At 34.1% G+C, this 144,179-nt stretch overlaps 6 protein-coding genes, 1 long non-coding RNA gene and 1 other non-coding gene across 10 annotated transcripts; 5 read left to right on the top strand and 3 right to left on the bottom strand.

The window, feature by feature from the left end:
• Positions 1 to 17,074: 17,074 nt before the first annotated feature.
• Positions 17,075 to 22,519, top strand: LOC145954209 (uncharacterized). Its single transcript, XR_014431376.1, has 2 exons — positions 17,075 to 19,009; positions 20,218 to 22,519. It is a non-coding gene; the product is annotated as an uncharacterized LOC145954209 (long non-coding RNA).
• Positions 22,520 to 36,456: 13,937 nt separating this feature from the next.
• LOC109793331 (Ribosomal protein L2 family) lies at positions 36,457 to 39,979 on the bottom strand. Of its 3 annotated transcripts, none has more exons than XM_020352798.3 (4): positions 39,820 to 39,979; positions 38,696 to 38,759; positions 38,022 to 38,140; positions 36,457 to 37,171 (listed from the first exon to the last, which is right to left on the bottom strand). In XM_020352798.3, the coding sequence occupies exons 3-4, from the start codon at positions 38,101 to 38,103 to the stop codon at positions 36,654 to 36,656; spliced, it is 600 nt and encodes a 199-aa protein (XP_020208387.1). In that variant the 5' UTR covers positions 38,104 to 38,140; positions 38,696 to 38,759; positions 39,820 to 39,979; the 3' UTR covers positions 36,457 to 36,653. The 3 variants fall into 3 exon arrangements, with proteins under 3 accessions (XP_020208387.1, XP_020208389.1, XP_020208388.1); XM_020352800.3 differs by having other exon boundaries at positions 38,022 to 38,133; XM_020352799.3 differs by having other exon boundaries at positions 38,022 to 38,110.
• A 19,686-nt stretch (positions 39,980 to 59,665) lies between these two features.
• LOC145954851 (uncharacterized) lies at positions 59,666 to 60,750 on the top strand. Its single transcript, XM_083069535.1, has 2 exons — positions 59,666 to 60,198; positions 60,264 to 60,750. The coding sequence occupies exons 1-2, from the start codon at positions 59,666 to 59,668 to the stop codon at positions 60,748 to 60,750; spliced, it is 1,020 nt and encodes a 339-aa protein (XP_082925661.1).
• A 7,369-nt stretch (positions 60,751 to 68,119) lies between these two features.
• LOC145954850 (uncharacterized) lies at positions 68,120 to 69,845 on the top strand. Its single transcript, XM_083069534.1, has 2 exons — positions 68,120 to 69,359; positions 69,772 to 69,845. The coding sequence occupies exons 1-2, from the start codon at positions 68,120 to 68,122 to the stop codon at positions 69,843 to 69,845; spliced, it is 1,314 nt and encodes a 437-aa protein (XP_082925660.1).
• A 1,197-nt stretch (positions 69,846 to 71,042) lies between these two features.
• On the bottom strand, positions 71,043 to 77,529 carry LOC109793323 (cellulose synthase A catalytic subunit 7 [UDP-forming]). Its single transcript, XM_020352790.3, has 13 exons — positions 77,205 to 77,529; positions 76,914 to 77,109; positions 76,134 to 76,336; positions 75,719 to 75,818; positions 75,474 to 75,588; positions 75,060 to 75,326; positions 74,366 to 74,711; positions 73,906 to 74,169; positions 73,591 to 73,803; positions 73,292 to 73,499; positions 72,698 to 72,894; positions 72,236 to 72,589; positions 71,043 to 71,871 (listed from the first exon to the last, which is right to left on the bottom strand). Exons 1-13 carry the CDS (start codon positions 77,277 to 77,279, stop codon positions 71,290 to 71,292), a joined length of 3,120 nt encoding a protein of 1,039 aa, XP_020208379.1. The 5' UTR covers positions 77,280 to 77,529; the 3' UTR covers positions 71,043 to 71,289.
• Positions 77,530 to 82,851: 5,322 nt separating this feature from the next.
• On the bottom strand, positions 82,852 to 89,580 carry LOC109793324 (translation initiation factor IF3-4, chloroplastic). Its single transcript, XM_020352791.3, has 9 exons — positions 89,305 to 89,580; positions 89,187 to 89,226; positions 89,049 to 89,108; positions 88,157 to 88,209; positions 87,315 to 87,370; positions 87,175 to 87,208; positions 84,086 to 84,158; positions 83,892 to 83,984; positions 82,852 to 83,233 (listed from the first exon to the last, which is right to left on the bottom strand). Exons 1-9 carry the CDS (start codon positions 89,433 to 89,435, stop codon positions 83,084 to 83,086), a joined length of 690 nt encoding a protein of 229 aa, XP_020208380.2. The 5' UTR covers positions 89,436 to 89,580; the 3' UTR covers positions 82,852 to 83,083.
• A 9,386-nt stretch (positions 89,581 to 98,966) lies between these two features.
• LOC109793590 (eukaryotic translation initiation factor) lies at positions 98,967 to 106,675 on the top strand. Its single transcript, XM_020353062.3, has 9 exons — positions 98,967 to 99,264; positions 100,639 to 100,710; positions 101,258 to 101,353; positions 101,650 to 101,838; positions 103,563 to 103,660; positions 104,311 to 104,398; positions 104,484 to 104,834; positions 104,926 to 105,171; positions 105,264 to 106,675. The coding sequence occupies exons 1-9, from the start codon at positions 99,130 to 99,132 to the stop codon at positions 106,293 to 106,295; spliced, it is 2,307 nt and encodes a 768-aa protein (XP_020208651.1). The 5' UTR covers positions 98,967 to 99,129; the 3' UTR covers positions 106,296 to 106,675.
• LOC114915534 (small nucleolar RNA snoR103) lies at positions 99,418 to 99,521 on the top strand. The gene has a single exon (XR_003803602.1). It is a non-coding gene; the product is annotated as a small nucleolar RNA snoR103 (small nucleolar RNA).
• Positions 106,676 to 144,179: the final 37,504 nt, after the last annotated feature.

Here is a 144,179-nt window from a genome sequence, read left to right as displayed (position 1 = left end):
CCGGCCTTGATGCTTGTGAACCGGCCTTCCTAAAGATCTGGCTTAAAGAACGTCGAGAAGGATCTTGGTTCCTCTTCGTCCTTTGATCTTTATTAGGGTTGTATCCTAACCCTTGTTTCCCCGGATTATCCTTAATAATGGGTAGCTCCAGAATTCCTTGGGAATCCTTGCCAAGTCCTTGTCCAGGCAAGTATCCGTTCTTGGTGAGCATGTAGGCTACCTTCTTCATTTCTTGGGGAAACGTTTCGACATTGGCGATTTCCAATGCTTGGAAGGCGGTCTCTAGAGTTTCCTCTGCTGCATCCACGTAAGGTATGGCAGATGGCTTGCTGATGAGTATGTCATCTTCAGCTTGTACGGTCACCAGCTTGTCACCCACTATGAATTTGACTTTCTGGTGGAGCGTAGAGGGAACAGCTTTCGCATCATGGTGGGTCCAATTTGGATTGGAAGATTGATTTCTCCCACCACTTCTCTTTTAGAACCGTCGAAAGCTTGGACGATCATGTTGCTCGGGCGCATTTGGATTCCCTTGATTGCCACTTGATCAAACGTTCTTTTTGGCATCACATTCAAGGAAGATCCATTATCCACCAAGACTTTAGCGATGTGATATTCCTTGCACTTTACAGAGATGTGCAAGGGCTTGTTGTGGTTCGGTCCCGCAGCGGGGATTTCTTCATCGGTGAAAGTGAGGTGATCATTAGCCGTGATGTGACTAACAATCCCCTCAAACTTGTCTTGGGAGATAGTGTGCGACACGTATGCCTCGCTCAAGACTTTCAACAGAGCTTGCCGATGCGGTTCGGAGCTTAGGATCAACGACAACAGAGTAATCTTTGCTGGCGTCCTATGAAGTTGATCCACGATGGAGTACTCGCTCTGTCGGATATATTTTAACAGCTCATCAGTCTCCTCCTCGGATTCCTTATTTTCCTCGGTTTTCTCTTTTTCTTTTTCTTTTCCTTTATTCTTGGGAGCTTTATCATGAAGATCTTCGGGAGTGTAGATCCTGCCACTCCTAGTCATGCCCCTAAGTCCAGCGATGTTAGAGATATCGCTGTCGGCAGAAGAATGGATGTCGTATATCCATGGCACAGCCTTATTCGATTCGTAGGGAAAAGGTCTTGGAGCAGTGATCCTTAACGGTGTCGGACCTTCCCCTTTATTCGTCTTGATTACCAACAACGGAGTTGATGTGCGTTCGCTTGGCGCGGTTGTTGGCTTACACTTAATAACAAACGGCGTGCGATCCATTCTAAACATACGCATCGATTAATCCTTTCTTTTTATTAATGTTTATTAATGAATTACTAGGAGGGATGTATGAAATGCAAACCTAGATCCCTCCATGATCTTTGATAAGAATGCATGATATGAGATGATGGCGTTGAATATGCATGCATTGTGTTTATTCAACTAAGCATTATCATGTTTTCGGGATGTTCCTAAGATGATGCACGATATTGCTTGGTTTGGATAAATAACCCCTTTTTTATTTTTTGGGTATTTTTTTTGTATTTATTATTATTATTTTTTTGGGTGAAAAGGGAAACTACCTATATGAATGTGATGAAGGTAGATGTTAACACCATGTAATGGAAGATTCTTATTCCTATTTATTCTTATTTTAAAAGGGGAATGTTGTATGTTTAAAGAATGCAATGTATGCTCAAACAATGTCACATAAACAATGCACAAACAATTCACTCATCCACGAACAGTCACGAGCGAATCACGAGGTAGGGGTATCCTGCAGAAAAGTGCATATTCAAGGAGGTTCTAACTGTTCTCACCGGTCTGAGGCCCCCAAGGTGCCCCCATTATAGGGACCCAATCCCTCTCGTCGTAAGTCGATGGAAAGCTCCAACGCACTGTCGGACTTGAGTTCATGGTTTTCACCTTGAGTGATGTTTTCCGACAACGGTCTACGGGCACCTATTGACCCATTCGACAACCGGCCGTACTAACATCCACTCCCTATGGCTTTCCACTCATGCCCCCGGGTATAGAGGGAACTGTTGTGTGCAAAGGTTTGTGTGCAGTTTATATTTCAAACAAGTGCGAAATTTAAACATACAACAGTTATTAAAAGCCACATAGATAAAACATATTATCATACAAGCGAGGGGTAATGAAGTAATTTTAAACTATTATTTTAGAAATAATCCATCACTAAATGGGACTGACTCTCGAGGCTTCCCCAGTGGAGTCGCCATCTGTCGCCACCCCGCCGAAACGGACATTGGCATTCGCGACGATGGTTGGACTCTTTTTAAGTTTTGAAAAGATGGATTGTTAGAACGACTTATTCTCAAACTGAGACCTCATCGAACTAACAATTTTATTAAATGAATCACCAATCCATGTTAATCTCAAGCGAGACCCTCCATGGATTAGTGGTTTTCGCAAAAGTAGGGTTCTTGGAGTCGCCACCAATGTTTTACTCAAAACATTGGAAAAAGATATAAGGCAATTGATTTCATAAATCAACTTTGGCCATTACAACCAGAGTCGGGTAAGGGAGTCGGTTACGTGCGAGGAAGGTGTTAGCACCCCACAACGCCCCTTTCGGGTTCCCTATGACGGATTATTTTATAAATAACAGTGTAAAATTACTAAATTACCCCTATTTATTAGAAACGACTATAAACGAGATATCTACATGATGAAAAATGCAATGCAACAATCAAAAAGCAATAAAAGGAAGGATTTGAAAAAGAAACCTTTGAAGCGTGCTTTTATATATTCAAACAGACGTTAGGAGGCTTTTTGGCGCTCCTTCCCACTACACGCTTGCTCGCTCCTTCCCTAAAGATTAATTTTTACTATGGAAATCAAAAAGATTTCCCTTCGACTAGTTCGAATCCTCAAGCTAAATGCTCAGAACTCAAGAACTTTGACGGATCGGCTCTTGGAGAGACTTCTAGGGCAGAACACTGCTCAAAAACCCCAGAATACTCAGCAAGAGGGTCCAAAAGTATGGAAAAAGTGTGGGAGGACGTGCAAATGACGTCCTATTTATAGGATTGGGGCGCAATACGGCCTGGGAGGTCAATACGGCCCGTACTGGGTTTTTGAACTACAGTACGGCCGTATTGAATTTGGTACGGCCGTACTGAAGTTCAAAAACTTCAGTACGGCCGTATTGAGTTCACTACGGCCGTATTGCAGTTCAAATGGCTCAGTACGGCCGTACTGAACCTCTGGGAGGGTGTATTGAGCTCCAATCCTCGCACACCCTTATTCTAAGCTACTCTAAGACTTCTAGACCTACAAAGAATCATCCTAGGGTCTTACAGGAGTCCTTCCGGCTGACTTTCCTTCGGTCTTTGAGAGTCTTTGAGCTTTATTTCCGACCCGGACAATTTTAGGGGTCTACATGGCTTACTCCCCGGACAATTGGGTCAACTCCTTTACTTGTCAACCGGTACACCAAAAAGTCGTTCGACTAAGTAAAGGGGGGGCAGCTGTATTGCGCCTCAATCCTATAAATAGAACGTCATTGGCACGTCCTCCCACACTTTTTCGAGACGTTTGGACCCTCTTGCTGAGGATTCTTGGGTTTTTGAGCTATTCTCTGCCCTAGGAACCTCTCTGAGAGCCAACCCGACTAAGTTATTGAGTCATGAGCCTTGAAGCTTGAGACTCGAACAAGTCGAAGGGAAATCTCTTTCATTTCCATAGTTAATATTTGTTCTAGGGAAAGGAGCGAGCGAGCGTGTAGTGGGAAGGAGCGCCAAAAAGCCTCCTAACTCTTTTTGAATATATAAAAGCACGCTTCAAAGGTTTCTTTCCAAGTCCTTTCTTTTATCGCTTTCATTTATCGCTTTTTGATTGTTGCATTGCACGCTTTCAACATGTAGATAGTTTACTTATAATCGTTCTAATAAATAGGGGTAGTTTAGTAATTTTACGCTATTATTCATGAAATAATCCGTCATAGGGAACCCGAAAGGGGCGTTGTGGGGTGCTAACACCTTCCCCACACGTAATTGACTCCCTTACCCAACTCTGGTTGTAATGGCCTAAGTTGATTTGCGAAAATCAATTGCCTTATTTCTTTTTCCAATGTTTTGAGTAAAACATTGGTGGCGACTCCAAGAACCCCCTTTTGCGAAAACCACTAATCCATGGAGGGTCCCGCTTGGGATTAACATGGGATGGTGAGAATCATTTAATAAAATTGTTAGTTCGATGAGGTCTCAGTTTGAGAATAAGTCGTCCTAACAATCCATCATCTTTCAAAACTTAAAAAGAGTCCGACCATCGTCGCGAATGCCAAGGTCCGTTTCGGCGGGTGGCGACAGATCTTAAGGGAAATTCAAACTTCTTTGAACTTAACTTGACTACTTCCCTTCAAGACCAAATTAGATTCTATGACTTCTCTAAACTCTTTACACCCTCTTCCATGATGTATCTAACATATAATATGATCAAGGGTTGTCTAGGTAGTTTCCTTATTATGTTCACTTTGTTTTATTGTAGAAGCCTAGGTTACTACATAGGGTACTTTAGGCAAGATACCTTAGTATATAGGAGTACTTCACTAGTTTCTTATAGTTTTAGTACTTTAACATTTTTAGGATTTAGTTTTACACTTAGACTACACTATAGTGAGGATCCTATTCTTATGGTTAGAGAACCCATCCTTCCTAGTCTAAGAACCCTTGTTAGGACTATAGAAGGGATTCCTCATAGGGTGCACTTTCCACATGTATTATATGCATATATCATTACTAATGCTTTGTTTCTTATTTTTGTAGGTGATGTTATCCTTGTGGAAGGACCACGGGATTTGAGGACAAATCCTTTCGAAGGGGGAGGGTATGATGGAAATCTAATCCCCAAGGATCCCTTTGGAAGAGGTAAGACCAAGAAGGGTGAAGGTTGATCTAAGGAGGCTCACACTTGAAGACCATTGGGCCTTTAACTAGGTCCATGGTTAGGAGGCTAGAGGAGGCTTCTAGAGAGGAGGTGCTTCTTAGATCTATGCTCAATATGAGTATTGAGTATGATTCCTCTTTTTAGTCTCGTAGTCTTTATTATACACACATGGTATAGTTTGATTTTTTCTACCTTGTATATAGTAGATACTTGTATAGGTGTATTTTTGCCTTTGTATTTGTGAGGCACTTTATTTCCTTTTATTAGCTATTGTATATTGTTTCTAGGGTAGGTTACTTGGACACTTTGGCTCCATTTAACCTAATCTAGAAATACACTCTTTTCTTAGTTTTCTAGTAGTAGGATTGGGAGTGGCATTAGCAAGCTAGAGAGTGTTACTAGCAATTGGACCTAGAGATGGGTCTAGGCAAAATTTTACATATTAGACTCATTTTACTCCTAATTTTTCATAAATTTGATTTAGCTAGGTTTCATTCACATTGGATGAACCTAACTAAACCAAATCAACATTTTTTTCAAAACCGGTTGGAGTAAAATAAAGTCCATGAGCCGCCCACCTTGATTTATGTTCACATTGCTTGTTCACACTCAAGCTTAGAAGCTTGAAGCACAAGCTTCTCCTTAGCTTGCTTACCAAGCAAGCTAAGTGAGTAGCTTGCTCTCCAAGCCTCTAGACCATGGATGGTTAGCTAGACCTTACCATGGTTCTTAGTGAACCATGGTTAACGCTAGCTTGCTCTCCAAGCTTCCTACTCCTATATTTTCGTTTTTCCTTCATTGTAAAACACTTTTGGATGTATTGAGATTTATTTTCTGAAGATTGTTCAGATTTCTCTCTTCTAAAAGTCCCTAAACCTATATTCATCCAATTCTCTTATCCCTTCACTAGAAGAGTGTGGTGAGAATTGAAGAGACTTATCTCTTCATCAAGGAGTGGCGTCTCTTGGAAGAGTTCTCCACCAAACCGTGGTGGTTCTAAGGTCTCCTCCTCCATTGGAGACCATAGCAAAGCTTAGGAAGAATCAAGGAGCCGAAGATCTAGGGAGGAACTTGAAGAGGATTCACATCAATCCGGATTCTCCTAAAAGTTTTCCATCAGATCAAAAAGAGATACAAAATATGTTCTTGATGTTCATAATATATTTTTTCAGCACTCAGGAGCAAAACAAAAATGGCACACAAGAACCTAAAACTCAAGAAAAACCCTAAAACACAAAAGGAGGCTCGTGAACAAGTAATGAACCATGGAGCAACATAAGAAGACATTTTTATTAAGGTTTTCATGGATGAAAATGAGACTCAAAAAAGATAAAGACTCAAAGAAATGAATAGGAGGCTAGTTACCTTTAAAGATAACCAAAGCTCATGATACCAAATGATGGACTCCTTCCACCAAGGGATGACCAAGACGTTCAATGGTGAAGAGGAGCTCCTTGCAAAGGCCAAGATGATGACCTTATAGGATGGATGTTCCTTCAAGGGTGAGGAAAAGTGAAGGTGGGCGTGAAAGATGGGAACTTAGGCGAATAGGAGAAAATGGAAGGGAAAGTGTCTTGGGTGGTTCTAGGTTGGCTCACTTCACTATGTGGGGGTGAAGGCCACTCAAGGAACCCTAAACTCACTCAAGGGAGGAGATAGGAGAGGTAGGTTGTGTTGACCTAGTGATTATGGAAAGGATTTGAGGCAAAAATGCTCTCTCAAATTCATATAATCCAAAATATTTACAAGGTGCGTGGTTTAGGGTATTTATAGGGGAGGGAGCATTTAGGGTTGCATTTGGGAGTGTATGGCCGAAATTTTCATGCCAAAAACACTTCAAATGAAACCCAAATTAACCCTAAATGCTACTTGGTTGCCAAGGATGGAATCTTTGGGTTTGGCTAAGCTACAACTAGGTGCGTGATAAGACCATGCAACCTAGGTGCTCTCCACTTGGGCCTAAGCCTTTCCAAGTCCAAAAATAGATCAATGTTCACCAAAAAATATGTCTAGGCCTATTTCTCACCCTAATAGAATACCCTAGTCCAAAAATAAAATCCCATAATCTAAGGCACCCCATAATATAAGGGTAAAATAGGAAATACAAGTGAAAATAAATCCTATGACTAAAATACCCCAAAATATAAGGTTAAAGTGGGAAATACAAGTAAAATAAATCCTATGTCTAAGATACCCAAAATACAAGGGTAAAAATGGGAAAAATAAAGACAAGAGCAAAATAGGCATAAAAGATAAATTCTATGCTAACAAGGCTTAGGAGATTGATCAATATCCTTTAACCACAAGAAGCATGTCTATAGGTTGTTAGCTCTCATATCCTCTTCCAATCTCCTAGCCATGGACCTATTGATGGGTCCCACATGAAGCTCCAAGGATGGTCCTCCATCACCTTCACGCACAACTTAGAAGACAAACAAGAAGACTCAAATTAGACATGACCGAATTTAAAGAGACAAAGATGTTACCCTTGAAGAACCAAGGCTCTAATACCACATGATGGCATCTTTGCTTGCATTGATGTGAGATGATGATCAAGGAAGGATACCTTTACTCCTTGGACCAAGTTCTTCAAAAGTGACGCATGATTTTAGGGAGGATGATGATGGAATGGACGAATTGGAGGTTGGGTAGAAGGTGTTTGATGAAAGGCTTGAGGAGGGTACTCTAAGATTAGCTCACTTCATGTGATGAAGGCCACTTCTAGGGTTGTTTCTCTCAAGGTGGAGATGTTAGGGTGGTGGCCGAAAATAGCTAAGGGGACTAAGGATGATATAAAGGCTTAAGGCTCTCTCTATGTTCAATATCCAAAGTATTTACAAGGTGTCATGCATAGGGTATTTATAAGTGTGGGGTGACATCACAAAACCCTAGGGAGGGTGGTGGCTAAGTCATCATTGGATGATCATTCCTTCCCTAAATGGGAAGGAAATGCATGCCAAATGACATCCAAATAAACCCTAAAAGTGTCGCCCACCTTACCCTAAAAATGGTACCTTTTTGGGTTAAGTTAGGCTACACCTAGGTGCATAATAGGAGAATGCAACATAGGTGCCCTTCCACTTGGGCCAATGCTTCTCCTTAGCCCAAAAGGTCCATTTTTGTCACGCCCAAACACGTACATCACCTAGGAAATAAAGCCCTAAATTCTAAGTGCCCCAAAATACAAGGGCAAAATAGAAAATACAAAGAAAATAATTTTTAAGTCCTAAACACCTCAAAATACCAGGGCAAAATTGGAAAATAAAATAAACCCTATGCTAATTAGACTTAGGAAAGTATTTAGTACTCTATGAACATGTGGAAGGTGTCCCTCGGTGTGTGAGCTCCATCCTCCTCTTCCATTCTCCTAGCCATGGACCTAGTAATGGACCCACATGAAGCTCCAAGGATGGTCTTCCATCATCTGTCCATTTTTAAATCTTTGTCTCTTGGACCTCTACAACCTACGTGTGTGGTCATTCAGTTGGCCAATAGGAGTGTTGCCCACCCCAAAGGTTTTGTAGAGGATGTCTTGGTTCAGGTTGGTGAACTTATTTTTCCCGTTAACTTTTATGTTCTTGACATGGAGGAGGGTTTCTCCCATGGTTTTGTCCCAATCATTCTAGGTAAACCATTTTTGAAAACGGCCCAGACCAAGATTGATGTTTATGTTGGCACTTTGTCTATGGAATTTGGTGATGTTGTTGTTAGTTTTAATATTCTGGATGCCATGAAATTTCCTTCTGAAGATCATTCTATTTTTCGTGTTGAACTGATTGATGATATAGTTGATGAGCACATTCCTGATTTTGATTTTTTTCAAGTTAATACATATTCATTTTTATCTAATTTGTATAATTGTCTTTCATGCACTGAGTTTGAATCTGAATCTGAGTTTGGAAGTGAATTTGATTGTGATGATGCATCTGAATTTGATACTTTGGGTGTTGTACCTCCCGGTCTTGATTTTATAGAGTCAGAATGCACTAACCATGTTGTAAGAAGTACAAAATAATCTGACTTGCAGGTTGAGGTACAGGCTGCGGAACCGCTTCTCCATACTCTGGTTCCTTCTGATGTTTAGCCAGTACCCACAGTAGAGTTGAATCCTCTTCTAGAGAACCTCAAGTATGCTTACTTGGAGGATGATGAGAGATTTCCTGTGATCATTTCCACCTCCCTGGGTGTTGATCAAGAGGAGAGGTTGTTGCATGTGCTCAGGAAGTACAAGAAGGAGATTGGTTGGACCCTAGCAAACATTCTTGGTATTAGCCCATCCACGTGCATGCACAGGATACTATTGGAGGATGGAGCTAAACCAGTGAGACAAATACAGAGGAGACTTAACCCAGTGATTTTGTACGTTGTAAAGAAAGAGGTGACCAAGCTTCTACAGGCTAGGATTATCTATCCTATTTCAGACAGTTAGTGGGTGAGTCCAGTCTGGTTGGTCCCCAAGAGAACAGGCCTCACTGTTGTTAAGAATTGAGAGGGATGACCTCATACCCACCAGAGTGTAAAATAGTTGGAGACTTTGTATTGACTACCGGAGGCTCAACCAAGCAACAAGAAAGGATCATTTTCCTCTGCTATATGAGTTTTGCCCACGCACACTTGAATGATCACTCATCTTTGTTGAGAAAGGTTTTCAAAAAGAGTTTCAAAAGATTTTCACAAAGATTGAGTGATGAAAAGATTTTCACAAAATGTTTTTAAGGGTGCAAGATTGGTATAAAAAGGCCTAAGTGTACAAATTGAACTATCAAGGGAGGTGGACTACTAAGAACCACTTAAAAACCAAGCCTTTTCAAGTAAAAATCACTAAGTCTTTTTACACTTTCTTACAAAAACAATTTTTGCACAAAGTTTGAGTGTGTGTGTGCACGGACCCTTAGTAGGAAAAAAGAGGCCTTCTAGACAAAAATAGCAAGGTAAAAGAAACCTAGAAAATTATACTACCAAAGCAATAAACATGCAAGGAAAGCAACTAAAACATGTGCTAGTCGGATTTCCTAGGGTGGGAGCTTGAAGTGACCTTAGTGGTATTCAAGCCACTCCAACAAGCACTACTTGAATTACCCTAAAAAATAATAGGTTTAAAGAGGCCAATTACAAACCAAAAATCAAAGAAACAAAGGCCAAGAACACAAGTGGCCTAAAAGAATTGGTGCAAAAGATAAAACAATTCAAGAAATTGAGTCTTCAAGTCTCCAACTTGTCACCCCTTCACAAGGAACACCCAAAAGTTATGCTTTCAATGTGTATGCACTCTTTTTTATGGTAGAACTCATTCCAAAGGTCTTGGAATCAAATTGGACAGCTCCTCCAATTAATTCACCGAAAGTGTATGTGATGAGTTTTAGGAGTTTTCCACACCTGGATCAAGAAGAAACCACCCAAGAGTACAAGAGTCCAAAGAAATAAAACTAAAAAATCACAATTAAAAAGGCTAAACTCAAGTGGAGCTAGATGTGACAAAACTTAAGAGTAGAAAGAAGACACAAAAACTAAAATTAAGGCACATTAAGAAAAGGCAAGCACTCAAAAGAATAGTTCTTAGAATGGCACTAGAATTCAGTAGCAAGTGTTTGATAAAATGTTGCACTTAACACATTAAATTTTAAAGTCTCATTCAGCCACTAAAACATAGTCCAAAGGTCCAAAGAATAACTCCAATTGCTAAGGTAGGAAAAATTGTCCAAAAGTCCACAAGTCTTGCAAAGGACCCCTTTTGTTTGCATTTTTGTTTTACTTGTTTTGGCACGGTTTTTTTTTTAATGATAATGTCCAGCCACTTTCTTTTTTTTTTAATATTAATATTCCTCCTTTGCTTGGGTTTTACACTCGTATTTGTTGATTTTGATTAGCAAAAATTTGGAGTATCCTTTTAGCAATTAGTGATGGCTTAATGAGTCAATAATTTGAGTTTCTTTAAGTTTTATGTGCAATAAAGTCCAACAGTAAATTAAGAAAATTTAATCACTTTCCAACCTCAAATTATCAAGAAAAACATGTTCATATTAAGTTCAAATAGAAAAGGAAAGCAAGATGGCCAAATTTAGCAATATGTGCAAAGATACAAATCACACATGAATGTTTAAATATCAACGAACATGCTAGGACTAATTAGCATGCATGATTGACTCTCTAAAGCACTCTAAGTCCCACGGCCATTTCAACAAACATATAGCATGCATATCATATTTTGATCATTAAAGTGTCTAGGCATGTGTATTTGGAATTTTCTTTCAAGAAGAGTTAGGGAGAATCATACTCTTATGACAAAACTTAATAGATTATAAAATAAAAACACATGATCATCATTTTTCTTATCATGCACAAAATTTTTCATCCACCCAAACTTAAACAAAAATGGATGGATCCTACAAAGAAACCTAGGCACCAAGATGATTCACAACAAAAAATTATGGCATGAATCAATGAACAAAACAAGACACATAGACCATGAGAATATAGCATGAATATGATCTATTTAGCACAACTTTAGTGACAAGCAAAAAGACTCATGACATGACCGAATTTTTTTTGTATTTTTAAGAAACCAAACTAGACTAGAAATTACCCTTGAAGAACCATTGGCTCTAGATACCACATGATGGAAGACCTCCTAGCATTGACGGAAGAAGGATGATCAATGAGAGGACTCCTAGACTCCATGGATCTTAGTTCTTCAAAGGCCTAGCCTTGGATGGTGGTGGTGACCAAAAATGGAGGAAGGATAGAAGGCCTAAATGACCAAGGGGACTAAGGAAAGAATATTAAGGCTCAAAGGCTCTTTTAATATCATAAATTCCAAAGTATTTACAAGGTTGCTAGCCTAGGGTATTTATAGAAGGGAGGATGCATTTAGGGTTACATTTGAGAGTGCTTGGCTGAAAAATGCAAGCCAAATGCACTTCAAATGAAACTTAAATTAACCCTAGATGCTACTTGGTGGCTAAGGATGGAATCTTTGGGTTTGGTTAAGCTACATCTAGGTGCATGATAAGACCATGCAACCTAGGTGCCCTCCACTTGGGCCTAAACCTTGCCAAGCCCAAAAATAAATCCAAGGCTACCAAAAAACACGTCTAGGCCTTATTTTCTCACCATAATAAAATACCCTAGCTATAAAATAAAATCCTATAATCTAAGGCACCCCATAATACAAGGGTAAAATTGAAAATACAAGTAAAAATAAATCTTATAACTAAGACACCCCAAAATACAAGGGTAAAATAGGAAATACAAGATAAATAAATCCTATGTCTAAGGTACCTAAAATACAAGGGTAAAATAGGAAATTAAAGACAAGGGTAAAATAGGAATAAATCCTATACTAATAAAAAATGTAGGAGCTAAGGCCCAAATGTAGGCTCACTCCTCTTATGGTTTTCAAAACTAACCCATTCCTCTTGCCTCCTTCAATATATCACCTCTTGGTCTTCTTGGCCTTAGTGTGATTCCATCAAGGTTTGAGAGGTTGATTTGAATGTGACAAATTTACCCTATGTGAGGTTTTGAGCCACTCTCTGTTCTTTCTTGTGTGTTTTGCCTCTTGATTGCTAGCACAATCTCCTTGGCTTGACTTTGTTTGATATTTCTTGGTTCACATGCATGTTTGGAAAGGATTAAAGCATTTTGATTCTGATAAGCCTCTAGCCAAATAAGCTTACCTGGAATTAACTCCTCTGATAACCCCTGCTGAGCCTGTTTCCCTTTCTTTGTTTGAAGCTCATTACAATCCTTAAGTGAAAAACCATGATTACCTTAACTTAGGGAGTTTTAGAGCTTTGGAATTTTTTTGAGAATAAGTTCTTGAATAAGTGTGGGGATGTGTGTATGTTTCATTAGATGATGTATATTGGCTAGTTGGTTCCTTATGCTGTACATTTTACTTCTCTGCATTTGTTATCTCAGTATCTTATCATATATTAGTTTTCGTGTTGTATTGTTCACACTATCTTTCCTTTCTAAAAAAATCAAAAAAAAATGAAAAAGAAGTTGTTTGAGGCAAGAGAAAGAGGATTAATTGTAGAGGTTATTAGAGGTATCTAGGTTTGCTTCTTATTCTTATTCTTGACTTATTCCCCATTGCTCCTCTAGTTCCTCTGGTTTGTAGTTACTTATCCCATATATTATCCTCTACCTTGTCTTTGGCCTCATTACAACCCTAAAAAGACCTTTTGATCCTTATGTGCTTGTGTATTGGGTGTTGATTTTAGAGCCTTGCCAAGTCTATCTGTTGCTTGTTTTTCATGAGTTCTTTGAGAGTATACAGCAGCCTAGACACTTGAGAGATACAGTGATACAGTGCATATCTTGTGAGGTTCTGTTGCTTTTGATTCACCTCTTAAACTGACTGATTTTCTTGCCATGTTTTGAAATACTTGAAGATAGACGTGAAACACATAGAAGGGGGTTGAATATGTGTGTGTTAGTACGAAGGAATTATATAATCATTTTCACAAGAGTAATGTTCTTCATCCAATACACTTTTAAATACCAGACTGTTATACAAATTTTGCTTAACACAAGGATACTGCATCTGAAAGATTTATCGTCCGTTTAGGAAAATGGTATAGATAACAATAATGATTGCATTTTCCTTTTCAAGATAGTTTCATATAGGGATGAGCAGTAGATAAGACTTTTCAGTGTAACATATTTGTTAAACAAACTTTGCGTCTTCGTCTGAAAATTGGTTTTAATAAAGAATAGACATTAGACGAAGCTTTCAACATGGTTTGTCGATTAAGAAGAGTTTGCATCTGAAATATAAATAAGACAGTGCAATCATTTTTATACTGGTTCTCTCAACTGAGCTACGTCCAGTCTCCTTCAACTGAAGGGTTCCACTAGATATCAGAATGAAGAGCATTTGAGTATTATCGTCCACTCCTAGACTTGAGTATTCTCGACCACTCCTGGACCGTCGACTTCACCCATCAACGCTAGTATTCTTAAACCACTTCTGGTTCCCCAAGTATTCTCGACCACTCCTGGCCCGTCGACTTCATTCATCAATGCTAGTATTCTTAAACCACTTCTGGTTCACCAAGTATTCTCGACCACTCCTGGCCCGCCAGCTTCACTCACCAATGCTAGTATATTCTTATCAGTCACTTTTGGCTAGCAGTGAGTATTCTTTAACAAGCCGCTCCAGGCTTTCCAAGTATTTTTTTCCTAGCCTCTTCAGGCTTTACATATGATAGAAGTACAGTCAGGTTTGAGTGTTTGGGTTACTCTCACAAAGAGGATACATATATGATCTACACTTTCTAAGGTTTCACTTCCTTAGTCCTAAAGAGATTCTAAGTGTGTGGGTTACTCTTTAAAAAGAGGATAAATAAGGTTACTACACTCACTAAGGTTTCCTTCCTAAAATACACTTGGGACACCTTAGACTACAGAGACAAATACAATGATACATTGTAGATTTAACTATGAAGAATCGATCTCTGATTTCTCTATTTTTCTTTTGGGCTTGATATTACTTTTGATACTTAATGTTGAGAGCTCAGGGCAATGCCTATGGTTATTCTTTCGTTGCTTCTTTACCTACGTCTTCTGGTTTGATGTTATTACATACTTATAGGCCTGTAAAATTTGCTTGTTGCATATGTCCGTTGAAGCTAATATAGTCGTTCATGACTAGTTTGATCCTTTCATTTAATGCATTTGGTCTTGTATTAAATATTGCTACCTATTTTTAGACATTGTGTGTATTCTTCTCTATCTTGTTGCCAGCAATGTTTGACTTTATCTGAGACCTAGGAATTATTTGTCTTTTTCTGGTCATGCAGCAATATAGCCATTGTCCTTTTTCTAAAAAAAGTAATGCATTTTTTCTAACACATGTATGCTCTGCTTTTGCGTGCTTCTCTTCTTCTTTATTCCTTTAGATCATGCGTTCTACGTTGAAAGCTTTTGTGTAGTCATAGATGATGTCTTGGCTTGTTTCTCGAGACATAATTCTTTAATTGCTTGCTTGGCAAACTCCATCTTCATCTGTTGGTTTTGTGCACTTCAATCTTGACTTTTGTCTCAGCGTCTGAGTTTAATGTTTTTGATTTTTCTTTGATCTGGTCAACAGTGTGAGAAGACAATAATTATTTCTGTCTAGAGTGTCTCTTAGTCTGTGTTGTCCTTTGTCTGATGCATGGTTGACTTTCTTCTTATCTTTGTCTCACGCTTGGTTCATTTCTTCACGTTGTTCTTGACATACATCCATCTTGCCTCTTCTGATGTTCGACATCGCTTTCCTTATTCCAGGTTTGATCTCGCTTTGGCTTTTCTTCTAATACTTCAATGCCTCTTTCTGGTAGTAGTCCTCATCTAATGTTTGTTGAGTGTTCTTCCATCCGTGAGCAGACCTCGTTTTGATGTTTTACTAACCATCATCTGATTCTCTTGTTTAGTTTGCACAGGCTTCATGGATTTTTACATTTAATACATCTGATCTTACATTAAATGTTTTCTTGCTGAATCTGCGTTTCACGAATTCTTTTTGTACTGTTTGTTTGCTTCTATATCTGGCATTAATCATGACCTAGATATCTCTGTACTTTCCTAGTATTGTAGCTACAGAGGCGTTGTCCTTTGCTAACTGGTAGGTGTACTTGCTCTGACACACGCAATTTTGATTTGTGGATAGGCATTCGTCCATTTTTCTTTTCTTCTCCTATTTTGATGTGTTCTTCTAAGAGTACGGATGCTAGGTAGTTTGTCTCGTTGTGTCTTCAGACGCAATCCAACCTTCTTGGTTTTCATCTGTGCATTTGAGTCTCTGTCTGGTCAGGTAGTCACCATCCATGATCTTGTATTATCTGAGGCTTCATTATTCTTGTGCTGGGCTTGATTTCGTTGGATCTCCTCATCTGACGTCTTGTTAGCTTTTGCCCTTCATCTTGGTTGTTTGTGTCCTGTTCTTTATTTCTTTTGTGGGTGTCTTTGTCTGATGTATTCCCTTCATTTAATCATCCTTTATCCATTGCTTAACTCATATCTCTTGGTTCTGGTGTAGACGGTAATACATGTATATTCTTTATTCTTCAGTTTGCCTGTAGTCATGTCTTTATCTGAAACACTAACACACTTGTTAGAAATAACAATACGCATTATATTTGTCTCAGTCAAAACCTTGCTAGGAATTGCTTTCGTCTTCGTCTAACTTAACAATACTTGGATGATGTCCATAGGTATTTGGTTTCTTTGACTCTTTGTGTGTTGGATGTTGCCTATTCCTTTCTTTTCCCAAGATTCATTGAGGAGTATGTAATTTTGTTTGTTTGTGTGTTGCTATCTTTGTTTCTATTTTTCTCCTTTGTGTCACTCTCTTTGTTGTCCTGGATTTGTTCATTGCTCTGCTTCATGATTTTGCCCAGGAGTGCAAAAAGCTAAGTATGGGGGAATTTGACGAGTCATTAGTTTCCCTTATTTATTTATCTTTTTGTACTTATTTTAATTGTTGATTTGAGTTTAATTTCTTATTGGTTGCACAGTTTTACTGTTTGGGCTTCATTGGGCCAGTAATTCAAAATTTAATTAATTCCAACTCACTTGGTCTAATTTTTGTCCATTAATTATTTTCAGGTTAATTGTGAAGCATTTTTGGGCTTGGATATTTTGGACTTCAAGAGACAAAGTGTCATGTGATGGAATAACACTAAGGCCAAGAAGTCCAAGAGGTGATGTATTGAAGGAAGCAAAAGGAATAGGATAGTGTTGAAAAATCATAGGAGGAGTGAGGCCACTTTTGGACCTTAGCTCCTAACTTTTTATTAGCATAGCATTTATTTTTATTCCTATTTTTCCCTTGTGTTTGATTTTCCATTTTTTACCTTGTACTTTGGGGTATTTTAGTCTTAGAATTTATTTTCCTTGTATTTTCAATTTTACCCTTGTATTTTGGGGTATCTTAGTCATAGGATTTATTTTCTTTTGTATTTCCCATTTTACCCTATTATGAGGTGCTTTAGATCATAGGATTTTATTTTTGGGATAAGGTATTTGATTAGGGTGGGAACAAAAACCTAGACATATTTTTGTGGCTATTGGACCTATTTTTGGTGTTAGAAAGGCTTAGACCCAAGTGGAGGGCAAAGGTTGCATGGTCTTATCATACACCTAGAAGTAGCCTAGCTAAATCCAAAGATTCCATCCTTGGCCACCAAGTTGCATCTAGGGTTAATTTGGATTTCATTTGGTGTGCATTTGGCTTGTGAATTTCGGCCATGCACTCTCCAAATGCAACCCTAGATGCCTCCCACTCCTATAAATACCCTAGGCTATGCATCATGTAAATACTTTGGAAATTGAATATAAAGATAGCATTTTTGCCTTTATATCATTGATGAGCCGTAATTTAGTGCTTCAATTCATATCATTATGGCATTGATTACTTCTCACATTTAGGGTTAATTTCGTGGTTTTATCATGTTTGCTAATTGTCATTTGAATTATGGGCTTAATTGCAAAACTAATCAAATTTCTGTTTCTGGACAGTTTGACCTTTGCTCGGTGTTTTGGCCATATCTGGAGCTACAGGACTCCGAATTGAGAAATCTTAGTGGAGTTGGAAAGATAAGAGAAAAATCTACAAATGTCTCACTAATGTGCATCTCCTAATTCGAAGCCTAAGATGGTCAAAATGGAGCCCGAAAATGACCCACGGAATCTGGAAACGTTTTGGGCCTTGTTTTGCAATGTTCAAATCAGTTTGGGCCCAATTTGACCCAAGCCTTCTAGAAGGGCAAAAGGGTAATTTAAGAAACCTTAAAAGAGAGCAGAAGACAGGGGCTAGAGGCACACTCACGGGACTTGCTCCCACTTCGACCTTCTCTTCCGTTTTTAGTTTTTCTTAGGTTTAGTTTAGGGTTTCTTCTTCTTGCTTGTTCTTCTTTCTTTTTCCTTCATTTTCTACACTTCTTGGGACTCCTATGATGCGAATTTCTCCATGGATTAGGAATGTAATCTTTAATTTCAGTTGTTATTCACTTTCCCCTCTTTTAATTTAGAATTTCAAGTTCAATTTGTCTTTAGTTTCATGCTTCTTGCTTTGGTTGAAATTTATTGCGATTCTAGCTTCTCATTCATGCCTTGTGGTTGTTGCTACTGTTATTTTGCTGCTGCACACGAATTTAATTTCAATTTTATGGCTTTAATGTTGATTAGCTTAGGGTTTAATTTACTAGCTAGTGCTATGAGTAGCTAAGTAGCTTTGGTTGGATTTCTTAATGTGGATAGCAACGTCTCTTTGAGGTTAATGGTATTGTAATATTGTTTTTTTGAATTATGTTCCATAATCTCTAATTAAGTTCTTAATGAATGGTTCTTATATTTTCGCTTAGTTAATTGACGAACCATTATTAATTTCACAAGTCATATAATTGGGTTTTCGCTTAGTTAACGAGATTATGTGAATTGTGATGAGATTTATAAATAGAGAATTGAAGTGGGTTGTGTAAGTGCTTAACTGCAACTTACTTTGTTTAATTCTTAATTAATCTTCGCTTAGTTGGTTAATTAGGAGCTCGAATGTGATTTAACTCAGTAACTTGCATGTTTAGATTAATTGAGGATAAGAGGTCAAGCTATCTAGTTAAGGAATCCAACTGTTTGGTTTATTGTTTGTTACCGTTTGGTTACCATTTATTTGTTTCTTTTTCAATCAAAATCCCCCCCTCTATTTTAATTTCTGTTGCTTGAATCCTATGGCTTAAATGCATTATTCCTTGAGAGAACGACCTAGGTTAACCCCTAGCTGCACTTAATTGTGTTTATTTTTGGTTGAGTTGCGACGGCTCATCAATCATCCTTAGTCACCCTTGGCTATATCCGGCCACCACCCATCCTATCTCCCCTTTGAGAGCAAAACCCTAGAAGTGGCCTTCATCCACCTTGAAGTGAGCCAAACCCTAGAGTGCCCTCTCAAACTTTTCATCAAACACTTCACCCACACTCTCCATTTTCGTCCATTCCACCTTATTCCTTCTCTAAATCACGCATCACCCTTGAAGGACTTGATCCTTGGAGTAGGTGTCCTCTCCCTTGCTCATCATCTCAAATTCATGCAAGCTAGGATGCCATCAAGTGGTATCAGAGCCTTGGTTCTTCAAGGGTAACAATCTCTTTATCTCAAAAAATATTCGGTCATGTCATGTCTTCCTTACATGTCTCCTAAGTGTGCCTAAATGAATCATCATCATTGCCATATTTTGATGATCCATAAATTTTTTCTCATGTGTTGATTCATACCATATGTTCTTTGTGAATCATCTTGGCATTTTAGGCTTTCTTATTTAGGTTCTTGCCTTTTTCTGTAAATTTTTTAGTTGCTGGAAATTTTGGGTTGCATGATATACCTTAATGTTTTTATTTTTTTTAATCCATCCGATTTTGTCATAAGCTTGTCTCTTTGAACTACCTTGAAGAAAAATTCCAAGTGTTTATGCTTAACCATTGAAATGAGAAAAATATGACATGCATGCCATATGTTTGATCGATTGGTCGTGACTTATATGTGCTTTAGAGAAGTCAACCATGCATGCTAATTAGTTCAAGCATGTTCGATGTTACTAAAATATAATGTGTGATTATGTCCCTTACACATTCTTGCTTTAAAATTTTCAGCCATTCTTGACTATTTTCTAGTGCACTTACATGCCTATATGTTGTTTGATGATTTGAGTGTGAACATATGACTTTGATGTGCCTAATTTTCTACTGTACTTTTGCACACTAAAACTTTAAGAAAACACTCAAATCTTGTCTCATTGAGCTATTGTAAGTTACTAAAAGAATACTCCAAAAGTTGCTAACAAAACCAACAAACACAAGTGTAAAACCCAAGCAAAAGAATAGTATAAAATTCAAAAAAAAAAAAAAAGTGGCTGGACTTGGGACATTAAAACTGAGACTTGGACAAGCCCAAAAAGGACAAAGAAGCAAAAACAAGAAGAAAAAAAAAAGGGACCCCTTTGCTAGACTTGTGGAGTTTTGGACCAATTTTCATACCTTGGAACTTGGAGTAAATTTTTGGACCATTGGACAATGCTTAATGGCCGAATGAGACAATAAATCAAACATGTTAAGTGCATCATTTTTCTTTTAAGCCTACTTGCTAAATTCTATTATAGTGCCAATCTAGGAATTATTCTCTTGTGTGCTTACCTTTCTTTAATGTGCCTTAATTTTAGTTTTAGAGTCTTTCTTCTATTCTTAAGTTTGTCTCATCAATCTCCACTTTAGTTTAGCCTTTTTAATTGTGCCTTTTTAGTTTTTATTCCTTGGCCTCTAGTACCCTTGGTTTGGTTATTCTTGGCTTAGGTGAGGAAAGCTTCTAAACACCACACACTCTCTTGGTGGATTGAGTGGAGGGGCTGTCCGAATTGGTGTCCAAGGTGCTTTGGAGGATCAAAAACCATTAAGAGAGCAAACACCAAGGAGAGGACTAACTTGGGTGTTCATTGTGAAGGGAAGCAAGTTGGAGACTTGAAGACTTGATTTTTTTTCTAATTGTTTTTCTCTTGTGCAATTTTGGCCCTTTGTATTTTTGGCCTTTGTTTTCATTGATTTTGGTTTGCAATTGGCCACTTTAAAGCAAGTAGTTTCTAGGGTAATTCGAGTAGTGTTTGTGGGAGTGGCTTGAATACCACCAAGGTCACTTCAAGCTCCCATCCATCCGACTAGCACATGCTTTAGTTGCTTTCTTTGCATGCTTTAGTGCTTTGGTAGTATAATTGTTTAGGTCTTTTACTTCAATTGTGTTCGTTTTAGAAGGCTTCAATTTGCCTACTAGGGGGTCGTGCACACAAACACCTAACTTTAGTACAAAAATTGTTTTGTAAGAAAAGTGTGAAAGGGCTTAGTGATTCCTACTTGATAAGGCTTGGTTTTTAAGCGATTCCTTGTAGTCCACCTCCCTTTGATAGTTCAATTTGTACACTTAGGCCTTTTTATACCAATCTTACACCTTTGAAAACCTTTTGTGAAAACCTTTTTATCACTCATTCTTTGTGAAAACCTTTTTTTTTCAACCTTTTGAAAACAACTTTGTAAAAACATTTTTGATCAAAGATGAGTGATCATTCTAGTGTACATGGTCATAACTCTTGTAGTACTAGGTCTAGTGTTAGAGATGAGATTAGAGAGTTAAAAGAGTACATAAGAAAAAAAGAAGAGGAACACATAAAAAGAGAGGAAGAAATTATAAAAAGGGAAAAATAAAATGCTAGGAATAAGGAGGAAATAAAACAATTACTTGCAAAATTAGTTGAGGGGAGAGAAACTAGTGGATCCAAACCTAGGATTGTTCCAACTAGATCACTTAGAAGAAAAGAAAAAGAAAAGAAAATATAAAAGAAAGAAAAAATAAAGAAAAGTATAGAAAAAGTTCAAGAGTGGTTAAAAAATGAAAAACAACAACCAACACTCTTAGAGAAGAGTAAGGAGGATAATGTTTCTTCCAAAGGGCTTATGCTTGAAGAGAGTCACTTTCCCATTGAAAATGATTTAAAAAAGACTCTTTTCATTCATCAAGACCTTAACACTTTCTCTCATGTTGCCACTAGTCATGAAGTGGAGATTCAAAAACAAATCCTTTTTAAAGAAAAAGAATCTCAACTTCAAGATTTAGTGAAGAAGAAGTGGACTTCACTTAGTCCGACTTCTTATGCTACTTCCTTGGTGGTGCCCAAGGAAGATAAGCCTTCTTTCTTTAAGACTCTTTCTACTTTAATTTTCCTCATAAAGCACCCAACTTTTGATTTGTATGATTTGTTGGATACATCTCATGGTGTCCTATTTTCTATTTTTGATCTTGAGGGAAGTTCAAACTTATTTGAACTTAACTTGGTTACTTCCCTACAAGACAAACTTAGATTATATGAGTTTTCTAGACTCCTCTTAACACCTTTTTCTCATATGTATCTAACAAATAATGCAATACAAATTTGTTTAGGTAATTGTCTAGTTAAGTTTTCTTTATTTTCTAGTACATACCTAGGTTACTACATTGGGTACCTCCAACAAGATATTTTAGTTTTTAGGACTAATGCACTAGTGTGCTATAGTTTTAGTCTTTTTACCTTTTTAGGTTTCGGTTATACATCTAGACTTCACCATGGGGAGGATCCTATCTTTCGCATTCGAGAGTCTAGTCCTTTTAATTTAGACAATATTTTTAGCATTTTTAGTAGAACTCCTCTTAGGATACACTTTCCATTTCTATCATATACTATTACCTCTAAGGCTTATTTTTTATGTTTTTGTTAGTCATGATGCCCACCATGAGGAACCTCTTGATTTGAGGTCAAATCCTTTTCAAGAGGGAGGGAATGATGGAATAACACTAAGGCCAAGAAGTCCAAGAGGTGATGTATTGAAGGAAGCAAAAGGAATGGGATAGTGTTGAAAAACCATAAGAGGAGTGAGGCCACTTTTGGACCTTAGCTCCTAATTTTTTAGTAGCATAGCATTTATTTTTATTCCTATTTTTCCCTTGTCTTTGATTTTCTATTTTTTACCTTGTACTTTGGGGTATTTTAGTCTTAGAATTTATTTTACTTGTATTTCCAATTTTACCCTTGTATTTTGGGTATCTTATTCATAGGATTTATTTTCTTTTTTATTTCCCATTTTACCCTTGTATTATGGGGTGCTTTAGATCATAGGATTTTATTTTTAGGCTAAGGTATTTGATTAGGGTGGGAACAAAAACCTAGACGTATTTTTGTGGCTATTGGACCTATTTTTGGTGTTAGAAAGGCTTAGGCCCAAGTGGAGAGCAAAGGTTGCATGGTCTTATCATGCACCTAGAAGTAGCCTAGCTAAACCCAAAGATTCCATCCTTGGCCACCAAGTTGCATCTAGGGTTAATTTGGATTTCATTTGGTGTGCATTTGGCTTGTGAATTTCGGCCATGCACTCTCCAAATGCAACCCTAGATGCCTCCCACTCCTATAAATACCCTAGGCTATGCATCATGTAAATACTTTGGAAATTGAATATAAAGAGAGCATTTTTACCTTTATATCATCCTTAGTCACCCTTGGCTAAATCCGGCCACCACCCATCATATCTCCACCTTGAGAGCAAAACCCTAGAAGTGGCCTTCATCCACCTTGAAGTGAGCTAAACCCTAGAGTTCCCTCTCAAACCTTTCATCAAACACTTCACCCACACTTTCCATTTTCGTCCATTCCACCTTTTTCATTCTCTAAATCACGCATCACCCTTGAAGGACTTGATCCTTGGAGTAGGCGTCCTCTCCCTTGCTCATCATCTCAAGTTCATGCAGGCTAGGATGTCACATCAGCACCACATCAGCACCCTTTTTTAGATACCTATTTTTGTATTATCTATTTTTGTAATTTCGAGCCAAACACATGGGATTGGGCCCATTTGTGTTTTTAGGTCTGAGATATCTAGGTTAGGACTGACCATGCAGCCACCAATCTGAATACCCTGATGTGACTACATTTGAGTGCTTCTTCTTCTTCTTCCTTTAGGTTTTCTCTGTTTTTGGCTTCTTCCTTTTCACATTTTTCTTCTTTGCTTGTATTTGAGATTGCATTTTACATTTGAATGAAGACAAACTCTTCATTTCCTTCTCTTTTACTTTGTTGTTTCTGCATTTCTGTTTTAATGGAAGGCTAAAACCCTTGGGGTTGGCTCCTTGAGCGGATTGAAATCTCTATTTAAGGTTTTATTCGTATACGCGTCTTTGTTCTGTTTTCTTCTTCTTCATTGGATTTCTATATTAATACGTTTTCAACATTTGTTCATGCTTAATGAATCTTGGTTGCTTGCATTTAATGCCACAGTTTGCTTAATCTTGTAGAGAAGTTTAATGTTGTATACGTTTGCTTAATTCGTGTAGGGAAATCTTGAGTTAATCTTCACTTAGTTGGTTAACTCGAATGGAACAAGGATTGAGTTGACAGAGAAATTTCTTGTGAACCAGGGATAAGAGAGTTACAATCTTAACAAGGAGTCAATCCTACTTTGCGTTTTAAAGTTTGATAAATCTAAATCAACCCCCCCCATTACGTGTTTGTGTTTGAACATTTGACATAAAAGATTGGTCCTTAGGAGACGACCTAGGAAAGCCTCCTAGCACTACATTTACTTGTTTTTATTTGACTGGGTATGGCCTCAATCAGTCGTCATCTTCCTCGTCCTCACCATCGGTGCCGTCTCCACTCCTCTCTACAACATCGCCATTGGCCTCCTCTTCAGCCTCCCCATGCTCGTCCAGCCCATGAAGTCCGTTGCCATCTCCGCCTCCCCGCCCCTCACCATCCCCCAAATCTCCACTGCAGGCCTCTTCATCACTGTCATCCTCCTCCTCCTCGACGCCATCAGCCTCACCGCTACCTCCCCCCTCCCCGTCGTTCACGGCGTTCAACTCTCCCAGGGCCTCTCCTTCGCCTTCTTCGCCGTCAACTACATCCGCTACAACCAAAACCTCACCACCTCCGAATTCGGCCCTCCCCGCCCCTGACTCGCCCTCAACGGCCTCGCTGTCGCACTCACCGCCGCCATCTTCCTCGTCCTCACCATTAGCGTCGGCAACCACCCCCCACCCTCACCACCACAAGAAAACTAAAATAGCAACCCCCTCTGAAATTCTATATTTTTACACAGGGACTAATCTATAAAATAAAAAAATAAATATTTCCAAGTTACCGGTTACAAATCTAAACCGTTGATTATTATAATATTAAATTTAATAATAAAAAATAATGATTTTTTGTTTTCAATTAATATACACATACATGACATATTAGTTTCATGGACATAGTTATTGGAAACGTGAGTTAATCTGTCTGTAACAAATTAACACATAATGTATCTTTATACCAATATATACTTCTATTCTGTACAACATAAGCACATGGAATTTATAATTAGTTATTGAAATATCATGTATTTCTAACTCAAATTTGTTGTATGACGATATGTTATTTGATCATACAACACTAAAATTATCTATAATTAGACATTGTTATAAATTGTATTAACGTAATATAAATTTTACTTTTCTTTTTAGCATTCAACAAGCGTGAAAACATTTTTTTATTGTTTTTATATCACTAAGATTTATGATAATAAAAAAAAAAATCCTTGCAACATTAGTATATTTTTCTTATTTTCTTTCTACTCACACTTTCAAAAAAAAAAGTGAGTTAAAAGTCTAATTCAACTTTACAAAATTAGTTTTTAAGATAAGGATTATTCCTCACTTATATATTATTTAATTCTAGTCGATATGTGACTATATATTTAATTATTTACAAAATTAGTTTTCACGTCCATACTATTAGGTTATTATTGAGTTTGATACATGAATAAATGAGAAGTAAACTTTTTTAATAATTTAAGATAGACAAAACTTAAAAAAAAAAAAATTATATTGCATCCCTTCATGCCCAACACTTATGGGTTTGATACACGTATAAATGATGGATGACCATTTTTGGAATGAAACTATATATAGCTTTGATACGATCTTAGAATGTATAACCATTTTTAAAATAAATCTAGATAATTTTAATACCATTTTATATTCTTAAATAAATTACAAATTTAGCTTTTAAACTCTATTTTATTTCGAGTTTAACTTAAAGACCTTAAATATTAAAAACTTAGTTCAATCTATTAAAAATGGACTTCATATGTTATACCCACAGTAAGACAGTAAACATAATTATATATAAAAAAGAAAAAAAATTTAAAAATCACTGCCAAAGTTTATTAAAGAAAAACTTAAAGAGAATCTTTTTAAAATAGACTAAATTACACTTTTGGTCTTTCTATTTTATTAATCTGTAATTTTTTATATTTTTATTTAAAAATAAAGACATTTAATTTTCCTATTTTTAAAAATATGAAATTTTAGTCTTGTTATAATTTGATATTCATTGATTATCAAATTTTAATATTGTTCAATCGCTTGATACGACTTAAATGAAATCATATTTAATAAGATGACATGTCAAAAATAAAACTAAAAAAATAACATATCAAAAAAAAAATCTTCATTTATGTATCTATTTTAATGAGTGATTAAAATTATATTTTATTAATAAATTTTATTTTGTATATTTTTTTATTTTCTTTATTTTTAAATGTCATGTTATTAAATATCACATCATTTAAATATGAGTAAACATTAAAACTTAATGATTAATATATTTCAATTTGACAAGAGAATTAAAATTCTGTAATTTTAAAATTATAGAGATTCAATATCTTTATTTTAAAATAGAGAAACTAAAATTGCTAATAAACAAAAATAGAAACCAAAAATATAATCTAACTTAAAAGAATAGTTTTTAAAACCAAATTCGAGTTTGAGAGTTTATCATGCATAAGTTAGGTTTTAGTATCTTACGACTTTTTTCTTGAAACAATTGCATCTTGCAAAATTAATATAGTTTAAAATTATCTATTTTATTGTGGATATGAATATTTTTATTTTATTTATTTATTTTGAAAAAGAAATTTTTGTTATTCAATCCAATTTATTTTTCTTTTGAAATGAACAAGAGTTGAACCCTTACTCATATCCGAGAGTGTAATAGAGAATCTGACTTATGTAATTCTTTGAACACATTTGTGTTAATTTGTTTTAATTTTGATTTTTTTAAATAAAAAATAAGGCACTAATTGTTATATTACATTTAGAATCATATAAATATACTATCGGTGAATAATAGGATTAATTATATTCATTCTATATTTATGTAATTAGTCAAAGATAAATTACTAAATATTATGTAATTATGTACTTTTTTGTTATAATTCAATAGTTTCACTATACTCTATATAAATAGAATTCATCTTATGTTCTCTTGTTCAAGAATTACATTTGCAGTTATATCCACATCTATAAAATTCTTTGATGTATAAATTTAAGGAGCAGAATAAGTCAGGCCTTAAACAAAGATTTATAACTTGGTCTCTTTAAAGTCTGGTTTGACCTTTAATAAAAATGATAAGTTTAGACTTTTAAAAAGTTTATTTATATAAAAAAAAATAGACTTAAACTTATAATTTATTAAATCTGATAGGTCAACCTATTTATTTATATAATATAATAAAATATATATATATATATATATATATACTATTTATATATATATATATAAATAGGATAATATTTATTAATATTCCGTTAATATCTATTACTATGCATCTGGTATACCTCGTTCATTTACATTTTTAATGATCGTTTTAGTTGTACAGTAAATTTTCTGGAAAACTATGAATCTATGCTTTAGGATTTCGAAACAAATGTAGCAGTAAGACCTGTGAGTGGCCGTAAGACTAATTTGACGATGTTGTCTTCAAGTTCTAAAGCTAGTTCATAACGATTCCTTTTTGTAATTAATTTATGAAAAAAAAAAGAGTTTTTTAAACCCAGATTCATTGGACAGGTATTAATTTAATATTAATTTATGGGATCTTATGGAACTAAATGAGGGTAATGATACTGATACTAGATACTAGTACACCATGAGTAGTTTCCTCCGCTCCCTTTCTTGTCGTCTTACTGTCAAGGCATCCTCTTCCTCCTCTTCTCCTTCAAAAAATCTGCTCACTGAGCAAAATCAAACCATGGAGGAAATCCCTCCTAAAAACAATATCTTCAAAGAAGAGGTCTGCTTTGAAGATATCAACCAAGCAATTGATAATTGGGAAATCCCCAAAATACCTCAGGATGAGTTATATATTCTTGATGAAAAACATGTGCGCAATTCTGATTACATTATCAAGACTGCTGAAAATAATATACCATTAGACCCCCAAGCTGGTAAGGAGTTCCATCTTCTTACCAAACAATCTATTACAGAACATTCTAGGAAGTACAAGTACCTCCATATAGGGTGTGTCCAAGTTTCTGTTAAGCCCCTAATCAAGGAAGGTCTTAATGCTTCAATTCTTATGTGTCTTAGAGATACAAGGCACAATGATTTCCATGACTCCCTTATAGGAACCGTCGAAACAAGTTTAGGACATGGTCCTGTTTATTTCAATTGTTTTTCAAATAAAATTGTGAGTCTTTTAGATAGAAATGTCTTAGACTCATTGTTTTTAAACATTAGACTGCATGGGTTAAACATGAAAGAAGGTTATATCCCTGCAGCCCTCCTTTATAGGATCCAATACAAAGTCATGAACACTTGTAATTCAAGGGTTCTTCTTAAAACAAACGATAGGGAAACCACCTTGTTTGTCACAGACATGACAAAAGCCAATGTTGTTGTTCCTAAACTCATAAAATGGGATGAAGTAGAACTTCCTACAGCTTGGCAACTTGAAAAAGCCACACCAACCCAAACAAGCCCCTGAATTCCAAGAAATTAGGCTGTCTGAGGCTGGCAAGGTAGAGATTATTTTTTATAGGAGAAATTCTTTCTCCTCAAGAACCGAAGCTACTAGATCAGAATACACTTCTGCTAGGAGATCCTTTTCGGTAGCATCACAATCTAGTACAAACACTATTCCTAGAATAATTATTCCTAATACAAATCTTAGAGGAATAGAGACAAATTCAACCATTCCAAGAGCTGTTTACCAAACCAATGAGGAGGATGACCAAAAGTCTATCCAGTCTCCAACCTACTCTTCCCTCAATGATCATTATGATACAATCTGAATTCCAAATTGATAAGGAGGCCCTCCGTAAAGATTTTGCCTCGGAGGAAAACCAACCCCAAAGATATTGGATTTTGAAAAATTACCAAGGTCCAAAAAGAATACAGATTCAGGAGATTTATTATAATTTCTTGAACCATGTCAAGCTTAATATACCATTTCTTGATTGGTTTCATGCTTATACCATTAAGAAAAATATAGATTATCCTTTTAGAGATGACCTTATAGGACAGTATTCCACAAATGTTGTTTGGCATCTCAAAGACGGAGAGAAGGTCCAATCTGAACTTCCTCCCAAAACCCAATATCAACTCCCTCAAATTAGGGATGACAAAAATAACCCTGTGCTGGCTGCACCCTTCAAAACCAAGGATGTGGATGAAAATTTGACTCCTAAAGACATTAAAAGTCTTATGGAACAAGTTAACTATACAAACAAGTATCTTCAGGTTTTAGGTGACAAATTAGCTACCCATAAATCTGAATCAAGCCAATCACTGGCTAACCAAGCCCCAAGTTCAAAACATTTAGAAAAACCCTTATTTCAGCCATTTAAGCTTAGTCAAAAGGCTAAACAAAATTTGCACAAAGCTAAGGCAAAAGCCAATATGGATTCTGATGCTAGTGAATTATTAAGTAAAATTAATAATTTACTTAAAGCAACTACCATTCCTGAGTCTCCCCAAGGTACTGAAGAAGCCTCTTCTAGACCTAAAATAAGGATTCCAACAAGAACTATAGGTGTTTTAAACCAAGGATCAGATCACGATTCTGATGCTAGTAACCCACAATCCATTCAGATTAATCCTATTATGACCACCTCCAGAAACCAATGGAAAGGTCTAACAAAACCTTATCCCTCCACAGCCTTAGATTTGGCCATAGAAGATAAGGACCTCAATAATAGTAGTTTTAATGCCAACAATGTTTATGAATGGAATATTGATGGTAAATCTGAATACAATATCATGCATATGTTACAACATATGACCATGGTTTGTACTGACTATCAAACAGCCCATGAAAGTTCTAAGGAAGCTATAGCAAACATTATAGTATCAAGATTTACAAGGCAACTTAAAGGTTGGTGAGATCATTATCTCACTGAAGCACAAAAATTAGGAATCTTTTCAGCTGTTAAAATTGATGACAATGGTGAACCAATCTTCAATAATGGTGAGACCATTCCAGATGCTGTCAATACCTTAATTTTTACCATAGCCCAACATTTTATAGGAGATCCATCTTTATGGAAAGATAGATCTGCTGAACTATTGTCCAATCTCAAGTGTAAAACCTTAGGATATTTCAAGTGGTATAAGGATACATTCCTCACTAGGGTTTTTACCAGAGAAGATAGTCAACAACCATTCTGGAAAGAGAAATTTTTAGCCGGTCTTCCAAGATCTTTAGGAGACAAGGTTAGGGATAAAATTAGGTCTTTAACACCTGATAATATTATTCCCTATGACCATCTGAGTTATGGCCAATTAATTTCTTTTGTACAAAAAACAGCCTTGGAAATTTGTCAAAATGATAAGCTTCAGAGGCAACTAGCAAAAGAAAAAACCCAAAATAGGAAAGAATTAGACACTTTTTGTGAACAGTTTGGTTTACCAAGGTGCTCTAAACAAAAAACAAAAAAAAAATTGTTAGGCATAACCAACCTACCCACTACAAACAACAACGACGGTTTAGGAATCCTAAAAGAAGAAATCAAGCATCCACTAGGGAACCTAAAACAGAATCAAAACCCCCACCAGGGAAGAAGAAATCCATAGTCTGTTACAATTGCAAAAAACCTGGTCATATCAATAAATACTGTAGACTCAAAAGGAGAATTAGCAATCTCAATTTAGAACCAGAATTAGAAGAACAAATTAGCAGTCTTCTAGTTGCAACTTCTGAAGAAGAGTCCACGGATGACTATTCTGATGAAGATATTCATAATATTCAGCAGAATGATGAAGTTTCATCATCTGATAGTAGTGATGCCCCAACCATAAATGTTTTACCAAAAGAACAAGATCTTTTTTTTGAAGCAATCAATTATATTCCTGACCCGGAAGAAAAAAGAAATTTTTTGAATAAACTCAAACAAACTTTAGAAAAGCAACCTAGGAATTCTGTTGTAACCAATAAGTACGACTTAAATCCTATCCTCAAGAAGTTAGAGAAAACTTATACCAAACCAGCTACTATCCAAGATCTCCAAGCTGAGATTAACAATCTAAAAAGGGAAATTAGAACCATTAAGGATCAACAAGTCCTTCATCAAAGTATTCTTTCCCAACTACAAGATGATTCTAACCAAGAAAAACCTTTTTCAGAACCAAATTTAGAACATAATGAAGTTGATTGGAGTGATTTCTTAGGTCTTATAAATCGATTAACCATTCAAAGTTTCTTCATCAATATCAAGATTATTGTTGAAGATTTTGTCGTAGAAACCATAGCACTTTTTGATACAAGAGCAGACTCCAATTGTATCTTAGAAGGGCTCATCCCAACCAAATATTTCGAAAAAACATCTGAAAAGCTTAGCACTGCTAATGGATCTAAACTACATATTAGATACAAGCTTTCAAAAGCCACCATAGAGAACCAAGGCCAACAAATTGAAACCTCCTTCTTACTGGTCAAAGACCTTAGAAATGAAGTTATTCTGGGAACTCCTTTCATTAGGGCTTTATTTCCCTTAGAAATTACTGATGAAGGAATAACTTCTCACAAAGGTGATAAATCTATTATCTTTAGATTTATTAAGAAACCCATTAGTAAAACTATCAACCTAATAGAACAAAAATCCAACCAGATCAATTATCTGAAGGAAGAAATTTCCTTTAAGACTATTGAGAAACAACTTGAGCAAAATCATATCCAAAACAAGATCAAAGATCTTTTGCTTATAATCCAAAACTCTGTTTGTTCTGACCTTCCTCATGCTTTTTGGGATAGAAAGCAACATGTTGTTAGTCTTCCTTATGAAAAAGATTTCAAAGAAAGTCAAATCCCAACCAAAGCCAGACCCATTCAAATGAATGAGCAATTACTCCAATATTGTCAACAGGAAATCAAGGATCTTTTAAACAAAAATCTCATCAGACCTAGTAAAAGCCCTTGGTCCTGTGCAGCTTTTTATGTCAATAAAAAAGTTGAACTTGAACGAGGAACCCCTAGACTAGTCATAAACTACAAGCCTCTCAACCAGGCACTTCAATGGATTAGGTATCCTATTCCAAACAAAAAAGATCTTCTCAATCGTCTTCATTCTACCAAAATCTTTTCAAAATTTGATATGAAATCAGGATATTGGCAGATTCAGATACAAGAAAAAGAAAGGTACAAGACCGCCTTCACAGTTCCCTTTGGACAGTATGAATGGAATGTTATGCCATTCGGATTAAAAAATGCTCCTTCAGAATTCCAAAAGATTATGAATGACATTTTTAATCCTTATACAAGTTTTGCCATCGTCTATATTGATGATGTCTTAATTTTTTCCCTATCTATTGATCAACATTTCAAACATGTAAACATCTTTGTCCGAACTATTAGGCAAAATGGCTTGGCAGTCTCAAGCTCAAAAATTAGCCTTTTCCAAACAAAGATCTGGTTTTTGGGTAACATTATCCATCAGGGGAAAATTACTCCTATTAGTAGATCCATAGAATTTGCTGATAAATTCCCTGACAAAATCACTGATAAAACTCAACTCCAAAGGTTCTTAGGATGTTTAAATTATGTGGGAGACTTCATTCCCAATTTAAACAATATTATCAAACCTCTGCATGATCGATTAAAGAAAAATCCTCCTTCTTGGAGTAAAGATCATACTACTTCAGTTAAACATGTCAAACAATTGGTTAAAAACCTTCCTTGTCTTTCCCTGCCTATTCCCCAAGCCTTCAAGATCGTAGAAACAGATGCTTCTGATCTTGGTTATGGAGGAATTCTTAAACAAAAACTAGTAGAAGTAGAACATATAGTTGCCTATACCTCCAAACATTGGAATCCTGCACAGCAGAATTATTCAACTGTTAAAAAAGAAGTTTTAGCAATTGTTTTGTGTGTTTCAAAATTTCAATCCGATCTTTTAAATCAAAAATTTTTAATTAGGGTTGATTGCAAATCAGCCAAAGAAATTTTGCAAAAGGATGACAAAAACCTTGCATCAAAGCAAATTTTTGCTAGATAGCAAGCAATTTTAAGTGTTTTTTATTTTGACATTGAATATCTCAAAGGCATTTCTAACTCTCTACCTGACTATTTAACTTGTGAATATTTACAAAATACAACAAATGCCTAAAAAGGCAATTTTGGCCTCGACTAGAGGTCGAGGTAGAGGAAAACAGTCGGTCTCTTCCAGGACAAAACAACCTATGGAACCATCCTCTCCGGTTCTCAAACTTTTAGAGTCACTGACTCAACCAAATCAAGTTGCAGAGTCATCTACTCAGCACACCAATCAACCCCAAAAACAAACAAAGCTAGATTATGCTATACCAATTTCAATCTCAACCCTCATGAATCTTCAAAACCAAAGTCTTACCTCAATTCCAAACAAGACTTGGGCTGACATCATGTTAGAAGAAGAAGATGAAAAAGAATCAAAGGCTTTGGATCTCCTTATGGAAAAATACCAGAAAAACAGATCCAATCCACCTCTCAAAATCAAATTACAACCCAATCCAGATCTCAAAAAACCTAATCACATTACATTCCCAAGAATAAATTTTGGGTGATTACTCAATAGAATATGAATTTTGGGATAAAAACCCAAATAAAATTCCACAAAAGATTTTTCCTGAGGGCTTTCATTTTAAACCTCTAGCCCTTAACAAAACACGAAAGTTTTATGAGTTTATCCTGGTTGATACAGATTCGGTAGCAATCAAGCATTATAAGGATCCCAAAGATCCTTCTAATGTAACTCATACAACCTTCCAAATTTTAAAGGTTTTAACCTCAAGCCAGTTTGGCCAAAACCCGAGTACTACTCGGAAATTTTCAATGCTTTTTGACCCTATTGGGTATAATTATTGGGATTATATTGATGCCTGGAATAAAACATTTTGGTATCAAAATAAGACCAACCGCCATTCGTGGCTGATATATTTCAAACGAAATGTCCAATATAAGTTCCCCAGTTGGTTTCTCCAATGGTGGGACTTCTTTGGTCTAATTGAAGAAATCCTTCCAACCCCAGCAGACGAAGGATTTAAGATCTTAAAATCCATGTATGACAATCAAAATACATGGATCCCAGCAGATCTTCAATTCTTTTCAAACTTCTCACTAACATGGATACATTCATGGCAGTACAAGTTTGGAAAAGCACAACATCCATTGCAGCCTCCTCCATTACAAAGAAACTCTTATGTCAAATGGTGGACTCAATTTGATGCAAGTAGGGCAAACCCACAAGAAGTAAAAAATTGGTTTGCTTCCAACACAAAGTTGCTAAAACCAGCTGACCCAGAAACATCATTGTTCCTCAATCAGAAAGCAAAAATTACAGCGTCACTGGTTGCTGCAAAAACAAAAGAAAGTTTTGCCAAAAACCTTGAAGAAATTTTAGCTCTACTCAAGAATGAAGGCGAAACTTCAAAATCCTCTTTACCCAGTTCATCAGAGTCTACAGCTTCTCTAGATGAATTCTATCAAAATGAAGATGACTGCTTTGGTATAAACCTAGCAGAAATCTGACAATCTTCAATTTGTTTAAAGTATTAATCATGATATATTTATTTAATGGTGGACATATTCACATTACATATTGTGAAAACCCTGCACCGCATATTATCGTGGCTATTTACCGATATCATTTCAACCCGGCATTGTATGTAGATATCTACCCGGTCTGAAGTGATCAACAGTTCCAGTCAAGATACCGGCACTGTAGCAAATCATGGTCTGAATGAACAGTTCCAGTCAAGATACCGGCACTGTAGTGAATAGTTCAAGTCAAGTAACTTGTACTGTTGAAACAGTAAATTTTTTGTCTTTAAAAGGAGGCCTCGTCCATGTTGTGAGGTACCCTTTCATTTTAGCACTTCTTAGAGAGAGTTCAAATAGAGAAGCTCTGAGATATTTCTTTGTAAGCTTTCCTGTTTATAAAATCTTTCTTTCTTCATTTGCTTTCTTTACTTTCTTGCATCATTTAAAGAGTTTGTGAAAACCTGGGATTTGTAAGCCTGATTCGCCAAGTGTGCCCTTGATACCTAGTATTGTGCGGATTACCGCCGTGTAAATCTGGTTCATTATTGCATATTTCCTTTTTCCCCTTTACCCTCCTAAATCCACTTCGGGACATCTAGTATCAGAGCCTTTTATATATATATATATATATATTATTAAAAATATTAATAAATAAATAAATTTATAAAATAAAAATAAATTATTAATATTTAAAATAATTTTTATATAATTATTTTTTTATTATAAATTTATAAATTTACGATTTGAGCATGATTGACATTAACATATTTTGACTACGTATGAATTGCCTTTCAGCTATTTATTATAACACTTATTATTTCTTTTACTTTTGCAGAAGGGAAGGCTTTATAGCCATTCTTACTTGGATCAAGTACCCAAGTCTAAGAGCTGCACAATAAACAAAAGTCCAAACCAAAAGGCAAAATAGAAATCAAATAACAAACCAATTGTATAAACCCTACAAAAATAAATCTATCAGAAAATCAAACACACGTCCCCTCTCATCTCTGCATACCTCTCTATTCAGGGACCAAACCAGAACTAAATTATAACATAAGTCAAATATAAGAAGAAATTATTTAATAAATATATAAATATTAAAATTTTATATAAAATATTTATAATTACTCATTTTTAAAAAGTTTCACAAATTTATTTAAAGAATATGTTTAATAATAAACAAATATTATTAATTTTGTTATAAGAATCTACTAAATCAAAATAAATTATTACTCCTCAAAAAAAAATTTGGCACACTAGTCATAATTATCAATAAAAATAAAAATTTCACCAAATTATTTATTAAGACAATAGTCAATAAGAATTGAAGATAATAAAATATTATGTTTAACCACAAAGAGATGAGAAAATATATATGTATAAGAAAAATTATCATAAAATATGAAAGAAATTTTATTGATGTTATTTACACTTCAATATGTCAATCTCTTATATAATGTACAAATGTGTTTTATCAATAAATATTAATAATATTTTTTAATTCTCAAATCAATTTATAATCAAATTCATTAAAAAAAAAAGATGAAAACATTCATTTTATTATAAATACCATTATTTACAACTTTTAAAATTTCTATAAAAATTATATAAAGAAAAGAAACAATTAAAAAAAATCATTTTATGTTGGTAAATAATTTGCTTAAAAAGAAAAGAAAAGAAATATCTCTGCAATGAAGATCATAAAATGAAAAACATAATATTTTTCTATAAAAATATTTACAATAAAAACTATAAAAAGATAATAAAATATTTTGTCAAATAAAAAATAAATAACAATATTACATTCCTAATAAAAATAATAATTTTAATATATATATATATATAAGAAAAATTAAATTTAAAAAATTCATGACCCCCTAGATGCATGAGTAGCTCCGTCACCCATCTTATTTGTTTATTATTTTTTATTTTGACAATAATTGAATCTACACGAATAATAATTCCTTGTATACCCACATAAGGATAAAATTGCTTCCTGATATTTTCGAACGAGGGAGTCAGCCCATTGTATGCAGGTTAGTGAATAAAGGGTCAAACAAAACATAAGGTTAAAAGAAACAAAAAATGTTCTGTCAACAAAATTTATCCAAAACGGATTCTTAAAAGCATCAGACAGTCTAGCAAACTTCATCTTGTGAACAATGGAGGTGTACAGTAAGCTGAATGCAAACATGTTAACAACATTTTACTTTCACAACAATAAAATTTGAACCCAGAATTTCCACAAATTGGCTGAACCTAATTAATTCCATGAATTCCCTAAAACAGGAATGACAGTTTCCACAATTATTGCAAGCATCTGATAAGGAAACATCAAAAACAGCTATAGTGAATGTTGTATCCTAATATTACTACTACTACCTTTTGCGCTTCAAGGGTCCAGTCTTGTAGCCACATTTAGTTGGCTTACCCCAAGGAGTGCGAGATCCTCGCCCCCATCGACCACTACTCTTGCTCTTACCCTCTCCTCCACCATGAGGATGATCTACGGGATTCATTGCCACTCCTCGAACAACCGGTCTTCGGCCAAGCCATCGGCTATGTCCGGCCTTCCTAAGCTTGCAATCCCCATGGCTTGGATTAGACACAACACCAACAGTGGCCCTGCATCGAGAATCAATAAACTTTTTAACACCCGAGGGCAGTTGGATTAAACAGTATGTCGAAGTGGGCTCTTTCAAGATCTTTGCACTAGTTCCAGCAGCTCGGACAAGCTTGCCACCTTGCCCTGGGTTCAACTCAATGTTGTGAATGATTGTTCCAATTCGCATTGCAGACAGTGGCATGCAACTCCCAATTTGTGAGTTTATGTCAGAATACATCATTTGACTCATCATACTCTCTCGTGTACTATAAGGACTGCTGTTTGTCACCTCTGTAAAAAGCCAGAACAAATAAATGTAACCCAAACACGATGAAGAAGCAACAAGAGCAGCACAAAAGCTATAATATGCACTTTAGATCTATCAGGCCTAAGATAGCACTTGGCCCATAGACAAAATAAAATATATCATTTACCCACCCCATGTTATGAATTGTTTTATTTTAGAACACAATCCATAAATATGTTGTCGCTACCTCTTCTAACATGTGTCCCTAATGATGCCACCTAAAGCAATATAATTTAGGATCATCCATGGAGCAGCAGAGCATGAACAAGGCTATAACTCAACTTGTGAGTATTTTTTATAAAATAAATGATTTTGTAAGCCACCATTAAACAGTATTAAAAAGAATATGGCTTCATTAGTGCAAAGCTAGGATGTAAATCAATCAAATCATCTGAGTAAAGCTGTCAAGTTAAACTGAAGACCTGTCGCTATTCACAACATGTAGGAACCCAAAAGAGAAAATAAAAGTTGGACCCATTTGGCCCAACTTTTCCGACCCTAATTTTTTTTCCTGCAACCCTTCTATTCGTGAGACTCAAGCCAGCCGTCACCGCCTGCCTTCCCTCTTAGAAGAAGACAGGTCTGCAGATGCTGGAGAAGACAGAGCCACCGTCGGAGAAGACAGATCGACGGATATCCGCCGGAGAAGACAGATCGGCAGAGATACACCAGATAAAGAAGAGAAAATCCGCAAACCTTTAAAGCCATTTCAAACCTCTATTGACTACTATGATTTCCAATATTTTTACTGACTTTCTCCGTCTGCTAGAAAAATACTATGAAACTTAATTTAAATGTTGTAATCATTGAGAACGAGAGGAGAAATGTATGTACCAGAAGAGGAACGACGAACAGCATTGGTGAACAAGTTCAGTGCTGATGATGCAGTGCGACTTCTCCACAGTGACAAAGCCATTTCAAACCTGCAATGCTTGCGATTCGGGGCCTATTTGCTTAAGTTTATAAAAAGTGATCATAAAATTAGGTAAAACAAAGCGATTCTTATGTAAAGCACAAGTTTGCATCTGGGTATAATTATTATAAACAATTTCAACTTGAGAAGTAATTTTAGGTTGTTTTGACGTAATAGCATAAAATGATATATATATATACATATATATATATATAAAGCTTTTTGGTGCAGATTATAAATTTAAATATATAATTCATAATTATTTATGGAAAATTCACACGAGTGCAATAAAAAAAAGTTTAATGAAAAATTAAAAGTAAAAGGAAAAGTAGCAAGACCAACTTGCAACAGATACTGCATGAAGATAAAATATCACAAGCACACATTACAATTGTAGAAAATATAAATTAAATATTGGAAAGAAAATCACCTCACAACCACAAAAAAGCAATTAGCCAATGTCAATTATAAATTTATAATAACAATCCATTTCATTTTGTAAAGAAAAACCATTATTCATGTAATACACAGGTGGGGGAATGAATAGAAAAAAGTCAACCATAAGATAATAGTTTTCAACAATTCAGAATCATACCTCTGTTTTCTAGCTTGTATCAGGTGGTGGAATTCTTAGTCCTGCTGCCTCCTAATCTTGTGAACTAACAAAGGAAAATAATTTAACTTATTGATTTGTTTGATGCTTTCACAAAGTGGACTTGTGCCCACAAAGCAGTTAACATTATATAAATAAGATATTGCGATGCTCGGTCATATTTGCAGAAGCCAGGAGAAATATACTTAACAAATTTTATAACCCAGTAATATACAAATTAGCAGAAATCCTAACATGATAGTTAAACAAGTGACCTTGTAAGAGAGCAAGTGCTTTCTGCGTACAAAAGCAAGAGTAGCAGGTGACACTGCAAATGAAGAATATGTGAGAGGAGAGAATGGCCTCTTAGAACTGTTACTGTTAGTGGAGGATGGAGGGTGCCGATGAGATGGTTATTAAGAAAGGGGAAAAGATACTCTCTAAGATATGTTATTACATACATGAACAAATATGATCATATCGTTGGATTACAGGGATTACTCCTAAAATCAATCAAAACGCAAAAACTCTATAAGCAGCAAGTATCTAACTTTAGGAAACTAATGATATTCAACAGTGACAATAAGTTGATATAATCTTAAAATATTATAAAATGATTTTATTTGAAGTAATTTCAGGATATCTAATGCATTTCATTCCAGCTGAATCATCCTTTGACCCTCAATCTAACCTTAGAATTCTGAAGGCTGAAAAAGGTTCGGTTCACATCTATTAACAGAAATACTTTCATCATGAGGAAGAGCAATTAAAGGGTACGCAAAATACTAAAGTATCCTTTTTACATGCTATTCATGGTTTTACATTGTGGTGGTTTCTCTGTGAATCTGATCAATGCTATTATTCTCAACCCAACACAAGCCAAAGCTAATGCGTCACTCTAAACATACAGAATGTAAATATTGCTTCACAATTGACATAGCAAATTGCAATAGAAGCCAATTAGGGATACAAAGACAAAACTGAAAATAATAATAATAAGTGAAGATTCATTTTCTATTGCTCCTATCCGAATTTACTTAAATCTGAGTTACGAAACTGAATCTGAAGCGATGATTGGATTGGGAGAATCAAAAGTTGAAGGATAAGAATAAGGAAGAAGGATTTACCGTTAGAATGTGCGAAAAGATTTGACATTGGATTTGGGGTTTCAAGTGCTACAAGAGAGCCATGATGTCCTTCGTTACGCTCATGAGCAGAGAAATAAGGTTTAGGGTTTCGTGTTAGTGAAAGAGATTTTCTTGTTTTTATTTTTAATACTAATGATATAATTTTCTTTAAAAAAAATATAAATCTAGATGGCAATTTAAACAAAGATCTGCACCAGGACAACATGACAATCGTGTTCACAATCTAGGTGGCAATAAGAATTAAGGATTTACAGTTAGAATGTGTATTTTTTCTTTTTTCTATCCTGACTCCTGAGTTTCACTGCATCACGACAACTAGGGGGTTTTAAGAGGTGTCACTGATTAAATAGAAATTTATGTTCTAATCTTTTTAATAAAAAATAAATTTAAAATTTAAAAAATATATTTATTTAAAAAAATTAAATTTAAATTTATAATAAAAAAATTGTTAAATTTGAGAAGTCAATATTTATCTATATAATATAATATAATAAAAATTAATATACATATATTATTAATAATATAAATAATTAATTAATTATATTAATATTAAATTAATTATATTAAATAATTATGTCATCTTTTTAAATTAATTAATTTTATTATAATTAAATTAATAATCTAAATGTGTATTATTATAATTATTTTAATTTTTTAAAATACGAGTTGGTTATTAAAAGAATGTCAAATGAAATAATTTTAATAATTAATTTTTTTAATAAATTTAACCTCTCTTGTCATAATCTTTATATGAGTGTATATAGATATACATGAGTTGTCTCTTTAAAAAAAAATAATGTTATCTATTTTCTCTTTGTGACATTATATATATACTCTGTACTCCTAATCATCTCGTGTATAATAAATATATTTTTAGTTTGTAAATTATTATCATAATTATTTTAGCTTGTTAAAATATGAGTCGATTATTTAGAATATACTAAATTAGATATAAGAAATATTTAAAATATTTTGTATATAATTATTTTTTTTATTATAGATTTATAAGCTGTGTGAGTGTACACCAACAAAAGTGACCACATCAATTGTCTTTCTAATAGAAAATGATTCATTTTTTCCTCTTTTTTGTGACATTGTATATATTTAAAAAATTTAAATTTTATTAAATTGAGTAAATTATATTTTATCATGTAAACTAAAAAATAACTCATAAGGACGTATTTAAAAATAAATTTTTTGGTTTTTAAAAATTAAACTTATTAATCTAATTAACATTATTAGTATAAAATAGGTTTTTAAATGGGTTAATAGATTAAGTCATGCTTTTAAATAGGCTAATAGGTCAAACCATACTTTAAAAATGTCAGATCAAACCTATAAAAAAAACTATGATAGATAATAGATTAAGTTTGATCTTTAATTTTGTAGAGCAGGTCTGACCTATATATTCAAAGTCTGGCCTAACATGTTTTATTCTCATCCCTAACGACAACTCGTTCATAATTTTATGTATCTTCTTCATTAGGGCATTCTACAATCCAAGGTGAACCATTTCATTCAAATAAATAATTGTTAAAGAAGGAAAATAGATAGATAGAAAGAGTAGAGAGCAAAATAGAGCAATACAATTTTGAAGTGGACATTCACTTATGCATTCATGTTTTTTTCATATTAGCTAGTTAAAATGACTTTTAAATTTGATATTTCAAGCTTACAATTCAAAAAAAAACGCATACATAGTTGACTTAGTTATACTATCCACTTTTACCTATTGCATATTTATTAAATGTTGGGATGCAAGCAAAGTCTCACATCATTCAAATAAGAGGATGGACATGGATATATATACACACAGTTGTCTCCATTGATAGAGAGGCCTTTTGGGTGGTATCTAAAAGCAAAAACCATGAGGGCTAGGCCCAAAGCGGACAATATCTTACCAATGTGGAGACATGTGTATGTGTGTGATAACCCCTAGTGCACAACAAGTGGTATCAGAGCCGATGGTCTGATCAGGTGACCAGCTCGATGAGTATGATAGCTGACAGGTGGATCCAAGTTTGGGATCCCTTATATACACACAGTGATAAACTATGGTCAAGGCCAAGGAATCCAAGAGGTGATACATTGAAGGAACCAAGAGGATGGGATGATGGACCATGGGCCAAGGGCCCAATCTCTAGAGCTATGGCGACCTTGAAGACCAGTGGGCTTTCCAAGCCCAAGGTACTCTTCAATTTGGACCACTCTATCATGAAGAAAAGGCATAGTTCTAGTTGTAAATATCTTGTACATAGTTCTCTTGTATAGGCCTATTTTTGCCTTTGTATTTGTGAGGCACTTTAGTTTCTTTTATTAGTCATTGTATATTGATTCTAGGGTGGGTTACTTGGAGAGTTTGACTCCATTTAACCTCCTTTGTCAATACACTCATTTTCTATTTTTTCAGTAGGAAAAGAGGGGTGGCATTTACCAATACTTGAGGGTGTGACTAGTAATTGGGCCAGAATTGGGCCTAGGCAAAATTTTACATATTGGACTCATTTTTCTCCTAATTTTTCATAGATTTGATTTAGCTAGGTTTCATCATCATTAGATGAACCTAACTAAATCAAATCAAACATTTTTTAAATTAATTCAAGGAGCCAAAAGAGACCAAATCCGCCCACTTTGCCTAGTCTCCTTTCTTTGACCGAATTGCTTCTCTAACCTTCAAGGAGATGAGAAGCTTGTGCTACAAGCTTCTCCTTAGCTTGCTTCATGGTTAAGGTTAGCTTGCTCCTTAAGCTACCTACCTCTATATATTTGTAATTTCTACTCTTGTAATCACTTTTGACAGTTATGAGACTTAGAATTCAGAAATTCTCTCTCATTTCAAGAGTCCAATTTCGTGGAGAATCTCCTTCTCCTAGAAGCTTCACAAAGGAACTTCTCATTTGTGCTTGGTTCCTCAAGTTTCTCTCCTTCAAGAGAAACCGAACCACCTTGGGAAGCATCTTCAAGCTTTTGAAGCTTGAACTCATCCAAATCTTCCATTGACGTGAAGAACCTCAAGAGAAGAAGGGACTTAGCATGGTTCTACTTGAAGAAACATCAACCATCTCCAAGTGTCGCCACCCGCCGAAACGGACCTTGGCATTCGCGACGATGGTCGGACTCTTTTTAATAGTTCGAAATGTGGTGGATTGTTAGAACGACTTATTCTCAAACTGAGACCTCATCGAACTAACAATTTTATTAAATGATTCACCAATCCATATTAATCCCAAGCGGGACCCTCCATGGATTAGTGGTTTTCACAAAAAGAAGGGTTCTTGGAGTCGCCACCAATGTTTTACTCAAAACATTGGAAAAAGGGATAAGGCAATTGATTTTCGCAAATCAACCTTGGCCATTACAACCAGAATTGGGTAAGGGAGTCGGTTACGTGCGGGGAAGGTGTTAGCACCCCACAACGCCCCTTTCGGGTTCCCTATGACGGATTATTTCATAAATAACAGTGTAAAATTACTAAATTACCCCTATTTATTATAAGCGATTATAAATTAAATATCTACATGATGACAATTTTAAATATGCAACAATCAGAAAGCAGTAAAAGAAGGGATTTTAAGAAAGAAACCTTTGAAGCGTGCTTTTATATATTTCAATGAAGTTTAGGAGGCTTTTTGGCGCTCCCTCCCTCTACAAGCTCGCTCACTCCTTCCTAAAAATTAATCTTTACTATGGAAATCAAAAAGATTTCCCTTCGACTAGTTCGAATTCTCAAGCTAAATGCTCAGAACTCAAGAACTTCGTCGGATCAGCTCTCGGAGAGAATTCTAGGGCAGAACACTGCTCAAAAACCCCAAAATACTCAAGAAGAGAGTCCAAGAAGTGTGGAAAAGTGTGTAATGACGTCCAAATGACGTCTTATTTATAGGGGTGAGGCGCAGTACGGCCTCTGACATCAATACGGCCCGTACTGAAGATTTGAACTACAGTACGGCCGTATTGAATTCAGTACGGCCGTACTGAAGTTTCAAAAACTTCAGTACGGCCGTATTGGTTTCAGTACGGCCACACTGAAGTTCAAAAACTTCAGTACGTCCGTATTGGTTTCAGTACGGCCGTATTGTAGTTCAAATTGTTCAGTACGGCCGTACTGAACTTCTAGGAGGCCGTATTGAGCTTCAATCCTCCCACATCCTTATTTTAAGCTACTCTAAGACCTCTAAACCTACAGATAATCATCCTAGGGTCTTCCAGGAGTCCTTCTGGCTGACTTTCCTTCGGTCTTTGAGAGTCTTCGAGTCTTATTTCCGACCCGGACAATTTTAGGGGTCTACAGCTGCCCCCCCTTTACTTAGTCAAACGGCTTTTTGGTATACCGGTTGACAAGTAAAGGAGTTGACCCAATTGTCCGGGGAATAAGCCATCCTTCCGACTTGTAGTGTCTTCCGGTGGAAAATTGTTGAGTAGCCTCTCCAGGTTGAGTATTAGTCGTCGCCTCTCCAGGCTCGTGCATACCTCGGTGCTTCTGACAACCTCGGTAGCGTGAGTCTTGCCCTCTCTAGGGTTGCGTACCTCTGTGCTTCTAGTCACTTTGGTAGCGTGAGTCTTGCCCTCTCCAGGGTGAGTATTAGTCGTCGCCTCTCCAGGCTAGCGTGAGTCTTGCCCTCTCCAGGGTTGCGTACCTCTGTGCTTCTAGTTACTTTGGTAGCATGAGTCTTGCCCTCTCCAGGGTGAGTATTAGTCGTCGCCTCTCCAGGCTAGCGTGAGTCTTGCCCTCTCCAGGGTTGCGTACCTCTGTGCTTCTAGTCACTTTGGTAGCGTGAGTCTTGCCCTCTCCAGGGTGAGTATTAGTCGTCGCCTCTCCAGGCTAGCGTGAGTCTTGCCCTCTCCAGGGTTGCGTACCTCTGTGCTTCTAGTCACTTTGGTAGCATGAGTCTTGCCCTCTCCAGGGTGAGTATTAGTCGTCGCCTCTCCAGGCTAGCGTGAGTCTTGCCCTCTCCAGGGTTGCGTACCTCTGTGCTTCTAGTCACTTTGGTAGCGTGAGTCTTGCCCTCTCCAGAGTGAGTATTAGTCGTCGCCTCTCCAGGCTAGCGTGAGTCTTGCCCTCTCCAGGGTTGCGTACCTCTGTGCTTCTAGTCACTTTGGTAGCGTGAGTCTTGCCCTCTCCAGGGTGAGTATTAGTCGTCGCCTCTCCAGGCTAGCGTGAGTCTTGCCCTCTCCAGGGTTGCGTACCTCTGTGCTTCTAGTCACTTTGGTAGCGTGAGTCTTGCCCTCTCCAGGGTGAGTATTAGTCGTCGCCTCTCCAGGCTAGCGTGAGTCTTGCCCTCTCCAGGGTTGCGTACCTCTGTGCTTCTAGTCACTTTGGTAGCGTGAGTCTTGCCCTCTCCAGGGTGAGTATTATTCGTCGCCTCTCCAGGCTAGCGTGAGTCTTGCCCTCTCCAGGGTTGCGTACCTCTGTGCTTCTAGTCACTTTGGTAGCATGAGTCTTGCCCTCTCCAGGGTGAGTATTAGTCGTCGCCTCTCCAGGCTAGCGTGAGTCTTGCCCTCTCCAGGGTTGCGTACCTCTGTGCTTCTAGTCACTTTGGTAGCGTGAGTCTTGCCCTCTCCAGGGTGAGTATTAGTCGTCGCCTCTCCAGGCTAGCGTGAGTCTTGCCCTCTCCCGGGTTGCGTACCTCTGTGCTTCTAGTCACTTTGGTAGCGTGAGTCTTGCCCTCTCCAGGGTTGGCGATGATTTTGTCTCCACAGTCCACGATGCTGCTTCGACGATTGTTTTTGATTTTTGTGCCACTGAGGGCTGGATAACGCAGGGATCCGTCTAGGGGATGTGCAGTTACTCATAGGTTCTTGTGTCCCAACTTTCCAATGCGTAGTTGGTACCCATTGAGGAATTTCTGTTTCCTTGGGGTGTAGACACGAAGATGCTCTTTCTGATGTGAGCGATGCCTTATGATTGGCTGACGTCCTTTCGACGATGGTGGAGTATCCCGGTTATCCTTATTCGGGTGACTCTTTTTTGGTTTTCTGATCTTGTTGCCTCTGTGTAGGCTATCATCCGCTGGGGATTTTTTCGTTTTGTTGTGATTATCCTCTTCTGTTAGGCAGATCATCTTGACGCTTGATGTTTGGCTGAGAGCCGGATTCCACTTGGGGAATGATTATTTGTCTTTTGTGATTTCTTGAAGGGGTGCCTCTGAGTAGGCGAGTGGGGATTTAAAGTTTATATATCCCAGAGTATTATTTAGAAAGCCTCTTCAGGCTTAGCTTCACTCATCGCTTGAGTTGGAAAGCTATCCTCCACTGAGGAGGTCATAGTCCTTTCGACTCGGATATTCTGTTTAGACGATCAAACCCTCCTTGGGGAATCTTGCTGATCTTGGTTTGATAGCTTTCACTGGGGAATTTGGCCCGTGAGTGGAAGCTGAGATATCTCTGGGGAGTATTATTTCGGCGAGCCTCTCCAGGCTCAATTATTCTGTACAATGCTGTATTTTTTGTTCAACCCAAGAGCGCAAGCTGAGATGTCCCTTGGGGAGTATTATTTCGGCAAGCCTCTCCAGGCTCAGTTATTTTGTATGAGTATTATTTCGGCAAGCCTCTCCAGGCTCAGTTATTTTGTATGAGTATTATTTCGGCAAGCCTCTCCAGGCTCAGTTATTCTGTACGAGTATTATTTCGGCAAGCCTCTCCAGGCTCAGTTATTCTGTATGAGTATTATTTCGGCAAGCCTCTCCAGGCTTAGTTATTCTGTACGAGTATTATTTCGGCAAGCCTCTCCAGGCTCAGTTATTCTGTATGATGCGGAATCTTTGCCTTTTTTGTCGAATTTTGACTTTTTCTGTATTTTTGCCTTTTTTGTCATTTTTTGGCTTTTTCTGTTGACTGCTGTCATACACAAGCAATTTTTCTATTTTTCTATTTTATGCGATTGCCTCATGATAAGGTCTTTGAATGTGCAACTAATGTGTGTGTGATGCATAAAATGCAAGTTTAATTATTTTGTTAATGTTTTTAGAAAAATGAATGGCTCTCCCTATCCTCCTTTTCTTGGAGGAAATTCTGTCGTCGACGTGAGGGAAGATTTTTGTGAGCCTTTTTCGCAGGAGATTACGGATTTTATAGGAACCCCTCCAATTTTCTTTATTGACCGATTATTAAAGGAATTTCATACAATTTTTAAGAAACACCAATTTAGAGGCATAATCACATGGTCAAGAGAGAAGAGAAATGAATAGATATTTTATTGATATTCACAAATGTTTTTACAGAAAGATATACAAAAGGAATTTCTGAAGAATGGCTGGCCAGGGTAGGCTATATACATCAGGCTTAACAATTATATCTGTAATTGTTGCTCTTACGTTCCCCTAATTGCTTCGGGTGAGATGCCTGAGCCAGGAGTGTAGACGCTTGCTTCTAGAAGATAATCACTTGAACCGCCTTTCGGTTTTCGGTTCAAGTGATCGATGCTTGCTTTGTTTTTGTGTCTTATTCTTTTGCCCCTAATTTTTGCCTAGGACGTATCCTAGCGGGGATAAATTCGCCTTTGTTTTGCCTAGCACCCTTGTACTGGCGGGCTTTTTATTTTGCCCTAACTTTTGCCTAGGACGCCCTTTTCGAGTTTTCATCCTAGCGGGCCTATGCAAGCAACGTCTTCAAGCGTAGCACTTCTTTACCATGTCAGCGTTGACTAGGTATCGAAGTTCTTCTCCATCCATGTCTGTGAGGATCAATGCTCCTCCTGAGAAGGCTCGCTTCACCACGTATGGTCCTTCGTAATTCGGGGCCCACTTTCCGATTTTGTCCTTTTGAACTGGTAGCAACTTCTTCATTACCAACTCTCCCTCATGGTAGACTCGAGGGTGGACTTTCTTGTCAAAAGCCTTTTTTTTGATCTTCCTCTGATAGGCTTGACCATGGCATATGGCGTTCAGCCGTTTCTCTTTGATAAGGTTCAACTGGTCGTATCGGCTTTGAACCCATTCTGCCTCGGAAAGTTTTGCTTCCATGATTACCCTTAGAGAAGGTATTTCGACCTCGACGGGTAGAACTGCGTACTGAAGTCCTATAACCATGAAGAGCGAAGGGTAACATCTCGTGCTAGTCTTTAAATGAAACAACCATCTTTTGCACTATTTTTTTGATGTTCTTATTGGTTGCCTCGACTGCCCCATTTATCTTCGGCCGATATGGGGAAGAGTTGTGGTGTTGGATCTTGAATTCTTGGCACAGTTCTTCCACCATTTTATTATTCGGATTAGATCCATTTTCAGTGATGATTTATTTCTCCATGCTTCCACTAGATTATTCTAAAATCATTTGGGACAAGAGAGAAAAGAAGGGAAAGATACTTTTATTCTGAAGTTTGTGTTTTAGAGGGGATTTATTTTTCAAAAATGGTTTTTGTAAGAATGGTTGGCCAAGGTAGGCTTATGTGTTTAGGCTTGTTTGATTAAACACTTATGAAGTTAAGAAAATCTTTGTTTATTGACGTTGTGATTTGACAACTTAGATAGCTTCCCTTGAACCTTTCTTGAATTCGGCTCGTGGTACCATCATGGATTTCTTTTGTTTTTTGATTGTCCTTATTTTTGCCTAAAACACCCTTTTGTGGCGTTTTAGCGGACTTTTGTTTTTATTCATTTTTGCAACCCTAACTTTTGCCTAGGTCACCCTTTTGTGGGATTCCTAGCGGGTCTTTTGCTCTTATTTTTGCGCAGCCCCCTTTTTGGGTTTCCTGCCAAGCTTCTTTTATTTTAAAAGATTTCTTTTTACCCATGATGGCACTTGTCGAGGCCAAGGGAAGGTGCTCCAGGTTGTCACACACACTTCCACATAAAAATGATGCGGGTTTATTATTATTAAGATGATTTTAACCTCATTCATGTTTATTCAAACAGGGTTAAAAATAATGTGGTTTAGAATTTTATTATAAGCAAGAAAAGAAGCAATGAGAAAGAATAAAGAATGATTTTATTATAATCATAGCGGAAACATGTGTCCTTATTTCATCACTGATATGGGTCCCAATGTTGACCTCTTTTATCTCTCGGCCCGGCCCCCAAATTCACAGTTTCCAATTTCTCTTGATATAGTTGGAGTAGACGAGCTTCTTGATCTAGCAGTCTTTGCAGATCCGGAGAGATGGTCTCCTCATCACTGTCCAACTCAACCCATTCATCTTCAACTTTCGGATCCCGGTCAGAGCGAACAATTACAGACATAATTATTTTATTGGTTCTGTTTAGGTTTAGAATTATTAATGTTAATGAGGAAAGAGAGAAAAGAACCAAAAGAGAGAGTGATGTGTGAAAAATGCCTCTTTATTGATATGTATTAAAATTTGTACAAAGACCCTTATTTACATGAAAAGGTTCTCATGATCTCGGGTACTGATCATGAGTCCCTAAAAGAAAAATATGAAGGGGCCCTATCGTGGCTTGTTCTTCTCTCTATTCCTGCTTTGGCCGAGGATTCTTGCTCACGTCGGGCGCTGTCGAATCAAAAGTGATCCACCCGGCATCGATAAGGTCTTGGACCTTATATTTGAGAGCTCTACAGTTCTCCGTTGAATGCCCCGGTACCCCCGAATGGTATAGACATTTGTCTTGCGGTTTGTACCAATCGGGATGAGGTGGATCGATCTTCTTTGGTGGAACGTAAGCTAGAAGACGTGCTTCCACTAGCTTCGGCAGGAGGTCGCTATATGTGGTCGGAAGTTTATCAAACTTCTTCACAGAGTTGTATTGCGACTTTCCTGACTTCGAAGTGGAGGAAGACAAGGAAATGGTTATGGCGCTGACTCCTCTCTCCTTCTTCTTCCCAAAGGTCTTCTTAGCTTTAAATGATTGGGAAGGTTTAGCTAGCTTCCCACTTTTCAGCTCTTGTTCCACTTTTCCTCCAACATGATGGGACTCATGGTCACTGTGCTCAGCCCCGTGTATGTTGTGGTGACGCATGAGTTCCATTATTTGCGCCATTTGCTCCTTGAGCTGTGAGAGCTCGGCTGTAAGCTTCTTATTTTGTTCCTCCAACGCGTCCATCTTCTTGATTTTCTGCGCGCGCGTGAGGACAGAGAGATGACCATCCACTTTCTAAAATGAATGCTTAATCTAATTTTATTTATGGAGTGAATACACACTTGACATGAGCTTGGTAACCCTCTATCTTTAAGGTTCTGCCTTTTTAAGACGAAGTTTTACCACCCTCCTTGACTTATGACCTCTCCCCAACGGAGAAACTCAATAGTCGTGGGTCTCTTTCACTCATGTCAAGGGGTATTGGTGAACCTAAAATGCATGGTTTATGAGGATGCATGATGTCTTATTGGTAATGATGCACATGCTCCTTACTTTTATTATATTTTCACACATTGTCTTTCCTCTCATGTCATGGTATTTTCATGCATGAGGATTATTCTTAGACCTTATCACGAGGTTTATTTTTAGTGCACAAACAATATCACATAAACCTATACACAAACAATTCACTCATCCACGAACAGTCACGAGCGAATCACGAGGTAGGGGTATCCTGCATAAAAGTGCATATTCAAGGTGGTTCTAACTGTTCTCACCGGTCTGAGGCCCCCAAGGTGCCCCCATTATAGGGACCCAATTCCTCTCGTCGTAAGTCGATGGAAAGTTCCAACGCACTGTCGGACTCGAGTTCATGGTTATCACCTTGAGTGATGTTTTCCGACAACGGTCTACGGGCACCTATAGACCCATTCGACAACCGGCCGTACTAACATCCACTCCCTATGGCTTTCCACTCATGCCCCCGGGTATAGAGGGAACTGTTGTGTGCAAAGGTTTGTGTGCAGTTTTTATTTCAAACAATTGCAAAAATTTTAAACATTCAACAGTTATTAAAAGCCACATAGATAAAACATATTATCATACAAGCAAGGGGTAATGAAGTAATTTTAAACTATTATTTTAAAAATAATCCATCACTAAATGGGACTGACTCTCGAGGCTTCCCCAGTGGAGTCGCCATCTGTCGCCACCCGCCGAAACGGACCTTGGCATTCGCGACGATGGTCGGACTCTTTTTAATAGTTCGAAATGTGGTGGATTGTTAGAACGACTTATTCTCAAACTGAGACCTCATCGAACTAACAATTTTATTAAATGATTCACCAATCCATATTAATCCCAAGCGGGACCCTCCATGGATTAGTGGTTTTCACAAAAAGAAGGGTTCTTGGAGTCGCCACCAATGTTTTACTCAAAACATTGGAAAAAGGGATAAGGCAATTGATTTTCGCAAATCAACCTTGGCCATTACAACCAGAGTTGGGTAAGGGAGTCGGTTACGTGCGGGGAAGGTGTTAGCACCCCACAACGCCCCTTTCGGGTTCCCTATGACGGATTATTTCATAAATAACAGTGTAAAATTACTAAATTACCCCTATTTATTATAAGCGATTATAAATTAAATATCTACATGATGACAATTTTAAATATGCAACAATCAGAAAGCAGTAAAAGAAGGGATTTTAAGAAAGAAACCTTTGAAGCGTGCTTTTATATATTTCAATGAAGTTTAGGAGGCTTTTTGGCGCTCCCTCCCTCTACAAGCTCGCTCACTCCTTCCTAAAAATTAATCTTTACTATGGAAATCAAAAAGATTTCCCTTCGACTAGTTCGAATTCTCAAGCTAAATGCTCAGAACTCAAGAACTTCGTCGGATCGGCTCTCGGAGAGAATTCTAGGGCAGAACACTGCTCAAAAACCCCAAAATACTCAAGAAGAGAGTCCAAGAAGTGTGGAAAAGTGTGTAATGACGTCCAAATGACGTCTTATTTATAGGGGTGAGGCGCAGTACGGCCTCTGACATCAATACGACCCGTACTGAAGATTTGAACTACAGTACGGCCGTATTGAATTCAGTACGGCCGTACTGAAGTTTCAAAAACTTCAGTACGGCCGTATTGGTTTCAGTACGGCCGCACTGAAGTTCAAAAACTTCAGTACGTCCGTATTGGTTTCAGTACGGCCGTATTGTAGTTCAAATTGTTCAGTACGGCCGTACTGAACTTCTAGGAGGCCGTATTGAGCTTCAATCCTCCCACATCCTTATTTTAAGCTACTCTAAGACCTCTAAACCTACAGATAATCATCCTAGGGTCTTCCAGGAGTCCTTCTGGCTGACTTTCCTTCGGTCTTTGAGAGTCTTCGAGTCTTATTTCCGACCCGGACAATTTTAGGGGTCTACACCAAGTAGTTCCATCACACAGTTGTCTCCATTGGTAGAGAGGCCTTTTGGGTGGTATCCAAAAGCAAAAACCGTGAGGGCTAGGCCCAAAGCGGATAACAATACAAGAAAATTATGTGAGAAGGAGTGGAGCAACCAAATTTTGAGAAGACGTGTTTGGTACCAATTTATGTATATTTTGGTTCTCTCTATTGTTTGGTTAGATACCTATTTGAGAATTTTCTTGCATTTTTATCCACCATATTGGTGAGGAGCTATTTCTAGTGATCCCTGGTGGTTCCAGGAGAACTTGTGGTGTACCATTGATTATTATTAGTGGAGCTTTTACTAGATAAGGTCTCATGAGTTTTTACCTCACATTGAGGGTTTTCCCACTTTAAAATTTGGTGCTTGTTGATTTCTATTTTTATGTTTCGTGCATCTGCTAAAATTATTTTGTTGCTTCCAGAGCCTATTATTATTTATACAGGGAAAAAGGAGATCCAGTTTTGCTTCCGCTTAATTGTTATTATTCTGGTTATCTTTCCTAACAACTGGTATTAGAGCTTCGGTTAGGGGCTCTGGTTTCTTTTCTGAAGATGGGTGAAGGCGATGTTGCTGGTACAATGATTAAATTGGATTCCACCAATTACTCTATTTGGAAGTCTCGAATGGAAGATTTGTTATTTTGTAGAGACCTGTATGATCCCATTGAGGCTAGTGGCACCAAACCAGCAGATAAATCTGAAGAAGATTGGAAGAAGGCCAATAAGAAGACTATTGGCATGATCAGAAAATGGATAGATCAAAGCATTTATCATCATGTGTCTAGTGAGACTAATGCTTTCAATTTATGGAAGAAATTGAGTGAGATATTTGAGTTTAAAATGCACAAAACAAGGCGTTCCTCATCCGAAAGTTAGTAAACTTAAAATACAAAGATGATTCGTCAGTGGCAGAGCACTTAAGCAATTTTCAGAATTTGGTGTGAATCAGTTGAATACTATGGAGATTGTATTAGATGATGAGCTATTGGCATTGTTGTTGCTTAGTTCATTACCAGATAGTTGGGAGACATTGACGGTATCTCTAAGTAACTCTGCTCCTAATGGGAAGCTGACTTTTAATATGGTTAAAGATGGTCTCCTGAATGAAGAAACTAGGAGAAAGGGACAAGGAATGGTTAGTTCTTCAACTCATAATGAAGCTTTGGTTATGGAATCAAGGGGGAGAAGCCATCAAAGAAACCATCAGAGATATGATGATCGTATCAAGTCAAGAGGAAGATCAAGGACAAGGAAAGACATTAAGTGTTTCCATTGCAATAAAATGGGACACGTAATGAAAGAGTGAAAGTTCCTTAAGCGAGATAAATCAAGGGGTAGAGGCAATGATAAAAGAGAAGACAAAGACACTATTGCAGTTGTATCTAATGGTGAAGTTGTCATTGTTTATGATAATAATTCTATTAATCTTGCATTACAGGAGTATGAATGGGTTATTGATTCTGCTGCCTCATTTCATGTTACACCATACCGTGAGTACTTTACATCCTACACTGTCGGAGATTTTGGGCAAGTGAAGATGGGAAATCAAGGGGTAAGTAAGGTTGCTGGCATTGGAGAAATTTGGTTGGAGACTAATATCGGATGCAAGTTACACTTGAAGAACATCAGGCACATCCCTAACATGCGCCTCAACTTGATCTCAGTACAAGAACTTGATGAAGATGGTTACCATAATTCTTTTGGTAATAGCAAATGGAAATGCACCAGAGGGACTTTGGTGATAGCAAAGGGAGAGAAACAGAATACTCTTTATTGGACATCAGCTAAGTTGTCTACACCTCAAGTGAATGCAATTGAGGATTGCTCTACAAATTTATGGCATAAACGTCTTGGTCACTTGAGTGAGAAGGGTCTTCATGCTCTTGCAAGACAAGGGTTGCTTCCAATTGAAGGTACATCTCTTGAAACTTGTTCTAATTGCCTTGTTGGTACACAACACATAATTCCTTTCTGCACTTATCCTCCACGTAGAAGGTGATGGAACTACTTGGAGAAGATTGATGTTCTTCAAGTTGAACCATGATAAGTCCCTTCTTCTCTTGAGGTTCTTCACTTCAATGGAAGATTTGGATGAGTTCAAGCTTCAAAAGCTTGAAGATGCTTCCCAAGGTGGTTCGGTTTCTCTTGAAGGAGAGAAACTTGAGGAACCAAGCACAAATGAGAAGTTCCTTTGTGAAGCTTCTAGGAGAAGGAGATTCTCCACGAAATTGGACTCTTGAAATGAGAGAGAATTTCTGAATTCTAAGTCTCATAACTGTCAAAAGTGATTACAAGAGTAGAAATTACAAATATATAGAGGTAGGTAGCTTAAGGAGCAAGCTATCCTTAACCATGAAGTAAGCTAAGGAGAAGCTTGTAGCACAAGCTTCTCATCTCCTTGAAGGTTAGAGAAGCAATTCGGTCAAAGAAAGGAGACTAGGCAAGGTGGGCGGATTTGGTCTCTTTTGGCTCCTTGAATTAATTTCAAAAATGTTTGATTTGGTTTAGTTAGGTTCATCCAATGATGATGAAACCTAGATAAATCAAATCTATGAAAAATTAGGAGCAAAATGAGTTCAATATGTAAAATTTTGCTTAGGTCTAATTATGGCCCAATTACTAGTCACTCCCTCAAGCATTGCTAAATGTCACCCCTCTTTTCCTACTGAAAAAATAGAAAATGAGTGTATAAACAAAGGAGGTTAAATGGAGTCAAACTCTCCAAGTAACCCACCCTAGAATCAATATACAATGACTAATAAAAGAAATTAAAGTGTCTCACAAATACAAAGGCAAAAATAAGCCTATACAAGAGAACTATGTACAAGATATTTACAACTAGAACTATGCCTTCTCTTCATGATAGAGTGGTCCAAATTGAAGAGTACCTTGGGCTTGGAAATCCCACTTGTCTTTAAGGTGTCCACTGGTCTTCAAGGTGTCCATAGCTCTAGATATTAGGCCATTGGCCCATGGTCCATCATCCCGTTCCTCTTGGTTCCTTCAATGTATCACCTCTTGGATTCCTTGGCCTTAGCCATAGTCTATCAGAAGGCCACATATATTGGATTTAGTTCACACAGATGTTTGCACTATGGATGCTAAAATTGAAGTTAGATGAGAAACACATAGAAGGGGGGTTGAATATGTGTGTGTGAACAAAGGAATTTTAAAATCATTTTCGCAAGGAGACTTTCTTTCGTCTAGTAAAATGGTATTAGTGAATGCTGAATGGAAACTACCCAAGATTGGTTTAACAAAATCATTTTGCGACTAAGGGATTCATCGTCTGCTTAGAGAAAATACTTTTTAAACGAAAACTGTTCTTTTAGGATAACCAGTTCAACAAGTATTGTTTTCGTTTGAAGATAGTTTTAATAGATAATAAGCATTAAACAGATTTTTTAGTATATTAAATCAGTCAAATAAAAGTGCGTCTAAAATATAAGGATAGTGCTAGTATTTTTATACTGGTTCTCTCAAACTGAGCTACGTCCAGTCTCCTTCAAATGAAGGGTTCCACTAGATATTCAATAAAATACAAGTTTTGTTTGCTCAACCTCTTTAAGCTCACAGTGAGTATTATAGACCATCCAGGTCACGACCACTCCTGGTCCCAAGTATTCTCAACAACTTCTGGCTCGTCAACTTCACTCGCAGACGCTAGTATTCTTAAACCACTTCTGGTTTCCCGAGTATTCTCAACCACTCCTAGTTCGTCAACCTCACTTGCTGACGCTAGTATTCTTTGCTCAACCACTTCTGGCTCTTAGTGAGTATTCTCGACCAACTCCTGGTCCGTTGACTTCACTCATCAACGCTAGTATTCTTTACTCAACCACTTCTAGCTCGCAGTGAGTATTCTTTGACAAGCCTCTCCAGGCTTTACAAGTATTCTTTCCCTAGCCTCTTCAAGCTTTACAAATATTAACTAGGCAAGTTTGGTTTGATTGTTTGAGTTACTCTCATAGATAGGATACAAATATGACAACACTCACTAAGGTTCTTGTTCCTAAGTTACACTTGGAACTCCTTACTCTATAGAGATGAATACACTATGGTACATTTGACTCTACTCGTTCTATCTCTACTTTTTTCTTCATGGGCTTGATATCACTCTTTTTCTATGTCTAAAGCCGACCATTTAAGGTTTGAGGTAGTGATATATATATTCTTGTAGAATCTGCCCGTTGCAAGTGTCCGTTGAAGCAGATTTAGTCGTTTATGACTAGTTTGATCTTCTCATTTAATGCTCAGATCCTTGCATTAAATGTTGCTTCCCGTTCATGGACATTGCATGTATTTTTCTTTGCCTTGTTAGCAGCCGTGTCTGAATTTAGCAGAGACCTAGGAACGTTTTTTGTCCTTTTTCGGTCACGTAGCTGTAGGGCGTTGTCTTTTTCTAAAAAAAGTAATGCACTTTTTCTAACACATGCATGCTTTTACTTTTGCGTGTGTTTCTTCTTCTTGTTTTCTTCCTTTAATCACGCTATTACGTTGAGAGTACTTATGTGATCGTAGACGATGCCTGAGTAGTCCTTTGAGACTTGATTCTTTAAGTGTTGGCATGGCAGTCTTTGTTTGCATCTATTAATCTCATGCGTCTCACGTCTTGTTCTTCATCTGAGTATTTGACGTTGATGTTTTGACTTCTTCTATGGTCTAGTCAACATGGACAGATTTTTTTTTCGTCTAGAGTATCTTTTAGTCAGTGTTGTCCTTAGTCTGATGCATGATTGATTTTTCTCTGACTTTTGACACATGCTTTGTCTGATTTGCGCTTTCAAGCGGTTGCACTTGACATTTTTGTGTTTGCGCTGTAGGTTGTTCTTGACACACCTTTGTCTTGATATTAGACTTTAAGATCGTCTAACGCATATTCGTATTCCATCTATTCATTTGTTGATGTTCAGTTTCCTCTATCATTTACTTCATTTGCTATCTGTCTTGACTTGTCTGATCCTTATGACGTGCCTTGCCTCGACTATTCTACATTTGAGTTGATCGCTGGACTTTATCTGAAGGTTTCATGAATTTCGTCTAATGTTCAACCTTCTTTCGTCTTGTTCTTGATTTAGTCTTGTTTTGGTGTTTGTTCTGGCCTTTGTTTTGATACTTCAAGACTTAGACTTGTGGTAAGCCTTGACTAGCACTTGAACGTTTATCTGGCTTTTGATCAGATTTACCCTTGCTGCTTGATCAATCGTTACCTAATGTTCTAGTTTTGATTCATTCCATGCTCCAAAATCTTGTAGTTAATGCATTTAACCTTGCGTTAAATGTTTGCTTGCCAGGATTGCACCACGAGAAGTCTCTTATGCAGTTTGCTTACTTCTATGTTTGATTTTAATCATGACTTAGATGTGTTTGTGCCTCTTCTGATATTTTGGCTGCAAAAGTGTTGTCTTTTTCTAAAGAGTGGTTGTATTTGCTCTAACGCAGCTTTGACTTATGGTCTCATGGTTTTCTATTTGTCTCCCTTTTTGTTCAAACAATCTGATGTCTTCGTATCTTCTTCTTGTGTAGCTGATATGCACCATTTCTTAGCTTAATTTAGACGATTTTCCATGTTCTTCGTCTTCGTCTAAAACTTGAGTCTTAGTCTCTGAACCATTTCTTCGTCTCCTCCTTATCTATTGTCTGATATTTGATCTTTGACCTTTGAGCTTTATTTTGATGTTTTTTCAGTATTTGACCATTCTTATTGGTCTTGATTCAGCCTTTTGTCTAGTGTAGTCTAGTACAGTTTGAGCGTTTATTTTACTCTTGATCAGACTTAGTCTTGTATCGTTTGAGGCTTGATCATTTTCCCTCTTGTGTTGGGCTTGGCTTTATTTAATCTCTTCAATTGATGTCCTATAGCTTTTACCCTTTATCTTGGTTCTGGCGTAGGGAGTGGTACACGCTCTATTCTTCATCTTGTCTGTACTTATGTTTTTCTGAAACACTAACACATTTGTTAGAAATAACAACATGTATTATATTTATCTCATTCAAAACCTTGCTAGGATTGCTTCGTCTAACTCAACAAAAACCCTTAGTGGTTACACTTATTTTGTCACTTATTGATGATCATTCTAGAAAAGTGAGGGCTTTTGTTTTGAAATCCAAAGATCAGGTACTCGATGTGTTCAAACACTTTCATGCAAGTGTTGAAAGAGAAACAGGAAAATTGTTGAAGTGTGTTAGAGTAGATAATGGTGGTGAATACAGGGGTCCATTTGAGCACTATTACAGGGACCATGGCATCAAGCTTGAGAAGACATTTCCAAAGACCCATCAACACAATGGGGTTGCAGAGAGAATGAACCGCACAATTAATGATAGAATCATATGCATGCTCTCTCATGCCAAACTACCTAAAGCCATCTGGGGTGAAGCTTTGAGAACTGCAGTGGACTTGATCAACCTTTCTCCCTTTATTCCTCTTGATAATGATGTTCCAAAGAGGGTGTGGAGAGGGAAAGATGTCTCCTATAGTCACTTGAGGGTGTTTGGCTACAAGTCATTTGTTCATATCCCTAAAGATGAAAGAACCAAGCTTGATAGTAAGTCTAAATAATGTGTTTTCTTGGGTTATGGTCGTGATGATTTTGGTTACAGGTTTTAGGATCCAGTTGATAAAAAGATTGCTAGAAGCCGAGATGTTGTTTTTCTTGAAGACCAAACCATAGAAGATATTGTTAATGTAGTAAAACTTTTCATTTATTTTTTATTGCTATAATTAATTATGGTTGCTTGTATTAGTGGGTAAAGTTCTGTTGTAATTATGTTTGCTTAGTCCAGTAGATAATATCTTGTTAGGTATCTAATTTTAGGCAAATCTACACACTTAATGATGGTGGGAACATGTGTTTTACTGACAACATTTATGGACTCTATGTATAACTATCATTTTTCATGTATTTGCCTTATATATGAATAAAAAACAAGCAGAATGGTATGGTTATTCAGCAAATACGAAATTTCTCTATTCCCTAACCTTTCCTCTTCTCTGTTTTATGGTTTGTATGTTTTTTATGTTTTATGCTTCCGCTGCCCATTGCTTGTCTTAACTGTGGTATCAAGAGCATTGTTCTTATAGGCTGTGGGTCTGAAAAAAAATTGAGAGGAGAGATTAAACACTTGTGAGTGAGTGATAAAATGGCATTGAGGAATAATGGTGTATTTGTTGTTCCTCAATTTCCTGGGGAAAACTATCACATATGGATTGTCAAAATGAGATCATGTTTGAAGTCTTTTGGCTTATGGGAGTATGTAGATCAAGATAAGGAAGTTCCAGCATGAGAGCTAATCCTACCATAGCTCAAATAAAGCAACATGAAGAGGAAACTTTGAAGAAGGAAAAAGTTGTCTCATGTTTACATTCAGCATTGACAGATGATGTTTTTACAAGCATTATGCATTTGGAAACAATAAAACAAATATGGGATGAGCTGAACGAACGATATGCTGGTGATGAACGGGTGAGATCCATCAAACTATTGACTCTTAAAAGAGAGTTTGAAATGCTGAAAATGAAGGAAAGTGAATAAGTCAAGGAGTACACTTCAAAGCTGTCTCACTTGGTGAATCAAATGAGATTGTATGGTGAGGTGGTCCATGACCACAAGGTAGTCGAAAAAATGCTGATTAGTCTACCCGTAAAATTTGAAGCCAAAGTTGCTGCCATTGAAGAGTCATGTGATCTTAAGAAACTAACCATTTCTGAAATGGCCAGTAAATTGCAAGCTCATGAGCAAAGATTCTCCATGAGAATGGATGATGTAACTGAAGGTGCATTTCAAGCAAGACACAAGGGAAAGCAAGCTGGTCAAAAAAATCAAAAGAAGCAAAATTATAAAGCAGTTGGTGACCAAAAGGGGAAAACCAAGATGGATGGGAGTAGTGAATCTGCAGCAAACAATCATTTTCCTCCTTGTTCTACATGTAAAAGAAAAAATCACTTGTCGAAAGATTGTTGGTATAAGGGGAAGCCTCAAATCCAATGTAACATTTGTAAGAAGTGGGGACATAGAGAGAGGTACTGTAGATTCAGGCAGAACCAATCTCAACCACAACATGCACATCAAGTTAACTTCACCGATCAGCTATTCCAAGATGAAGAACACTTGTTTATGGCTACTCAAACAAGTAGTTCAGGTTCAAATGATGTATGGTATGTTGATAGTGGGTGCACAAACCACATGGCGAGGGACTCAAGTCTCTTTACTCTTTGGATAGGGCTGTCCAAACTAAAGTTAAGCTTGAAAATGGAGATATTGTACAAGATGAAGGAAGAGGTATTGTTTCTGTTGACACTAGTAAAGGTCCTAAATTTATTCATGATGTTTTATTTATTCCTGATTTGGATCAAAATTTGCTAAGTGTTGCCCAACTAATGAAGAGAGGATATTCTCTTTCATTTAAAAACAATGGCTGTATCATATTGGATTCAAATGATTTTGAAGTTATTAAGGTTGAAATGTGTGATAATAGATTTCCAATCATTTTGAATCAAGTGAATGAATCAGCTCTTGTTTCCAAACATGATGATTCTGTTTTATGGCACAAAAGATATGATCACTTTAATATGGGTGCTTTGAAATTTTTGCAAACTCATGATATGGTGAAAGACATGCCTATGATGGGTATTATTGATGATTTATGTGATGCTTGTCAATTGGGAAAAATGCATAGAAAGTCTTTTTCATCAACAAATGTCACATGAGCAAAGAAAAAATTGGAGCTTATTCACACTGACTTGTGTGGTCCAATGAGTGTTCCTTCTCTTAGCCAAAGCAAATATTTTCCTCTGTTTATTGATGATTTGACAAGAATGACATGGGTGTATTTTTTATCAAGTAAAGCTTAAACTTTTGATGTCTTTAAAAAGTTTAGAGCCATGGTGGAGTCTCAAAGTGCCTGCAAAATTAAAATGTTGAGATCTGACAATGGGAAGGAGTATACATCTAATGAGTTTAATGCATTTTGTGAAGATATGGGCATTGTTCATTGTCGCCACCCGCCGAAACGGACCTTGGCATTCGCGACGATGGTCGGACTCTTTTTAAAGTTTTGAAAAATGATGGATTGTTAGAACGACTTATTCTCAAACTGAGACCTCATCGAACTAACAATTTTATTAAATGATTCACCAATCCATATTAATCCCAAGCGGGACCCTCCATGGATTAGTGGTTTTCACAAAAAGAAGGGTTCTTGGAGTCGCCACCAATGTTTTACTCAAAACATTGGAAAAAGATATAAGGCAATTGATTTCATAAATCAACTTTGGCCATTACAACCAGAGTCGGGTAAGGGAGTCGGTTACGTGCGGGGAAGGTGTTAGCACCCCACAACGCCCCTTTCGGGTTCCCTATGACGAATTATTTCATAAATAACAGTGTAAAATTACTAAATTACCCCTATTTATTATAAACGACTATGAATAAGATATCTACATGATGAATAAATTAAACATGCGATGCAACAATCAGAAAGCAGTAAAAGAAAGGATTTTGAAGAAGAAACCTTTGAAGCGTGCTTTTATATATATTCAAATATTAGGAGGCTTTTTGGCGCTCCCTCCCACTACACGCTCGCTCGCTCCTTCCCTAAAAATTAATCTTTACTATGGAAATCAAAAAGATTTCCCTTCGACTAGTTCGAATTCTCAAGCTAAATGCTCAGAACTCAAGAACTTCGTCAGATCGGCTCTCGGAGAGAATTCTAGGGCAGAACACTGCTCAAAAACCCCAGAATACTCAAGAAGAGAGTCCAAGAAGTGTGGAAAAGTGTGGAATGACGTCCAAATGACGTCCTATATATAGGAGTGAGGCGCAGTACGGCCTCTGGAGTCAATACGGCCCGTATTGAGTTTTTGAACTTCAATACGGCCGTATTGAATTCAGTACGGCCGTATTGAAGTTCAAAAACTTCAATACGGCTGTATTGGTTTCAGTACGGCCGTATTGTAGTTCAAAATGTGCAGTACGGCCGTACTGAACTCCAAGGAGGCCGTATTGAGCTCCAATCTTCCCACTTCCTTATTTTTAGCTACTCTAAGACCTCTAAACCTACAGATAGTCATCCTATGGTCTTCTAGGAGTCCTTCTGGCTGACTTCCCTTCGATCTTTGAGAGTCTTCGAGTCTTATTTCCGACCAGGACAATTTTAGGGGTCTACATTCATCAACTGACAGTAAGTTATACTCCTGAACAAAATGGAGTTTTTGAGAGAAAAATAGAATAGTTATGGAGATGGAAAGATGCTTAATTGCTGAAAAGAAATTGCCTAAATGTTTTTAGGCTAAAGCTGTTTATACAACCGTGTATCTTTTGAATAGGCTACCAACAAGAGTTGTTCAAGAGAGAACACCAATTGAAGTTTGGAATGGAGTGAAGCCCACTACCAAATACATGAAGATTTTGGGATCTATTTGCTATACTCATGTTGCAGCAGCAAAAAGATCCAAATTAGATGACAAAGTTGAAATGGGGATTTTCTTAGGCTATGCTGCAAACTCCAAAGGTTACTAGGTGTACAATATGAGGTCAAAATAGATTGTGATCAGTAGGGATATTCAAATTGATGAGAATGCATACTGGAATTGGGAAAATAATGAAGTTCAAAGGAGCACAAAAACAGAACATTTGACAACCAATTTCGACTAGGAGCAAGCTACAAATGAGAATAAAAATCAGATTGTTGAATCTGATTCTCCTATGCTAAAATCCAAGTCTTTGGCCGAAATTTATGAAAAATGAAATTTTGTTGTAAGTGAGCCTTCTTGTTTTGAAGAGGCTTCAATGCATGAAGAATGGAAAAATGCAATGAAGGAGGAGCTGGACATGATTAACAAAAATGGAACTTGGGAACTTACTTCAAAGCCCAAGGACAAACATGTGATTGGCGTCAAATGGGTTTATAGAACAAAATTAAATCCAGATGGTTCCATCCAAAAGCACAAAGCAAGGCTTGTTGTGAAGGGGTATTCTCAAATGGCTGGAATTGATTATGGTGATACATTTACGTCGGTTGCTAGGCCTGAAACAATTAGATTAATTGTTGCATTAGCGGCTCAATATGGATGGAAAATCTTTCACTTGGATGTTAAATCTGCCTTTTTAAATGGAGTATTGTAAGAAGAAATATATGTTGAACAGCCTGATGGTTTTATTGTTGCAGGTCATGAAGAAAAAGTTTAATTTATAAAGCCTTGTATGGGCAGAAACAGGCTCTAAGAGCTTGGTACAGTAGAATTGATTCTCATTTTCTGCAAAATAATTTTAGGAGGAGCAAAAATGAGTCTACTCTTTGTGTGAAAGATTGTGGCAATGGAAAGAAAATTGTGGTTTCTCTTTATGTTGATGATTTGTTGATTACAGGTGATGATGTTGATGAAATTGAAGAGTTTAAAAATAGGATGTTGCAGGTTTTTGAAATGACAGATCTTGGAGTGATGAGCTATTTTTTGGGGATGGAAGTGCATCAGTTTGATGATGGAATTTTTCTCTCACAGAAAAAGAATGCAAATGACTTGCTGAAAAAATTCAAATTGGAGAATTGTAATCCTGTTTCAACTTTGCTTGCTGTTAATGAAAAGCTCTCCAAGGCTGATGGTGATGCAAAGGCAGATGTGACTCAATATAGAAGTTTGGTTGGTAGTCTTCTTTATTTGACTGCAACCAGACCAGATTTGATGTTCTGCAGTAGTTTACTTTCAAGGTTCATGCATTCACAAAGTTTAACACACTTTGGTGTAGGCAAAAGAGTGTTGAGATACTTGAAACGTACTGCCGATTTTGGCATTTGGTATAGAAAAATTGATGGAAAGCTTGAAGGTTTTGTTGATAGTGATTGGGTTGGATATATTGATGACTCTAAGAGCACAACATGATATTTGTTCACTTGGTAGTGGATTATTTTCATGGAACTCTAAGAAGCAAGATGTGGTTGCTCAATCCTCTACCGAGGCTGAATATGTAGCTGTAGCAGCAGCCTCAAATCAAGCTATATGGGTCAGGAAAGTCTTGACAGATTTGAGTCATGTGCAAATGGAACCTACTATGCTATGGTGTGATAACAAGTCAGCCATTTTAATTGCTAAAAATCCAATTCAACATGGAAGAACCATGCATATCAATGTCAAATTTCATGCAATAAGGGAAGCTGAGAAGAATGGAGATGTTCAGTTGAAGTATTGTAGGTCTGAGGAGCAATTGGCAGACATACTCATTAAGGCCCTTCCAAGTGCTAAGTTTAATGAGCTAAGAAGCAAGTTGGGAGTCCTTAAGAAAAGTTTTAAGGAGGAGTGTTAATGCAGTAAAAATTTTCATTTATTTTTTACTGCTATAATTAATTATGGTTGCTTGTATTAGTGGGTAAAGTTTTGCTGTAATTATGTTTGCTTAGTCCAGTAGATAATATCTTGTTAGGTATCTGATTTTAGGCAAATCTACACACTTAATGATGGTGGGAATATGTGTTTTACTGACAGCATTTATGGGCTCTATGTATAGTTGTCATTTTTCATGTATTTGCCTTATATATGAATGAAAAACAAGCAAAATGGTATGGTTATTCAGCAAATATGAAATTGCTCTGTTCCCTAACCTTTCCTCTTCTCTATTTTATGGTTTGTATGTTTTTTATGTTTTATGCTTCCACTACCCATTGCTTGTCTTAACAGATAATAACAAGAAGGAGAAGCCAAAACAGATTATTCGCGAGGACATTAATGTTGAGCCAGAACCTCCTGCCAGGGCCACTAATAATGGAGGAGATGTGAATGAAAATGGGGAGAATAAAATTAATGTGCCAGAGTCACAAATTAATGAACAGGTAGAGCTTGTTCCTCCTGAACCACCTATAGTGCCGCAATTGAGAAGATCCACTAGAGAGTCTCGTCCTTCACAAAAATATTTCCCTCATGAGTATGTGTTGTTGACTGATGGTGGAGAGCCAGAGAGCTATGAAGAAGCTATGTCACATGAAAAGAAGGATAAATGGTATATAGCCATGCAAGAGGAGATGAAATCCTTGCATGAGAATCACACATTTGAGTTGGTGAAGTTTCCCTAAGGCAAGAAAGCACTCAAAAATAAGTGGGTGTTCAAATTGAAATCAGAGGATAATTGCTCACAACCAAGGTACAAGGCAAGGTTGGTTGTTAATGGTTTCAGTTAGAAGAAAGGAGTTGATTTTGAAGAAATATTTTCACTCGGGTCAAGATGTCTTCAATTAGAGTTGTGTTTGACCTAGCAGCTAATTTAAACTTGGAGGTTGAACAACTTGATGTGAAGACTGCTTTCCTCCATGGTGACTTGGAGGAAGAAATTTATATGGAGCAACCTAAAGGTTTTGTTGTTAAAGGAAAAGAGACGCTTGTCTGCAAATTGAATAAGAGCTTGTATGGGCTCAAACAAGCTCTAAGGCAATGGTATAAGAAATTTGATTCTTTCATGATGAATCATGGGTATCACAAAACTTCTTTTGATCATTGTGTGTTTGTGAAGAATTTTTTGAATGCTAAATTTATTATTCTCTTGCTTTATGTGGATGACATGTTGATTGTTGGTCATGACATGAGAGAAATTCAAAATCTCAAAATAGAGATGAACAAGTCCTTTGCAATGAAGGATTTGGGTCCTGCAAGGCAAATTCTTGGCATGAAGATTATCCATGACAGGAAGAATGGAAAATTATGGTTCACAACAAAAATACATTGAGAAGGTATCAGAGAGATTTAGTATGGACAATTCCAAGTCTGTTAGTACTCCACTTGCAGGTCACTTCAAATTAAGTTCTAAGCAATGTCCTACAAGTGAGAAAGATAAAGAAGAAATGTAGAAGATTCCATATGCATCTGTCGTTGGTAGCTTGATGTATGCAATTGTGTTTACAAGACTAGATATTTCTCATGTTGTTGGCGTAGTTAGTCGTTTTCTCTCTAATCCAGGTAAAGAGCATTGGCAAGCTTTGAAGTGGATACTTAGGTATCTCAGAGGTACTTCTAGAGTTTGTTTATGTTTTGGAAGTGGTGAGTCTCTATTGAATGGTTACATAGATGCAGACGTGATGTAGATTCTAGAAAGTCTACTTCTTGTTATATAATGACTTTGGGAGCAGTGTCATGGCAATCTAGATTGCAAAAATGTGTTGCTCTATCTTCTATAGAGGCGGAATATATTGTTATAACAGAAGCTGCCAAGGAGCTCTTGTGGATGAAAAAATTCCTACAAGAGCTGGGACTTTCACAAGAAAAACATGTTTTGTACTCTAATAGTCAAAGTGCAATCCATCTCAGCAAGAACTCGACTTTTCATTCAAGGTCAAAGCATATTAAGGTTCGATATCATTGGATACGTGATGCATTAGAGATGAAGCAATTATCATTGAAGAAAATTCATACTGAAGAAAATATCTCAAATATGATGACAAAGACCTTACCTACAAGAAAGTTTGTTGTTTGCAAAGAGAAGGCGGGTTTGGTTGACTATGGTACCAATTAATTGGTGAGGGGGAGATTTGTCAAATGGGTCACCAATTTATTTGGGCTCACGTTGACTAAAAAATAAAAAAAAAAAAAAAAAAGCCCAATAGGCTAATTGTATTAGCATCAGATGTAGTGACTCTTGGTACGTGAGATCAACCTTTCAGAAGAAGGAGAAACCAGAAAGTCGTGTATGTGTGCATTGTGCCTCTTTGTGAAACAGAGAAAGAAGAAAAATTCTGTGAGAAGGAGTGAAGCAACCAACTTTGGAGAAGAAGTGTTTGGTACCAATATCTGTATATTTTGGTTCTCTCTATTGTTTGGTTAGATACCTATTTGAGAATTTTCTTGTATTGTTATCCACCATATTGATGAGGAGTTATTTCTAGTGATCCCTGGTGGTTTTAGGAGAACTTGTGGTGTACCCATTGATTATTATTAGTGAAGTTTTTACTGGACTAGGTCTCGCGTGTTTTTATCTCACATTGAGGGTTTTCCCACGTTAAAATTTGGTTCTGTTGATTTCTATTTTTCTGTTTTGTGCATCTGCTGAAATTATTTTGTTGCCTCTAGAGCTTATTATTATTTATACAGGGAAAAAGGAGATCCAGTTTTGCTTCTGCTTAATTGTTATTATTCTGGTTATCTTTCCCAACAACATTAAAAACATACTCCAAATCTCTTACTTTTCACCCCGGAAGCACGGATACGCATATTTCTATCACGTATCCGTATCGGATATGTTTTGATACGCCTAGGATACGTATCTCAAACATATCTAGAATAAATTTGTTAAAAAAAGAAAAAAAGAAAAAATATTTTGCAGATTTATTGTTATATGATTCCATTGATCAAAAATCAAACATAAATAAGCAAGAAAATAGAGAAATTTGAGACGAAGAATACAAAAATATTTTGTAGATGTGTTGACGTGTTGCAGCCAAACACGAGTTTTCGAGCACCAGACCCACTCATCCAGGTAAAAATTATCACTTCGTTTCTTCATTATTCTTCCCCTAGGGTTTTCACAGTGAGTGAGAAGGGGACTGGGCAGTGAGTCCCGCGTCTTCTGCAGCGTGCGTAGTGAGTCTCGCGTCTTCTGCAGCGTGCACACTGTGCAGTTATGTCTTTTGCAGGGAATGGGCAGTGGGCACCTTTTTCTTTTTTTAAATGACAATATGCGGTTTTTATTTTCTTTTAATTTAAATTGTAAAAGGGGTTAATATAAAATTATAATTTTATGATGATTTTATAATTATTAAAAATATAATTATTCTTGCAACTTTACACATTTAGAATAATCAATCACTGTTTTTTTACATTTAATTTTATGATTTATTTAAAAAGTTTTTAACTTTATGTAAATTGTAAATTAATAATAATTAGAATTTTTTTAATTCTTTTTTAGCATCTCTAAAATAGTAAAATGTATAAAAAAAATTGTAACAATTAGCAATTTAACATAGATATACTTTTTTTATAATTTATACTTTTATGATTTAGAGTGATTAAAATTTTTAAGTTGTATAATTTATTTAACAATTAACAATTTAACATAGATATACTTTTTTTTTTGCAGAAGCATAAAAATTATTTATTTATAATGTCAACAGCAAATGTTTCTGGTTCTGATTCTAATATCAATTCTAAAATTCCAAGTAAGTTCGTTTCTGATGATGTTGTACAAGAGGATCATGCTTCTCTTTGGTGTTATGTTAGCATATTAGATAAAAATTCAGAAGGGGGAGGAAATAAGAGTTGGTCTTGTAATTTTTGTCAAAAGGTTTATAGAAGTTCTTATTCAAGAGTTAAAGCTCATTTGTTGAGGATTTATGGAACTGGAATTTCTGTGTGTGCAAGTGTAAATGATCAATATTTGGTTGATTTGAAATCAATTGTTGAATTGGCTGAAAATAAAGTGAAACCTAAGCATGTCCCATTGCCTACAGAGAAAATGCATCGGAGTTCTTTATTGAAAAAGAGAAAAGTTGGTCCTTTGGAGAAAGCATTTAATTTAGAAAATAGAGATAATCTCAAAGCTCTTATTGCTAGAATGTTTTATTCTTCTGGATTTCCCTTCAACCTTGCCAGAAATCCCTATTATGTGAATTCTTATTCATTTGCTGCAAATCACATGCTTAATGGTTTTCTCCCTCCTAGATACAATGCCTTGAGGACAACTCTCTTACAACAAGAGAAGACACATGGTGAGAGGTTACTTAAACCTATTAAATTGACTTGGAATGCAAAAGGTGTTAGCATAGTATCTGATGGATGGACAGATGTCCAAAGAAGACCTTTAATTAATTTTATGGCTACAAGTGAAGGGGGTCCAATATTTTTAAAAGCTATTAATGCTTCTGACGAGATTAAAAACAAACATTATATGGCTGATAAGATGATAGAAGTTATAAAAGAAGTAGGAGAACAAAATGTTGTTCAAATTATAACAGATAATGCTCCTGTATGCAAAGGTGTTAGAATGATTGTTGAAATTTCTTTTTCTAAATTTTTTTGGACTCCTTGTGTTGTTCACACATTGAACCTTGCGTTGAAGAATATATGTGCTGCCAAAAATACTGAAAGGAATGAGGTAGCTTATGCTGAATGTAATTGGATTACTCAAGTTGTTGATGATGTTTCTTTTGTTAGGAATTTTTTCATGAATCACTCAATGAGATTGGCAATTTTTAATCACTTTTCACCTCTAAAATTGCTTGTTATAGCTGAAACACGCTTTGCATCTATTCTAGTGATGTTAAAGAGATTTAAACTTTTGAAAGGTGCTTTGCAATCGATGGTTATTAGTGAAGAATGGAATTCTTATAGAGAAGATGATGTGGGTAAGGCCCAAGCTGCAAAAGAATTTATTTTGAATGATGTGTGGTGGGACAAAATTACATATATTCTTAATTTCACCGAGCCTATTTATAGTATGCTTAGAGCTTGTGACACAGATAGTCTCACGCTTCATTTGGTCTATGAGATGTGGGATAGTATGATAGAAAAAGTAAAGACGTGTATATATAGATATGAAGGAAAAGAGTTAAATGATACATCAACATTTTATGAAGTTGTTTATTTTATACTAATTCATAGGTGGACTAAGAGTTGCACCCCTCTCCACTGCATGGCTCACTCTTTGAATCCTAGGTAAAATTAGCCTATTGAATATTTATTTATTTTTAGTATTTATTTATAAATAATTTGATAGTTTTTATTTTTTTTTTATTAATTTTTTTTATTTATTCACAGGTACTACAGTGATGAATGGCTTCAAGAGGCTCCAAATAGAATTTTCCCACATGAGGATGAAGAAATTTCTATGAAAAAAAATAAATGTTTAAAAAAGCTTTTCACAACAGCTGAAGAAAGAAGAAAAGTTTCTCTTGAATATGTTGATTTTTCATCAAAAGCTCATAATTTTGCTTGTTTTGACTCAATTGAAGATAGATGGACATTAGATGCTAAATCCTGGTGGGTAATGCATGGTTCTTCTATGCCCCTCTCCTTCAAAAGCTTTCTTTAAAGCTTCTTGTACAACCTATTTCTTCATCTTGTTGCGAAAGGAATTGGAGTACTTATTCCTTCATTCACTCCCTGAAAAGAAATAAGTTGAATCCTAAAAGAGCAGAAGACTTGGTTTATAATTTGCGACTCTTGTCTAGGAAAAGTGAAGAATATATGCAAGGGAGTACTAGAATGTAGGACATTGGTGGACATGCATGGGGTAGCTTTGATGGTGTTGAAAATCTTGAAGTGGCATCATTATCTCTTGATGAACCAGAAATGGAAGCTGTCTTATTTACAGATGATGGTCAAGGAGGGGATGAAATTGATATTATTCCTATTTCTCGACAATAAAAAAATGATTTATAATTTTTTTAGTAATGTTTAAAAATTGAAAAGCAAGAAATGTATTCTTAATTTTGATTTTTGAATGATATTTATTTGCAATTACTATTTTATATATATTAATTTATTTATTTTTAATACGTATCCTAAACGTATCATATCCTATATTTTTAAAATTTGATGTATCGCCGTATTGGATACGTATCATATCCGATACGCGTATCGTATCCATGCGTCATAGCTTTTCACCTAAATCAGATTGCTGGTCAGACTAGTTCAATATAATAGATTTTCTATTCAAAAAATGAAGAAAATTCTCAAAGTTTAACAATAATGTTTACATTGCATGAACCACTTGTTTAATGGTTCAGGGTAGAATCTGCTTGATTGTTGAGAAATAAGCACCACTACAGATTTTTTATTATTATTATTAGGCTGCCTATCTCAGAACATTGTTTGATGTAGGGAAGTTTAATCAAAAGATATAAAAGCCATATTATGTAATTCTTCACGGCTTATGTTCCTAAAATTGCAGGCATTAATAACAATGCTTGTCTAAATTCTTTTGCTTTAGAATTTTTTTCCTTTGTTATTTTTATATATGCTTTTGAGTTGACGTGTTGAACAGGATTCCAGTGAAGTTACATACCAATCTTGCAAGAAGTGTACAGAAAAAAAAACTGTAATTTTGATTTTCTTTACAATCCCTGGGCAGTCTCAGCCAAAACATTAAGTAACCAATATGTCCTTGAGAACCTTTACAAAAATGAGAACACTCATTTATGCTACACAAAATTTTCACTCGTTCCTTATTCTTCCTTGTGCATTGCCACTTTGTTGGTTTGTGAAACCAAGAATGTACACTACATGCATCTCCTAAAGATGTTCATCAAAGAATACTATAGGGAAACCAGTCTTTTAGCAGTTGATTCCACATAGCTTGGTATCAGGTCCCTTAGTCTTGAGGACAAAAGGATCAATTCTTACCCAAAGCAGGGAGAAAATAGAAGCCAATAGCACTGACCAAATCACAACAATGGTGGGTGTGCGGTTTTGCCGACCCATCAAACCTTTAAGGAATGGATAGAGATGAACAATCACCCAGAAGGAAAAGAAGAGTTTCCCAAACAGTGGTCCCCATGATTGGTAGCCATTGTTTATGGCATCTGAGATTCCAGCAACAACACCAACAATGTTAATGATCAAGATAGTGGTTGGAGGAATTAGGAGAGTGGTCCACTTAAAGGTGTATAATTCTCCAAAGTCTTCATCATCTGCTGCCTTTGATGTAACAGTGAAGTTGGTGTCAATTCCAGCCAGAACCTTTAGCAGACCTTGTATCACAGCAAAGAGGTGAGCTGATACACCACCAATGACCCAAAACTGTTCATTTCTCCACCATTCCTCAATGCTCACTCCACTCCATTTCAACTCAAGAATACCGGTTGCAATGATTGAAGAGAAGAGAGCAACAAAGTACAAACCAGCAAAGGTGCTTATCTGGATCACCAACAACAAAAAAAGTAGCACTGTGAGTAAAGAGTTTTGTTGGTACACAATACACCTGCTATAAGCTCATTGAATTAGGATTGAAGGACTGAGCCTTTTAGCTACAATGGATTACAAGTTTAGTCCTACTACATAATATGATGATTAGCATGAACATCATGTCTAGTGGATGGTTATAATTTTACAAGCATGTCATGTGTAATTTAGAGTCTCTTTGGATACAAGTTTAGAAGTGTTTTTGAGAATTCTTTTATTAGAAAATACTCTTTATTATTAATAAAAAAAACTCTCAAAAGTATTTTTAACTTGTATCCAAACAGACTTTTAGTGATAACATGAAGGGTAAGAATGTTACCGGTGGCATGATGAATTTGTCAGTGAGTAAGCAAACAGCAGGAAGAATACAGTAGGCAACTAGAGGTATGGAGGTGAATGGATAGATAGTTGTGTTTGCATAGGCAAATCTCTCAAGCCACTTTAGCTTCTTTTCCTTGAAGCCATACCATAGAGGGCAATGGTGACTGAAGAAAATCTCAATGGAACCAAGTGCCCAACGAAGCACCTGGTTGAGACGATCTGACAAGTTAATAGGAGCAGTACCCTTGAATGCAGCTCTTTTTGGCATACAGTAAATGGACCTCCACCCACGGCAATGCATCTTAAAACCTGTAAGAATATCTTCTGTGATAGATCCATAGATCCAACCGAGCTGCACATTCGAAAAGAAAAGGCATGAATTGGATGAGTTAATTGTCCTAATTAGAACATATGAAGACATCAAGGAGTCATGAAATGCATGTTGATGTTGTTGGTGTACCTCAAGTCCCCATTCAGTTTTATCTTCATATCCACAGCTGATCACATGAATGGCTTCTTTAAGCAGTGCAGCTGGACTTGAAGAAGGTGGCACACCACCCTCCTCCATCAAGGTAGAAGTCACAAAAATAGAGGACTGCCCAAATTTCTTCTCAAAATTCATCTGGGACATCAGCACCTCTTTGTCATCATCCATCCCTAATTAGACAAGTGACACAAGGTTAGTGCAAGTAAAACGAAAGAAATCAACTGGGATGCAAGTTAGTGATTGCTAAGAATAATATCGTGATATTTAGTAATTACACAAAATATCTTATTTAAGAGAAAGAACATATTTTCTTTTCATGTAATGAATTAAGCATATGAGCATGTTTAGATATAAGCTTAAAAAGACTTTTATGAAATTCTCTATCCAAAAAATATTCTTTATTTTTAATAGAAAAGATCTCAAAATGTCCTTCTAAACTTTATTCAAATTATATATAAATCTATCTTGTGGTGTAGTAGGACACAGTTCAGCTCATCTTTTAATGCCTATGCTCTTTACCTTCAATTGCGACAAGGAAGACTAATGATTAAAAGACAAAATGATAACCTTTTAGGCTTGCAGCCTCTCCATTTGCATCACTCTTCTGCTTATACTTCTTGCGGCTTCCAAAACAAGGGCAGCAATCACAGCTTACCATCTTTGGACGCTTGGGACCCTTGGGGGGATTATAGCCATACAAAGCTTGCCTCCTGAAAACACATCCAGTCCCCACATATACAGGACCTTGAATACCATCTAGACCCTTCATGTTAATCTGCATAAAGACACAAGCAAATGCGAAATGATCAAATATTCTATTCTGCCCCACAATGGTAAAAGAAAATCAATTGTGGTGTGTTTCTTACATCAAAGAAAACTGTGTTCCTGTTGGCATAACGATCATGTGTATCAATGCCATCAAATCTTTGAGGAAACTGGACATAGCAGACCTTCTTCCCAATTTGAGGGTCCATCAAGAAGCACATGGCCTCTCGGGCAGCCTTGCTGTTATTGACATAGTGATCACAATCCAAGTTCAGCATGAAAGGAGCATTTGTGAGAACAGCAGACACCCGAACCTGTAAATTACAACACTTATTAGTAAGTTCATCAAATAATGTTATGCACAAAGGTGAATGAACATGATGGTGGAAGTAACAAAAGGTGCTTATAAACTCTACCAGAGCATTCATGGCACCAGCTTTCTTGTGATGTTGAAAACCAGGCCTTTTCTCTCTAGAAACATAAACAAGGCGAGGAAGCTGGTTTCCTTCAGTATCAAGACCTCCACTGCTACCAAGAAACACTTGAATCATACCAGGATGATCCTTAGTGTTGTTCCCTGGCCATGGTGTCCCATCCTGCATGATCCATCCTCCCTGAGGAACTTTCTGGGCCTTTGCAACAAGTGCATTGATCCTAACCTTAAACTCTTCGTATTCCCTCTGTCATGCACCCAATTCACAGTATATCAATCTTTCTAAACTGATATCAAAATCTCACATTCTTAAAGAATCAAATTAGTACCTAAAAGATACAATACAACCCTCACCACTTCTAGCATATCAAAATTAAACGTTGATTATTTACATCGATTTTTTTAAATATTCCGGTATACTTAAATAACTTAATAATACAAACCTTCATGGCTCGACGCTCTTTAACAAAGGTGGGTTGCACTTTGTCTTTTAGGTAGTCAATCTTCTCGCTGAAGTACATCTCAGGTGCCCTAGGTTCTATAGAAAATTTCTTACAAAACGGTACCCACTTCCTAGCAAACTCTGCAGTTTCTGACAGGGACTCGAATGTACACATTGAGGCTCCATCATCAGAAATGTAGCATGATATCTTTTCAACCGGGTAATCCATGGCCAAGATTGAAAGAACAGTGTTTGCTGTAACCAGAGGAGGTTCCTTCATGGGATCCACAGTACTAACAAAGACATCTACAGGAGCAAGCAAGTTGGGTTCACCTTCACGCTCATACCTGAAAAGCAACATTTTGGTCAGCAATGTAAGTTTAAACTTTGAGATCTCAACAAAATGACCCTATAGAACCCCTTTTAGAAATTATCACATGACTTAGAAATCTTGATTTTCTACTGTTTTGCATAGGATGAAAGATGACCAATATAATTATATAGACTTGTTTTTTGGAAACAAGTAGAAGAAAGAATGAATTTCCCTTACGTTTTGTCTCTAAAATAACTTGTTTTTTTCTTACAAATATGGTGTTTCAAAATACACAACGAAGAATTATTCTGTATCAAATGGATCATAACTCTAAAATAACCTTTTAACACGGTTTTGCATGATTGAATTGTGCAACCTTTACCTGACGGAAAGACGGTCAAGGTAGGTCTCTCTGTCAATGGGAAACCACTTGGGAAACTGATCAAGAATCCATGAAAAAGCAAACCAGATTTCACATATGATAGAGGTTAGCCACAGCCCTAGTGCATCATGCACAGGGTTCATAATTCTGTATCTGAGGAAGAAAGCAAGAATGACAAGGCGTGCCACAATCACCATCCTGTATGGATTGATTTTGCTAGATGCTATTGGTACTTTCCTTGACAGTGGTTGTCTTGCTTCATCTAACCTGCAATAATTTACATCCACATTTACACAGTGACCAAAATATCACTCAAGGGTAGACATTATTGCTATTATCTCTTTTATCACAGTTAATGTTTCAATAACTAACAGCATAAACATAGTTTCCTAAAATTCAGTGCTTAAATCATACATGGCTGCATCTGGATCTTCATCAGGTTCAGGCCCCAAATTGCCTTGCTGCAATTTCCAGTCATCCATTCTATCTTTCCATCCTTCCTCTTTCTTTTCTTCCCATCTTGCACTTCCTGCATCAATCATCATAGCATGCCACACGTTAAAGTGCTCTAAGAAAAACATTTCCGAGGTTGTATATTCACGTGTACAAAGGTTAACACTAATGAAAGAGGATTGGCAAAATAAACCCTCACTTCTTACCAGGTTCAGACACCGGATAAGGATGCACTCTTTTATGCAGTGAAGAAGATAACATCTGATCCCCATAACCATTAGATGATATTGGGAACTCTCCACTTACCTGCATGCATGCATGAAGATTTTTTAGTTCTATTGAACATGGAAACTAGTTAGAGCCTGTTTGTGTAAACTTATCCATAAGCATACTTCTTTATAAGCTAAAATTATATATGTTAATATGTAAAAGTTTTCTCCTATTAATTCTTCCAAAATCTTATTTTTATCTTATACATAATCTGGTTATAACTTGTGAAGAAACTTTTTTAAGTTTTTCTTCCTATTTTCTTCTTATAGAAGTGCTTCTGGAAAAACTTATCCAAAACATACCCTTAGTTATATATATATAAGGTGAAGAAAAAATGGTGTAAAGTCTTACAGGCCTAGAACGACCACCAGCAATAACAGGTGTTGGGAACTGGGAATTCTCTTCATCTTCAGGACCTCTTCCGTAGCTCATCTTCCCATGAAGCATGGCTTCTGCAACATGGCCATGCTTGTTCTTTTGATCATCAATGTTGAATTCATGCTCAATGTCATCCACGTCCTCTTCATCATCATCTCCCTCCACCCTCGGGCTCCCTTAATTAGCACAATCACAACATAATGAACAAACAGATCAAGATCATATCTCTTTGTTTTAATTACCATTTGAGTTCAAGTTCAACCATATTCAAAATAATTGGAAAACTTAAGTGCTATCACTGGTGCAACTATATTTAACTGTAGCAAAATATATAGGTATTAAATGTTTTAACGTGTTACATCAACTTAATTTACTTGAGCTTATGCTAAAAAATTGAAATATGTTCAATTTTCCATCACTTTTTCCTTTCCACACCCCCTTTACACCCCGGTCATATGTGATGTGATAAAATGTTGAGTGATGTGGAAAAAGAGAAGAGCAAAGGAAGATCTGTAGAGAAAGGATGTAAAAGGTGGTATATAGCAAAAGTGATGTGATATCAAAAGCTGATTCTTTCTGATCGAGATTACATATTTTACTCTTGGTTAATGGTTTTTAAACACTTGATCATCATCTTTTATTTTTTTAACTATCTTTCTCTTCATATACATAATGTGATATGTTATGTTTGAATCTTGTTGATAACATTATAGTTTTTGTTACCAAGAAAAGAAAATGATTGCTTATGCTTACCTTTGAGACGCTTGTATCTGGTCTTGCACTGTGGGCAAAGCTGGTTCCCTTCTCTCCTTTCATACTCATAGCATGGTCTACACACTGGAAAACCACACTCATTGCATGCCACAAACAAGTCTCCATCCACCGTGAGTCCCACGCCATCACCACAAATCTCACACACTTGTCCATCCAAGTTCTTCAAAGCCTTGGGCTGCACCAAAGTACCCACATAACACAACTATTAATCTAAACACAAAAGAAAATGGCTTGTTCTAGTAGCTTTCTTTCTTTATTCACAATTATTACCTCTTCATGGCCATGAATGACAACTAGCTCGTTGCGGTTATGTGACCCAGCGACCAGTCCAGCGCTGGCTTCCATGTCTTGGTGGTGACTTAGTGAATGAGACAACAATGGGAACAATGCACAACACAACAACACAAAGGGTGGTGAGGTTGTGATCAAAGGTTTGTGTTTTATGAAGGAAGATTGGTGCTGTTCAAAGGCTTCACCTAATTTGTCCACATAAGGGGTGCTCTTGTTGGTTGCAGGGTCCCCATTGCCTTGAAGCTAAGCTTCGTCTATTTTTCAACCACCATGCCTTTCAACCCTTTCCTTTTCAACCTTCCAACAATTACAACACTCCAAATCATATGCTCTCTCTGTGTTCTTTTCATCCTTTGATCTCATTTTTTAGTTGATTTTGCAGCCTGTTAATTTTTCGGTTGTTCGTAAATCATACTGCAAGCTTAATTACTAGTGGTTAAGATGTGATCATGTGCCAAATCGGCCTAATGTTGAAAGCTTCACTGATGTGAAAGGATGGTTTATTAGTATCAATCAAATTGAGTTTTTTTTTTTTTCTTCTTTCATATGTGGTTAGTTGCATAAATATAGTTATTTTTTTATTAGATTTGAGTGATCTAAAATTTTCATTTTAAATTAATCTCATTTGATTTGTATGAAGTAAAATTTGATCAAAAATTATTTTAATTAAATTAAATTTGAATATTGTAGAAATAATTTAACTTTATATTCAACATATTAATTATTTACAAAACATAAATTATTTACAAAAGTATAGTTTTTTAATATTTATCAAGCGAAAATAATTTAAGGTGGAAATGAACAAAAGGTAATATAGATATGCATCTAAAACCTTGTTTTCTAATGGTTTAATATACTTCTATGGTCAAACACTTTTTTCTTAACATGGGACTAATGATATTCGTATTTTATCTCACGTAACGTATAGGTTGTGTCAAGTGAAAGATATGTTGGGCGATTAGAATTCGTACCACACCATTCACAATAGTCACAATGGATGTGTACATATATATGCAATGGAAATGGATTCTATTTTGATTATTTTAAATGTACAAAAATTTTAATCTAGTTTCACCTATTTAATTTTTATAAAGAGGAAAAAAAAAACACACGAAATTTTCACATAATATATCGTGTAAAAATTTAAAATCCATTCTCGTATCACAATAGACATTACAAGATTCCTTAATAGCCCAAATTAAACTCGCTCATAACTTAAGTTATACGTTAAGAGTGAACTAAAATTAACAAGTAGGTATAACACATTAAAAATATCAAAAGAAATTATCACATTGAAATTAATTTTTCAAATGCCGAGTAATTATTAAACCCAATATTAAATCCAACTTCAATATGCAATTTTGATTATCTTTTAAGCAAACTATAATTGATTCCCATTAGGCACATGATAATCTACTTATCTCACATTTGGTCATTCATAACCGTATCTTATTTTATATTTAACTTAGAATGTTAATGCTGATCCACAATTATGAGGCATTAATTTGTATATTACCTGAACATGTTTAGGCCTATGCTTTTGTATAATTGTATATGAAGCATATATAATAACTGGACTTCATCAAATGTCCACAACTGGATCTTCTTTGTGATGTTTAAGTATCATTAAAAATTTTAATTTATAAATAAAACGTGATGAATAAATGTTGAGAGTCCTATAATCCATAAATTTAATAGCTTTAACACGACTTATTATTTGTGTAAAAGTTAAAACTCATTGTATATATTATTAAAAATTAATTGTCAAATAAATGTATCACAGTACTCGTAAATATTCATGTAAAATCCTTGGTATTCGTTTTTGTATTAGAGCATAAGTGTTTTAATTATCGATCGCATCTTGTGAATCAAGTTTTGCTTAGAGCATCTCCGATGCTAAGTTCTTATCTAGTTCTTAAGTTTAAGCTCTCATTACTTATAAGAAACCTGCATTGGAGTATGCTGACATGGCAGGTTAAATTGTTAAAATTTAAGCACCATTACTTATATAAGAGACGGTTGCTTAAGAATAAAAAAATAATTTAATATTTCCTTTCTTTACTGATGCCAACAACTATAATAATTAAATTTTTTAAAATTTATTAAAAATGAAGTATGAGTAATTAAAAAGTGGAGGTGCTTAGAAGCAACTTTCATTGGAGTAAAAATTATAAAAATATAATATAAGTTACTTATGAGTGACATGGCAATGTGGGATCCACTTAAAGTGGATGAGAATTGCTTATAAACAACTCCCATTGTAGATGCTCTTAGATAGCAAGAAAAAAATTAAGAAAATAAATTAATTTTCTCACAAATTAAAATTAGTTTGTGGATGATTTTTTTACATCAGTTTATGAATAAGTTCACTAGCAAAAATTAGCTCATTTAATTTCTCTAGAAAATAACTTTAACTTCAGTTTAAATTATTTTTAATTTGTAAAAAAGTTCAATTCATTTATTTTCTTATTTTCTCCTTTTATAAATGATTAGTGAGAAGTTTTATCCCATAAATTAATAATATTAAAAATAATAACTTTCATACACAAAATCATTTTTTTATATTTTAGTAATTTAAGGGAATTAAGTGTTTAAAATAATTAAGAAGGTTAGAGAAATAATTTAAGAGATTGACCTGGTGCTGCTACATCAATTCCAGATATTAAAATTACTTTAGGACAAAACTACATCAACTATGGTTATAACAAAAATTAAAAATAAGTAAAATGAAAAAAGACAGACACGGAGTTGTAGTGGTAAATTTTCTTTTTCTGTTTAACATAACAAAAAAAAAAATCATATTTTTTTTAGGGGAACAAAAAAATCATTTAAACTTTAAGAAGATAACTTGTTCCTGAAATGGCCATATTTTCCCGCAAAATGTATATAACAAAATATAGATTTGACCCTTTAGAGGGTTATTGCTTTGATAAACTCTTCTAATGGTATTTTTTTTATGGGTAACTCTTCTTCTAATGATATACAATACATTATACATGAATAAGTTATAATCTTAAAAATAATCTTTCTAACCTCATTATTGTCGCAATCTATTTAATTAATTAAAAAATAATCTTCAAAATATTTTTTAAATTCCGGTTAAATTTAGTCAAATTCTTAAAACAGTTACATATATTTCTTTTCAGAAGTACCTCTTTTCACTCCCACACGTCTATCTTCACTCCTATTAGTCCTACTCAAATATTTTTTCAGTCTTTGTTAATCAAATTAATTGTTCAGAAGAATATACAAAATTTAATAAAACGTTGTCTATAACAAAATATATATATATATATATATATATATATATATATATATATATTTATACCCTTTTCATGATCACTTTTTGATATCTTATATTATAGGGAAAAGATTAAAAAATAATAAGTATTAACTTTGTTAATAATAATCTACAAATGTTAAAAATCGAATAAACTCAAACAGAAAATCGAAAACCAATCCAAAAGCATATAATTATTCACTTTGTTAATAATACTTATTCACTTATACATAAATACTTTTTTTTTCACAAATGCTTACTATAAGTATAAAATATTGAGAAAAAAAATTATAAAGCGTATGGTTCAGTTTAGAAAAAATATTTTATAAAATTATAAGCTAATAATTCAATTCAACTCTTTCAATGTATATTATAATATATTTGATTTTAAAAAAAAATTTATAAAATTATAAGTTCGTAAACTAAATTTTAAAATGAAAAATTATGAATCATTTATAACATTTGAAAATAATTTTATTTTAAGTGGTAAAAAATATATGAAAAAGTATCTAATATTATAATTTAAATTGTATTAAAGAAATTTTTTCACTAAAATAACAAAATAGAAATTAGTGTTAAACATATTGAATGACCAAAAAATATTTGTACTTTTAATTTTATTTTTATATAAGAGTCTAGAAATAAGTTCATGAATACTATTGATATCTATCAAAATGGTAACAATAAAAGTGATAATAAATACATAATACTATTACATATTTTTAATTGATTTTAATAACAAAGCTTTAAACCAAAAAAAACGGAATGAAACTAAAGTGCAAAAAATTGATTTGATTTGATTTAAATTTTATAATATATTTAAAATCGAATCACTATTAATTTTTCTATTTTATTTAAATAATTTTAAAGACAAAAATTGAACTAAATCGTCGCTACAAACACCTTATAATAATAATAATAATAATCTTTCATTTTAATAACAAAAATTGAACTAAATATCTTTCATTTTTTCAACGATAGTTAATAATAATAATAATAATAATAATAATAATAATAATAATAATAATAATAATAATAATAATAACAGACACATTGGACTGGTAATAGATAATTTATACTTATCTATTGATTGATCCCTCACCAATCGGTAATTATATAGAAAATTTCTCGTTAATTAAGTTGCATTTTTTTTAGTGAAAAAAAAAACGAGTTGCATACCTAATAATAATCAGAACTCGTGTTTTAAGAACAAAGATGGTATAGAGAATGATTGGGTCATTGTGAGAATGGCCTCCTTCCAATTTCATAAGCAAATTTTAAATAATTATAAAATGATTGCATAATAAAACAAACGGATGAATTAGAGAACTTTTTTAAGATATGTTGAATGAAAATAATTCATTAATTTATTTAGATATATTAAAAATTTAATCTAACTTATTTATTTAAAGATTTATTTTTTAATGAATGGATATCTAATCCATTTATAAAAATAATATTTTAAAAATTAAATAATTTTTATTTTTAAAATATTTTATTTTTATTTCCTTTCTTTATAAGTTATTACATATGCAATTTTTTAAAATTTATAAAAAAAATATTTTTATATCAAAATAACAATCAATAAACATTTCATTATAATTCAATGCATTTTAAAAAATTAGTGGATGAATTATTAACCATCCATAAAATTAAATAGATAAATTAAATTTAATATATTATTTATTTTTATTGTGATGGATGAATTGTTCAAATTTATTTATGAATGGATTGAATACCCACAAACTCACGTGCACAACTTCTCGACATACAATTGTATTTTCTAATAGCTGTGCCATTTTAGACATAATGATACTTCAAAGTTCAAAGTTACCAATTTATCAATTTTGTTCTTTCTACACCTCTAAAGACGAGGACATTATAACGGAAAGTTAGGAACGAAAATTATACGAAACCATAACACCTAGAATAGAAATGAGTCCTCAACAAGAAAAGGCTTACCGTCACACCTATAAAAATGCATGGTGGATCCTTAAACAGTTGTCAAATTGAATAATTTTATAATTCCAGAGAGAAATAAATAAATAATATATTGTACATAAAACGTGTTGCTTTCAGGAGACTACGTTCTATGCAAGTTAAAAGCATGTCAGCATTCTTGGAAGGTAAGCACTTGAAAGCTAAGCTACCTTCAAATCGTTAGGTACGTAAGTTGCAGCTTCTACATCTTGAGATAGAGTAGCCACCCCAACTCTGAGACCACAATATATAACCATTAAGAAGCCCCCTAAAACATGCAAGCTTTATTTACTAACCATATCAAGCATTCTTATTGATCAAAAATTGATGTTTTCCTTGCCAATGCGTATAATGTTGGGACAGTGCTTGATTTAAGTCTCATACTAGTCATCAATTTGACTTGCATTGTAATTGAAAAGTATGTATTAATATTACTGTCAACTTCAACCATTCAATAAAAATTAAACAACTTACATTAATGATTGGTTAAGCTAGAGGGGTCCCTTTAGTAATATGTATTTAGGAATGTACTCTGTACAATACTCAGATCCCAACCAACCTTGATGAAAAGAATGTGAAACTTGATGAAAGTTTTCAGTTATGATTGGATACTTGGGGAGACTTCATCTGATGCTGACTTGTCTTTTGTCTTTGATGGTTCTTGAGCTTTCTGTAGAGCGGCTTTATTTGGAACCATAACTATGAATATGTTTCTGTCACGAAAGCTTTTAGTCTCTTCTGTTGCAATCTGCACATCATCCAAGTGTGGTTTGGATGCAAAATTCAAATACTTAAGACTTAAATAAGCTTCTCCATAAATACTTTTTAGAAAAACAAAATAAGAAGAAAAAATAAAATAAAATTTTTCATAAATTAAAATTAACTTATGCATGAACTAATTTGTAAAAGTTTTCTTTTATTAATTTTTCTAAAATTTTATTTTTAACTCGCATATGAATTAATTTTAGTTTATAAAGAAAATTATTTTTATTTTCCTTCTTATGTTTTAGAAGTACTTCCAAGAAGAAAGCTTATCTAAACAGACCCTTTGTAAAATGAAATGTTTTCCGTGAAAACTAAAACAGAGAAAAGAATGTTAAGGGCTTGTTTAGATTGAGAAAATATTTTCTGTTTTCCTTTCTTATTTTTACAAATAATTACAAAATTATGATATTATTTTATTTTTAGAAGATTTTTATAAGAAACATAGCAAATAAGCTCACAAAAAAAATGTTTTTACTCTTTCCCAAACAAATTTAAAAACAGAAAATAAAGTGAAAATGATAAGACATTTTTTTAATTATTTGGGAAAATAAAAACAAGTTTTCTCAAACCAAATATACCCTAATTTGTCTCATGGTCTCAATAGTATCAGGCACAATGACACAAGTAGCAATGTCACGTACCTCCCCAACATCACCCTGGAAACGTTTAACAAGCTCAATAGCAATATTCCTGAATTCATTTTCACGGCCTTTAAGCTTCACTATGACTTTAACCTACAAGAGTTGATCCAAAAGATATTGATACATTAATACTATGAAGATGGTACGGTTTTGTTTGCATATAATATATACACATACTGAAAATTTCATGTAACCTTGTCACCATCGTTCAAAAACTTCCGTGCAGCTTTCAACCGCACAGAATAATCATGTTGATCTATGTTGTATCTGATAATAAAAGTTTAAAGAGATTAGTAGAAAGCAAACAGTCGCATATAATTGAGCGTACTTAAACCTTAACCACAACTCATAAAACCAATCCTTGTCCCTTTTAGAACTGGATTCATGTTATCACTAAGTCAATTTTATTTTTAAGATTGGCAAGTGAAAAATTCAATGATAGGCTTTTCGTAGAAAAACTCATGCTTGAACTTATCACCTCCATTTTCAAGAAGAGACCAAACAAACCCTAAAAAAATCATAAATCATAGAATAGATTGTCATGACTCAAATATGCAGGGTATGGTTGCCTCATAGTATGGACTGGCCAAACTGAAAAGCCTTGAGAAAAACATTAACCCAAATAGACATAATGATCACACCCCCAAAATAGCAACACCCCAAATTACAACCAAACGCTAGTATTCAAAATTTCAAATATGTCATCTATAAATTATACCTACTAAGCCCCCAAAGGTAAGCAAACAAGAATTCCCCCAAAGGATGGCTATATATAAAGAGGTTAAGCAACAGTAAATCCCTACATATGGAAAATAGAAAGATACATCTACGCACTGCATTCAACATATGTACAACCAACAAAAGCTTTATCCCCCTTAAGGTTATGATTGTCTAGTGAGATCCCTTGTACTGAGGAGTGGCAGCTTGGCTTCATTTTGTCATATGGGAATCATGGATAATTGGAAAAGAATTGAGATGAGAGAAATGAAATGATCATGATGTGTCTCAAAAAAAGACTAAAAAGGCAAAGCTAGAGGCTCCTCTAGTGGTCAAAGTGACAGTAACAAGAGCAATGTACCAAAATCTCAGAATTAACAAAAAGCTCTTTAGATGGGATCTATATCCACAATTTCACATGTTCAATTGTTAGTCAGTCAATGCAAAAGCTCAACGTCCAGAATGTAAGGATAGTTAATCTGTAAGATTTTGGGTAGACAAAAGATGCTGGATCTCTAAACAAGACTATGTTGGGATTAAGCATTTATACGTAACAACACAATCAACTATACTATGTTGATTAGAATAGAATAATCAATTACTAATCATTATTGTAGAGAATAATATTTGTTAGCTGAGATTATTCTCTAATTGATTGTACAAAATCAACTAATATCAGAACATGTGGGGTGGCTAACAAATAATTTTTTACAATAATTCTCTCAACAAACTGGTAAAATCCTCCATGATTCTTGAAACAAAGTGAATCCTCTGTGGTTTCACTGCCAGATTCCCAAAAATATGAAACCCCTTTGTTGCACACCTGAACTCTGCTACAATTCTTGGTGGCTGTCTCCTTTTCTTGCAACTTTCCAATCACTTTCCTGTGTCAAGACACTTTCCCTAGCCAAATTCTCTCCATACAAAGTGTACCATTTACTTGTGGTCAATCTCATGCCTTTGTTGTCACTTTTCTCATCGAAACCTTGCTTCTTTCTGATAGAACTGGATCAAAAGTAATAACTAATAAGAGAATGAAAAACATATTTAAATCAATCCCCCCTTTGTAGCTCAGTGGAGATGAATTCGTAAACTGGAATGGGTAAAGACAAATTACTGAAAAACAAAAAATGTAACCCAGGTGTTCGAGAAACCTAGACTCTCCCACTGAAATACAATTTGTCATTTGATATAAGATTGTCCTCTGTTAAGGTGATTTGGAACATGTACAAAGAAGACTAGTAGAAATACTAGTGAGGAAAATAGATTTCATGGTTTTTAGTCATGTGAAAGGAGGAAAGGGAGACCAAAAGGGGCATTGGAGGAAATTATTAGGAGAGGTCTCATGGTGAATTTGGTCTTTAACCAAGCTGAATGGCATCTTGTAGTCCATGTAGCTGACCTCTCCTAATAGGATAAGGCTTTTGTTGTTTGTTTTGAACAGTCATGATATCTAATCACTCATGACAGATTTTGTTATTGAAAACCACAATATTACTTTTATCCTTGTATATACCCATGAAGCATCAATGCATCACATAATTTTTGTGATAGGCACCAGATCAGAACCATGCAAACTGAGATATGTATCAAGTCGTGTAAGCTGACATCAACTTCACATCAAATCAGTGGGCTCTGATATGTGTATACAAAACTAGCAGAAATTTAAAAGAAAACACACTAGAAGTCACACATTCAAGGGGCCTGGTTCTCTCCCCACTGCTTATAATCACTTCTTTCATCCCTCCTCTCTTTCCCTCAATTCCTATTTATCCCACACTGCTGTGTTGTTTACTCTCCCTCCATCATGAGACTCATCACACATAGGATTTAGTTATTCACATTTCTTGCAAGTCGTCATCCTTACTTGTAGAATAGATCCCCTGCTGCTCATGTAACTTCTTCCTAACATACACCTTTGTTGGTGGGTACCTATCGGTTTGTCTTTGAGTAGCACAAAAAAAAAACTCTTTTTAATTCATTGTGTTTTAGTTTCATATTGATCCCAAGTCGACAACCCAAAGCAAACTTTTCATGATAAAAATACCTAAAACTCAAAATACTGAGCTTTCTCTCATTATTATTCCTGCTAGTTTCTAAAATACACAGTTAAAAAGCACCAAGTACATATGTATGTGAATAAAAAATGACTAAAATATAACATACTCGGCTTTCTGTCTTTATTACTTTTGCTAAGATACACAGTTAAAAAGCACCAAGTCTATGTACATGAATTACAAATGCTTGAGATTTAAAATACACAGCCTTTTATTTCTGCTAGTTTAGATTTTATATATACAATTAAAAAGCACCAAGTCTATCAATGAACTGAAAAAGCCAAAACAGATACAAAGGTACACATGCAATGCTTTTCAAGAGGACCCATAGTCAAACTGCCTAAATTTGGTGTCCATAAGTTAGAACCTTGACTTATTACAATTTAAAATTATGTATACTTGACCAATAAGAACATATCAGAACTCCAAATAGATTAGTAAACATATGAATGTCAGAAATAAAAGAAAAATAAATAAATAAGGAAGAAGGATCTAGGCTAGAACATTACCCCATTTTGAGCTCCTTCAAATCCATCCGATTAGCTGCAGTTAAAAGAACACATCCGCATTTGATGTGTTGTTAATCTGAGTTTTACATGAATTGGAAGAAAACAGTAAAGTTTAAAAGAAAATAAAATACAACGATTACCAGAACTTCTTTTCTGCTGTTCTTTCTTCTTCTTTTGCAGTTCATATTTGTATTTACTGTAAAATAAATAATATAATCATTTCTAAATTTCAAGATTAATAATTTCATAGGATAAGTATAAGAGCAGACAGCAGGCAGAAAATAAAAGAACTACGACAAATATAATCTCTCGTCAACCACATGCTTATCTTAATATAGACTGATTTTAATTTTAACTTTCAATATATTTCCAACATGTGAGTTGAATTGAAAAATTTAACGACCAGGCATTGAAATGAATGGAAATACACTACCATATAGAACCACATCATCAATTTATAGACAACTGAATGCAAATGACACCCCCACTCCCACCTTCACCAACACTCCCCTATGCCACATAATATTTTAAAAAGACAAGTAATTGTAATTGCATAAAGCTAGAAGCACAAAAACAAAGACACTAAGAGCCTATTTGGATATAGTTTAGAAGGGCTTTTGAAAGCTTCTCTACTAAAAATAAAACGTATTTTTCAGTAGAGCAGCTCTTAAAGGCCCTTTTAAGGTTGTATCTAGAGTCTAGACATGCTCTAAAATATTTATATTAGTCTATAAATCCAATTAAGCATTAGTTAAATACCTAATTGTTGAACATGTAGACAAGTAGACTATTAACAGCTAAACCCACTAACCAACACGTGAAGTGTGAACATGACAATATGACACAAATACAAACACATTATCCAGGTAAGCAAAGTATTGTGATAGCATATTTAATATAAGCATAAAAAAAATATCCAGGTAAGCAAAAAAAGTATTGAAACAAAGATGATAATTTCTCTCAGGATGTTCAAAGATCATACTTGTAATCCATCATTCTTACAACAGGAGGATCTGAATCTGGCGATACTATCACCTGAAAAATATAGGGAAAATAAGTCACTACTTTGCACTCATATTAGAAGCAGCCTGCATTCTTATGATCGTGCAAAGTAGGTGTGCACTGAGCCAACTAACAAAACTGAGTCACAACACAAGGGAGTTGTTTGGTTTAAGAAAATGTTATGTTCATTTTGTTCTTTCACTAATAATTACAACAGTAAATTACACTAACACCCACTAAGATTTAGTGAAATTGTATACACACCCCTTGTTTTTTAAGGTTAACAGTAACTTTCCTTACAAGGAGGTCACAATGTAATGTTTTTCAAATAATTAAGGAAGTTAACGTAATGTCTAAGGGGGGTCAATACTTGGCATAATATTTTCCAAACAAATAAGGTGTTTATTGTAGGGATAGAAAATGTAAAGAGTATGCGTGCAAATTGCAATCAAACAAAAACCTTAAGTAATGTCTATATAATTTACTCTTTTTTTGATCATGGAAATGAAATACGGGTACCAATGGAGTTTACAACACTCACGCACCTGGTCAACTAACTAAGGTAGACTCCTTTGATACATAATTTACTCTTACATTAATGCCACCTTATTTTAACTTTGATTGCTATTTTGACAGACATGTTTGGATGGAGGTGAATGGAAACTAATGGGTCAAAACAAAAGTAAAAAATCCCTCCCCTCTCTAAGTCCAATATCGAGGAGGTTTCATTTTTCTTCTCTCCAACAAAGTTTGCAAAGTTGGCACGAGAGAATAACCGAAATTCAGATAGGCAGAAAAATAAAGAGAATGGAGCATGCATGTGCATTATTTAAACTGAGATAAGCAGGCAAAAGACAAAGAAAGTATATTACGAGGTCAAGTTGAGCATCCTGGGCCATTTGACGGGCCTGAGCCTTGGACACAAGGCCCACCTAGGAAAAGTGGGAAGAAGGGGTTAGGGGTAAGCAGAATGAAAATGCAAAGAGAAAGAAAGGGATAAAAGAAGTAACCATGTTCTGATTCCCATCAATGAGCCTCACAGAAGCTGACCTGGTAAGAAAAGTGGTTTAGTTAACTAAGCAGTAGAATGATTGGAGGGAGAAGAGTGTAACAGAGAGTTTAGAATACCTGAGGGCTGCTATGTCGTTGTTGTGTAGGGTGCAGGAAATGGAAGATTTGAGGTGAAGAAGAGGGGGTTTGAGAATGGGTTTGAAATTGATGGGGAAGTTAGTAGTGGGACTGAGAGTGAGGCCACTCATTGCTACTACGCTCAACAATCAACTCAACGCATCCCTTCTCTTCCTTCTTCTCTATCTGCAATCCCTGCTCAGTTCTATCATCATTCCTCATTTAAAAACCATCATCATACTCGCTTAGGTATAGTGGAATCCTCGCTAATTGATGTGCATAGTAGGTCTCTATTAATATTTTAAAAAAATATATATTTATGTCATATATTTTATATTTATAAATTTTAATAAAATTTATAAAACTTATATTATATTTTAAAGAAGTCTTTAAAAAATTATAATTAATATAATAATAGAACAATCAAATTATAGACTCTAACAATCGTATAAATATATAATTTTAAGTTAAAAAATATTATAGAAAATATTTAAGACAATTGAATAATAATAAAGTATAATAGTTTTAATGGCCACTAACACATACATGAAAATGATGTGTTTGAATCTTACCTCTAACATAAAAATTATAAATTGGTGAAACTCTATAAATTAATATATAACATCAAAACATGTTGATTTAATAGTAGTAGTTACTAATATTAAATAATCACATTCGTTGAAATTCAAGTCTTATCTTATTCAAAATTAGTCATTAGTTGAAATGTATGAATTAGTATAAACAAAATATAATTTAATTTAATTATATATATATATACATACATATACATATGAAAGAGAAATCCATTTATTTCATAAATAAGTTTACTTAGATTTCACTCAATAACTCATAATCTATATTAAATTTCGATGATCCAATCATTGAATTAAAAAATTTTAATATATTGTTCAAATTTACAAATTTTTAAAAATTAAAAATAATATAATATTTCGTTTTATTAAATCAAATTGACAGATAATCGTAAAAGTATTTTATATACCAATTTGAACTAATGAAACAAAGCATCAAATAATTTTCAAAATTTGTAGGCTAGATTTATGTATTAAGAACTTTTAATTCAATGATTAAATTATTAAAATTTGATGAAAATCATGAATTATTAAATGGAATAAGTTTAGATAAACTTGTTCTTAGAGTAAGAAGATCTTTTTTCTTTTTATAGATACACACATATATAAACATAATTTTTTTCAGATATATAAACATAAAATCATATGGTTTAATGATCAAGCTGTTAGTCTTCAACTATTGTAACTAGGCTTAATTCTTGCATTATGAAACCAATGTGCATTAAAAGTTATAGGCTTGATTCTTGCATTATGAAACCAATGTGCATTAAAAGTTATAGTAGCTTATTATATAAAATTGTTAATATTGATTTTTTTTTCAAAAGAAGTCCTTCAAAATTAGAATATTTCAGTAAATTAAATTATATCATTTTTGTAATAAAATATGCACTAATATAATAATTATTGTTTGCACAATATTGTTTATCATTTTTACCCTATTCTATTTCTCTTTCTTGAGCATTTATTAGCTAATCAATTTTAGAGACAAAGAAATCTAAGATAGAGAGAAAGTGAGAGAGAGAATTATATAGAAATTGGCAAGAAAATAAACTCTAAATTTGAAAGTGAGCAAAATGTGGGGGCATCATCAAATTTAGAAATTTTTAATATTTTATATTTTTTCCTAATGGCTAAAAACCTAATTTGGTCCCTTATAATAATTATTTGTTTTAATTTAGTCTCACTTTTATTTTTTATCTCAATTTCGTCCCTAATAAATTAAATTGTTGCAATGTCGGACTTCCATCAAAATTATTTAGACGGAGCTAACTATTGGTCACGTGGATGTCACGTGGAAGCTACGTAGATGCCACGTGGATATCAAATTTTGTCATGCATCTGGAACCAAAACGGCCCGTTCTGAAACCGGAACGGCCCGTTTTGGTTGCACTCATGGTGTGTAAATTTTGCATCTGGAACGGCCCGTTCCAGATGCATTATTTAACACCAATGCGTGCAGCAGAACGAGCCATTTTGGAACCAGAACGGGCCATTCTGGAACCAGAACGACTCGTTTTGGAAGCCAGAACGGTCTGTTCTGAATTCAAAAATCGAAAGCAAATCATTTACACATACACAATTATTTTTATCTAAAAAATAATATATTTTAAAAAATAAAAATTATATTCTAATATATATATATATATATATATATATTTAAATTATCGTATGTATAAAATATAAATCTCGAGGAGTTATTCATTTATCTGATATTTGTCAAACTTTTTTTACTTTCTATTTATTGTTTATGTTGATAAAAAAAAATTAAAATTGTAAAAATTTATATCACATATTAAAAACATCTTTATATGATAAATAAATTAAACTTAATTTTTATAAGATTTAACATATTTATTTATATGTTTTTATTAGTGTTAAATTATTATTAAGTAGGTTTTTAAGATTGTTATGTAACCAAAAATTTTAAAAAATGTTTATGACAGATAAATATATAATATTTATAACATGTATTTTTAACAAAAATTAGGTTTAAATCTGTTAAATTATAATATAACATAATCTGACCTAGTTTATTTTCATCCTTAATCATAATTATAGATATAAAAACTTGTAAAAAATAATTATAATATATATTTATACTTTTAAAAATTATATGTAAAATTTTTAATATTACAAATATATGAATAAATATTGTCATCGCGATCTAAAATTCCTGGATTGGCATTCTGGAACCAGAACGGTCCGTTTTGGTTTCACTCCTAGTGTGTTAATTTTGCATCCGGAACGGCCCGTTCCAGATGCAAAATTAACATACCAAGAGTGAAACCAGTACGGGCCGTTCCGATTTCAAAACGGGCGTTCTGGTTCCAGATGCATGACAAAAATTTGACATCCACGTGGCATCTACGTAGCTTCCACGTGGCATCCACGTGACCAACAGTTAATTCCGTCTAAATAATTTGGACGGAAGTTCGACATTGCAACAATTTAATTTATTAGGGATCAAATTGAGATCAAAAATAAAAGTGAGACTAAATTGAAACAAACAATTATTATAAGGGACTAAATTAGGTTTTTAACCTTTCCTAATCAGTACAAAATGGATCAAATAATTGTCATCTCTATTTTTTGACAGCATGGTCAGGTATAATCATAAAACGATTATATATCATTTTAGCCATATGTTGATTAAACAATTCATCATGTAAATGCAACTGACTTTTTCTAAATTTAGGGACAGACAAATTTATAATGTTTTAATACTTTATATTTTCTCTTGATGAATGCAAAATGCGTTGAATAATAGTTATATCTATTTTTCGACATAATGGTCAAGCATTATCATAAAAAGATCATATATCTTTTTAACCATATGTTGATTAAAAGTTTTATCATGTAAATGAAACTAGCTTTTTCTGAATTTAGGGATGGCACACATTTATAAGGTTTTAATACCCTATAATTTCTCATAATGAATACAAAATGCATTGAAAGCCACATCTAATTTTCGAGATCATGATCAGGCGTAATCATTAAAAAGATCATATAGTCTTTCACCATATGTCAATTAAATAATTCATTGTGTAATTGCAACTGACATTTTCCAAATTTCAAGATAGGGAAAAATTTATAAGGTTTTAATACCATATTTTTTTCACCATGAATGCAATGTACATGCATCACAACACATAACAAGCATGAAAATAGAAGTGCAAGAATGTAAATTCAAATGTAGGAGAGAGAAAAATGCACAACCAATTTATATTGGTTCAACCACATCCACTTGTAGCCTACATTCAATTCTCAATCAACCCAATTGAAAATTTTCACTAATCTTTAATGTTAAAAGTTTTGCAATCACAATACCATATGCAATACACTTCTACACTATTAAAATAAACCACTTCTTGAACCCCAAGAAGCACTTACTTGTAGCACCCTACTACAAGAGTCTCCCTTCTTAAGAAACCTACTTAGGAAAACAATCAATACAGAAAATTAAAGAATGAATTCACCTGATGTACAGGATAAATCAAAGAAGATGAATCAACCATGTAGCTTAACCTTTTACTCCATGAAGATGATGATCAACTCAATTCTCGAAAACTTTCTTGAGGTTACCACAAAGGTCAAGGAACCTCTTCTTGTAGAGAGAAATGTGTTACAAATAGTGTTTTTGTAAAAGATATCACAAAAATTCAAAAGTCTCTCTTCAAGGTGTGCAAAATGATATATATATATATATATATATATATATATATAAGTTTTTTTAACTAAAATGATTGGTTATTTACATGGATAATCAATTATTTTGTTTTTAGCAATTATGAAAATCAACCAAGAACATTTTAATCGATTATTTTGAGCAATAATTGATTATTCTAAAACCTTGTTTTAGAAATAATTGATTATTTTGTTGAATAATTAATTATTACAACAACTACTCCTCAAGTAACTCAAAAATAGAGTAAATAATTAATTATTACTTGAAATAGTCGATTATCTTAAGTGAAAACTTAATATCTCAATTTTTTTATACCATTTCTCTTTACAAGTCAATTTTAACTTATATCTAGGTCATCAATCATCATCTAGATAGAGATAAAATGTTAAGTTACTAACCAAGCATAAAGCACACAAGCAACAAAGCTTAAAACCACATAAAACAAGATAAAACTTGCACTCTTATTTATCAAGAGGCTCAAAAACAAAATAAACTACAAGTTGCACTCTTATCTCTCAAGAGACTCATTTGTAATCATCAAAACCAACTAAGATCATGTCTTCATCTCGAGCTTGATCAACAATAATCATAAAAAAATTATATACCTTTTTCACTATATGTTGATTAAAAGTTTCATCATGTCAATGCAACTAATTTATCCAAAATTTTGGTACAAAGAAAAATTGATAACGTTTTAATACCTTATATTTTCTCACGAGGAATGCAAAATGCATCAAATAATATCCATCTCTACTTTTCGATATCTTGTCAGGCACAATCATAAAAGGATCATATACTCATTTCATCATATTTCAATTAAATGATTTATCATGTAAATGCAAACTACCTTTTTTCGAACTAAAGGACAATGACAAATTTATAAGGGTTTAATTCCCTATATTTACTCATGATAAATGTAAAGTGCATCAAATAATAGTCATCTTTATTTTTTGACATCATAGTCATACATAAACAAAGTATAATTTGTTAAGTCAAAAGACGATCCAAAATTTTTAATTTTAATGCTAATAAATAAAACATTTTTATATAAAAGAAATGTTTATGAAAACATCTTTGAAACATATCTTTGAATGACTTATCAGATGAAGTGTAAGATGTATATCGTCTGTAAGACATTATTAATTAGATGAATCATACAGTTTGTCTCATATACATTAAATATTTATCATTTATTGAGACCAACGATAAAGTTCACCTTGAATGCTTCATTCCTTAACAAATATATTCAAAAGATCATCTTGGAACTCACAAATCTATTAAAGAAAAAATCATGCTTTCCATTAAAACCAAAGTCCTAAAATCATAGAGAAAAGTAGATAGTCACTACTGTAGCTGACTCTATGCTAACATTGCTTCTACAAGCTCCGTTGGGTATGGAAAATTGATAAGTAACTTCCTTGATTAGACAAAAAAAACTTTTGAAATGGACTCAAAGTGTTGCAACGATCATTTTCTCTAAGCTACTATATAAGAATATTTAAAGCTCATGGAAGATAGAGACATAAAATATATATTAGAGAACAAACACACATATATACATTTGTATAGAAACACACCCTGAAAATTTATTCTTTCTTGTAAATATTCATTGCTCTATAATTGGTTGTATAACATCTTAGTAAGACAAACACAACTTCTTTGTAACCTTTATAACTATTGTTACAAGGTTGAGCCTGAAGAGGTTTGTCTGAAAAATAATACTTATTCTTGATTTTGGGAGGCTTGACTGTAAAAAAATACTTGGTTGTTAAGCCTAGAGATGCTTGTTGTTACTTGGGTAATTGCTTAAAGAGATAAGTCAAAAAACACTTAGGGTTGAGTTAGAAATGACTTATTAAAAGAATACTTGTATCTTTGTTTAAAGATAATGGAACTCAATCTGGTTGGATTAATAACTGAATGTAGTCTCAGTAGTTGAAACAAATCAGTATAAAAATACTTAGTGTTTCATTTGATTGTTCTTTTTATTTCATTTGACTAGTGTTACCACTTCACTGTAGAAAACGTATGAGTTTTTGATATACACTATTCAACTGCGTTTCTAGTGTTTATCTTTTCTCACACCTATCAACCCCTATTTAAAAACCTTATCTCGTGTCTCAACTTGGGGGGATCTATAACTATTGATACCTTTATTTCCTATTTCTTCATGCGTGTGAGTGTTACCACAATCTTCTGAGAAATTAGAATGCACTATGTCGTTCCTAAAAAGGTGGGAATGGACGATTAGGCCTTGAACAACACATCATCAAGGTTTAACCAACTTCTTAATGGGGAGTTAATGCATTGATCGAAACCTACCCATACACACGAACCAATCCAAAATCGTAGCAGACCCTCACCCTCCTAAAGTTTCTTTGCCAATCATGGACCAACACCAATAGGGTCAACCATGTGCTACCATAGAGTAGGCATGACAATCTAACCAGCCATCATGGGTACCCGTCCGAACCCTTCCTTGTGGGTACCCGTCCGAACCCGCCCCGATTTGGACGGGAAAACCCGTGTTTATCGGGTTCGGGCCCTGATTGATAAAATCGAGGGCAGGGGTGGGGACGAGGATGTTAATACTGGCCCCGCCCCGCTTAATAATATAATTAAAAAATTATTTATATATATATATAAACCAAAATTAGAAATATTTATATGTAAAAATTTATATTATTTTACTTTTCTTTTATTTTTTTAAAAATTAGTTCATATTTATTTAAAAAAAAAAAGAAAGAAAAATAGGAGCAAGGGCGGGGTTGGGGCGGGAAAACCCGAATCCCGCCGGGATGATAATGGGTACCTAGATTTTACCCCTAACGGGTATCGAGAGCGGGGGCGGGGAACGTAAAACCCGTCCCTGCCCCGCCCCTGCCCCGCCCCGTTGCCATGCCTACCATAGAGGGACAAATTATTCTACTTGCGGAATAAAATTTTGTCTTTACAAAAAAAAAATATTTTTTTTCAATGAAAATTTTTTGTAAAATTCTTTTAACTTCATATCTAATAAAATCTAATCTTGAGTTTGAATTTTTCTATAACTAAAAAAACGAGCATGAATGAAGAAGTAACATGTGAAATTCGAATAGTTCATGAATAGTAATTTGACTCATTTATTTTGTCGTAATATATTTAATCCATGTATAATATTATGAAGAATAAATACAAATTTTTAGCTGCTACTTCCCTGTAAAAATGAAAAATTATGTTAAAAAATTACAATTAAAAATACACTTATTTTACAATAATTAAAAGTATATTTAAATTTGTAAAAAACTGATTCTAATTTATATAAAGTGATAATTTCTGAAAGTATTACAAAACTTTTAAAATTAAGATAAAGATTTCATAATGATTAAAGATGATAAAATCTGTAAAAATAAAACATCGTTTAATCTCTGATCTCTGAAATCACGTGTTATGATTATCTTTAAAAGAACACAACTTCTACTAATCTTGTAAGCATCATCTTCATCAACAATTATTTTGTCGATATGGTAACGGATTAAAAAGAATATGTGAGAAAAAGAAAAATCAACCAAAGTTATCACTTACTCCAGAATTTTGATAAATTTCTTTTAGTGTAGTAAGTTAATTTTTTTTATCCAATTCATTTTTTTACTATAATATTAGGTCTTAACTATATAAAGACCATCTTTCTTAATTTTTTTTTTATTATACTCAATACTTAAACTTGAGACGTTAACCCCAAGCATGTGGTTCAGCGGTAGGGGTTGATCCACGCTTAAACAAGGTCAGGGTTCGAATCCTGCCTTGTGTATGCAGCCGCGTTAAATCTTGGGGCCAGCTATCCCACCCTTTGAGGTGCCTCCAACGTAGCGAAGAAATTAGTCACTACTGTCGACGGTAGATACTCCAGGCACGAACAAAAAAAAAACTTGAGACTTTAAGATTTAAAGATTAATCTTGACCAACAAACATTAATATTCAACTTTTATTTATCATAATTATTGATAAATCTCATATTAAGTCTTTAAAAATTAAATTAAATATTAATATTTTAAAATAAATTATTAATAAATAAAAAGGTTTAATTGTTTTTGATCTCTCAAGTATTGTAATTGTGCAATTTTGATCATCAATGTTTTAATTGAGTAATTTTAGTCTTTAAAAAATTGTAATTGTGTGATTTTAATACCTTGGTTTTTAATTAAACAATTTTAGTCTCTCAAACATCATAATTGTGCGACTTTAGTATTTTCTATTAAAAATTTAATAATTTTAAAATTTTAATATATATATAATGTTTTAAAATTATATAATTATTTACTTATTTAAGTTATCGTATATTATAATTTTTGTTAATGTATCAAATGATATATATTTATTATTATAAATAAATAAAATTTATATATTATTAGCATTTTAATATTACTGATAAATAATAATATTTTTAGTATAAATATTGATAAATTAATAATTTGATAAATATAACTTATTATATATTAATATACTTTTAGAAAAATATAAATATATTAGATAAGATATGTATATTTCTAATTAATATACTTATATTTTTGTAAAAGTATATTAATATATAATAAATTAAATTTATTAAATTATTAATTTATCTATAAATATACTAATAATATTATTGATATTAATTTATTAGTAATATTATAAAAATAATAATATATAAATTTTATTTATTTAGTAATAATAAATATATATCATTGGATACATTAACGAAAATTATAATATATGTTAACTTGAATAGATAAATAATTGTATAATTTTAAAATATTGTGTATATATACATATATATATATATATATATATATATATATATATATAAATTATTAAATTTTTAATAGGAGAGACTAAAATTTCACAATTATGATATTTGAGGGACTAAAATTATTCAATTAAAAATTAAAAGACTAAAATCACATAATTGAAATACTTTATAGACTAAAATTACCCAATTAAAATCTTGGGATCAAAATTGTACAATTACAATACTTGAAGGATAAAAATCTAATTAAGTCTAAATAAAAATAATATTATATTTTAGTAAAATTATTTATTGTAAATTTATAATATAATTTATATATTTAAGTATTATATTTATGTATATTTATGTATGTTAAATATTATATTTAATAAAATTACTTAAAATTTTTTAATTTTTGTTAGATTAAAAGATATTGTTTTCAAATTTTAAAATCTCAAATTTGAATAATATTATTTTTTATTATTTAAAATTTAAAAATAAAATTATTAAAAAAATTATATTAAATCATATTATATATAATTAATTATAAATTTTAATTTTAATTATATAATAAATATTTAAGATGTTATTTATGTAGTATGATTATAAATTATAAATGGAATGGAAAATTAGGAAAAGAAGAGAACATAGGGTGTGGTGAGAAGGGTTTTTATTTGTTTCCCCGTCACCCCCACACCGTTTCTCTTTCTCATTCTCTTCTCTTTGCGCTGCGCAGAAGAGAGAGAGAAGAAACATCTTCGACACAACACATCACAACACAACACCCTCCAATCTATCGTAGTGATATGCAGCAAGGTGATCCAACTGTCCTAAGCTTGAGGCCTGGTGGTGGTCGCGGCGGTGGAAGCAGGCTTTTCTCCTCTCCCTCTCCCTCCGCCGATCTCCCGCTCACGCGCCCCCATGCCGCCTTCTCTCTCAAGGTCTTCTTCCTTTTAGATCTCTGTTTTATTTTTCGACCTTTTGTTTAGATCTCGTTACTGCTTATGGTGTTTGATGTGTAGGGTTGTGGGAATAGGAATGAAGTTATGTTGTGAGTGTGTGAAGTTGGAATGTCCTGATTCTTGGTGGGAGCACTCAGTTATGTGTTCTCGCTGTAAATATGGACGTAAAGCAATGTGTGGGCTTTAGATGGGCTTCGCTCAGTTTTAGATTGCCCATAAAGGACCCACTTATATTGGTGTGCTTGTTTGTCTCTGACTAGGGTTTGTTTTCCCTCTTTGAGGGTGTTTGGGTCTGGTGGAAGGGGTGAATCAAGGTTAGAATTTTCATTGGAAGAGGTGTCCACATTTAGTGTCCCACAGGATGGTCTTTGAACTTTGATTTGAAGTAGACAATTGTTGAAACTTGAATGCTTTGCCTGTTATTTCGGAGCTGTCTGAGGCTGCATGGCGTGCTGAATGATTCTGTTAACTTTGTTGGAATGTTTGTTTGTAACTACTAATGAGTAGTTGGTAACGAAAATGATTGTTTTCTTTGATAAATGTTACTAGACATGTTGGTTTATTATTGAGGGACATGTGTGGTTTGTGAAGATTCTCGAAACTTTGTTATTGCCAAGGGAATGGTTGTAAAGACGGTTTTTATGTAGCTGCGGCCTTTGACTTCATGACGATTTGTCGGTATGTTTGTTCCTAATGAATGAGTAGTTGGAAAGCGTAATGCCTTTTTTCTTAGTCTAATGGGACTAGCCATGTTGGTTTGTTATTGAGTTTCATGTGTGGTTTGAGAATTCTCAAAACTTCCTTATTGCTAAGGCAATGGTTGTATAGACGGTTTTTCCGGCGCCGCCTTTGGCTGCATTTTGTGCTAAATGACTTTATTAACTTTTTTTTTCCGTATATTTATTTTTAATGAATGAGTAGTTGGAAAGTGAAACCTTTTTTTCTTGGACAAATGTTACTAGACATGATGGTTTGTTATTGAGTTTTATGTGTTATTTGTGAAAATTCTCAAAACTATCTTATTGCTAAGGCAATGATTGCAAAGACGGTTTTCCTGAGCTGCCTTTGGCTGCATGATGTACTAAATGTATCGAATGAGTAGATGGAAAGCGAAACATCTTTTTTATTGGACAAATGTTACTAGACATGTTGGTTTATTATTGAGTTTCATTTTTTGTTTGTTATAACCATTTTTATTGCCATAGTTTGTAAAAGACATGGATTTTTTCTGCAATATTTGTGCATGTAGCTTAGTTCATTGGAGTTTGTGCTATTATTTTTATGGTTTAGTGGTGATTGTTTTACTCTGGGCCATGTGAAGAGATTTGTATGTTATTTGTTCTTGTTTTATAGACTGGTGATTCACGGTTTGAGGGTCGTGAACGTGTGCGGTATACCAGAGATCAGCTTGTACAGCTTAGAGAGGTAACTGTTTGCTCTTGCTATTTAAATTTCGTTTTAATTCTCTGAGCTATTTCTAAAGTAGCAACTTTTTTTACTCTGTATTATATATTTCTGCTGCCTTTTCCTTGATTGATTTTGAGCTTTATACTAAGCACATCTATCTTCTGCAAAAATTTACTGTAAAATTAACATTCCGTGATGGCTACTGAATTTTTCTAATTTTTTGTATAGATTTTAAGTTTTATACTAATCACATCTATCTCTTGGCTCGTTGTTGTAAGCCTACTACACTTTTTATATCTACAACTTTTAAACAATGGATTATTTTTTTTTGGAGAAAAGGGGAGGAGGATTCTGTCCACTAAAAGGCGATTTATGTTATTACGTGAGCCTCTGAATACTTTTTTATTGTTTCATTCACTTTTCTCCTCCCCCTTTGCTTCCCATACATGAGGGGAATCTACTTCTGAAATATCATATGTCAGTATTCTTTTGTGACTCATGTAAACATATAAACTGATATTTATGTTGCAACTGTTATCTGGCTGTTGAAACTTTTGATTTCTAGGTTGTTGAGGTCTCTGATGATATTCTAAAGATTAAACAAGATATAGAAGCTGAGCTTTTTGGTGAAGATCAAAGTTGGGGCCGTGCTGAAATCAATGTAACTATCTTTTTCTGTCTTCTAATTATATTGTAAATTTTTCTAAGAACCATGATCCTCTTCATCCCATTTGGTAAGTTTATTGCTGAAGTTGATTATGTTTTGGTGGAAAGCATAATTGTTTGTATCACATGAAGTGAAGACTTCTCTATAATTAGAATATCATACTGATATTTGTAGTGCTACATTTATTATTTTGATTGTTTCAATTAAAAATTTATAAATCTATATATGTAATTCTATTCACTATTCAGCACTCAAGTTTTATGTAATAATGTTCACTTTATCTTCTGCAGCTTCCTCATCAATTACAAAATAGGTACTCTGAGCCAGATAACCGTGATTGGCGTGGTCGTTCTGGTCAACTTCCTGCTAATCCAGATGAGAGGTCTTGGGACAATAGACAGCAGGATGCTGGTCAGGTTAATCGCCATGACCAACTTAATTCCCAGTTTGCAAGGACACAAATCTCTTCTACGCAAGGGGTAAGCATCGGAAGAAATCAATATCAGTGTTTTAGTTGACTTTATGAGTTTGTTTGAAATTTGCTATCAGTAAACATGGAAGTGCAACATCACTGCTGTAACAAATTTTTCCTTGCATGAGAAGTTCCAAATATGTTGCTTCTTATGGTTCAATGATAGCATACCATTACCTGCTATGTTATCCTTAATTATCTGAACATCCATTTTGGCTCTTTGGTAACCTGTTTGATATGAATTTCGTCACACGAGATATTTCCACAGGATAGAAGGCCCTAGGTACTCTGCTTTAGTAGAGATTCACAGATAGTGGTTGCAGTTTTTAAGGAAGGAATGCAAATTGTTGGTGTGGGGTGGGTTTTGCTGTCATGGCGGGTGGAACTGTGTTTTGCTAAAAAATTGAGATGTCCTTAATGTGCCAGCAACCACAATTTCAACATTTGGGGCGAAATATTGTGGACGCAACAGATTGAATTTTCCTATTTTACCGTTTTGTTATTGAATTTGGGTTTTTAATTTTTTTAATCTTTTCATTTTCACCCCCTGTTAATTCTTGCAGATGTCTTTCTGTTTTCCCATTTATGCTTTTTACATAATTGCCCCTATTAAGTCTTTTGTTTTCCCATTTTAAATTCCTGTTTTATGTTAACATTCAGTAACATTTAACGTTTTTACCAATTCTTCCCTATCAAGTCTTTTGTTTTATCTCTTTAACTTTCCCCTTTTTATGTGAACATTCAGCAATTTATGAGTTCCCCGTTTCAAGTTCCGACATCCCTCAGTTTTTAACCATTTATTTCTTCTAAATTTTTGTCATCGGTTCTTTTCACAATGAGTTTTTATTATTAGTATTTAAATAGATTGTCCGTATTCTTTAATAGTGTTTTTTTCTATTTTCAATATTTGTGTATTATATAAAATTATAAATTACATATATTGTTGTCTAGATTTCACAACAATGATCATCCCACTATCTGCTATCCTGCTATAGTATTTGTCGGCTTGGCTGCTATCCAGGATTGACTGCTTAGAGAAGGCCATAATTACATTACTTGTCACTTGATGTATATATTTATTTTCATCAAAATTGTTGCTACAGATACCCTGATGAATCTGTGACCAAGATTTACCGATATTTTTATGGCTTATATGTATTCTTAATCTGGCAAGATATGCATTTTGAGCAAATTTGACATGTGATGCATTCATTATCACATAAACACTTTACTTTCTTGATGGTATGTTTGTCTTAGTAATTAAAGTTTTCAGGCTTTTCTTGTGTTTTTGAGTTTGTTGGTTATTAATGTAGTCTCATGTGCTTCTATCCATGTATCAATTGCCACTTTAATTTTATTATTTTTTTTATTATATTTATTTGCACTTGGAGTTTGTAAGTATCGAGAAGAACTAACTTGAACTCTTTAGTTGTAGTAATTACAATCATCAAAGTTTTTTATTTTTTATTCTGAACTGCTGTTAAAGAAAGGAAATTACTTTTATTTAGAGCTCCTTATTTGCTGTATGATGTTCTTTTTAAGTCTAACCCATTCCTCCTTAGACTAGTAACTGATGATGATTAAGTTGTGCTGGCCGTATTAGAATTACTCTATTAAAAGTAATTGTCATATGCTGATACGTTATTTTTAATAAGATAACGATTTCATTTCTTATCTATTAGGTTGGAATAATAAATTTTGTATTTTTTTAATGACTTTCTTTTTGTTCAGGGAGGACCTACTCCTACGCTAGTCAAGGCTGAGGTTCCATGGTCAGCTAGAAGGGGAAGTCTCTCTGACAAGGATCGTGTCTTAAAGACTGTGAAAGGGTAATAGTTTCTGGATACTTGTGAATAACAGTTAGATGATTCCTTCTTGCTATGCAATGTGGAAGGTTTCTGGGTTGCCATATATGGTAGAATCTTAGCGTCTGTACTCATAACTTAATTGTGAAGTAGTTGGCCTGGATTCTGGCAGGTAGTAAAAAGGCTTGAACAATGCACAGTTTGAGGGATTAAATCATTGGTTATTGAATGTGAAAGTGAAAAATTAAAATAAAGAAGTCAGTATTTTCTACTTAGAGATTCCTTCTTTTTTTTTTTTATATATATATTTTTTTATCATGTATATATAAAAAAGCTACTTCTGAAATTGTTTTTAAGCCCTTCACACACCTTATCTGTTAAGAATCTTTGGAATTGTACAGCTTCTGATTTTTATATAGAATTGGATGACTCCTGCTCAATGTTGTTAAAAAACCACTATAGAACTGCTTTAACACTTTATCATGGTGTTTTCTGATGCCTCTGCCTTAGGCAATTTGTGAAGGGAGGCCTGCTTTGGTGGTGCCATTGGCTGCAATGGCGTATTTATATCGCAGAACTTTGGCATTCCACTGTATTCTGCCATATTCCATTGATAACCATGCTCCTGCTATATGGTCCCTGCTATTTATATGCTGTTGTCTTATTTTATGCAGAATAATGAATAAATTGACTCCTGAGAAATTTGATGTCCTGAAGGGTCAGTTAATCGATTCTGGCATTACATCAGCTGAAATCTTGAAGGTCACTTTTCAACGGATGTTGTCAATCTATTTCTGTTCACATTCTTAGTTGCTGTTGTCTTAATTGCTTTGTTTTTTGAATGCAGGATGTCATTTCACTTATTTTTGATAAGGCTGTTTTAGAACCTACATTTTGCCCCATGTATGCTCAGCTGTGTTCTGATCTTAATGAAAAGCTGCCTCCATTCCCATCTGAAGAACCTGGTGGGAAAGAAATCACCTTTAAGAGAGTACTCCTGAATATTTGCCAGGAGGCTTTTGAAGGTGCTGAAAATCTGAGGGAGGAAATAAAAAGGATGACTGCCTCTGAGCAGGAGACGGAGCGTATGGACAAGGAAAGACTGATCAAGATTCGTACCCTTGGAAATATCCGTTTAATTGGTGAGCTATTGAAGCAAAAGATGGTTCCTGAAAAGATTGTCCATCACATTGTTCAGGTTGTAAGGATTTAAGATGTCAAATATTACATAAAATGTATGTGTTGGTTTGGCAATATCCACTTACAAGTATGGTTGTTAATTTGAGCAGGAGCTTTTAGGATCCCCGGAGAGCAAGTCTTGTCCAGTTGAGGAAAATGTTGAAGCCATATGTCAGTTTTTCATTACTATTGGCAAGCAGCTAGATGAAAGTCCTAAATCACGGCGTATAAATGATATTTACTTTAGCCGATTGAAAGAACTGAGCACAAACCAACAACTTGTACCCCGGCTTAGGTTCATGATTCGGGATGTTATAGAGTTGCGTGCTAATAATTGGGTTCCTAGACGTGAAGAGGTAAATTAGAAAATTGTTATATTTTTTGACATATAGTTCCCTATGTTAAGTGCACTTGTTATTGATTTATGTTTCAATGCTGACTTATGTAGGTCAAAGCGAAAACCATTAATGAAATTCACTCCGAGGCAGAAAAAAATCTTGGTTTGCGGCCAGGTGCCACTGCAAGTATTAGAAATACCCGTGGTGGTATTCAAGGAAATGCCAGCTCTGGGGGCTTTCCTATTGCTCGACCTGGTACAGGGGGTTTGATGCCTGGAATGCCAGGGACCAGGAAGATGCCTGGGATGCCTGGATTTGATAACGACAACTGGGAGATTCCTAAGACTAGATCCATGCCAAGAGAGTTGTCAGGTGTTCAAGCTGCTGGACGCAGCAACTCTTCTTTACCCTCAAAGCCCACAACCCTTAATTCGAAATTGCTACCTCAAGGTAGTGGTGGTATTGTAAGTGGAAGAAATAGTGCCCTAGTACATGGAGGTGGTACAATTTCTGCTCGCCCGACAAGCTTTGGTTCAAGTCCTGAGGCAGCACCTCAACTCCCTTCACCTGCTAAAACCGTTACTCCTGTTCCTGTGTCCTTTGAGAAGCCACAAGCTCCAGCTCCAAAATTGAAGACTGATGATCTTCACCGCAGAACTGTCTCTATTCTAGAGGAGTATTTCAGTATTCGGCTTTTGGATGAGGCATTACAATGTTTGGAGGAATTAAAATCTCCTTCTTACCACCCTGAGGTTGTTAAGGAAGCCATCTCCCTTGCACTCGATAAAAGTCCACCGTGTGTTGAACCTGTTGCCAATCTCATTGAGTATCTGTATATTAAGAAGATTCTTACTCCTATAGACATAGGGACTGGCTGTTTGTTGTTTGGTTCTCTGCTGGATGATATTGGGATAGATTTACCTAAAGCACCAAGTAATTTTGGTCAGATAATTGGGAAACTAATTGTGGCTGGAGGTTTGGATTTTAAGGTGGTGAAAGAGATTCTGAAGAAGGTGGATGATGACATGTTCCAGAGAGCAATATTTGAGAGTGCGGTAGGGGCCATTAGATCTGCTTCTGGGCAAGCTGTGTTGGATTCACAAACATCTGATATTGAGGCTTGCCAGAGTCTGCTCAAGTGAATCAAAATGATTCTTTAACTGGACCAACCTGTCTTCCTTTGCTGCTACTTTCAAATTTAAATACCTTCGTCCTCCCTTTTCAGTAAAAGCATTTTGTATTAAAGTATGTTATAAATGGAGTTTCCAGTGTCAGGTTTTTTTTTTCAAGCTGTAAAATTTTATTTTTGATTTTTTGAGATGTTTATTGAGGGAAAAGTTAAACCATAAAGCTACGGATTTTATTTTCCGGTTAGCTAATCAGGTGCCAAGTTTCTCCGGTTAAGTGTCCTTAGGGGTTCAAATGTTTTTGTATTTCTTTAGTTTCAATTTTTACTTAATTTTGTTGACATAGTAATTGTTTAACTGGTTAGTTCATAAATATCATTATCGTTATATGTTCATTACCCTGTTTGAAGATGTTGATTGCTCAGCTTGCACTCATGCTGCTGCTTGTTGCTCTTATCTTGAGGGTTATGAATGACCCGTCATAGAACCCTATAGGTGAAATCTTGTTTTGGAAAATGTGTCATGAATTACAATTTATGATCAATGCTCTCTCAATTCCACCATACGAATGATACGATCCTTTCTTTGGAATTATGGATATTTGTTGTTATATATAGAGTTTTGGAATTATAGATATTTGTTGTTATATATAGAGTTTGATATGTGACGCTTTTCACCATTGGTTTTTATCAGCAGTTTTTGAATATGATTTTCTTCAATCATTTGTTATAATCCCTCATCTTTTTGTACTTAATGGAAAGATTCCAGTTTCATACGCATGTTACGTGCTCTCCTTTGTATTTAGAACAGAAAAAAGAAGCGACGGCCGGTTGCTACATCCAACCACTTGTCATTTGCGAATGGAATAAGAATCAACGGCTCAATCAAGATCTTTTTTGTCTCCCGGATATCTTTTATAAATAAAAATAAGATTACTGCTGTCATCATGAAATTTGTTTTTCATTTATGATTAACCTTTGAATAATGGTTCAAGTCATTGATCTTTAGTTTTTTTTCTTCTTAAATGTGTTTAGTTCTGTAATTCATCAAATAGATAATTGTAGCCTTTCAGATTTAAGGGCTCAAATCAAGTCCCCTAGGACCCCTACTTTTAAAACTATTGAACTTCAAATTAATTTACTGTTAAATTTCTAAAGATATTTTTAGGTGGCAAGAATTTTGGTGATCTAACTTATTAGAGACGATGTGACAAATAAAAATTAAAAAGGGTTGGATGAGGTTTGAATTCACTATTCCATGCTTTAATAATAAATGAAGATCAATAGGACCATAATTAATTCTTTTTTAAAAGGACACTAATTAACTTTATAACTATATGAAATATATTATACACAATTTAAGAGTGCGACGAACTAAAAATGCAGACACATTAATTACCCGCAAATAAATAATAATATTATATAATTAAATAACTAATATCTTATACTTTTTATTTCAATTATAACATGATCACTCTATATTAAATAATTTTTTCTTTTTATAAAATTGTATTCTTTTGATACTTTAGTGATTGGAATACCATTGATATAATAGATATTTGTTGTTTGTCATGAGAAAAAATTGTTAAATATAATTAAATTTCTATGATCAAGTATTTGCAACAATATTTTAATTAATAATAAAATTGAAATTTGATTTTGATACAGATATAAGGTATTATTATTGATGTAATAAATTTTTAGTGAAATACAAAACATAATAAAAAAAAGACTCATTATTTTTAAGATATTATTTAATAGGTTATTTTAATTTTAATTAAAATGTTGAAATAAAAAATTTAAAAATATAAAAAATTATTTTAAATTTATTTATTTTTATTGACATAAAATTATTACATCAATCATTAAAACATTGAAAGAAAAAAAATATATAAAGCAATACAATTTTATAGAAGAAAAACTATTTAAAGTGGAGTGATTAAGTTATAACTAAGGTAAATAATATTTAAAATATAATTTTATTAATATATTTTGTTTTATAATATTATCACTTTATGATATTATATTATTCATTTACTTGTATTAAATATATGTCTATTTTTAGTTTCCTACACATTTAAGTTTGTTATAAAAAAAATTCACTCATTTCAAGAATAATTCTTAGTGGAGTGATTCTACTTAATAACTTATTTTATATTAAATTTTATTTCAGTCATTTAACTATTAAATTAAAAGTTCTTAACGAAGAAATAAAATATAGAACATTTGAAAACAATTTGATAATTGGTTAGATTAATTCAAATTGTCATATATTCATAAAAATATATTTTTTACACTAATTTGAATCTATATAACGAAGTATCGTATGATTTTTAAACTTTAAAAAAAATTAAAAATTTGATCCATTTTTTAAGAAATTTTAATTTAATGGTTGAATCATTAACATTCAATGTAGTTATGAATTTGATATTTGGTTACATTAATTCAAATTGTCATATATTCATAAAAATATATTTTTACACTAATTTGAATCTATATAATGAAGTATTATATGATTTTTTAACTATAAAAAATTAAAAATTTGATCTATTTGTTAAGAACTTTTAATTTAACGGTTGAATCATTGACATTTAATGTAGATTATGAATTATTAAGTAGAATAATTCTATTAGTGTTACTTCCCTCAAAAAAAAATTCTATTAGTGTTACTCTTGGAATAAGTTGATTCTCACCATAAATTATATATAATATATTTTTAATTTAAATACGTTTTTAGTTTTTCAAATATGAGATAAAATTATTTTTGATCTCTCACATTTAAAGCTATGTTTTTAGTCTTGTAATTTCTTTTTAAAAATATTATTTATTGTATTTGCTTAAATATTGTTAATGAATTGGTCAAACGTTGTCATCTAAAATTCACCTACTAGTATCTTTGTCGATAAAAGTGTCATATTGAATCCAACTGATGCTACATAATTATCTAAATATGTTATTATTAGTAAAAAAGATATGCGTGTATGATAGTTTAAGGGGATTAAAACAAATTTTGTTTTTGAAATTATTTGAATTGAAAAGATCAATTTTAAATTTAAGGAACTAAAAGTAAATTTATCTTAAATTTAAAAAATTAAAAATATATTTAAGTTTATAGTTTTCATATGTGTAAGTGTGCATGTGCACAAATATAGGGTTGAGATTCATTAATACCATGATACCAAATTAGTGAAATAACACTGTCCATAATTTTTTTTTATAGAATGTAAATTTAATTGATCCAACCATACATTTAATTATATCACACTAATGATCATGGATATCAAGTTTCAATTGATTTGAGATCTTCAAGATATATTATCTAACAAAATAAATATTTAAATGTATTTGAGATATCATTTTAGATGTTAAAATAATATGATGAATTATCAAATAACTTTAGAATTGTATGTAATTTTATATATTTAATCTAATTAATAATATTACCAAATATATTAATTAATATAAATTTATATTTTCATGTAAATTTATATAAATAAATTAAAAATCATTATTCTATAGAAAGGTACGTAAATATATTGAATATGATATAATATATTAATAAAAGAAGGTTACTTTTTTTACTGCAAAAGAAAGAATTAAAAATACATTATATGGATATTGTTTTTAGTGAAATGGTGAATATATTATATAGATAATAATATCTTATTTCAATATCTAAAACATGCAAAGAAAATTTGAAAATTTTTTATTTATTTTAATTCCTTTACACTTTGGAATCATTATATTTGATCCGAAAAATTAGAAAATTTTAATTTTGATTTTTTTAAAATATTTTTTTTGACTTTTATTTTAAAAATATCTAAATTCTATAATTTTTGTTATAACAATCATTTTAAGATAAATAAATTATATTTATTCTAATCATCTTAATTTTTTTTTTAGAAATGTCACACTCTTACATAATATTACAAATAGCTATAAATATCACTTAGAATGATCACTTAATTTAGATAAGTAAGTAGTTAAAAAATATCATGTAATAGTAAACACTAAAAATAATAATTTAAAATTTTAGAGGGATGAAAAATAAATAATTTTTTATAAACATCAATCAAAATTTATTTATTTGTATAAAATTAAAAATATATTTAATAGTAATAAATACATAATATATTTTTCTTTGTCATATATATATATATATATATATATATATATATATATATATATATATATATATATTAAAGAAATCTATTAGTCTAGCTGTTATAGAAGTTCCTTGTTGGAATATAACGGTGGGGTTTTGAATCTTCTCCAACACAGAAAATTTATCTCCTATTTTTAGATTGTGTCACATAGTCATCCGATAATACATATTTGACACCACATCATAATAAGATGTCACATATTAATTTTTTTATTGTCATATCATTAAAAGTTCAAAACTTGTCAATGAGAAAAAAGTTAAGAACCTAATTAATGTAATGTGTATTCAAAATACTAAAATTTCAAATTCACCGTAACATAAGATAAAAATAAAATTAAACAATTATTTTTTATATTTGAATTTTTATTAGATCAAAATACAAATTTGGATTCTCAATATATCAATTTTAATTTTAACAAACTTATACATTTTTATTAGAGAAAAAGTTTTTAATAAATATTTGGTTACAATAGATAAGTCTTTTAGACAAACTAATTCGTCTGTGTAAGACAAATAAATTTAATATGTATCATTTATGATATCTGATAACTAAATTATATTTGGCTACGTTATTCTTTAATAAATCAAAAAGAACAAATTTTTTTTTAGTGCTTACACTTCAAAAAGAAATGAAGACATTACTAAATATTATATCACTTAAATATGAATAAATGTTAAAACTTAATTAATAGATGTGAATTTGTTACCGACTAAAATTTCGTATTTTTAAAATTAAAAAGATTAAATATCTCTATTTTAAAATAGAAAGACTAAAAATTATGAATTGATAGAAATAAAGAGACTAAAAGTGCAATTTAGTCTAAACAATTTCATACTTCCTACTGTAATTTATTATAAAAATTTTTTAAAGCCAATTTAATCTTAAAATATTATTTTAAAATTATTTTTTCATTAATCAAACATGATTTAGTGATTATAAAGTCTATTCTAATATACTTGATTGACCTGATGTCTAAACACATAATAAATTTTGAATTTATTTTTATTAGAATTGAACTTAGTCTATCCAACTTTCATTGGATTGAGTATATACTATTTCTTAGTAACCATTAAATATGATATATAAAATTTAAAAATATTCCCCACTAGATTGGATCAAGATTAATGTTGATACACTAGTTTGTCTAGAAGCTCTCCTAGTGGCTTGTGATGGTGCGGTTAGACATGCGTATGGAAGTTGAATTTCTACTTTTAGCAAGAAGTTACAAGGGTGCTTTGTGGACGTTACGGAGGTTTGGGCTATAATTTTAGCATTGGAACATGCTTGGAGCTTGGGCCACCGAAAGATGTATAGATAAAATCTGAAAACAATTGACTATATCACTAATGAAATTATGTTTGACGATTCTCTCTATGATCCAGTTAATTATGGACAATCTCTTACTCAACGAAATTGACATATTTAAATCACTTCTGTTACTTGAAGGAGTAATTGCCTTGTTGATTATATGATCAAATTGAACCATTCTAATAACACTACTGTGAAGATCTTTGGAATCCCTCTCCCGGATTGGAAACACATTGTGCATGTTAACTTAATAGGAGTTATCCTTCCTAGTTAATATCGTTTTAGTTATTCTTTAGTAGAAAAAAAACTAAAAATATTAAATTAATATGAATTCTTTTATACTAGCAGAAAATAATTCGCTAAATGACAAAAGTAATTGCATCAAGAAGGATCTATACATTAGGTAAATCAGCTATATTATATATTATCCCTTTTCCCGTGAGTCACTCCCACTAGCACCCATTGCAACAACTGTCATCATGACAACTCACTTTTTTAATGACTTTGTCAACATGCTAGTTAGTACCATAGATAAGGAGATCTTCCTTGGATAATAACCAAACACTTCACCACAGATATGACCCAGAAAATAGGCATTCTGTGTGCCTGTCTCCTCACTGTCTTGCTTATGTCCAATTGCCTTCCAATTTCAGCTGAAAATGGTGCCTTGAATGCACAAAGTACAACTGAATTTGTACACAAGCACACCCTCTTCCTTCAACCTAGAAAGCTCGGAGTTTATTCAAGGAAAATACGAGGAGGAGGGATAGCAACTCGTGCTCGAGGCAGAACATCCTCAGCCACACGGAGTCATATATCTATGTCTACATCAATTTTTTGCATATCCCTTGTGTTTATTCCTTATCTAGTTTAATTTTCACATATCTTTCATATATATATTTTGTCTCCTAAATGTGTGTGCTTGTAAGAGGTATCTTTATCATACACTAAAAAGTGGAGGTAATGATAAAGTTTAACTGATTTTTTTAATCATGTATGTTGGGTTGTATAATTAAGATTAATTCTTCTCTGATGTAATACTTTCCTTATCTTCAGTTGTATTTTGATGATTGTTACGAGGGTTTGAGAATAAATTTTTACTGTTGTCTCAAGTGAGTAATTAAAGCCCTTTTAATTAAAGGAAATTTAGTTCAGATGGTTAAGTTGTGCGTATGAATTGCTTGCTTTAAACTTTTTAGTACTTTCTTTGAATTTTTAGTACTTTTTAGTTTGTTCGATTCCTTGGCCACCTTTTTAGCAGGTGAGTGATCTTCGGAACTTGCTCTTTTTCATCTCATGTTAGCAAGGTTATTGTAATCTATTCCACTTTTTAACATTTTGACGATTAAAGCTACTGCCTCATGAAAATATTAGAAAATTGAAGGGAAGAAGAAATCTGTTTGCTTTTCCTTTGGTACTAGGAACCGATTGATAAGAATCTATCTAAGCATTGTAAGCTATCTCAGGCTCAAAATATTGGAGAATAAGAAAGCAAATTCTCCAATTTGTTCTTCTCTCATTAACTATATGATTTACATTTCGTTTTTATAAACTAAATGGAACAACTAACCAGAGCCTTTTGTGCAGAAAAACAAAACAGCATATAGCTATATTTGAAGGAGAAAAAAAATATACTACACTGCCTTGGGATTTTTGCTGGTTTATCTTTCATAAAATGAGATACATTCCGAGTGGTTATCTTACTTTACACAAAAAATATGGATAGCCATTATTTTATAATAAATACAAAACTGCATAACACAAAATATATCAATTAAACTGACATGTCAATTCAAAACAATATTCTTGAAGTAGCATATCAAATCCCAAGTCCAATAATACTCCTCCTGATTTGCTTTCCAACATAATCCCAATTTCTTTCTCAGCTGCAAAAAATTGGACCTTGGCAATGATTTTGTAACTTGTTAGAATGACATTAGTTGATCGTTTGTATCATGGAAGCCAATATCTTTTATTGCGGTCATTGTAATTTTTTCTATTCATAAAATAATAACATATATAATTAAATAGATTAATACATTAATTAAAAAATAAATTGTTTTTTAATTATATATGCTCAATGTCTGTTAACTCTCGTTTGATACTAATGGTTGGTAGTCTAGATGTTTATGACTAATACTTGTGATCATTAAATTGATGGTAATATTTTTTTATTTGTGAGAATCGAACATATTTACTAAAAGAGTTTAAATATTTATACATCCTACTCAATCAATTGAGTTATACTCCTTTAATATGAACAATAATAACTTGAAATAGGTAGCTGCCAAATGGTGACTACGTGAGTCATTAACTATTTATCATTTTTTTTTTAATTCAAAGGAGATATATGGTTCTTACACACAGTGAAAGTGGAAGAGTATGTTTCGGAGCAACTAGTGATTACTAATTATTTTGTTACCTATATGGCACAACTTTGCCAAAGGTCTTGGACCACCCATTCGATTCCTCCTATGCTGTAACAGAAATAAGACAAGAAACTTAAACTAACTGATCGTAACAACCCTTATCCTAATTAATTAACGGACAAGTTTTAGTAAAACAATTATCAATGGTTGAACACCAAGTCAACCGAGAAACATACGAGAAATCAAACATGTGTTAGCGTCAAACTTAATTTCACAATAAACCTCTCAGAATTTATAGATGAAGGGATCTTGTTCACAACACTACAACCTAGAAGACTCACAACTATGACACAAACAAGATACATCTTATGTGTCTCTTTCTTCACTTTCTTGTTACTGTCCCAATGGAAGCCATCTTCAGCTGATGAAGGAGCTTTGAACACACAAATAAAAGGACACGATGATAGCCACGAACTTGTTCAACCGATAGAGAAGAGGCTATTGGAAGATCATGGCCTCCTCCAATATCACCACAGAAAGCTTGCATCTTCGGATAAGAAAAAGAAGAAAAAGAAGGGGAAAAAATCTTCAGCGAACAAGAGCCAAACATCTATATCTCATGCCACCTCAATATTTTGCACCTCCATTTTACTTGGCCTCCTCATCATCTAATTAGTAACCCATATGTTCTTGTTGATCATTCATAATTATGCACACTATTATTTTGTCTATTTTTCCATGCTAATAATAGATTTTGAGTCCTGAATTTATATAGTGTTGTACTAGCTTGTGTTCCTTACTCTCCCCCAATCCTCGTAGGTTGGTGAATAGGTAGGTGACCATAGGAAAAATAACTTCAAAATGTGTAATGTACTTTAAATCTTAATTTTTGATATTTCCTGATGTTATATATAGTTGGATCCAAACAAACATTTATCCAAATTAACTATTTGAATTTAATAGTGCAAGAAGATCATTTTACACTAGTCGTAGACATGATGTTACTCCCCCCAATATAAAAAAAAAAAGACAATGTCTCATTCATCAATCCATATAGAAAATGACTTTCAACGTGAAAAGTGGTATTCTACCACAATTGATGTAAAATGTTAGTTTTATTTTATTTATTTATTTATTTAATTTTTTTATTCTAATATTTCAAACCTGTAAACATTCAAAAACAGGCCAGACAAACACAAACCAATACAATTTATATCAAAGATCCAAATATCACCATCATATTAATTCTAGAGTATCATTTGTATTAAAAGTACATAAATATTATTAAGACAAAAATACATTTTTCGTCCTTATATTATTTATTAGTATAATTTAATTCTATTTTAATTAATTGAATCAATTTAGTTTTATATTTTTTAAATGTATCTCAATGTTTAATTTTCTGTTTCACTACAAAAAATGTTCCATATAGTGACATACAAAAAGTATCACTATAGGTATAATATATGTAAGTATATACTTATTTGACATATAGTTACATACAATTTTAGTATTGATTTTGAATGAGATTTAACAACATACTGTATTTTGTATGTCACTATAGTTTATACTTACACTTTTTAACAATATACTAACATATATTATATTTATTATGTGGATAAAAATAATTTTTAGTGACACGTCACTAGTACACAAAGGGTCTTTTACGTCGCCTTTTTTGAGCCTTTTATGTCGAAAAAGGTTCCGACGTTAATACGGGAGACGTAAATTTACGTCGTCACTGGAAGGCGACGTAAATTTACGTCGGGGATTCTCACCGACCGACGTAAAAGGGACAAAAAACAGCCACAATTTTACGTTGGACATGGAGTGGTCCGACGTAAATTTACGTCGGCCATTTCAAGGCCCGACGTAAATTTACGTCGGACAACGCCATGTCCGACGTAAATTGTGGCTGTTTTTTTTTTAAAACGTTTATAAATTTTTGATATACCCAACACCTGCATATAAATATAGTCCAAAATACAAAATCTAAACCAGGCAGTCCAGAATAGAAATTCAAATTATATTTCAAAATTGAATGACAAAAGTTATAAATCCTATTATCCTAAAAAAGCTATAAAACATATGTTTGTCAATGCTATCTAACTAACTAAACTAACTAACTATCAAACTATAAACATAATATCTAACTAACTAAACTAACTAACTATCAAACTATAAACATAATATCTAACTAACTAAACTTAGAACAAAAGTTGTCCATTGTTCTCTTATCTTGAGCAACTCATCTTTGGGCAATGAAGATGGATCTTGAAAGACCTGAAACATTAATTTAAGTGTCATTAATATGCAATGTTAATTATCCTAAAGGTAAATATAGTTAAATAAATTTTGATATGAATTACCTGCGCCCAAGAATCAATAATACCCGCAGAAACTATGGCTCTCATCCAATACATGATGTAATAGCCACATTCAAACGAGTCTTGTTGCTTATTACACTAAAATGAGAAACAAATAACTATTATTTCCAAAGTCAATAAATTTAAATATTATTGACTGTATGAATTAATTTGCTAACCTTAGGGCATATGAAATGCAATGACTTTGATGATCTGCCTCTTCCACTTAATATATTAGCTCCAGACACGATTCTAATTAATTGAAATAAAAACAAATGTTAGCCAATATATATAATTACAGTTTTAAAACATAATGAAAAAATTTAGTTACCCTTGTAATTGGCATTTAATTTCGTGGCTTGGTTTTCGATGTAGTGAACAAAACCACACCACGGTGTATTCCTTAGGAATGATTACCATTAACTGCCAATGGGACCTACATTGTATGACAAACAAATTAGTTATAAAATTACCATGATTAAAAAACAAATTAAAAAACTAACCCGTCAATGTATGGAGCCATGTATATATCTCTTCTTGAGTCACTCATCCATGTTTGCATATATTGCTGGATCTGGACCTGAGTGTTTCCTGATTTTTGGATTGATTGAGGCTCAATAAGAGCATAGATTTTGTTTTTGAATCACTTGTTTTGTCATAGAAGTCATGTGTAGTCCTTTTACTTGTTGAAACTTCCTACACTAGCTTGTTTGACCTAAATTTTTTTTTGTGTTGATTGTGTCTGAAATTTTTGTGTATTTTCTTATTGAATTTGAACCTTAACTATATGTGCTTTTGTTTTACATATTTGAGTTCATAATTTGCTATTAGTTCTAGCAAATTTCCTAGAGTTAGGTTTCTATGATGTCTTGTTAAAAGTTTTGTCAAAAAAAATTCATAAACACTAATTCCTATTAGGTTTTCCTTGAGTCTTTTGTGTGGCTGAAACCTATTGCAATTTTTGAAACATTAAAACAGAGACAAAACAGAGGTGTAAGTGTTCTAAATGCATGAGAAAAACAAAAGAATGAGTGCTTAAAAATTTGACCTAAAAACACTACAAAATTGTGAAGCACTAGTTACAAAATGCATGTGAACACCTCTTGTTTTGTGTGAAATTTTTGCTGCAGTTTTAGTAGCCTAAATCCGAGACTTATATGTGTTTAAAAGGCATTTGAACTCCTGATCATTAAAATAAAAACAAGTGAAAAATATTTTACAAAAAGAAAAGAAAGAAAATAGCAAAAGAAAAAGCCAAAAGGAGTGAAAAACCTAGTGAAACTAGTTCTCGATTTTGGTGAAGCTTTGCCTTAAATATTTTCAGTCCAGCCACATAATTTGTGTCTTATTTTTGTTTCTAATCTTAGATTTGTTTTTGTAATCCACTCTAGTGCCTTTGATAGGTTATCTTTTGTGTGCTAGCTTTCTAAATTTGCCTTAATTGTTGCTTGTCATTTTTGTGGAATTCCTTCTAGTCTTGTCACATTTTCTTCCACCAATTGGTGTACCTGTTCCTAATTGTTCCTTTTCAGTTTTTGAACTAATATTCCAGCATCTTAAGGTGTGTTGAGTGCCTCTTGGAAGGTGTTGAAGGCCAAGCTCAAGGATAGCCAAATTGAAGGACTTTGGTGGTGACCTAGGAGCTTGTTTCTCATTGGATTGGATTCTTGGAAATTCAAACACCTAGGAGTAACCATCATCAAGGTTGCTTCTAAAGAGGAGTGAAACACATTGAGAGGCTGCAAGCTAGGTGGCTGAATTGGAGAAAGAAGGAGCAAAATTTTTGTGAAAATTTTGTGAAGAATTTAGTAACAAATTTAGTGACGGAAATTTTTCTTCAAAAATTTCAATACCAAATCCGTCACTAAAGTTGTCACTAAATTAGTGGCTGATTTTTGTTTCTAAAATTCTTGGTGCAGCCACTAAATTTTCTTTAAGTGAATTTACATTTCATTTGGTGTAAATTTGCATTTCATTTGAATGTGAATTTGCATTTCATTTGGTGTAAATTTACATTTCATCTTTGTAATTTTTTAATTTCCAAATTTTTGTACAAGGCCTTTCTTAAGGAGTGTCTTGGAGTGCCTTTGGTGTATCTCCATCTCTCCTTAAGTGTTCTCATAGTAATTTCGTTTAGTACTTGTGAGAGGGTCCTTGAAGGTCTTTGGTGCCTTTCAAGCTCTCACCTAGGTTTAATTGCTTTTCACGTCTAGTTTATGTTTTCTCGTCTTTAAGTTTTCAAGCAATTTATGTTTTAAGCAATTAATGTTTTCAGCAATTTAAGTTTTGAAGAAATTTGTTTTCTTGCCATTTATGTTTTCAAGCATCATATAATTGTACACTTTAGGCACTTGTTTGTTATTTTTCTTTGAGAAAAGATCTTTGTGAAATTGCTTTGTGCAAGACAAAAGTACAAGGGGGTTTAGAGATTTTTACTTGAAGAGGCTTGGTTATTAAGTGGCTCGATAGTAGCTCACCTCCCTCCAAAGTTCAATTTGTGTGGAAAAATCTTTTTGTGTTAAAATGTCTCAAAATTCCTCCAATAGTGAAAGTGATAGCTCTCTAAAAAGTCTTTCATATATTACTAAAGAGCTCAAATCACTTAAAATATGGAAAAAGCAAGAGTCTCTTCAAAGAGAAAGAGAAAAAATTGAAAGAGAAGGACAACTTGCTTATCTTGAGGAAGAGTTGAGAATTTTAAAACAAGAAGAAGAAAAATTGAAAGAAGATATGAGAAAACATAGAAAAAAGAGTAGCAGCTCACATTCTCAATATACATCCCCTAATGAAAGCATGAATCAAGGGGATCACTACCAACATACTCCTAGAAGGTCCATAAGACCTAGGGAAGTCAAAGTTGACCTCCCATATTTCTTTGGTAAAGATGATGTGGAGGTATACTTAGATTGGGAGATGAAAGTTGAGCAACTCTTTGCTTGCCACAGGGTAAGTGAAGAGAGAAAAGTCCCTCTGGCTACCCTTAGCTTCCAAGGGCATGCCATGTATTGGTGGACAACTCTTGAGAGAGAAAGACGCCTCCACAATGATCCTCCAATTCAATATTGGAATGATCTTAAAAGTGCAATGAGAAGGAGGCACATTCCCACCTACTATGGTAGGGAGCTTATGAATAAGCTCCAAAGGCTCCAACAAAGGGACATGTCTGTAGAATAGTACAGGCAACAAATGGAGCTTTTAATGATGAGGGCATGCATTAGGGAAGAGGAAGCTACAACTGTAGCTAGATTCTTGAGTGGTCTTAATTTAGAAATAAGAGACCAAGTGGAGCTACTACCCTACAGGGACCTAAATGACTTGGTCCAACTTTGTGTAAGGGTAGAACAACAAAGAATGAGAAAATCTTATAAAAAAGATAGCTCCCACTCTTCATTTCTAAAGAAAGATTCCAAAAAGGAGGGAAAAACTTTTGAGAAAAAGAAAACTTTTGAACCCTCCAAGAATCTAGCAACAGAAAAAGATAAGGGAAAGGGAAAAGACACTACACACACTAGTTCTAGGACTAGTGATATTAAATGCTTTAAATGTTTAGGGAGAGGCCACATTGCCTCACCACATGCATGATAATATGTAGTCTGTATCCATACATGTGCATTTTTAATGTTATATGATAAATTGATATTTTTATGTCTTGGATGAGTGGGATGTAATGTTGTTGTTAATATATCTATGCTATACCTGTCTTGTTTGTGTTTGGCTATCCGGTGTGCATTTCTACACTGTGAGCCAGAGTGAGATGTTTCTCACTCCCTTTTCTCTTGTGTTATTTTCTCTAACTGTCATACAGGTTATTATCAGCATGAGGCTGAGGATGTTGGTGATGAAGCTTAGGCTTCTACGTTGGGATTTGCTTTGATAGGACATGTGACGTCGGGGCATAAATAGGATTAGATTGGGATGTTGTTTTTGTTAAATTATTTTGGAAAACTCAGTTTCATTTCCTTGTAATTTCTCTACATGTTATTTGGATTAAGTTTATGAATGTGAACTCTTTACCCTTATGTTGTTGGAGATTTGATTGTCTTATGTTGAAGAATTGTATTTTATTTTGTTTATTTTATATAATTACTATATATATATGTTGGGGGTAGAGGGTGTCACAACCGAAATTTATTAGTATCTATTTTGCGACTGATTTAACGATCGATTCTGAATAATCAAACAACGACTGATTTAGCGACCAAAATAAGTCGTTGCTAGAAAATCGGTCGCTATTTCGGTCGCTGCTTGATTGTGTTTCATGAACACAAAGTTTGCGACGGAACCAGCTACCAACTAGCTACTAAATTGTAAAAAACGTTGCGACTGAATTAAATTCGGTCGCTAAATAAGAAATTTTTATTTTTTTAGCGACGGATTATGTTTCAATAGCTACTAAACACAAAGCAATCCACCCTTTGCGACAGAATTGAATTCAGTTGCTAAATATTAGTTAAAATTAGCGACCGAATTCAATTCCGTCGCTAAATATTAGTTAAAATTAACGACAGAATTCTATTCGGTCGCTAAATAAAACTTAAAAAAATATATAAATTGCTTAAAAGTGATGATAATATTGTTGTTGAGTATCAATCCTATTTTCTTTTTTTGTAAGAGAAAGAAATTAATTTATAATAAGAAAATATTTATATGCCCTCCTACATAATTAATACCAATAGTTATTTATGTGAAAATATATTTAGAGGTTTTTTTTACGATTGGATTTTTAGGCATCTTTTTAATTAGAGTATATGAATTTTTTAAAATTTCTTATTTATTTTAATCGATATTTATAATATATATTTCTAACTTATGATAACTTTATTTTTAAATAAATTTTTAGATTTAAATTTTATTGATAGAAGAGATGTGATATCTTGATAAAAAAAGAATTATAGCATCCTCTCTCTTTCTAATAGGAAGATTACAAATGTATTTTCTTAACTATTAGTATTTCTTTATTGTTGTGTGTTTGTAATGGTTATCAAAAGTAAACTAAAACGAAATAAAAATACGAAAGTTTTTATATATTTTAAAAAATTGACAAACATTAATAAATTGAAATTGGCGTCTAAAATTAAAAATATCAATAAAGTTGAATATTAGCGTGACATTCTCTATTTCTCATTTTTTTATTAGGAAAATAAATAAATTAATATTTAAATTTGCTTGTTACAAGTTTAGCTAATTTTTTATTTATCTATTAGTGTTGTAAATTATATTTCAACTAAAATAAAAATAGTTAAAAGTTATATTAATTAGTCTTGAGAAAATATTATGAATCTAAATAAATTGTAAATATGAGTATGGAAATTAAAATAAACGTAATTAAATTAGTATTTTATTAATTATTGATAATTAGAAAATAAAACAAGGATAAATACATTTTTTTGAATTTTATATCTTAGATTTAAGATGAATAAATATATTAAGTTAATTATTAATTTATTTAAAATGTTAAAATTTAATTTATAAAAATAATATTTTAAAAGAGAAGGGTTATAATAACACCGGTATAAGTTTTACTAAGTATTACATCGTTCAACAACTTTATATTAAATGTGAATTTTATAAATTTAACCGTTAGATTGAAAGTTTTTTAATCTTAGATCATATATACAAAAACTTATATGAATTCAAGATGGTTTGATACTTCATTCCTGTAAAACAAAATTGACGTAATATATACATTTCAAAATATACTAAAATATGAGCACTTTAATTCCTTCAAGTTGTTGTTCAATTTTAACAAAACTTGATATAAACATATAAAGTGATATGGAATTTCAATCTAGTGGTTGGATTTATAAAATTCACATTTAATATAAAGTTATTGAGCGGTGTAGTACTTTGTAAAAGTTATACCAGTGTTATTATAACCCTTCTCATTTTAAAATACATAAATTATTATTTAAACTTTAAATTTATAATAAATAACTTAAATTGTATCATAATATTAATTTTAAAAAGAAATAAGTAGATTTTTAATTATAAAAATAAGTATATATATAAATAAAGATTAATTAAATATATTATAATAATAATTATTATTAGTAATATAATTATTATATTTATTATTATATATTTATAATGGTCCGGACATACCAAAATGAGATAGATCCAAAGATAGTATAAGTATGAGATTGTATAGTTGAGGATGACTTAAATGAAATAATTTATACTACTTATACTAACAACATGCATTTGCTTTTCGGTAGCTTATCTCATCAGAACTCCACAATTAAGCGTGCTTGACTTGGAGTAATATAGGGATCAGTGACCTTCTGGGAAGTTTCCCAGAAACCTTGTAATTAAGGACAAAACATGCTAAAAAGTGAATTATTGTGAAATAGAATCCATGAGAGGCCAAATATGAGTGATTTATAGCGATCGAATTTGAGATGTCTATAAAATTTAATACAATAAAAATAAATATTTAGCGACTGATTTATTCGGTCTCTAATTTAGTCCCCATACACATTAGTGACCAAAATCATTACAACCATTTTGCGACCAAAATTTTCGGTCGTTAAATAGCGACCGAAAAATTTTTCGTCGCTATATAGCTTTGCAACTAGGGCTTTTGTGACTATTTAAATCTGGTCGCTAATTTCGTCGCTAAGGTAAATAGCGACCAATTTTAGCAATTTAGCGACCGATTTTGGTGGTCGCTAAATGTCATATTTTTTGTAGTGGGTTAAATGATTGTTTAGTTACTTATATAGAGAGAGGTTTTTGATAGTATTAAAAATGAGCAAGTCATTCAATATTTTCAAACTATGAAAACTCATAGAGAACAATTATGATATGTATTTGTCTTTATAGAAATTTTATTTTATATTTTGACAAATTTATGTCTTTAAATATTATCCCCACTTTTTAAATTTTCTGGATCCGTCACTGGTTCACTCCATGTAGATCTTCACAAGGTGGTACACTACAACCGTGGGAAGGCCCAGAAGGTGGAATAGGCCCTTTAGGGAGAACATGGAACTCTTTGGCTTTAATGTTGTTAACAACATATTTATGTGGAAGTGCTCTAACATCATTAACAAAAATAGTTGGAGGATTCACTCCATGTAGATCTTCACAAGGTGGTACACTACAACCACGGGAAGGCCCAGAAGGTGGAACAGGCCCTTTAGGGAGAACATGAAACTCTTTGGCTTTAATGTTGTTAACAACATATTTATGGGGAAGAGCTCTACCATCATTAACAAAGATAGTTGGAGGATTCACTCCGTGTAGATCTTCACAAGGTGGTACACTACAACCATGGGAAGGCCCAGAAGGTGGAACAAGCCCTTTAGGGAGAACATGGAACTCTTTGGCTTTAATGTTGTTAACAACATATTTATGTGGAAGTGCTCTAACATCATTAACAAAAATAGTTGGAGGATTCACTCCATGTAGATCTTCACAAGGTGGTACACTACAACCATGGGAAGGCCCAGAAGGTGGAACAGGCCCTTTAGGGAGAACATGAAACTCTTTGGCTTTAATGTTGTTAACAACATATTTATGGGGAAGAGCTCTACCATCATTAACAAAGATAGTTGGAGGATTCACTCCGTGTAGATCTTCACAAGGTGGTACACTACAACCATGGGAAGGCCTAGAAGGTGGAACAGGCCCTTTAGGGAGAACATGGAACTCTTTGGCTTTAATGTTGTTAACAACATATTTATGTGGAAGTGCTCTAACATCATTAACAAAAATAGTTGGAGGATTCACTCCATGTAGATCTTCACAAGGTGGTACACTACAACCACGGGAAGGCCCAGAAGGTGGAACAGGCCCTTTAGGGAGAACATGAAACTCTTTGGCTTTAATGTTGTTAACAACATATTTATGGGGAAGAGCTCTACCATCATTAACAAAGATAGTTGGAGGATTCACTCCGTGTAGATCTTCACAAGGTGGTACACTACAACCATGGGAAGGCCCAGAAGGTGGAACAGGCCCTTTAGGGAGAACATGGAACTCTTTGGCTTTAATGTTGTTAACAACATATTTATGGGGAAGAGCTCTAACATCATGAACAAAGGTAGTTGGAGGATTCACTTCATGTAGATCTTCACAAGGTGGTACGCTGCAACCACGAGAAGGCCCGGAAGGTGGAACAGGCCCTTTAGGAAGAACATGGAACACTTTACTCGCAATATCGTTGACAATATGTCTATTAGCAAGAGTTCTAACTAAATCGGTTTCTTTGTTGTTGAAAGCTTGGTGATGATGGATCTTCAAATCCAAACTTTTGGTAAATGTAGCATTTGCTACGATTATATTTGAGAAGAAAAGCAATAGCAAAAATGAGCTTAAGTCAATGACAATTTTGTACTCTTTGAAAAAAATCAGAAACATGATGCTAATCCTTTTTTTCTCCTGTTATGTGAAGTCGAAGAAGTAACTAGTTTGAAATTCAATTTATAGAATTAGTGAAGGATATAAAATTTAGAATTTAAGATTTAGTATTTAATAATTATAACCAATGTTTATACTAAAATAAAATTTAAAAATATATTTTTAAATATAACAAATATTCAAATGCAACAACATAATTCGTTTAATGTAGTAAAAAAAAAATCAACAGTTTAATTCATTTAATTTAGTCAAATTCAACAATTAATAAATTCATTTTATTTAATTTTTTTATATTATATTTAATAATAATACATTTAATACACTATAATCAACATTGACCATCAAATAACATTAAATATTTTATTTATTAAAGGTTTTTAATATTTAAATTAAAAATATAATTAAATGTGATATACTCATTAAAATACTTTAATCATTAAAAATAAATTATATTAAAACTTAGGTAATTTTAATAATTAATTTTTATATTGAATACAATATATTGCTAGATGAAACAACATGATAAAAAACATGAAATATATGTGAGACAATATTCATTGGAAGACTTTTATTTTTTGAAATCATGTTATAGGTGCGTAATATGTACCTCTTTGTTAAACTACTTTTCATTTTTTTTTTCAGAAAAGCATGATCAGTTATTTTAAGTATACTTCTGTCTGAAGGCCATATTTTTTTATCTATAAGACTTAAACAGATACCTTGTCAAAGAGATTTGTCTTAAATCAATATAGTGTTGGTTGAAGTAATTTATTATAAATACATTTTTTCATAGTAATTTTAAATTTTTGATTTTACAAAATAGTAAAAATTGGGATATATATTTGTATTGAGGTGTTCTCAGTAGGTAAACAAACATATGTATATAAAAATAAGTAATAAACAATAGAAAACTTAAATCGTGCAAAATATTCCAATTAAAGAACAATTTGTTTTGTCAAAATAAAAAAGAATTAGTTAAATTGTTAATATTATTAAATATTATATTTACTAAATAATATAAAGTCAAAGTATAACTATTATGAGATAAATTGTTGTAAGATTTTATGCATTCATCACAGTATTAATATGATATTAATTTATATTAAATATTGAAATTTTAAAATATTGTAAACATATTTTATAATAGAAAAAACTAATGTATAAAATTTCAGCTGAAAATTGTCTTATTTAATAAAAATAAATTTAATTCCCATATTAAATATATAAAGAGGTAATATTTCATATTAAAAAAATATGTTAATTTATATTGACTATCAAATAACGTTCAATAATCAAATAATCATCAATATATTTTTGTCTTGACAATGCCAACCATGAGTTGAGTAGCGTAGGACGTAGGTCAAATAAAGGATTTTTGCCTAAATAATGTTGGCGTGGGATTAGTAACGTCGGACATGGTGTACATAAAGACTCTCTATATTCTCATTGGGTGCAAGTGGTGCAGCGTCGAGCATAAGTTAGCTAGAGGCTGTTAGCCTCATCAGTGGCAACAATTCAATATTCTTTGATTCTCCTTGGCTTTTCTACCTTTTTCTTTGTCTTTCTTTTTAATCTTTTTTTTTTCAAATTTATTTTGAATCAATGGAGAGATCAATTGTATTTTTCCAGAAAATATTCCAGCCACTATAGATTACTAAATTGAATCCAAATTGCTCAAAAATTTTCAGCTAAAAGTAGTCAAGATTGTTGGAATTTTTAGTGCATGTTCTTGATCAATCTCTTGGTTGTTTCATTCCAATTTTTTTAAAACTCAATTGTTCTGTTTTTCCAGAAACTTTTCCAGCTTCAAACAAGCAAGTACATGCACCAAAATTGATCTACTAGATTAGCCAAAATTCTAGGAAAATTGATCACAATTTTTAAGGAGTTTTTCTTCGAATTAAATCAATACAAACAATGAAGACATAATGGAAACCTAACTCTAAGAATCCATCAATGAACTAATAATGGATATGAACTCAAAATTACAAATCAAAAGCACATATGCAAGGCACTAAATGTGAAGCTCTCGCCAAAGCAATTCAATTAGAAATAATCCAAAACAAAAGAAAGTTCAACTAAGCATATCTTGAATTAATGACATTCAAATGACTACATATGACTTCTAGACATTTCAAAAGATTCAAAAATCAAAGTTCACATGCAAATTGAACAAAATGACCTAATCAAAACAAAGATGCAAGACTCAAACAAGCAAAACCGGACAAGGTAGAAGAAACCTAGACTCCATGTGATTGCTGAATTGAACAAAATGCAATCACATCAATTGGATCCATCAAATATCAACCAAAAATTAGATCCAAACAGCGAGACACATATGTGACATATAAGAACTCAAAACACAAAAATTAAACGGTGAAAAAAGGCACAAAATCTCAAGGAATGAACCAATGCTCTTGATATAAAAAATGATGGCAAATCTAGGTGAAAAAGATTGATGATCTTCCCTTGGCTTTGCTCCGGCCTTGGCAATCTTCCTTGATCCAAATTCAGTTTTATGCTACCAATGTCAGAAGATAGTAAATGGGGTTTGAGTAGAATGGGTAAGACGGGACCTCTAGTCTAGGGGATAGACCTTTGGTCTAGGGAGTGTTTGGGCATGGGCAATCCCATAGATGGCCAGTCTTTATTGATTCTGTGTCGTGGTAGCCTATCCAGTGCACTAACACTCTAACTACTGTCTACTTGTTCGCGTTTAGTGGGGCATTGCCGAATCACTGGACAGAGTGATGTTAAGCTCTAGCTTCACTAAACACTCAAAACGGAAAATCTCCATGGAGTATTAAGTCAAAATAATTTTTAAAAGTATATTTTAAGTCAAAATCTGCATCTCATAAGCATATTGCATTATTTGGGCTATTATTAATGAAAAATATTATCAATTTGTTGTGTGTGTTGATAATTGTATGAATTTATTATGCACTTGTTCGATTTGTTTGTGTGAGATGTGAATGAAATTAAATGTCTAACCCCATAAAAATTTTTAAACCCAGATATTGGAGATATCATAATGCAAAAAATTGGATGTGCAGTTAGAAGGTCAGATGTAAAAATCTTGAGCATAGAATGGGGTTTTATTTTACTAAGTTGTTATAAAATGGTTTGTAATATCTAGTGACTTTTATTGAATTTAAACTTTAATTAGATAAATTTAATTCATTTGTTTAAGTATCTTTTCTACACATTATAATAATATAAATATTAGTAACCATAAATAATTAGTTATGATTAGCATATGTAATCTGGAAAGGAGGTTACAAGTTCTGGTCAGCTCAGATGTCTATAAATACTAAACTCGGGTACTGCTCCTGTGGCCAGAAAAATTTGTCTAAAATGTTTGATGTAGCTTGAAATTTCTCTTTCTCCCTTCCCCTATACTTCTTAAGATTTGGTCAGGAACATTGTGGTGTGTTAGGTAGCTAAAAAGCACCTAAAAGTCTCCCTATTTGAAGATCTAATAAAGCTCGATTAAGAGGTATCTCAATCAATATTTCTCTCTCTTTATTTCTTCATATTGATCAATTTTTGGTCCTAAATAATAAAAAGAGTAATCATGTAGACATTTTAGGGTAAATTGGGTAATTTAAATTTTATGTATATAAATAATCATTAATAAAAGGGATTTAATACTTAAGTTATTATTTCTTATTATGCTAGCTTCATCATAGGGTACTGATTTAGGGTGTTGTAAGGGTGCTTAATACGTTCTCTACACATAATTGACCCCGAACCCAATTTTGGTTATTAAGGCCATTATTGAATTTTTAAAAAACCTTTTCTTCTTCCAATGTTTTGAGTAAAACATTGGTGGTGACTCCTATGAACCATTTTTCAAAACCATTAATTATGGATTAGTCTGGTTTCTGGTCATTCCCTAATTAATGAGATTTTTCAAAAAGTAGTCCAAACCATTGGTTGTGAGATCAGAATTTTCTGGGTTACGACAGATGACGACTCCATTGGGAAAGCTTAAAGAGGGTCAGACCCAAATAAATGATGAAATAAGCAAAATAAGAATAGTAGTTCAAATATCTTTTCCCCTTTACTTTGTTTGTTTATTGTTTGGGTATAATAATTATTCATATGTTTAAATTTCGCACATGTTTGAAAGAACGACTGTACACAAATCATAGCACACAACAGTCCTCCCTATACCCGAGGGGCATGAGAGTGTAAACATAGGGAGTGGTTGACGTACAACCGGCCCAAGAACGACATTAGAGCCTGCAAGCTTTGTAAGAAATCACACTCAAGGTGAAATCGATTACTCTAGCCTGAGATACTAAGACAGACCTTAGAGTCTGCCAGGTGACGGTGATAGAGGTATTGGATCCCTATAATAGGGGCACCTTGGGAGCCTTTAAAGACTAGTGAAGAAAATTAGAACCTTCCTATGTAAAGTACTTTCTTTGACAGGAACCCTAACCCATGGACTAGGATTACCGCTCGAGGATGTATATTGTTTGAGTGAATGTTTGTTGTACCATTGTTATTCAAATTACTTGTTTGTTTTTATAATTCCCCTAAAATAAAAAAAAAACACAAATATGTGAAAGCGTACATCATACATAGGGTTAGAAAGAAATTTCTAACAAAAGTAAAAATCAGTGTGACCTTTGTCACATCGAAAAATATTCTAAAAAGGGACACCAATGATCCACCTTCACAAGGACAAGTCAGTACTTTTATTAGAAATCTATCCCAAACGTAGCCAATAAGGCTAATGGAAATCTATTGTTGTCCTTCAAAAGTGGCTTTTCAACATTCTGTACTCATGAGGGCCCACAGGACAAAGGCTATGGAATCGCTAGAGGAGAGATATCGCGTTTTGAACGAAGAGCTCCAACAACTTAAAGAACAAATGGCTCGAATGTGCGAGACAATGAACAAGTTGCAGCATGAAGACAATAGCGGTAGTAATGTCGGGGACACTTCCAAAGATCATCTGAAAGCCTTGGAAGAAAGATTGTGATGGCAATTCCTAGTGAAGAAGATTCATGATCTTCACTCTTGAATTGCACGACCACTTGATCTTCTCTTTGAGTACGGATGGACACAAAATACAGCTAGGAAGAAGGATTGAACCGGATGGAATGAGAGGAGGTGATGTGAATCCAGCAGGGTAAAATTGAACACTAACAAGCCCAAAGTCATATGATAAAGAAGAACGATTAATGAGTTGGAATTTAAGTAGTTTGGGGTTGAATAATTAAATAAGTCCATTATCTTATTTTTAATTTAATTTTTGTTTTATTAATTTTATTAAATAAGTCAGATGACTTTCCAAGTTACCTAGACCAGCATTTAGTATTTTAGGCTTAGTGGAATTTAATGAGTTAGTGGGCTGGTGAGGAGTCAATTCTAGTGGATATTAAGTGTTAGTGGGAAAATAGTGGGAATTTATGTCATCTTGCCCATCTAAGCTTATAAATAGGAACCATTTGTAAAAGTTTGGGGAGAAAAATGATTTATTCGGAATTTGGATATTTTCCAATTGAGAGGATTTTCTCTCTCTAGGTTCTTAGGAACTACTTTTGATTCTTATCCTTGAATTTCCTAATTCAAAGTGGCGAATCTTCCTCAACTTATCAATCTTTAGGGATTGTCGCGTTATTCTTCCATTTCTTACCTCAATCCGTATTTTTTTCTTTTAATTTCTTAATTATGAGCTTTCCAACCTAGATAGATATGTAAAATGAATCCATCCCTCTAGGTTCACATCATTGCTATCTCCATCTCCTTATAGTATTCTTCAACAGTAATTATGATGTGAATCCAGCAAGGTAAAATTGGAAACTAACAAGCCCAAAGTCATATGATAAAGAAGAAGGATTAATGGTGATGGACTCCTTCCACCAAAGGGATGATCAAACGTTAAATGGTGAAGAGGAGCTCCTTTCCAAGGCCAAGATGGTGACCTTAGAGGGTGGACGTTCCTTCAAGGGTGAGGCTAAGTGATGGTGGGCGTGAAAGGTGGAGTCTTGGGCGAATAGGAGAAAGGTTGGGAGGATGGTGTTTTTGGTGTTCTAGTTGGCTCTCTTCACTAAGTGGAGGTGAAGGCCATTCAAGGTATCCCTAAACTCACTCTAAGGAGGAGATAAGAGAGGTAGGCCGAATTGACCTAGTGACTAAGGAGAGGATTTGAGGCAAAAATGCTCACTCAAATTCATATATTCCAAAGTATTTACATGATGCATAGCCTAGGGTATTTATAGGAGTGGGAGGCATCTAGGGTTGCATTTGGAGAGTGCATGGACGAAATTCACAAGCCAAATGCACACCAAATGAAATGCAAATGAACCCTAGATGCAACTTGGTGGCCAAGGATGGAATCTTTGGGATTAGTTAGGCTACATCTAGGTGCATGATAAGACCATGCAACCTTTGCCCTCCACTTGGGCCTAAGCCTTTCTAACACCAAAAATAGGTCCAAGAGCCACAAAAAATATGTCTAGGTTTTGTTCCCACCCTAATCAAATACCTTAGCCCAAAAATAAAAACCTATGATCTAAAGCACCCCATAATACAAGGGTAAAATGGGAAATATAAAAGAAAATAAATCCTATGACTAAAATACCCCAAAATACAAGGGTAAAATTGGAAATACAAGTAAAATAGATCCTATGTCTAAGATACCCCAAAATACAAGGGTAAAAATGGAAAATCAAAGACAAGGGAAAAATAGGCATAAAGATAAATTCTAGGCTATCAAAGCTTAGGAGAATGATTAGTGTATTTTAATCTTGAGAAGCATGTCTTCTAAGGTTTTGACTTCCCTATCCTCTTCCACTCTCTTAGCCATTGGCTTAGTGATGGGTCTCACATGAAGCTCCATGGATGGTCCTCCATCATCCCCTCCTTCTTGAGAAGGATTTGACCACAAATCTTCAAGCTCAATCATTCCATTGGTACCTTCAAGAGATGTGAGACCACAATTAGGGAAAGAAACTACTTAAAACTTAGCTATGCAATCCTTAAGTACACAATTTGTTGAATGAAAGTACTAGGGGAAGGAGAGAGCCAAAGAGGCATCACCATTTTTGAAAAAGTTATTGACCCCATGCAATTCATTCACTAAATCATCTATCTTAGGGATTGGGTGCCTTTTATTCAATGATGGCTTTTTTTTTTAAAAAAAAGGTGCTCATCCTCCATTGCCATCTTTCTTTAGCACCAAAAAGAATGAGGATGGCACAAGGGTTAAGGTTCTCTAAAACCTAGCCCTTTTTCTTCAAAGGAAAAATTATTTTTTTCTTTTCTTTTCTTTTTGTTTTTTTTTTCTTTTCTCCTCATCTTTCTTAGCTTTTAATTTGAGTTGGTCCTCATTCACTTGAGAAGGTGATAGAGGACACCACACAAATTTCTTTCCCAAGTGTTGGAAACTTATTTTATTGGTGAGGCCATCATGGATTGTTTTCTTGTCAAATTGCCATGGCCTCCCAAGCAAGACATGACTAACCTCTAATGGCACTATGTCACATAAAACTTATTCTTTATACTTGGCAATAGAGATTGGTATGCGTGCTTGTTGGTTAACTACAACACCTCTTTCCTCATTGATCCATTGCATTTTGTAAGGTTTAGGATGAGGTTTTGTAGTTAAGGCTAGCTTATCAATCAATCTAGTACTACAACAATTAGAAGTAGACCCACTATCTACAATGAGAGAACAAGTGCTTTCTAAGACCTTGCATTTTGTTTGAAACAAGTTCTCTCTTTGTGATTGGTCAATTTCACTAGATTGATTGTTAAGGAGCCTTCTAACCAACAATAAGTCTCCTTCACAAGGTAAGATTTCTTCCTCGGATCCTAAAACTTCTTCTTCATCACTTGACGATGAGGAAGTAGCTTCATCAAGGCTACTATAGTGATCTTGGCCCTTTAAAAACATGGTTTTCTTGGTGGGACATTGTGAAGCAATGTGCCCACGGCCAAGACACTTGAAACACTTGATGTCACTTGTTTTAGTATCTTTGGAAGATGCCTTAAAAGATGATTTTTCTTTTTCTTTTTCTTTTTCTTCCTTGGGAGAAGGTTGGGAAGAGTGGCCCTCCTTCTTAAAACTCTTGGGATAAGAGGGAGTGGAGTCTTTTCGAAAAGATTTTCTTTTAAGTTGATGCTCCACCCTTGAGCAATGTTGAACAAGTTCATTCAAATCTTTATATGGCAAAAGTTCAACTTTGTCTCTTATCTCAAGATTTAGACCACTTTGAAATCTAGAGATTGTGGTCCTCTCTTCCTCCCTAATCCCAGCCCTCATCATTAGCAACTCCATAGATTGCCTATATTCTTCCACACTAGAGGATCCTTGGTTCAATCTTTGAAGCTTGTCCATAAGCTCTCGATCATAGTATGGAGGAATATGCCTCCTTCTTAAGGCACTACGGAGCTCATTCCAATATTGGATTGGGGGCTCATGGTTTATTCTCCTTTATTTTTCTAAGGAGGTCCACCAATTCATAGCATGCCCTTGGAAGCTAAGGGTTGCTAAAGAAACCTTCCTATCTTCACTCACTCCATGGCAAGAGAAAAGTTGTTCAACTTTCATTTCCCAATCCAAATAATTTTCAACATTATCCTTGCCATGAAATGAGGGAAGAGTGATGTTAGGTTCCTTATTAGAGGACTCCCTATGTCTATGTTGCCTTGGGGGGTCCTTGATAGTAATCATCATTATGATGACTACTATAGAAGATATTACTTGGAGGTTGGGTATGATGCCCTTACTCCTCATGAACACTTGAGGCTATCATATGCCCCTTGCCTTTTGAGGATTTAGGAGAAGTGACTCTTGGTCTTGAACCACTAGCCTCTCCTCCCACAACTAGCCTAGTAAGCAACCTTTTTATTTCTTCATTATTTTTCTCAAATTCTTTTTCTCTTTTTCTTAATTCTTCCTCTCTTTTTATATTTTCCTCTTCTTTTTTTCTTAGGTACTCCTTTAATTTCCTAAGTTCATCCCTAACACTAGACCTAGAACTACATGAGTTATGACCATGTACACTAGAATGATCACTCATCTTTGATCAAAAAGGTTTTCACAAAGTTGTTTTCAAAAAGGTTTGAAAAAGGTTTTCACAAAGAATGAGTGATAAAAAGGTTTTCACAAATGGTTTTCAAGGTGCAAGATAGGTAGAAAAAGGCTTAAGTGTACAAAGTGAACTATCAAAAGGAGGTGGACTACTAGGAATCACTTAATAACCAAGCCTTATCAAGTAAAAATCACTAAGCCTTTTCTACTTTTCTCACAAAACAATTGGCACAAAAATAAAGTGTGTGTGTGCACGTTCCCCCTAGTAGGCAAAAGCAAGCCTTCTAAATGGAAATTGAGACAAAAATAAAGTCCTAAGCAATTATACTACTAAAAGCTTTAAAACATGCAAAAGAAAAATACTTAAAGCATATACTAGTCGAAGTCCTAGGTGAAGGTTTTCAAATCACCTTCAACTACACGAACTAAAACCAAAATGAAGAGGTTTAAAAATGGACAATTACAAACCAAGATAAAAGAAAGCAAAGGCCAAAATACAAAAGGCCGAAAATTCACAAGAAAGAAACAATTAGGAAAACAAAATTTTTAAGTCTTCAACTCCTCCAATTTGGCTCCCCTTCACAAGGAACAAACAAAGTTAGTCCTCTCCTTTGGTGTTTGCACTCTTTGAGATATGATATCCTTCTCCAAAGCACTTGGGACCTCAAGGATTTAGTCTCCACTCAATCCCCCAAAGAAATTTTGCTAAGGGTATCTTGGAGATAGTACTTCACCTACACTCAAAGACAACAAACCAACCAAGAACAAGGAGGCCAAAGGAATAAAAAATGAAAAAGCTCAATTAAAAAGCTAAACTCAAAGAGAGATTAATGAGACAAACATAAGAATTTCAAGGAAGACAAGCAAAAATTAAGACACATTAAAAAGGCTAGCACTCAAAAGAGAAAATCCTAGAATGGCACTAGAATGGAATAAGTCTTTAAAGGTTTTGCAATTGTAAACTTAAGTCCTTTTTGGTAAAGGTACAGCCACGGTTTTGTGTGTCAAAGAGGGTCCAATAAGGTCCAAAATTCAGTCCAAGTCCAACTCCAATGTGCAAGGGTAATTAGGTCAATGTCCACAAGTCTAGTAACAAGTCCTTTTTGTTTTTCTTTCTTTTATTTTAGTCTTTTTTGGTCATGTTTTTTTTTCCTAATTTTTCTGTCCAGATTTTTCTTCTATTTTTTTTAAATGTTGCTTGGTTTTTACACTTGTGTGTGATTAAAAATTCAGCACATATAAGGAGTCAAAAATAGAGAGACAAGTGGCAACACATGAGTGGATATAGAAGCATTTTGTGAGTGGAGTGTGTCTTGTACTATTTTCTTTTTGGTGCAGATTTTTTTCAAAGATTCCAGCACTCACACACAAAACTTATCACTCACACATGTGCATAAAAGGACAAAAGAATAATCATGTAATGATGTGCATGGAAAGGTTGCCAATCATGTATGTGTAGGAAGGAAATAACACATAGATTTCAACACAAATTTGGAGCATGCTAAGGACTAGTTAACATGCATGAATGACCTCTAAATGGTGCAGCAAAATTTAGGCCACCTCATAGAAAAACACATACATTTCATATTTTCATGGTTTCATACATCAAATGGGTGCATCATACATCAAGATATTTGTCTTTTTGAGAGGGGTGAGAGAAACACAACTTTTGACAAAACTTGAAAGGTAAAAAGATCAAAAAGATATGTAATGCATGTTCTTCATGTTCTTGAAATATTTTTCCAGCAACAAGAGTAAAAACAAAAAATGGCACACAAGAACCTAAAACTCAAGAAAAACCCTAAAGCACAAAAGGAGGTTCATGAACAAGTAATGAACCATGGAGTAACATAAAAAGACATGTATCACAAGGTTTGCATGAATGAAAATAGACACAAAGATGAAGCAAATAATGACTCAAAAAGATAAATACTCAAAGAAAATGAAAGAATACTAGTTACCCTTGAAGATAACCAAAGCTCTAGATACCAAATGATGGACTCCTTCCACCAAAGGGATGACCAAACGTTAAATGGTGAAGAGGAGCTCCTTTCCAAGGCCAAGATGGTGACCTTAGAGGGTGGACGTTCCTTCAAGGGTGAGGCTAAGTGATGGTGGGCGTGAAAGGTGGAGTCTTGGGCGAATAAGAGAAAGGTTGGGAGGATGGTGTTTTGGGTGTTCTAGTTGGCTCTCTTCACTAAGTGGAGGTGAAGGCCATTCAAGGTATCCCTAAAATCACTCTAAGGAGGAGATAAGAGAGGTAGGCCGAATTGACCTAGTGACTAAGGAGAGGATTTGAGGAAAAAATGCTCACTCAAATTCATATATTCCAAAGTATTTACATGATGCATAACCTAGGGTATTTATAGGAGTGGGAGGCATCTAGGGTTGCATTTGGAGAGTGCATGGACGAAATTCACAAGCCAAATGCACACCAAATGAAATGCAAATGAACCCTAGATGCAACTTGGTGGCCAAGGATGAAATCTTTGGGATTAGTTAGGCTACATCTAGGTGCATGATAAGACCATGCAACCTTTGCCCTCCACTTGGGCCTAAGCCTTTCTAACACCAAAAATAGGTCCAAGAGCCACAAAAAATATGTCTAGGTTTTGTTCCCACCCTAATCAAATACCTTAGCCCAAAAATAAAAACCTATGATCTAAAGCACCCCATAATACAAGGGTAAAATGGGAAATATAAAAGAAAATAAATCCTATGACTAAAATACCCCAAAATACAAGGGTAAAATTGGAAATACAAGTAAAATAGATCCTATGTCTAAGATACCCCAAAATACAAGGGTAAAAATGGAAAATCAAAGACAAGGGCAAAATAGGCATAAAGATAAACTCTAGGCTATCAGAGCTTAGGAGAGTGATTAGTATATTTTAATCTTGAGAAGCATGTCTTCTAAGGTTTTGACTTCCCTATCCTCTTCCACTCTCTTAGCCATTGGCTTAGTGATGGGTCTCACATGAAGCTCCATGGATGGTCTTCCATCAAATGGGCTGGAATTTAAGTAGTTTGGGGCTGAATAATTAAATAAGTCCATTATCTTTTTTTTTTAATGTAATTTTCATTTTATTAATTTTATTAAATAAGTCAGATGAATTTCCAAGTTACCTAGCCCAGCATTTAGTGTTTTAGGGTTAGTGGAATTTAATGAGTTAGTGGGCTGGTGAGGAGTCAATTCTAGTGGATATTAAGTGTTAGTGGGAATTTATGTCATCTTGCCCATCTAAGCTTATAAATAGGAACCATTTGTAAAAATTTGGGAAGAAAAATGATTTATTCAGAATTTGGATATTTTTCCAATTGAGAGGATTTTCTTTCTCTAGGTTCTTAGGAACTACTTTTGATTCTTTTCCTTGAATTTCCTATTTCAAAGTGGCGAATCTCCCTCAACTTATCAATCTTTAGGGATTGTGGCATTGTTCTTCCATTTCTTACCTCAATCCATATTTTTTTCTTTTAATTTCTTAATTATGAGCTTTCCAACCTAGATAGATCCGTAAAATGAATCCATCCCTCTAGGTTCACATCATTTGGTATTAGGGCTTCGACTTTGGGTTTGGAATGGAAATGGAAATTTACTATACAAGATGTTTGGTTGACCGCTATCTGTTTTTGGTCCCAGTAAATGAATTCAATTTTAGAAATGTTGTGAGCAGCAGGGCAGGTGAGAAATTATGTCTGGTCACTACAAATGGACAAGCAACGATTAAATTCTCTATTGGAAAATATGAAGATGAAGTTCTTTGTGATATTGCTCCCATGGAGACATGCCATATGTTATTAGGGAGGCCATGGATGTATAATAAAATTAATGATCCTGAACGACCTTCTATTTGTTTTGTGCATGGTGGATGAATGATTAAGTTAATATGTCTATCAATCGATGTTGAACATGAGGATCAACTGAAATTGAAAATAAAGATAGAAAAAGAAAGAGAAGAGAAGATGAGAGCAGAAGATGAGATACATAGAGAGGAAGATGAACTCTAACGTTACATTTTCTTCTTTTGATGTGTCAAATTTACAGGAACAGGAGGACAAGTTTTCCTTTTTGAAGAAGCATGTCAACATCATTCCTAATGCACCTTTATACATTCAGTCCACCTTTCAAAATAAAATTCAAGAGACCTTGGACCTGGAAAATGGAGTTGATTTGTTGTTTAAAGTTACTATTTTCCAAAGTTGCCACTTGAATGGGATTCAATTCCTATTCATTGAGTACGTTTGTGGTTATGAGTTTGAAGAGGTTAAATTTGTTTCATTGATGATTAATAACTTACTAATAGGTGAAGCTAGAGATGGATACAAACGAGATGTCTTCGACCTAGGAGGAAGCATTTGCGTTCCGGCAGTAGTTAGTGAATTAAATAAATTAGGAAATTAATAAAGTCTTAAGATTCGAGACGAATCTTCTGAAAGAATGAGGGTATGATGTGAATCCAGTAGGGTAAAAATTGAAGACTAAGAAGCCCAAAGTCATATGATAAAGAAGAAGGATTAATGGGCTAGAATTTAAGTAGTTTGGGGCTGAATAATTAAATAAGTCCATTATCTTATGTTTAAGTTGTCATATGAATCAGATGACTTTCCAAGTTACCTAGACCAACATTTAATGTTTTAGGCTTAGTGGAATTTAATGAGTTAGTGGGCTGGTGAGGAGTCAATTCTAGTGGATATTAAGTGTTAGTGGGAAATTAGTGGGAATTTATGTCATCTTGCCCATCTAAGCTTATAAATAGGAACCATTTGTAAAAATTTGGGGAGAAAAATGATTTATTCAGAATTTGGATATTTTTCCAATTGAGAGGATTTTCTCTCTCTTGGTTCTTAGGAACTACTTTTGATTCTTATCCTTGAATTTCCTAATTCAAAGTGGCGAATCTTTCTGAACTTATCAATCTTTAGGGATTGTGGCGTTGTTCTTCCATTTCTTACCTTAATCCATATTTTTTTCTTTTAATTTCTTAATTTGAGCTTTCCAACCTAGATAGATCCGTAAAATGAATCCATCCCTCTAGGTTCACATCAGGAGGCAAGCACCAAAGCTAAAGTGAGTAAAGGATCACTCACAAAATAGCCTAATCCTAGAGAGAAGGCCTAGAACTAGCTTCCGTTTGGGAGACTTTGAGGGAGAACTTGGCTGAAGTAAAATTCAGAAATTCTTATATACGATTCAAAGTGATTTACAAATGTGAAGGGAGAAGCTTAAATAGGTGCAGAATCAAGGCTCCTTGGCGCCAAGTCTCTAAGCATGGAAGTGGTGCCAAAATTTGAATTCAAATGATAAATTTGAATTCAACTTTCCAGCCCCATGTGAACTTCCGTGAGATGTGGATCCAAGGTGCATCTAAGTTGCATTTATCAAGAATTTGAGTTGGATTTAAATATGCACATGTTCAACCACCCATGGCTTAAAACATGAGACTTAAATTCAATTCAAATGGCTCTTGAATGAAACTTAGATTTGGAATGACTTACCTATTTAAAGTTTCTTCTAAATTCCTACTCTAAAGGCCTAAATACATTGGCCAACCAAATACAAACAATAAGAAAAATTACAAAAATCAAAATGATCCCAATATTGGGTACCAAAAGCCGAAAGGACCATAAAGCCCAAATATAGGCCTAATAAGCCTATGGCCTAAAAATTCTAACCTATGTGGTCCAAAATACAAGACCAAATCTTTATGTTTAGCCCATTCCTCTTGGATCCTTCAAGGTGTCACCTCTTGACGTCCTTGGCATGATTCCATCATCCCCTTCATCTTGAAAAGGATTCATCTTCAAATCACGAGGGTCTCTATGATAGACATCATCACCTTCAATAATAAAATACCATGCATAAGAGGTGACATATTCAAATGGGAATGATGGAGGATACATGATGGCATCCTTACTTGCATGAACATGAGGTGATGAGCAAGGAAGAGGACGCCTACTCCAAGGATCAAGTTCTTCAAAGGTGGCACAAGGTTTTTGGGTGGATGGTGATAGAATGGGCGAATGGGAAGTAGGGTAGAAGGTGTTTGATGAAATGTTTGAAAGGTGCACTCTAGGGTTGGCTCACTCCATTGATGATGAAGGCCACTTCTAGGGTTGTTTCTCTCAAGGTGGAGATGGGAGTGAGGTGGCTGAATTAGCCAAGGGTGACTAAGGAAAGATATAAAGGCACAAAACGCACTCTTTATATTCAATATCCAAAGTATTTACAAGGTGTGGTGCATTGAGTATTTATAGGAGTGGGAGGCATCTAGGGTTGCATTTAGGGTGCCTTGGCTGAAATTCACCTTGTCAAATGCACACCAAATGAAACCTAAATTAACCCTAGATGCAACTTGGTGGCCAAGGATGGAATCTTTAGGTTTAGTTAGGCTACATCTAGGTGCATGATAAGACCATGCAACCTTTGCCCTCCACTTGGACCTAAGCCTTTCCAAGTCCAAAAATAGGTCCAAAGCTACCAAAAAATGCGTCACCCTACTAATTAAAACCGTAGCCCAAAAATTAAATCCCTATTATCTAAAGCACCCCATAATACAAGGGTAAAATGGGAAATACAAAAGAAAATAAGTCCTATGACTAAGATACCCCAAAATACAAGGGTAAAATTGGAAATACAAATAAAATAAATTCTATGACTAAAATACCCCAAAGTACAAGGGTAAAATTGGAATAAAGAAGTAAAATTCTATGTTACTCAAATTGGGCCTAGGAGATGGATCCATACATGATATCTCTTTTATCTTCCTCCATTCTCCTAACCATGAACCATGTGATGGGTCTTCACATGAAGCACCAAGGATGGTCCTCCATCATCCCCTCCTTCTTGAGAGGGATTTGACCTCAAATTTTAAGCTCTTCCATTCCATTGGTCGTTCAAAAAGATGTGAAACCACAATTAGGGAAGTAAAATACTAAAACTTAGTTATGAAATCCTTAAGTGCACAATTTTTTGAATGAAAGTGTTAGGGGAAGGAGAGCCAAAGAGGCATCACCATTTCAAGTAATTTTGAAAAAGTTATTGACCCCATGCAATTCATTCACTAAATCATCTATCTTAGGGATTGGGTGCCTTTTATTCAATGATGGCTTTTATAAAAGGTGCTCATCCTCCATTGCCATCTTTCTTTGGCACCAAAAGAATGAGGATGGCACAAGGGTTAAGGTTCTCTTGAACCTAGCCATTTTTCTTCAAAGGAAAAATTCTTTTTTTCTTTTCTTTTGTTTTTGTTTTTGTTTTTGCTTTTCTCCTCCTCATCTTTCTTAGCTTTTAATTTGAGTTGGTCCTCATTCACTTGAGAAGGTGATAGGGGACACCACACAAATTTCTTTCCCAAGTGTTGGAAACTTATTTTATTGGTAAGGCCATCATGGATTGTTTTCTTGTCAAATTTCCATGGCCTCCCAAGCAAGACATGACTAACCTCCAATGGCACTATGTCCCACAAAACTTCTTCTTTATAATTGCCAATGGAGATTGGTATGCTTGCTTGTTGGTTAACTACAATACCTCACTCCTCATTGATCCATTGCATTCGATAAGGTTTAGGATGAGGTTTTGTAGTCAAGGCTAACTTATCAACCAATCTGGTGCTACAACAATTGGAAGTTGACCCACTATGTACAATGAGAGAACAAGTATTTTCTAAAACCTTGCATTTTGTTTGAAACAAGTTCTCTCTTTGAGATTAGTCAATGTCACTAGATTGATTGTTAAGAAGCCTTCTTACCAAAAGTAAGTCTCCTTCACAAGGTAAAATTTCTTCCTCAGAGTTTATGGTTTCTTCTTCACTACTAGAGGAAGACGAAGTAGCTTCATCAAGGCTTGTCGCAACCCAAAAATTTTCGATCTCGCGACCTATGGTGATGGAGGACCATCCTTGAAGACACATGTGGGCCCTATCACTAGGTCCATGGCTAGGAGAGTTGAAGAGGAGGAGGGAGTTCACACACCAAGGGACACTCTCCTCATGATCATAGAGTATTAGTTCTCTCCTAAGCCTTATTACTCATTAGTACAGGGATTATTTTTATTTGCCAATTTTACCCTTGTATTTTGGGTGTTTAGGACTTAGACTTTATTTTTCCTTGTATTTCCCATTTTACCCTTGTATTATGGGGTGCTCTAGATAATTAGGTTTTTAATTTGGGCTAGGGTGTTACATTAGAAGGGTGACGCATTTTTGGTGCTCATTAGATCTATTTTTGGTGTTAGAAAGGCTTAGCCCAAGTGGAGGGCAAAGGTTGCATGGTCTTATCATGCACCCAGATATAGCCAATCTAAACCCAAAGATTCTATCCTTGGCCACCAAGTTGCATCTAGGGTTCATTTGCATTTCATTTGGAGTGCATTTGCCTTATGAAATGCAACCCTAGATGCCTCCCCTCCTATAAATACCCAATGCTCCACACCTTATAAATACTTTGGATTATATGATATTGAGTGAGCATTTTATGCCTCAAAATCCCATCCTTAGTCCCTAGGTTAACTTTGGCTAACCCCCTTCATTCTCCACCCTTGGAGAGTGAAACCCTAGAGTGGCCTCCACCTACACTTGGAGTGAGCCAACCTTGAGCAACCATACACCATACACCATACACTTTCGCCAATCATCACTACTTCTCGCCTAGCTTCCTTCTTCCACCATAAACCTCCCTTTGTCTAACTTTTGGTGAGCCTAGATCATGGGCAAGGTGTCTCCCTTCAACACTTCATTTACAACCATGGAAGGAGGGACTCCATCAAGTGGTATCTAGAGCCAAGGTTCATCAAGGGTAACCTCTAGCTTTGTGTCTTCCATTCAGTCTTTGTCTTTCTTTGTGTGTGGCCGAATGCTTGTGGTTCATATTCTTATTCCTTGTGAACCTTCCTTGAACATTTTAGGTTTCCATTGCTAGGTGATATCCATGCTTTTCTATTTTTTAGGTTGAGTCTCATATGAACATGAAGAACATGCTATGAACATGTTTTTGATTTTTAAATCCACCTAAGTTTTGTCATATTTTATGTTTCCTATATTTTGTCTACAAAAAATTCCATGTATGTGCCAAACACCTTTGCATGAATACATGAACAAAAATACCATGATGCATCATTCTAAGTGGGCGTGACATATAGGAGCCATCTAGGAGTCATTCATGCATGCTACTTAGTCCTAGCATGTTCTATGTGATTTTTGATATCCATGTGTAAATGCTTCCTTGCACATGCATTGCCGCCCCACTTTCCTTGCATTCTCACTTGATTTAGTCAACATTCTATGCTTAAAAAAACCCTAAAAGAATCTAAGAGGTGTGCTGAAAAAATTGTACAAAACAACTTGTACTAGATAGTACAAATCATTTTCCACTCAAAAGATACCCTAAACACCTCTAAGAAACCCCCACTTGTCCTTCTCTCCTTTTCTTAAAATTTGACCTAATTTTCTCTCCACCCACAAGTGCAAAACCTAAGCAACAATTGGGCTGAACATTAAAAAAAAAATTGGACCCAAAGTATAAAAGAAAGTGACGTGAAAAGAAAGGAAAAGAAAGAAGCCTAGCTTGGAGTGAGCCAACCTTGAGCAACCATACACCATACACCATACACTTCCGCCAATCATCACTACTTCTCGCCTAGCTTCCTTCTTCCACCATAAACCTCCCTTTGTCTAACCTTTGGTGAGCCTAGATCATGGGCAAGGTGTCTCCCTTCAACACTTCATTTACAACCATGGAAGGAGGGACTCCATCATATGGTTTAGAGATCCTTTTGAAAATCTCATCAATTAAGGAATGCCCAGACACCAGACTAATCCTTAATTAATGGTTTTTCAAAATGAGTTCGTGGAGTCGCCACCAATGTTTTACTCAAAACATTGGAAAAAGAAAACATTTTTAAAAATCCAATAATGGCCTTAATAACCAGAATTGGGTTCGGGGGTCGGTTACGTGTAGGGAAGGTATTAAGCACCCCTACGTCGCCCTCAATCGGTACCCTATGATGAAGTTAACGTGATAAGAATTAATAATTTAAATATTTAATTCCCTTTGTTAATATATCTATTTACATGCATGAAATTCAAATTATACAATTAACTCTAAAATGTCTACATGATTGCTTTTATTATAACAATATTTATCAAAGATAACAAAATAAAATAGAGAGAAGAAGATTGATTGAAATACCTCTTGAATGAGCTCTATTGAATCTTCAAATATGGGGACTTTTAGGTGCTTTTTGGCTACCTTTCACACTACGATATGCCTCACAAAACTCAA

Source organism: Cajanus cajan, chromosome 2 (assembly GCF_000230855.2).
Source record: "Cajanus cajan strain Asha chromosome 2, NIPB_CcT2T_4, whole genome shotgun sequence".
NCBI lineage: Eukaryota > Viridiplantae > Streptophyta > Magnoliopsida > Fabales > Fabaceae > Cajanus > Cajanus cajan.
Note: the sequence above shows the minus strand (reverse complement) of the source record. Positions and strands in the feature narration are given on the sequence as shown.

Excerpts from the sequence above, each read along its gene's own strand:
- LOC109793331 (XM_020352798.3), bottom strand. The coding sequence starts at position 38,103 with ATGGCTTTGTCACTGTGGAGAAGTCGCACTGCATCATCAGCACTGAAC. Across the intron at positions 37,172-38,021 it reads TGTTCGTCGTTCCTCTTCTG|AGGTGACAAACAGCAGTCCT; the intron begins GTACATACATTT and ends GGCTTTTTACAG.
- LOC145954851 (XM_083069535.1), top strand. The coding sequence starts at position 59,666 with ATGCTGATTAGTCTACCCGTAAAATTTGAAGCCAAAGTTGCTGCCATT. Across the intron at positions 60,199-60,263 it reads TCAGGTTCAAATGATGTATG|GGCTGTCCAAACTAAAGTTA; the intron begins GTATGTTGATAG and ends CTCTTTGGATAG.
- LOC145954850 (XM_083069534.1), top strand. The coding sequence starts at position 68,120 with ATGTCAACAGCAAATGTTTCTGGTTCTGATTCTAATATCAATTCTAAA. Across the intron at positions 69,360-69,771 it reads TTATAGAGAAGATGATGTGG|GTACTACAGTGATGAATGGC; the intron begins GTAAGGCCCAAG and ends ATTTATTCACAG.
- LOC109793323 (XM_020352790.3), bottom strand. The coding sequence starts at position 77,279 with ATGGAAGCCAGCGCTGGACTGGTCGCTGGGTCACATAACCGCAACGAG. Across the intron at positions 75,327-75,473 it reads GAAGATCCAGATGCAGCCAT|GTTAGATGAAGCAAGACAAC; the intron begins GTATGATTTAAG and ends AAATTATTGCAG. Across the intron at positions 74,170-74,365 it reads AAGAGCGTCGAGCCATGAAG|AGGGAATACGAAGAGTTTAA; the intron begins GTTTGTATTATT and ends GGTGCATGACAG.
- LOC109793324 (XM_020352791.3), bottom strand. The coding sequence starts at position 89,435 with ATGAGTGGCCTCACTCTCAGTCCCACTACTAACTTCCCCATCAATTTC. Across the intron at positions 89,227-89,304 it reads AACGACATAGCAGCCCTCAG|GTCAGCTTCTGTGAGGCTCA; the intron begins GTATTCTAAACT and ends TTTTCTTACCAG. Across the intron at positions 83,985-84,085 it reads TTTTGAACGATGGTGACAAG|GTTAAAGTCATAGTGAAGCT; the intron begins GTTACATGAAAT and ends CAACTCTTGTAG.
- LOC109793590 (XM_020353062.3), top strand. The coding sequence starts at position 99,130 with ATGCAGCAAGGTGATCCAACTGTCCTAAGCTTGAGGCCTGGTGGTGGT. Across the intron at positions 104,399-104,483 it reads CATCAGCTGAAATCTTGAAG|GATGTCATTTCACTTATTTT; the intron begins GTCACTTTTCAA and ends TTTTGAATGCAG. Across the intron at positions 105,172-105,263 it reads GGGTTCCTAGACGTGAAGAG|GTCAAAGCGAAAACCATTAA; the intron begins GTAAATTAGAAA and ends TGACTTATGTAG.